The sequence below is a fragment of the Nuphar pumila genome, chromosome 2 (assembly GCF_984573655.1).
Source record: "Nuphar pumila chromosome 2, dmNupPumi1.hap1.1, whole genome shotgun sequence".
Taxonomy (NCBI): Eukaryota; Viridiplantae; Streptophyta; class Magnoliopsida; order Nymphaeales; family Nymphaeaceae; genus Nuphar; species Nuphar pumila.
In genome coordinates this window covers 58,055,651-58,199,829 of record NC_143250.1, presented here as the reverse complement: position 1 = coordinate 58,199,829, position 144,179 = coordinate 58,055,651, and the positions used below count along the sequence as shown (strand labels likewise).

The 144,179-nt window shown below is 37.6% G+C and overlaps 2 protein-coding genes across 4 annotated transcripts; both read right to left on the bottom strand.

Moving 5' to 3' along the window:
* Positions 1-50,542: 50,542 nt before the first annotated feature.
* On the bottom strand, positions 50,543-51,106 carry LOC149845521 (uncharacterized). Its single transcript, XM_089988233.1, has one exon. It carries the CDS (start codon positions 51,104-51,106, stop codon positions 50,543-50,545), a length of 564 nt encoding a protein of 187 aa, XP_089844359.1.
* A 27,897-nt stretch (positions 51,107-79,003) lies between these two features.
* On the bottom strand, positions 79,004-116,750 carry LOC149845520 (sterol 3-beta-glucosyltransferase UGT80A2-like). Of its 3 annotated transcripts, none has more exons than XM_089995809.1 (14): positions 116,149-116,750; positions 112,792-112,979; positions 111,494-111,721; positions 108,718-108,829; positions 107,370-107,540; positions 105,146-105,209; positions 104,483-104,540; positions 104,156-104,333; positions 102,628-102,758; positions 81,675-81,788; positions 81,524-81,594; positions 81,228-81,275; positions 80,626-80,775; positions 79,004-79,414 (listed from the first exon to the last, which is right to left on the bottom strand). In XM_089995809.1, the coding sequence occupies exons 1-13, from the start codon at positions 116,489-116,491 to the stop codon at positions 80,658-80,660; spliced, it is 1,824 nt and encodes a 607-aa protein (XP_089851935.1). In that variant the 5' UTR covers positions 116,492-116,750; the 3' UTR covers positions 79,004-79,414; positions 80,626-80,657. The 3 variants fall into 3 exon arrangements, with proteins under 3 accessions (XP_089851935.1, XP_089851934.1, XP_089851936.1); XM_089995808.1 differs by having other exon boundaries at positions 81,524-81,600; positions 81,686-81,788; XM_089995810.1 differs by lacking the exon at positions 79,004-79,414 and having other exon boundaries at positions 80,486-80,775.
* Positions 116,751-144,179: the final 27,429 nt, after the last annotated feature.

The window sequence follows — 144,179 nt, the reverse complement described above, 5'->3', positions numbered from 1 at the left end:
CCCACGTCGACATTGCAGACGTTTCCAACGAACTAAAGGCTTGCTAGAACTCGTCTCACGCATTGGGGTTCAGGAGACGTCAAATCTCCTGCTTTGTACCTCCGACGAGATTTTGCAGAACCAAGAAGTTGTGACATTGGTTTGGAACCCCTGCTCGTCAGGAGGCAGGTTCTCTTTCCCGCCAGAGTCTTGTGCCGTGAAGTGGAAAGTCGAAATCTTCTCATGGTTAACAGAAGCCACCCGACGATCAGGAGGTTTGGAAAAAGGGGTGTGTTGTCCTGTATATTTTGTCCCGCACGGCAGTAGGGGTCGGATGAACTGGTGTCCTTCCTATTAGGATGGGCCAATTGTACCGTCACAGGGCGGTTACGAACGAGGGAACAATTAGCTGTCTTCTGCGGAATAATCGACGTGGTTGTGGTCATTGCCGACCTAATTTTTGACCAGCTTACAATCCTCCAATGTCACTGGATTCGATGCTGAAGTGGGGCGAGGTCTGTCAACCGTCACGTCCATTGGTATAGTCTGTGCAATATCCTGTTGCTTGATGTTCATGGAACTAGGGATGGCAGTGGACCGGAAGAAAACGGGACTCTGTCCTGGATCGCCCTGTTTGGACCGAGGATGGAGGACATGAGGCGGAGATGGAGGTTAAAATCAAAATTAGTGCCGCTTTCCCCTGCCCTGCCCTGCCCTGCCCCATCTTCGATTCCTGTTAGTAAAATAACTAAAATACCTTTAGAGATAACAGTAGACCCGAGAAAAATGGGGCCCTGCCTTGCTTCGCCCCATTTGGATCGGGGATAAAGGACATGAAATGGGGATAAAGGTGAGGATAGTAACACCCCAAAATTTTCAACTTAAAAATATAAAACTTTAACCCTAATTTTCTTTTTTGAAATAGCATAGCGAAAATAGTTTGAGTTTTGAAAATTTGAACAATTTCGATGGGTTACAGAAGTGAGAAATATATTTGAAAGAGAGTTTCATTGCGTAACCTTAAGAAATAAAAACCATTCTATGCATTGTGAATAAATCAAAGTTTATACTTCTTTAAAGGCTTAATAAAATATCACATTAGAATGAAACAAAGTTTATACTTCTTTAAAGGCTTAATAAAATATCACATTAGAATGAAACAATTAATAGCTAGTTTCAAGATCGATAACGTAGTTAGGGTAGTTTGGATCAGGGTCCTGCCGTGCATCAAGCGCTTGCACTGCATCTTCGCTACCTGCTCCCCATAACAATGGGGTCAAACTCTTTTGAACAGACAAGCAAACCTAAGCATCATGCATTATAATAAGAAATCAAATATCTATCATATTCTCTTATATGCAATATTAATATGACTAACATGCTAAAAATATGAAATGACATGTTCATAAGCTTGATAACAACATTAATGAGATATCAATAAGAATAACATAATCTCAAATAAATGCAACTAACTATGTTAGTGAGTTAGCAGGGTTAGTATTAAGTTTTGATATGCTTACTTCTCTGGGTATGCAAAAAAAATTATCATCGCGTCAGCTAGAGTATACTACAGTGTTCATTATACAATTTGTATACTTGTTGTAGTACCTACTGACCGAATCCTAACCCAAGTCGCGGCCTCTAAAAGACCGAGAGATGATCGATGCATGTGTACATTCGGATTGCAATCCCTATCACTGCAGCAACTAAAGTCTACCATTTGTCTGATGACCTGAACCTCCCTGACTTTGAGTGACGATGGTCTAAGGACGCTGTGCTCCTCATTTTGCAAGTCGGTATAACATGTAGTTTTAAAACCTATATGCGATAATTGTTACTCGAGGTTGTACCATCCACCCTCTCGTAGGTGAACTAATTTGTGAATGGGTAACATGAGCGACTCCATATTCATTATGGGTAATGTTAGTAACCATTCTCTCATGTCAGACGAGGCGTTGAGGCTCAATAGCCCCATACTCCTCACAAGACAGTATGTCATGATAAGGTCTATGCCTAGCCCAAATCACATGTCCATTCGAAAAGCATATTGCCAGTGATGGCATAAATTCAAGATTAAATGTGTGGGAGTTAGTACAAGTAGTGAGACTTCCTTTCACAGTATGAGGTTGTGGCCACCTAGCTCTCAACAGAGCACCAATGCCTTTTTGCATGTTAGTTCATTCCATACACGTATGAGATGTTCATCATGCCTCAATGCATCAATTCATATCACAATAAGTTGGATGTAACAATATTGTTGTTTTTCGAAGGCATCATATATGAAAGCAAGAACATCAATATCACTGACCTATATGCAACATATGCTACTTATGCATGTATTTGTCATATTCACTTTCTTTGCCTAACCTTTCATTTCGTAGGCAATATAACACATTATCACACAAGTGTTGTTTATATCTATATGGCATTCGGCCTATGCATAGACATGTATTTACCGAAATCAAGCACAAGTTTGTTAGTCTAAGTCAATGTACATTTGTCATATTCATGAGCACATGTATATAATTCTTGTGAGTGTTTGGCATATCTCATACATAATTTTGTTATATTGTCACTTAGCTCTTGCCATGAGCTTCGTAGAGTTTTGGTTGCCTCTTGCACTCTTGTGAAGTCTCGTCAAGTTGTGTTGGCTAAGGTCTAAGTATAGACCTATCTAGCCCCTCTTAAGGCAATATCATTTTGAAACGCATGATGGTTTAATTTTTTAAACCATGCTCTATTTAATTTGCTTATGTCAAATCGGGTAACGGATATGAACCTTTTCGTAGTATCATCCTTTGAACACCTTATTCTTAAAGTGCGTGAGTTTCATATTGATACTATTTCTAAAGATTGCATAAGAGTCAATCTTTTGAAAAGAAATCCCTTAGTAGGCTATATTTGACATTTTCTCAGAGATTGATTCTTGGTTTTCTTTTCATTGCGGGAATTTAGAATTCGAGTAATTATTTTCCAAGAAATCATTTCACTATATTTATCAAATTTTCAAGTTTTATTCTCCCTTGAGAGAAGCATAATTCATCCAAATTTTTTAAATCTATTATCATTGAGTGAATCCAAATTTCAAAAAGATCTATTTTTATTGAATCATAATCATCCGAATTTCTCCAAATCCATTTGAGTGAATGATCACAATTATCTGAATTTCTTTAAATCGAATTTCATTAAGTGAATTCGAATTTCAAAAATATATTTTTATTGAATAAATCACAATTATCTGAATTTCGTTACTTCCATTTGAATGAATCCAAATTTCCAAAAAATATATTTTTGTTTAATGATCACAATTATCCAAATTTCTTTAAATCAAATTTTATTGAGTGAATCTGAATTTCAAAAATCTAGTTTTATTGGATGAATCACAATTATCCAAATTTCTTCAAATCTAATTTCATTAAGTGAATCCGAATTTCAAAAATCTATTTTTATTGAATGAATCACAATTATCTGAATTTCTTCACATCCGTTTGAATGAATCCGAAATTCCAAAAAAAATCTATTTTTTATGAATGATCACAATTATCCAATTTTTTTCAAATCGAATTACATTTAGTGAATCCGAATTTCAAAAATCTATTTTTATTGGATGAATCACAATTATCTAAATTTTTTCACTTCCATTTGAATAAATCTGAATTTTCAAAATTCCATTTTTACTGAATAGCCACAATTATCCAAATTTCTTCAAATCCACTTGAGTAAATCCGAATTTCCAAAAAACCATTTTTAGTGAATGATCATAATCAATTGAATGTCTTCAATGTTATTTTCAAATCAACCAAATTACTTTAGACACATTCTCATTCTATAAATTTATTCCTGGTTGTACGAGTTTTCAATAATTGATTTTTCTCTAATTGCTTTTTATCACTTTATACAAACTTTGAGAATTCCAAAAATATAATTTTTTATATCCATATAAATTAATTTCAAAAATGCATTTCTCATAAACAAGTCATATCCTCTTCACGTGGATTTTTATAGCACTAAGATTTTTAATTCCCATATTCACACAGATTTCCAAAAATCTTTCAATTTGGAGAGTAGCATGATTTTTCTTAGGTAGATTTGGATGAAATTAAAATTCGTGGAATGCCTAAATTCTTAGAAGTAAAAAGTCTATAAAATCAACTAAATTTTCCTTGGTAAGAAACTATCATTGAAATTTGTACTCTTCTTCAAACATGAATATGGCAAAAATCATGTAGCTTAAGAAAGAGATATAAGATAACAAGAAATAGCAATATGCATATGCCTTTGCCATATCCATGTGTTATGAAAACACATGTTTATATAGTTGAAGAGAGAGAGAGAGAGGGATTAGGAGAGAAGACAATTGAATAATTATCAAGATACATAAATAATGGTGAGAGAAGAAAATTGAATAATTATCAAGATGCATAAATAATAAATTTACTTACCTTGACTTGTGAACTTAGGTCTGAGCTTCTCCTTCTCTTGGATCTTTCAAAGCACTAAAAGTGTAATATCGTGTATTTTCATACTTAGTTAAATTTTGAGATTTTTTAAATTTTGGCTAAGTATTAAGGAAAAATCAATAAACTCTCGATATTAGGATATGACAATTGAGTCTGGGCGTGGCCCAGGTCTCATTGAAGAAATCGAATCGAAGCAATTAGAAGGTGATAAAAAGTTTATTTTCAACCTTTAAAAGTAAGCAAAATTTGAGTTAAATTCAGGCAAAATTTGAATTATAAATCGTTAGATGCGCCTCAAAAATCTGAGTTCAACGGTACTTTACTTTTCTGAATTCGAAATACGGTTGGCCCAAAAATCATAATTTTTTAAAAAAGGCCCACCTCGACAGGGCCAGAGTGGATCGTACTGGATCTTATCCACATGATACAAATTAATATGGATCTAAACTCAGTCCAAGACCCATATTAATTAGGATCTGATCCAGCTTAAAATCCAAATAGATTTTGGATATGATTTGGATCTTGGATCCAGATCTAGATTCAATAAAAATAAAGCTTTAAATTTAAAATAAAGGATTAAATTAAATAAATATAAGGTTTGAAAGACTCTCAGAGGGATAAGGTACCCTCTAGATTTTTTGGGAATTAATTAATAACTAAATAATTATTAATTAATTATTTTAATATAAAAATTTATATATTCCAAAATTTACTCAAAGAGGTAGCTAACTAATTAGGGTTTCTATAAGAGTTCATTAGTAACTTTAGAAACAGTAGAAGTTGAAAAAAGTTAACAAAAAAGGAGAATTTCGAGGCAGGCATATAGCCTGCCAGGCCCAGCCGATTTGGGTTCGGCTGGGCAGGTATAGGGCCTGTCAGGCCCAGCCAATCCGGGTAAGGCTGGGCATGTTGAGCAGAAAAAAAGAAAATATATTATATATAATAAACAGTATGGTAAACTGAAAAACATAATTTCCGAGCAATCTTGTGAGATACACAGCCCCAACTGACTGTGTCGGCTGGGCACTTTTGTGAGACATGCAGTCCTAGTTGACTGTGTCGGCTGGGCATTTTTGTGAAACATATAGCTCCAGACGAATGTGTCGGTTGAGCTAAGTATATACAAGTTTTACAAAAAAAAAGGACCCTATATAGTGAACATGTCATCCATGTTCAGAATTTTCTGTAATGTATGTGCAAGCTTACATGGAATTGATGTGTAGATTTATTTATAAGTGTAGATTTGCATATATGTTTAGATTTGGATAAGTGTTCAGATTTACATGTATGATTAGATCTACATGTTCCTATGCATGTCCTGAGTTGCATGTTTATATGAATGTTCAAATTTAATGCTCATGGCTATGCATATTAGATGTCTGGCATAACATATGTTAAGTGGTCATGTTACATTCTAGATTTACATATATTAAAAGTTTGGACTTTATAAATGTTAAATGTTAGGTTTATTCATGTGAAAAATACAGATTTGTATGTTTGTACAAGTTCAGATTTTTATATGTTTATAATAAACTATTATGCATGTTTGCTTATGAGTATTGAAATGTACTCATGTATCTACCAATGTTGTAGCATGGCTTGGACTCAGAGGGTGAGTGTTGCACCCCGAGCTTGCTATAATGGCAAAAGAAAATGTTGGTTATGCATGATTATGATATTTAATATTTTGTCTGCATACATATGTATGAAGTCAACATGTGTACTCCTGAATCTATGTTGTAGTTGTACTAGCATGATCACGTGCAAGTTTGCATAGTATGCTTAAGATAAAACATGATGTGTTCATATGCATATGAAATTTGTTTTGCATGTACATTCTCATTTTGTGTGTATGAATGTGCATATGAGATCATCTTGAATGATTGCATACGTGACATGCTTATTGTGGTTTTTGCATAAAATTTATCAATGGTTAAATGTGAACCACTATAGGCCGTGTGAGCCACGAGCAAGTGTTGCTCTATGATTTGTTATATGCATCGCAAAGATCAACTCGATATTTATTGAATTTCTAAACTAATTGCACTATTTTATATTATAATGGGTTGGGTTCTCGAGTTGTGTTTTGCATGCTAAATTGCAAAACGAATTTGGTGTTGTGTTTTACATGTTGATTTGGAAAACAAATATTGTGTAAAAAACCTATCTTTTGATAAAAATGATAAAATGAATAATATAGTATAATTAATGTTTATTCCTAAATGTCTCTTCCATAGTGTGGGAATCCTGGACTTTGGTTTTGAGAAACTGTGAGGATACTAAAACTCTGTGTGCAATTGTGCCCCTTAACCCAACTAGGTGGTTCACCTCCCAACCACGGTTTTAGGGAGATTCCACCACTTTGCTTGGGGTGGTATATAGACACAACTATTGTTATTGGTATACCAAGAAAATGACATTAGTGGATGTTTATTTCCCTAGTGACCCGACATTAGATGTTGATTTTTAATGTTTCGATGGATAGTGTTGATTCCTGATATCGGTCGAGGGCCAAGTGTATAACACAGTAATAAAATACAATTTGAGTGTTAAGATACAACTGTGAACCTAACTTGAACTCAAGAATTGTTGTGCCCATTTTTTAGTATCTGCAAGTTTTAATGAAAAGTAAAACTAAAATTATGTGCATTTAATAAGGACATGCATACGAAGAAAAACTCTGATAAAAGATAATAATTTATTCATGTATGTGTATTGAATCCATACATTCTTACTGTTCTGTATTATATCATGCATCTTTACTGCTTTCGTACTTGTTATATATTATTTTGCATTATTCATGTTCTTAAAACACATAAATGGTTATTTGAAGTATGAGATAATTATTACATTTCCTCTAAAAATGTTGCATTAATTTGATTTATGCTCTTCTTGCTTGTTAGTTTCATTAGAGGAATTCATACGCAAGATCTATGATTCTGACATCATATTTCTTATGTTTTTCACAGCCTCTTATGCACAGTAATGAGATGGGCTGCTAGTGTGAGTTACGAGGACCACAAGACTACTTGATATTCTACTTTGAGACATAGTGGCTCTATATTTTGTCTTACTCGATTTTCTTTTACTTATTGTTCTTAGACTCTATTGATTAATGAATGCAGTCATTTTGGTTTGAAAAATGGTGGTGTAAGTTTCCTTGTGGTTGTGGATGCGATATTACTGTAAGACTCTGGGGTCTCTGAGATTGTTTCTGCAATTATTTAAAATAATATTAATAAATTTCACTTTTTAACGGGGATGAGTTGAGGTCGTTACAACTTTGGTATCAGAGCCCACCATAAAATTTTACACTTTAACCATATTTGTGTACCAAATATTTTTTTTTGAAGTCGAGCTATGTCCAAAATGTCAACAAGTCACGTGTCGTGCTCCAGAGAAGTCTTCATCACTGCTAAGGCTATTAAATACTTTTTATGTGAAAGTTTGAATTCTTATGATGGCATATAAGAATAATTCATTTTTTTGTTATAAATTAGGAATTTTGATGTGATTGTATTGTTGTAATTGTAATGAGATCAATCATAAGGAAGTAGGTTGATCAGGGTATATCTCTTTAATAATTCTCGTGCTTTATATGTATCACCGTACTCGAACCTTGACTTCTGGTGCTCCCACGGACTGGCAGGAGCAAAGAGATTTTAAGTTGAATGCCCTCAACACCTTGACTGCGATTGTGACTACACAGGTTCAGGCGCAGGCCGCGTAGGCGCTCACATGTATCCATCCCACCGACGTCACTTCGAACCCCGACGTAGTCACATATAAGAACTTTCTGAAGCTGAATCTACCAACTTTTTCTGAGAAGGCTGACCCAGAGGCTGCTGAGAGCTGGGTCGATGAGACCGAGAGGGACTTCCATATCTTGCTTATGCCCGATGACATGCAGACAAACTTTGACACGTACTGGTTGAAGGGCGATGCCAAGAAGTGGTAGGACACCCTATGACAGGTGAAGTACGATAGAGTGGAGGTCATTCCTGAGGAGACCTTAAGGGATGAGTTCTTAGACACATACTTCCTTGCTTACACACAAAAATATATGCAACAACAACTCCTCGAGCTGACTGAGAGGAACATGAGTTTTGTGGACTACACCACCAAATTCAGGAGTTTGAAACGCTACTGCCTAAACCTCTTTGTTGACTAGAAGGCAAGGGTAGCGAAGTACATGCGTGGACTGAAAGACGGACTCCGGGTTCATGTGATGATGAGCTGCCTGACTACCCTTAGTAATGTTATAGACTCTTCATCCATCTTGAACGAGAAGTGTGAATGGAGGCAGCACCAGTGGAGAAGTGAGGAGGAACCCACCTGCGGGAGACAAGGCGCACAGGGTAAGAGGCAAAGGACTCATCAGGGGCACCAGCAGGGTCGACCCCAGCAAAGACAACAACAGGGGAAGACTCCATTTGTATGTCGGCGATACAACAAGAGTCATCCTCATGGCTCTTGTCCATTGTTTAAGGGAGTCTGCTACCAGTGTCAGCAACCAGCCATATCACTACATACTGTTTGAACAAGCCGACGGCTCAGGAAGGACAACAACAGAGGCCTCAGCAGTTGCAGGCACAACATAAGACCAATGATAGAGTATACGTCGCCACAACTGCCACACAAGGCGATCAGGCTAATCTGATCAAAGGTATCTTCTTAAGAGATGAACATTATGATCGTGTGATGTTTGATTCAGGTGCTACCGATAGTTTTATATCTGCTTCATTTGCAAGCTTGCTTGATATTGTGCCATCTAGCCTAAAAAAGGCTCTTAATGTAATGTTCTCGATGGGTACATCATCTTCTTGAGGAAAATACTTTCCTACAGTTCGTGTGGTTATCGAGGGGCATGAGTTGTCTACCGACCTGATCATCCTAGATATGACTTTTTATGATGGCATTCTGGGTAGGGACTGGTTATCTAAACATAATTATACCCTCCAATGTCGAGGAAAGAAAGTTCTGTTGGAGTTCCCCGATTTGTCCACCTTGGTGTTTTAGGCGACTAGACCGACCAGTGAAGTGAGGATAGTCTCAACATTGAAGATCTCCAAGTACCACAAGCAGGGTTGCATGGTGTTCTTGGCCAGTGTGTCCTTGAATGATAGTCAGACAACACCCTTGAAACAGTTGAACATAGTTTAAGAGTTTTCAGATGTCTTTTTTGAGTACTTGCCAGGTTTGTCACCTCATAGGGAGATCGAGTTCTCAATCAAATTAGTGCCTGGCATGGCACCAGTTTCCTAAGCACCGTACCGCATGGCATCTGCAGAGCTAGTAGAGCTAAAGAAGCAGTTGTAGGAGCTTCTTGACAAGGGTTTCATCAGGCCGAGAGTGACCCATTGAGGTGCATCAGTTTTCTTTGTCAAAAAGAAGGATTAGTCCATGCAGCTCTTCATTGATTACCACATGCTAAACCAGGTGACAGTAAAGAACAAGTACCATTTGCCTAGGATCAATAATCTGTTTGATCAACTGAGGAAGTCAAAGGTGTTCTCGAAGATAGACTTTCGTTCTGAGTACCATCAGCTGCGAATTTGGGCAAAGGATATTCTAAAGACCACATTTAGGTCCAAATACGAGCATTATGAGTTCCTAGTGATGTCTTTCAGACTCACCAATGCCCCTGCAACATTTATGGACCTGATGAATCAGGTCTTCAATTTATGCCTAGACTCTTTTGTCATCATGTTTATCGATGATATTCTTATTTATTCTGAGAGCATAGAAGAACACTGAGAGCATCTACGGATTGTGTTATAGACACTAAGAGAACATCAACTTTATGTTAAGTTCTCAAAGTGTGAGTTTTGGCTTGACATAGTGATGTTTCTCGATCACGTGATCTTCGAGAAGGGCATTGAGGTCGATCCAGCCAAGGTAGAGTCAGTATTATTTTAGGAGTAGCTGAAGACTATTTCAGAGATCAAAAGTTTCTCGGGATTAACGGGCTACTATCGTCGGTTCATCCAAGACTTCTCACGTATCGTTGCTCCGATGACTTAACTATTGCAGAAGGTGATAAAGTTTGATTGGTCACCTTAGTATGATGAGAACTTTCATAAACTGAAGAGGAGGTTGACCACAACCCTAGTTTTGACTTTGCCTTTTGGGACGGGTGGATTCGTGGTGTACAACGATGCTTCAGGAACTAGACCAGGTTGTGTTCTTATGTAGCACGAAAAGGTCACCGCGTACGTTTTTCAGCAGCTGAAGGTGCATGAGAAGAATTACCCCACACATGACTTGGAACCAACGACGATTATCTTTGCACTAAAGATCTGACGTCAGTACTTGTATGGGAAACAATTCAAGGTCCTTTCCGATCATAAGAGCCTCAAGTACATATTTACATACCATGATTTGAATTTAAGGCAACAAAGATGCTTGGAGTTCCTGAAGGACTACGACTTCTCCATCCCCTACCACCCTGGTAAGGCAAATATAGTGGCAGATGCGCTTAGCACAAAGACACTAGTCATAATGGCCAGTTTGATAGGGCACAACAGGGATCTGATCAAGGAATTTGTCAGATGACAGCCGCTTGCAGACGATTTTGGATGCATCCTTTGTGCTAGGATGCAGGTGCGACCTGAGATTATAGACCGTATCGAGGAGCTCCAGTCAGTCAATCCAGACTTTGAGAAGTTATGTGTGAGCACCCAAAAGCTTGATGTGTAGTTTCGTCATGAGGATGACAAGACCATCATGTTCGGAGACAAATGTTGGGTCCCGAAGGCACTACAAGAGGAGCTGTCAAGTGAGGCCCACAGGTCGAGATATTCCCTTCACCCTAGTTTTACTAAGATGTTCAAAGATCTTGAGAGGATTTATTGGTGGAACAGGATAAAGCGAGATATTGCAGAGTTTGTATCTTGGTGTCTCACCTACCAACATGTGAAGATCGAGCATCAGAGACCTGATAGACTTCTTCAGTTACTAGACATTACAGAGTGGAAGTGGGATGACATCTCGATGGAGTTCATCATAGGGTTGCTGAGAACCCGTCGTCAGCACGATGTCATCTGAGTGATGGTGGATAGATTAACAAAGAGTGCCTACTTTCTGTCGATAAGGATCAGTCAGAGTTTGGAGAGCTTAGCAGACCTGTACGTGGATGAGATAGTCTGATTTCATAGGGTACTGCATTCGATCATGTCAGATCAAGACCCTCATTTTATGTCTCGATTTTTATGCCAGTTATAGAAGCCCATTGGTACCACGTTGAAGTTAAGCACGACCTTCTACCTATAGACAGGTGGGCAAACAAAGTGCACTATACATACACTCAAGGGTATGTTGAGAGAGTGTGCTTTGGATTAGGCAGGAGACTGAGATAGGCATGTGAAGCTTGCAGAGTTCTCGTACAATAACAATTACCATGTCATTATCGGTATGGACCTATACGAAACTCTGTATGGCAGACCATGAAGATTCCCGGTGTATTGGGATGAGGTTGGAGTGAGAGAAGTGGAGTCTCCAGAGGTCATCCAGCACTACTCGGACTAGGTGCGGAAGATTCGGTAGAGGTTGGTCGCAGCACAGAGCAGGCATAAGAGCTATGCCGATCACCAATGTAGGGAACTCAACTTTGATGTGGGTGATCACGTATTCATACGGATCTCACCTATGAAGAGAGTCTTTTGGTTCAGAAAGAAGGGGAAGCTAAGTACTCGGTATATGGGACCCTTCGAGATCCTTGAGCGTGTTGGGGAGACCGCATACCGGATGATACTTCATCCTCAATTCTTGCAGATTCACAATGTCTTCCACGTCTCAATGTTGAGGAAGTATGTGCCTAACCCCTCACATGTGATCCACTATGAGGTGATCGAGATATAGCCTGACTTAACGACAGAGGAGAGGCCAGTGGAGATTGTGGATCACTAGGAAGGTACACTACGCAATAGAACGATCTCATTCGTGAAGGTGCATTGGCAACATCATGAATTTTCCGAGTGCACCTGGGAGCTCGAGGCCGATATACATCAGCACTACCCACACTTATACAGTACGCTCTAATTTCATGGATGAAATTCTTTTAAGGGGGGTAGGGATGTAATATTGTATATTTTCATACTTAGTTAAATTTTGAGATTTCTAAAATTTGGCTAAGTGTTAAGGAAAAATCAATAAACTCTCGATATTAGGATATGATAATTGAGTCTAGACATGGCCCAGGTCTTATTGACGAGACCAAAATGAGTCAATTAGAAGGTGCTAAAAAGTTTTATTTTCAATATTTAAAATCAAGCAAAATTCTAGTTAAATTCAGGCAAATTTCAGAGGCAAAATTCAAATTATATATTGTTAGATGTGCCTCAAAAATCTGAGTTCAATAATATTTTTTCCAAATTCGGGCTACGGTTGGCCCCAAAATCATAATTTTTTAAAAAAGGCCCGCCTAGATGGGGTCGGGTCTGGAGCGGATTAGACTGGATCCGATCCATATTATCCAAATTAATATGGATCTGGACTCAATCTAAGACCCATATTAATTAGGATTTGTTTCAGCTTAAAATCCAAATGGATTTTGGATATGGATTTGGATCTTGGATCCAGATCTATTGAAAATAAAGTTTAAATTTACAACAAAGGGTTAAATTAAAGAAATATAAGGTTTAAAAGACTCCTAGAGGGATAAGGTACCTTCTGGAATTTTATGAGAATTTATTAATTGATAAATAATTATTAATTAATTATTTTAATATAAAAATTTATATATTCCAAAATTTGCTAGAAGATGTAGCTAACTAATTAAGGTTTCTATAAGAGCCAATTAGTAACTTTAGAAATTATAGAAGTTGGAAAAATTTAACAAAAAAAAAGAAGAATTTTAGGGCAGGCATACAACCTTCCAAGCCCAACCGATTTGGGTTCGGCTGAGCCTGACAAATTGCCTACATGACCAACCAAACTCTGATCGGATGCCTATATATAACAGTATGGTAAACTGAAAAACAGAATTCTGGGCAATCTTGTGAGGTACACAACCCCAGTCGATTATGTCGGCTGAGCCAAGTTCTTAAAGGCTTTAAAACAAAAATTATGGGTGGATTTAGCCGAATGTGTCAGTTGGGCTAAGTATATAAAAGTTTTACAAAAAAAAAGGACCCTATATAGTGAACATGTCATGCATGTTCAGAATTCTCATAATGTATGCGCAAGTTTACATGGAATTGATATGCAGATTTATTTACAAGTGTAGATTTACATATATGTTCAGATTTGGATAAGTGTTCAAATTTACATGTATGATTAGATCTACATGTTCCTATGCATGTCCTGAGTTACATGTTTATATGAATGTTTAAATTTAATGCTCATGGCTATGCATATTAGATGTCCAAAATGACATATGTTAAGTGGTCATGTTACATTCTAGTTTTACATATGTTAAATGTTTAGACTTTATACATGTTAAATGTTAGGTTTATTCATGTGAAAAATGCAGATTTGCATATATGTACGTGTTCAATTTTTTGTATGTTTATAATAAACTGTTATGCATGTTTGCTTATGAGTATTGGAATGTACTGATGTATCTACCAATGTTGTCCCGCATACGCGCAGCACAACTTGGACTCAGAGGGTGAGCGTTGCACACTGAGCTTGCTGAAATGGTAAAAGAAAATGTTGGTTATGCATGATTATGATATTTAATATGTTGTCTACATACATATGCATGAAGTGAACATGTGTACTCTTGAATCTATGTTGTAGTTGTACTAGCATGATCACGTGCATGTTTGCATAGTATGCTTAAGATAAAACATGATGTGTTCATATGCATATGAAATTTGTTGTGCATGTACATTCTCATTTTGTGTGTATGAATGTGCATGTGAAAGCATCTTGAATGATTGCATAAGTGGCATGCTTATTGTGGTTTTTGCATAAAATTTATCAGTGGTCAAATGTGAACCACTATAGGCCATGCGGGCCACGAGCAAGTGTTGCTCTATGATTTGTTATATGCATCGCAAAGTTCAACTCGATATTTATTGAATTTTTGAACTAATTGCACTATTTCATATTATAACGGGTTGGGGTCTCGAGTTGTGTTTTGCATGCTGAATTGCAAAACAAATTTGGTGTTATGTTTTGCATGTTGATTTGAAAAACAAATATTGTGTAAAGAACCTGTCTTTTGATAAAAATGAACAAAATAGTATAATTAATGTTTCTTCCTTGATGTCCCTTCCATAGTGAGGGAATCCTAAACTTTAGTTTTGGAGAACCGTAAGGATACTAAAACTCTGTGTGCAATTGTACATTTGAACCTAATTATGTGTTTCACCTCATAGCCACAGTTTTAGGGAGATTCTGCCACTTTTCTTGGGGGTGGTGTGAAAACACAATTGTTATTATTGGTATACCAAGAAAGTGACATTAGTGGTTGTTGATTTTCCTAGTGTTCTGACATTAGATGTTGATTTTTAATGTTTCGATTGATAGTGTTGATTCCTGATATCGGTCGAGGGCCAAGTGTATAACCTAATAATAAAATACAATTTGAGTGTTAAGATACAATTGGGGACCTAACTTGAACTTAGGAATTATTGTGTCCATTTTTTAATATCTGTGGGTTTTAATGAAAAGTGAAACTAAAATTGTGTGTATTTAATAAGGACATGCATATGAAGAAAAACTCTAATAAAAGATAATAATTTATTCATGCATGTATATTGAATTCATGCATCCTTACAGTTCTGCATTAGATCATGGATCTTTACTGCTTTCATACTTGTTATATATTCTGTTTCATGATTCCTGTTCTTAAAATGCATGAATGGTTATTTGAAGTATGAGATAGTTGTTACATTTCCTCTAAAAATGTTGCATGAATTTGATTTATGCACTTCGTGCTTGTTAGTTTCATTAAAAAAATTCATACGCAGGATCTATAATTCTAACACCGTATTTCTTATATTTTTCACAGCCTCTGATGCCCAATGATGAGACGAGCTGCTACTACGAGCTACGAGGACCACGTGACATTCTACTTTGGGACATAGTGACTCTATATTTTGTCTTACTTGACTTTCTTTTACTTATTGTTCTTAGACTCTATTGATTAATGAATACAACCATTTTGGTTTAAAAATTGGTAGTATAAGCTCCATTGTTGTTGTGGATGTGTTATGACTGTAAGACTCTAGGGTCTCTGAGATTGTTTACATCAATCCATAGTTTAAACAATAATTGATCTTCTGTTCGTAGATGATCTCTTGAGTGAATGACCTGCGATTAAGAATTGCAATTTCCAAATTGGTCTTTGGCATGAAGTCCAGATGGATAGACGCAAGTGCGAGCAAATGCACAACGTTCCATCGCCCTCGTATGACTATCTACGTCGATCAACTTGCCATTAAGGAAGGAATCAACTCCCTCAAACATATCTCTGGTTCAACACTCTGCAGATAGACTCAACAGATGGATCTCGAGAGGTACGTGATTTGATGTTTGGAGTTTCAGGTCCATGTCGAGGGTCCACTATTAGACAACCATTGTTTTACCAGCCACTTTCCACCGACCGCCGTGTAGGATTTGTGTCATCTCCTCCATGGAGTTCAAGCAAATCAAGAATAGTCCATGGTTGAATGAGGAAAAATTGATAGAAGTAAATTTTCACAAAGATTGGAGTTCTTGAAAGGCATAGCTATGCTCTAAGTGCTTTTGGGAGTTACCACCTGAAAATCTGGCCAGCAGCATGATGAGATCAGTACCAGCTCAAATGAACCAATAACTCCAAATGATAATCCTCTAGGATAAATCTTGGAGTTATCACAGCTATCCTGGTCAATCCCTTAGATTGTGCTGATTGATCCCTCTAATGTAGTTATTGTATTAACTACCTCTTGAAAAATAGCTATTTGTTATCATGTAAACAGGATACACAAATGAATGTTTCCTAGTTTGTATTTACTAGCTGTAACTTACATGTTACCATTAGCTTTGTAAAATGGGTAACATTTAGTTACCATATCTTTATTTAACCAATCCTGCACTCACAAAAATATGTGTGAGAAAAAGCAGTTTTTTCCCTGTTGTTGTCGTTCTTTCATGGTATCTGAGCACGAAGCTCCTTTGAGCATTACAATGGCTTCCAGTATTGTTGCAACCCAGTGAACACTGTCATAAGTCTTATATCGATCAAGTTAAACAAAAAAAAACTACCTTCTCTAGAGATCTTAACTAGAACCAGTTAGATGAGCCAAGATCTTCTCAGGTTTGTTGATGGATCCTCTCCTGAACCACCAGAGTTCATCCTTACAAAAGGCTGAAAACAAGAAGCAAATCCTGCCTTCTATATCTGGCGCAAGTCTGACCAACTTGCTTTAAGCTAGATCAAAGCTACAGTTTTTGAATCAGTGCTTAGCCAAATTATGAGAACCAAAATAGCACGAGAAGCCTGGGTCATCCTAGAGAAGTCCCACAATTTTCAATCGCCATTGAGGATCATAATCCTAAAGAAGGATCTTATCTTCATAAAGAAAGCATGGACATGAACACCTATCTAAACAAAATTAAATTTCTGGCTAATTCCCTAGTTGCTACAAACAATCCATTTTATGACATTAATCTCATGCAAATCATTCTCAATCGTTTGCCCATTGAATATAAGAGCTTTGTTACTTCAATCACCGCCGAAGCCACTCATCACTCATTTGTTGATCTCCATGATCTCTTGATTAATCAAGAAAAGAGAGTCATCATGTTTCATCCCAAACATGTAGAGAACCAGGAATCTAGAGAACCAGAAATCTTCTCAAATGGCCTTTACGGTCTCTCACGGAAGAGGTTGCGGACATGGATCCTATAGGGGTTATTGGAATCAAGGTCGGGGTTAAGGTTGTGGTCCCTTAGAAAACTTCAATCAATCTCTCACAAATCAAAACAATCAACATGGCCTTATCACCTATCAGTACTGTAGAAAGCATGACCATATTTCAAAAAACTGCTAAGATATTCCCAAGGTGTTTTCAGTTATGTCATTACAACAAACTATTGATGATCATTGGTATCATGACATTAGTGCAACCAATCATTTGATCATGAATGCCCAATAGTTCGCCAATAAATCTTCTTATCAAGGCAGAGAATCTTTCATGATCGAGAATGGTAAGACATTACCCATTTCTCATGTAGGTGATTTGATTTTATCTTCTAAAGGCTCTATATTTGATTTAAAGAATGTCCTTCACGTGCCTCACATTGCTAAAAATTTATTATCTATGGATAAATTCACGGAGGATAATGGTTGTGTTTTCAAATTTACACCATTTGAATTTATTTTCAAGGATCTGTAGATCGGCAAAATTCATCTTCAAGAGCCGAAAACTAACATGGGACTCTATCAAATTAAAGCGAGTGGCACTTCGATGATGGCAACCTATGTAGGAAATCAAACAACATTTGATCTATGGCATCAGTGTCTTGGGCACACAAATAAGAATATTGTTTCTTTTCTTAAAACTAATAATGCTATTTCCTTTAATAATGTTAAGAGTACAAAGGTTTGTGAACATTGTCTTGTTGAAAAGGCTTGTACACTTTTGTTTGGACGTTCCTTATCATGTAGTTCACAACCTCTTGAACTATTGCATGTCGATGTTTGGGGACCAGCTCCCGTAATCTCTCATAAAGGTTTTCATTTCTATTTGTTAATTGTGAATGATTTTAGTCATTTTTCATGGCTCTTTCCTTTGAAAACAAATTCTCAAGTGTTTGACTGTTTCAAGGGTTCCAAATCTATTATGGAAAAACAAGTTGGGTTCAATATTAAATCCTTTCAATCAGAAAACGATGGTGAATTTACAAGTGGTGAGTTCGAGAACTATCTTAAGTACAATGATATATTTCATTGCTTTTCATGTCCTCACACGCCCGAGCAAAATAGGCTGGTTGAGCGAAAGCATAGGCATATTGTGGAAACGAGTCTCAGTTTATTAAGTGATACCTCTTTATCATATGAATTTTGGGTTTATGCTTTTTGAACAACGATCTATATTATCAACCACCTACCCACCCTAGTGCTTAAACATAAATCTCTCTATGAACTCCTCCTAAACCAGTCACTTGATTATCATCATCTTCTGGTTTTGGGTTGTATATGTTATCCTTTAGTTATCCCATACAACTCCACTAAGTTCCAATCGAAAACTAAATCTTGTATTTTCCTAGGTTACCTCCCCCCTCCTCATCATAAAGGCTATATCCGCTTTCATCCTCAAACCTCTTGCACCTATGTCACCCGTCATGTGTACTTTGATGAGTTCCACTCTACCACACCATCCATTTTGTCTTCCGCATATGAGCCTAATCTCGCACGGTGGGGCGTTTCTCCCATGGTGGTCTTCGTAAATCCTTTTCCCTCCTCTAATGTCATCCCATCATCATCTGCTACCGACCCTGCATTTGACCAGCCTGTTCTACGTTCGTTCCCTGAGCCTCCCGTACCAACTCCCGCTGCTTATTACCCACTCGACTCCCCTACACCCATGCTTGTCTCACCTGACCCATCGATGCCTCTTTCTAAGCCTGTCCCTTTTGCATCTGCACCCACTATCCACCATCCACCTGATCATATTCATCAAATGGTGACCCATTCCATGACAAGTTCGCTTAAACCCAAATCCTTTTTTGCATCTTTGTACCCCCTTTGCCTACACTGCTTTCAATGCACTGCTTCTAGAGACTGAGCCTACCACCTACAAGCAGACCATTAAGCATCAACATTGGCGTTCTGCCATGGAGGATGAATATACAACCCTCTTATATAATCACACCTAGCATCTCGTTCCACCACAACCTCAGTTGAATATTGTCGACTCCAAGTGGGTATACCGCATTAAAAGCCATACAGATAATTCTATTGGCCGTTACAAGGGTCACCTAGTGACCAAAGGCTTTCACCAGGAGGAAGGGGTTGATTTCTTTGAGACATATAGTCCCATTATTAAACCCACCACAATTCGGGTTGTTTTGTCTCTTGTTGTTTCCTTTAAGTAGCATATGCATTAATTGGATTTCAACATTGTCTTTCTCAGTTTTTTAGATAAAGATGTTTACATGAGCCAATTGCTTGGTTTTGTGCATCCATAATTCTCTCATGTAAACACCCCAAATTTTCTAGGTCTATTCCGGATAACCCCCTTTCACAGATGCCGACCCTGTAGCACATTGTAGGAGTCTAACCCCTAGGTCTATTCCAGTTTAGATGTCATTTCACCTCTATTTACCTATAAATTTATCATTTTACCCTTAGGTCACCTTAGACCCTTTTCAGTTAGACCCAACCAAGCTCATTTTAAGTTTAGAAGAGTTAGAATAACAATCATTTCTAACTCCCCTGAGCTCATGATGAGTAGTGTCATTTCATTTTAGCTAAATTTGATTCATTTCATGAGAAATGAGCTCAATTCTAGCTCAAATTTCAAGTCAATTGTTCCAGAGTCTATTAATTCCAGACGGTCTTATTCCTCTGAGTTTAACTTGAGCTCATCAGAAGTTCAAGTGATCCAGTTTTAGTTCAAATTCGTTTCCCACATTCTTGGAGTCCATTTTAGCTAAATTCAACTCATTTTAGTCAACCTAGCTAGTGTTTAAGCTCCAGATTTAATTCATCTTAGTTTAGGTGACCTTCATTTTAGCTCACATTCAGTACACTTTCGTTACTCACCTCACTCTATAGTGAAAATTTCATCATTTCATTAAGGATTGTGTCTATTTTCAAACATCTAGTCTAGTAGTCTAGTTGAGTCAGTGTCTTTTTAGTTTATCTGAGTTTAGAAACCCTAGAACCAGTTCCATCCAGTTTAAACTGGTTCAAACCTCATTCTCCAAGTGTCACTCTTTGCCCTGCAGGGCAAATCATTTATGATCTTAGCCATTTCCACTCAGAGCGGCAATTCAGTCAATTTTTAGTTCGGACTCAGATCAATCCTCTTTCTAAAACTATGTCTATATCCGAGATCCAATTTATATTCTAATTTGGACATTAGATCTGATGTTGGATCTGATATCCGATATTCATTTTCTATCCCAGACCTGGATCCTCTTATTCAATTCACTTTGTTATCTATATCCAGAGTCCAATTTGCTTTCTGAACCTGAATTATCTCATCAGATATCTAGAATCCAATTATTTGGTCACTTCAGATCTATTCTTCAATTTTCATATCCAAGATCCATTTCCATCACATTATCTTGATCCAGATTCACCTTCCAATTCTATCTTTGATCCATGATCTCTCTTCATTTTTAAACATGGATCGGACTCATGGTCCGAGATTCATATCCATTTGTCATCTTAAAACTTCAAACCCAGATCTGAATTCAAACTTTCTTTTGATTTTAAACCTGGGTTCAAAATTGATCTTTTAAACCTAAAACCAGTGCTTTACATTTGATATTTTGAAATGCCTTTTTCAGAAAAATATCTTTTTCAAGGTGTCAGATCTGGATCTGGATTGAATTTCTGATTTGGATTTTTATCAAGCCCGAATTTTAAAGTGGATCTTAGATCCAATCCAAATCCAAAAGACTCATCATAGGTGGCATTATTTATGGATTTCTCTTTTGATTTTGTTTTTCTTGTTATTTTATAAATCTATTTGATTTAGGATTTTGATTTTTATCCTTTCATTTTAACTTTGTTTTTAAAACCTTTTTAAACATTTTACTTGTTTTTAAATCAAATGTGGGGCCCACCTAGGTGGCGCCACATTTGGAGTTTTTTATTAGAGTTTTAATTAGTTTGAAAATAGAAAAGTCAAAACAAAATTCGATAAGGTCGCTTTAGGAAAATCGCCCCTTCTAAAAAACCCTAATTAAATGCTAATTAGGTTAATTAGAATCCCTATCTTTAGCCTAAAAAAATATATAAATAGGGCCTATAGGGGGACATCCAACCATCAATTCCAGACTTTCTCTTCTCTCTCAAGTTTCAGCTCCTCCAACCCCAAAATGAAATCCCTCTCCCTCTCACTTGTTTATTTTTTGGTTTTCTTTCTTTTTTCATGGTGCCGCCCTCCTCCTTTTCTTTTTTTCTTCCCTTTTAAAGTGCCTTTTGTGTGGTAGCATCCATGATCAATCCAACTGCAGGTAAACCCTTGTTTTTTATGCTTTCTTTCATATTTTTGATGCTTAGGTATCGATTTTATCTCCGCCAACAAGAAAAAGAGATTCAACCTCTCAAAAGCCGAACCTTTCTTTCAACCGGCTACATCAAAGCAAATCCAATGTCATTTTCATTTTCTGTATTTTTCTTTATTTTATGCATATTAGATTTAGATTTATATTATTTCATCCATGCAAAATAAAAAAATATTGCATTTGTAGTTTCTTTTTCATTTTATGCATATTAGATCAAGTTCTTTAATCTTGTTTGACACTACTGCATGAATCTTGATTTTGGCCACGTATTAGCAGCATTATTTTATATGGTTATTTTTGTTGTTTTGATCTGAATTTTTTATGAGGGTTATATCCATATGTTTTCATGAATCTAGCAAAATTTCATGATTTTTCTGCATCTGATGACCCATTTTTTAAATCAAGAACCGAAACCCATTTTTTGCACCGTCAAAACGCTGTGCAGAATAAAAAATAACTTGTCAGAGTCATATCTCCCTAACCGGAGATCATTTTACAGATATGTAAAATATGACATTTTTGTCTGCACATCTATTTTCTTCTGTGTGATTTTTGACAGCCGTTTACTATTTGATTTTCACCTGATATAAGAACCTATTCTTCTTGAATTGTCAGACATGGTTCAGATCTAGGATCATCTTGTCGGAGTGATATCTCCCTAACCGGAGATGATCTTTTCGATCTGTAAAAAGGGACTGATATGTCTGCATGTCCAGTTTCTGTCGTGTGATTTTGGTGATTTTTGACTTTCATTTATTATTTTCTTTTAACCCAAAACCAGAATCTACTTTTCTTGAATCGTTAGACATTGGTTAGAATCAAGTGCATCTTGACAGAATCATATCTCCCTAACCAAAGATGATTTTTTTGATCCGTAAAAGGAAAACCCTTCATAGTAATGTCTAGTTTATCTCTGAATTTTTTTTAAAATTTTTATCACTGTTTGATATGTTATTCTGGTCTGACACCATGACAGGTACAGAATAGCCTATTCAACAACCTGTTTTCAGTTTTTAATTCAATATTTATTTTCAGCATATTCATTAAATTTATATTTTTATTATATGTTGTTTTAAGGGTTGTTTGGGTTGTTCATGTTGATTTTCATGATTTTGAAGGTCATTTGATACTTTATCTTACTGTTTTGCAAAAATTGGTTTCCGTGAGAGCCTTGTTCTGCAGAAATACGAGCAAAATTGATCTTTTTCTTGTTTATTTCATTTTTCATATTTTTATATTTTGATTGTTTTCTTGATCATGTCAGGATGCTCTCCACCCTATTTGACATCATTTTGAACTCGTTTGGTCTTCAGATTAGGCATCTTTCAAAACAGTTTTCTGAAAAAACCCTGATTTTCAACACTATTTTGTAATTAATTTCAACTTTTGGGGTATTTTGGTCATTTTACCTTTAATTCTGAATTTCTAATGTTATATTCAGTTTATTTTCATATTTTATTAAATCATGCATCATCCTTTATTTTATTTGTGATTTTTATTTTATGAATGCATGAGAAAAAGGCTTATTACGGACACATATCACTTAATTTTCAAATATTGTCGGATAATTCTTGAAAAGCCTATATTTTTTTATAAACATGTTTGCTAATTTTGCAAGAAAGTTCAAGATGTTATTTTTCTTTATTTTCCTCTTTATTTATTTATTTATTTATTATTCAATTATTCATTGTAAATTTTAATCAAAGGCAAAAAATAGGGAAAATTTCCTTTTCTACATAGATAGATTTCATTTGCATATAGTTTTTTTCAATATTAATTACTATAGATTGACATGCATATGTACTTTTCCAATTCCACAATAGTGAAACACGAATGGCATGTGCACCTTCTTCTAAGAAGTTGATAAACTTAGTGGAATTTATATTTGTGGTCATAGTCAGAATACGAATAAAATTCAAATTTATTAATTTCTTTTAAGTTACAACAACCTACACTCTTAGGCTATTTTCTAAAATCATTGCATATTTTCAAAAGCTTTTCAAACATTTTCCAAAAACTTTTCTTTTAAGAATCAAATGAGATATATTCAAAATATATTTGTAGCCATAGTAATGGATATACGGCGATTTTATTTTATCTGAATTCTATAAGGCACAAAAACCTCTTTTTATCAAAAGAATTTCAGAAACAAAGGGGATTTATAAGTCAAATTTTCTCAAATCTTTCAAAAAGATTTTTTACAAATTGCATCCATGCATCATTTAGACTTAGGTTGCATTAGGCATGAGCCCATAAGGACACATGCCCAATCAGTTACTCCCTTTCAAAAAATTGATTTAAAAATCTCTCAAAATATTTCTTCAAAAAGGATTTCCAATAATTCCAGGTATGCATAATGTTTTTCAATAATTTTTTTTAAATCGTGTCACATGTTTGATTTTTGATTCCTTTATGTATTCTAGGATTCAGAATAATATCTTAGACAGTTAGACAAAATAAAGCATATTGTTCAATCCTTGGTTCGATTACCCATGGTAAAAACATTAGAAACGGTTGAACCTCAATTTCTTAACTTTTACTACATTTTTCAAAACGGAGGTGAGTTTTTAAATTCTTTTTTAAAAGGTCAGTTGACTTGCAAAAGTAAATTTTTTTATGATAACACCTTATCATGTTTGCAAGCTTGATCGCACTATCTATGGTCTCAAAGAGGCTCCAAGAGCCTAGTACCAACGTCTAAGATCGTATTTGGTCTCTCATGGCTTTGCTATTTTCCAATCAGACGTTTCTTTATTCATTTTTCAATACGGTGGTCTTATTATCTATATTTTAGTTTATGTGGACAACATCATAATCATTGGCAACTCTTCAATGAAGACCAGTCACCTACTTTCTAGTCTTGGTGTGACCTTTTTCATGAAAGATCTTGGGTGACTAAGTTATTTTCTTGGCATTGAGGTGTTATATTCTTTCGTTGACGTGACTCTCTGTCAACGGTTATACACTCTTAATATGCTTTAGAGAGCTTGCATGGTCGATGCCAAACCTGTTTCTATGAGTTCCTACTCCAAGTTATCCAAAGCTGGATTGACTTTGTTCCAGGATCTCACATTATATAGCAGCATTGTTGGTGGCCTGCAATATCTCTCTCTTACTCATCTCGACATATCATTTGTTGTCAACAAGGTATGTCAGTACATGCATCAACCAACTGATGCTCACCGGTCTGCAGTCAAAAGAATTTTACGCTACTTGAAGTAAACTTTGCATCATGACCTGCTACTTCAATCATCATCTTCTCTTCAGCTCAATGCCTACTCGGATAGAGACTGGGCTAGTTGTTCCGATGATAGAAAATCTACCGTTGACTTTATAGTTTTTCTTGGTTCGAATGTCATTTTTTGGTCATCCTGTAAACAAAAAACAGTAGCTTACTCTAGTATAGAGGTCAAATACAAATCTTTGGCCTATGTTGCTTCCAATCTACTTTGGTTACACTCTCTCCTCCGTGAACTTAGATTTCCTCTTCATGCACTACCTGTGTTATGGCGTGACAATATCAATGCTCTCTACTTTGCTGCCAATCTTGTTTTTCATGCTTGGACCAAGCATGTTGAAATCGACTTCCACTTTGTTCGTGACTACATTTGCAAGAGCCATCTTCAAATTCAGTTTATCTCTTCTCATGACTAGCTGGTGAATGGTCTAACCAAACTACTTTCATTTGCGCAATTCATCAACCTTCATCACAAGCTCAATGTGCGAGCCCCCTCGTTGAGCTTGAAGGGGCATGATAAGATAATCATCAGCTTAAATGAATCGATAACTCCAAATGATAATCCTCCAGGATAAATCTTGGAGTTATCACAGCTATCCTCGTCAATCCTTTAGATTGTGTTGATTGATTTCTCTAATTTTATTATTGTTTTAATTTCCTCTTAAAAAATAGCTATCTATTATCATGTAAGCATGAAACACAAATAAATGTTTCTTAGTATTACCATTAGCTTTGTAAAATGGTTTACATTTAGTTACCACATCTTTATTTAACCAATTCTGCACTCACAAAAATACGTGTAAGAAAAAGCAGGTTTTTCCCTGTTGCTGTCATTCTTTCACAGCGTCCATTTAAACTGAAGTAGCATCTCGTCATGATGCTTAGAGGAGATCTCCAAGCTCATAGTATCATTGTACTGCTGCACCATTTTCACTTTTGTTGACGAACCAGAAGCCATGGGGCCTTCTACGATGCAAGCCTAGGATTGGGTCACTGGAGAAGAGCCTGGCAGTCCCGGACTGTGGGATGCGTCATGGCGTTTCATCACCCCCCAGGAAGGGGCGATGATTACTCAGGGAGTCGCTCAAGGTGTCACTCTCCATTCTTTAGTGCACTCACTAATGTTATAAAGCCAAAGACTTAACCTAACCTTTTAAACAGAAGTAATTTCTTGCAAAGGTCTTTGATTATTAAGTGTTTACTAATAATCTCTCTTTCTCTCTCCGAAAGATGATGAAGCCACTGATATTTCTCTCATTCTGACCAATCTCAGTTATGAGCGCTCTCTATCAGATGTTTGCCAAGGTTTTGGCGAATAGGCTGAAATCGATGGCTAACCAGTTTTTTTCAGACTCTCAGTTCACCTTTATCTGTAATAAGAGGGTCCAACACTCGTTCATCATGGCGTTCGAGGTTGTCCATTCCTTGCAGCATAGCGGTCAACCTTACTTTGTCCTTAAATTAGACTTTCATAAAGCTTTTGATTCTATGCATTGACCATTCTTATTTCAAATGTTAGCAAATTTCGGTATTGGTCGTCGTTTTTCTGGTTGGATGAGAGAGTTTGTCTCAAATGCCCAGGCCATGTTAAATATCAATGATATTAGAGGAGACTGGTTCAAGCTGGGGCGGGGTTTGCGGCAAGGGTGCCCCCTATTGCCTTTGTGGTTTAATGCAGTTGCTGAGGGTTTTGTGGTCTTGCTTAAGTGGGCTGCTGTATCGGGTTTCATTGATTCTTTGCAGGTTTCCAACTTTCCGGGTCATATTCTTACTTATGTTGATGATATGATCATTTTTGGTCATGCAAATGTTCAACAAATGCTTAGGTTCAAGCTTATCATTCAGTTCTTTCTCTCCCTATCCAGGCTTTCTCTAAATGAGACCAAATGCTCTATTACCATGTTCAATGTTAATGCCACTATGCTTGCAGCTGGAAAGAAAATTTTTAATTACACTAATTCTGACTTGCCTATTATGTACCTTGGCTTGCCTTTACAAGTGAATCACCTCTCTTCATCTGCTTGGGCTCCGACACTTCAAAAAGTAAAGCGCAAATTGCTTTCGTGGAAGTCGTCTTATCTCTCCAGCGCTGACCGTCTAACCTTAGTTAGACATGTTCTTTCAACTATTCCAGAATTTTTCATGTCTATGTTTGTGATGCCTGTGGGAGTAGAGAAGCAGCTGGCGCGCTTGCTGGCAGATTTCTATGGTCTGGGTGTCAACTCAAGGGTACGTGTCACTTGATTGGTTGGCGTTCGGTGGTCTTACCTCAACGTATGGCTGGTGATGTTTTCTTTTAAATCGTTGTAATTTTGAAAAGATTTTTATATGAAAAACATGTGAAAACCAGACATCAAATAATAAAAACCGGTTCTCACTAGTGGATGAGACCGGGTCGAACTCAGGGAACGGGAATATGTTGTATTCAAACACACAAGTCTAAACTATTCTTTATTGCCGAATTATTGAAATGTAAAGTGTTCAAGAAAAGTAAAAACAACTAACTATTACAACAAATGAATACCCTTCGCAGAGGGCGTAAAGTGCAATATTTACAAACCCAGAATTAAATGCCTAAATTCTAAAATAAAAGAAAAAACATCTTCTACTCTTCGTACTTCGTGTCACGTAATCGCTTTAGCTCCACTCCTGTGCGATCCTGCACAAATCAAATGAACACAAGCAGTACAAAAGATAGAAGGATAAAACTATACTAAAAGAATTATAAAATCTAAATGACACCTCTAATTAAAAATGATGATATTTACTGGATTTAAGCACTATTATCATTCACTGATATTTCAAACATCCACCAATGTTTTCAATTCACTCACAACACTCTTCAATCAATATATTTGAAATTCAGCAACTTTGTAGCAATTTATTCAGCAAATTTAATCATTCAATCTGATCCATAGAACTGGATTGTATCAACCAATTAATACAACTATTTGTATTCAAATATCAACAGAAAATGACAGCAAAGATCAGATACAACCTTCAAATGATAATCAGAGAGCAGCCCCCTTGAAGGAATTCAATGAAACTATAATGCTCAGGGTTCATTACTGTTACCATAAAACAGTAGCAGTGATCCAAAACTCAGTGGCTCTCCACATTCACATCGGATTCAGCCATCCGATTGAATTTTTTTTAAAAGTAATCACTGAGAATTCAATTATCAGAAATGTTCACCGGATGATACGGTAATTAGTAATTCCAGAACTTAGCTTTCACCAGAAAATGTAGCGATTGATCCATATGATCGATCAACTTTCAGTAAACATTTTAAAATCTGGTGAATGCACAAATGAATAATCGCTGGAATTTCAAATAACAGAAGATAACCACCGGAATTTCAAACAGTCACCGGATTATTCTGGCTAAACCAGAAGATTCCGATCAGCATCTCCAGCAGACTCAAAGATTTCCAACTTCACGGCATATCAGGACAGAGGATTCATGAAGTCACAGCTCATGCAAGGGATTCTTAGCCAGAAACAGAATTCCACAAGATTTCAATCGGCTAGAATTAGCCGATTATCAAATTCAAGTGGTTTGGAATACAAGCACCACCGGATTCTCATTCATGGATGATAATTCAAATTTTTATGGAAGAAAATAAATCCAGAACACTGAATAACACCAGAACTCAGTAGATCAGGTGAATGTACTAATTCTTCACACATACAAACACTAATCCGATACTCAAATTATCGGATTCTCAGTCACGATGCTTCAGATCATCGCCGGAGGCTCAGTCACGATGCTTCAGATCCAATTATTCATCCGAACCATAAATCGACCTCTGTTATTTCAAATGATGCAATTGATTGCTAAAAGAATGAATAATCGATCATATGAGATTTAGTTTTTTTTCGATCGATGTTGAAAATCAGTTTCAAATATCTTTGAAAACAGTGATTGCCGGAAAAATTGAGAATCGATCCAGATGATCAATCCTCTTTATATTTTTTTTTTCATTTTTAACTAAACAGAAACATTTCCTAACTTCATTAATCGAATTCAGCAACAGAAGATAAATGTGAAGAAAAGAATAAGAAAAAGAAGAAGAAGAAGAAGAAGAAGAAGAAGAAGAAGAAGAAGAAGAAGCAGTAGGAGAAGAAGAAGAAGATGCAGAGCACTCAGCACTCACCGTGAACCTGAGGGTTAGGAAAGAGTTGGCCCTCTCCTGTACACCATCTCCGGATTGAAGGCACCTCCACCTGAAACGAGAAAGAGAATTAGGGAGAAGGAGAAGAAGAAGAGAAGAATGAGGTGGAGGGGAGGGGTTAGGAAAAAGGGAAATGCGTACAGAAGAAGATGCCTCCCCTTTCGATTTTTGGGGTTTTTAAAAGCTTTCAAACCGGCTGAAACCGGTTTGAAACAAATACAAACCGGTTCAAGCCGGTTACTTATTTTTTTTTTTTTTAGTTTTCTTTTTTTAAAATTGCAAACCGGTTTGAACCGGTTTGATTTATTATATTTTTTTATTTTAGTTTAAAAACCAAATACAAACCGGTTTGAATCGGTTTGGTTTATTATTATTATTTTTTAAAAAATCTAAAAACAACAAACTATTAAAAAAAACAAACTATTTACTAAAAAACCTCAAACGAACTAACTATTCTAAAAAACATTATTTATACTAACCTTATTTCACAATATATCTAACTCTAATTTTTATTTTATTTTTATTTTATTTTATTTTTATTATTATTTTTATTGAAAACTAAAACTAAAACTACTATGACTATAACAAAACTAAAATATGCATAAAAATGTAAAATAAAACTATTTTTCATGCATTTTCTATTTTTAAATCATTTTAGCACATTTACTCGAAAACAATCATAAAATTGGGTTTTTTGAAACATTATTTTATAAAAACATGCATATTTTAATGTTAATAAACCCTGAATTATATGCATGATCAGCTGGTTTAGGCATTCCTGCGCCCAGACTGCGAAGCATTGTTTTTGTCGCCAAGCAATGTTAGTTGGCCCACCAACCAGATAACCCTTGTGCTAGTTTGCTTCTTGCTAAATATGGGGATCCATCTCTTATCCCGGTTCGTTTGGGAATCCGAGGTTTGGCGCTCTCGCACTTGCGTAAATCGTGGTTGAGGGCTTTAGCCTGCTTTAGAGACCATTTTGAGGACTCCAGAATTTTTGGTCAGTGGTTGCAATGGGCGTTGGCGCCAAGCGGAGAGTTTCTCACCAAAAAAGTCTATAGATCGTTGCTCCCGCCGGGGGCTGATTGGTTGTCCGAAGATGTGCTTTGGGCGAAGGGTCCTTCCCCCGTTCTCGAGTCCTGGCTTGGTTAATTTTGCATGATAGGATCCAGACCCACAGTAATTTAAAGAAGTGGGGCATTCAGCTCCCGAGTTGGTGCGTGCTTTGTCAAGCTGCAAAAGAATCTACGTTTCACTTATTCTGGTCTTGCCCAATATTTGTGGAAATCTTTAGCAGGACCTGGAGGCATCCATAAGTATTTGTTAAGGAGGAGTCCTTTGCACTAGATCTGATCTTGGGGCCGGTTTGTATTAGGCGCAGCAAGAGGTGGAGGTTCATCTGGCGGATGTGGTTGCTTACTTCTTGGTGGTTTATTTGGATGGCGCGAAACGATGCTCATTTTCCAGTTAACATTCAAAACCTGGTGCATAAAATCTTGGTAGATGTTTATGCGATCTTGCGTATGCATCTTAGTGATCTTCCACTCTCTCCTGCTGATGCTACCTATCCTTTGTCGCAATCTGGGCAAGCGGCTCTGGCGTGAGCCCATTTTATCTGTCTGCTGTTCTTTTCTCTTGTGCTTTCTTTACTTGTTTTGGCTTTTGCTCTTGTTCAGTTCATGGGTTCAACATTTTGTTGATCTTCATGAGTGGTAATGTTGAATTACTTTCGGCTCTCTCTCTCTCTCTCTCACAGATATCTTATGTCTTCTTGATTCATGGGGCTAAAAGTGCAAGCTAAGTCTTCACAAACAAGCTTATTTAACGAGTAACTGTGAGTTATGTTATTAAAAACTAATTTACCAGTGATAGGTGGGCTTCCTTAGAGCCTGGGTGTTGGTAACCCCACTCGAAGATTAACGGCCTTGATGGAAAACTTCATCATAAAAAGAAAAAAAAAACTAAAAATCAATTTAATTGTAATTTATTTCAAATTATCACAAGATGTTGCCAACTCAGTCTTGTGATTGTGGGGCCAAGGTAAGTCATACCAACTTACCATTGGTTCTTGAGCGTACCATAACTCCCAGTTTCTCTCATGTCATTCACATGAAAAGATGCAAAACTGACCAATTCATTCTAACTCTGCCTTTTTAGAATGGTTTTAAATGGGCCACCTGAGCTTGAGTCTTAAGGTTCATTCAAAGCATTCTCCTGTTTTTACCTGATAGAGCATAGGCACGAGGGAAGTGATACGGTGTCTGCCAATTAAATGGCTCTAAGTCAAGTGCAATGTCAGAGATGTGTTCAGGGAATTATCTGATCTGGGCACCTCTCTTCACATGGCAGCAAAAACATAAAAAATCATGAGACCTCCTTTTCTTACCGGTATAACTGTTGCACTGCTGCAACCATGTTTGTCATTTTCTGTGTAAATGTGTCTGTCTGTGTTTGTTGGTATCCTACTGGGTGTGACAAAGTAGGCTTGTTTCTGATCACTGAAAGTACATAACATAGATGGCTTCACCTTAAGATAAATGCAATTGTGACCATTCTCTACTGGTTAGCGGTTACCCATTGTCCTGTAGTCATTTGCACAACTAAAATGGTTGTCCCCATCAACAATATATATATTTTTAATGTGGATCCCTCACCAAGAACCGGGTCACTGAATGGGCTCACTCTCCTGTGAGATAAACCTAGGATGAAGCGGTCAGCAGTCACCTTCTCTCCAGACCCGCTGCCACTCGGATGACCCGGGTAGGTGTGACCTCAACAACAGGTTGGCAGTTATCATTTAACAAGGACAGAAATGGATGCAATAATGACTCACGCAACCTTTCATTTATGCACCCATTGTATAAGAGAAGATGAATTATATTTGGAGTACTTAGGAGAGTGTGTTGGGTTCCCTGTAATTTTGTTTTGATAGGCAAGGTGGGGTTAGGCAGACCCCTTACCAGTTATACAATGATATCATTGGGATTCGAACTTTCAACGCCCCAACACAAGGTGACATTCATTGACTGCTCCTACAATACAAGCGGAGCCCCCCTTGGTCTTCCCTGTAATATTTGTTGATGTATTTTAACATGTATTATCTGAATCAAATACTCTTTTTCACTTTCCATTAAGGATCCTAAAGGTGACTGGACTGGGTAGATCTTGATAGACCTCTTACCTCTGGTCAGATTGGAATCTAGACCCATCTCAGAGATGGATTGGTTCTTGAGCAAGAAAATTCTTAACCCGATCTCGTTTATAACCAATTGTCTCTATACCCAACCCAAATGGCCGTATGCAATTTTTACCCAATCTGGCCCAAATTCAACCATGTTCCTACCCAGGCTCTTTTCATACCAGATCTGACATAGATCTAACCATCACCTGTACTGACTCAAACCCAAATCCATGATTTAAAAACTCGCCGGGTTGACCACGTGACTTGGCCGGGATTGCCCAGTCACCATGTCAAAAACCAGGTGTGACCTGGCTTTAACAAAACTCGACCAAGGCCGAGTCATGCATATATATATATATACATATATAATATATTTTATATATAATTACATATATTATATAAAATATAATATAAATATTATGTATATTATATATAAAAATATGATTATACATGTATTAATACAATTATACATTAAACATATTATAAAAATATCATATAATGTATATTATAAAAGTCAACATGACCTGGCCGAGTCATTGAGTTGACCTGGCCGAGTGACGAGTCACTCAAGGACGAGCTGAGTGACGATTCACTGGGTTTTAAAACACTGCCCAAATCTTGTTCTCAAGCCCATTTCAGGTAGTGTACGTTCTTTTTATGTTTGAATTTTGGTATGCTTCAGAATAATGGATCTTTAATCTTTTCAATTTGCAAGTGTTTATTTGTTAATATATAGTACAGTGAAAAGATAATATCCAACCCAATTAAGAAAGAGTCTATTTAGAACTCGCCCATCTATACGCAAGCCCGTTTAACACCACAGGTTTTACAATCAGTCATGCTCAAACCAAAACCAAACCTGAACCAAACTGGTTTAGATCCATGTCCAATCTTTAGTCCTGATCTAAAATAAGGGTATGTTTAAACCCCAATTATTTCGAACCCGACTTGATTTATACACGAACCCATTAACCCATACAGGTCTGCAATTTTCAGTGATACCCAGACCTGGACCTGGACCTGGACCTGATTCAAATTATATTGGGTTTGAGTTCAATTTTAAACCCATTTGAAAAATGAATCTTGCAAAACCTGCCCGACCCAGTTACACACCTAAATGCTCCTTAAATTTGGCCAAGAAGGCTACACAGGTTGAGGCTACCTCAGGCACAATAGACACTATATTACCAACGGGGCCTCCAACCATCTGATAGGACGTTGCAAGTTCGAACCCCACTGCCTCTGACCCGTCTGGGTTATAGCTTAAAGGCTGTCTGTAAAAGGGAGGGCCCCAAATTCCCCCAGCTCTGTTATGAAAAAAACAAAAAACAATACACTATTTTAAGAAAAAGAAGGCCTCATACTTTTGAAATAAATATGATTTCTACTGCATGCCTCATTTGCTAAAGAGCCTAATATGGTAAATTAAAGGGGTGTCTTGCTTTGTATTTTGCTATACAACAGCCTGCCTGGATATGCTCTGTCAAGTCATGATTTTGGAAATAAAGGCCAAGAACACCAACTTTTGGTACCATGAATAAATTTGAGAACACTGAGCCACGCTTGATCACATTCAGGCTTTCTTGTCTATATAGGCCTACTGTTAATAATGGAAAATTCCAAGTTTGTTTTTTTTATGATGAGGAACCCTCACCCAGGGGACACTTAATGGCCCACTGTTGTGCTCTTTCCCAATTACATTAGGATCACCAATATCCTTATCAGATACATATTCCTTATCTTTGAAATCTCTAGAATCATCTAATGTTGAGACGCCAGCCCTGCTATCTTTCTTTCCTTGGATCACACTTTGGATTTGGATTTGAGCATGTTGGTATCCTTTTTATCCCCCCCTCGAGCTCAGTATTATGGGGAGAATGGTGGTGAGCTTGCTTAGCAACATGAGAAATCTGGCATACCCAAGAGCTTTAGTCATGATGTCGGCCACCTGATCAAATATATTTTACTAATATTGATCTTTTAGAAACATGATCACAAACAAAATGAAAGTCAATTTCAATATGTTTGCTTTTGTTATGAAAAACAGGATTAGCAGACATATGAAGACATGTAAGTAGCCTCAATGGATTGGTGGGCGAGAGATAGACATCTGAAGCTCCTTAGGTAAATAGGTGATCCAAAGAACTTCTGTAGTAGTGTTGGCTAAGGTCTGGTGCTCTGCTTCAATACTAAATCTGGATACAATGGGTTATTTTTTAGCAGACCAAGAAATGAGATTTAGACCCAAGAATATAGCAAAAAACTCGTAGATTTTTTGTCATCAACACAACCGGCCCAATATGCATCTATCTGAGTAGGCAAAAATATTGATATTATGTATTTTGGAGACATTAAACCCATGTGAAATCGTACCCTTTATATACCATAAGATCTTCTTAACGACACTCCAATGAGCTGTAAAAAGTTGATGCATAAATTGGCACACCATATTAACTAGGTAAGCCAAGTCTGAACAAGTCAAGGTAAGATATCGGAGAGCCCCAACTACCAGACTATATAGTGTTGGATTAGGTAATGGATCAGCATCATTCAAGCATAAATTGAAAAAGTTGGAAAGAGGCATATTGGTAGTCTTAGTTCCATCCATACCCGTTTTCTGTAATAAGTGCTCAATATATTTTTGTTGGGACAACACCACTCCAATTGAGGTAGGAACTATTTCAATGCCAAGAAAATAATATACTCGCCTGTGTAGGATTGTAATCAATCTTTGAACACACTTAGCCAAATTTTCTATAACCAAGATATCATCTACATAGATTTTAATGTATGTAACAAAACCACGTGAGTGTTGGATGAATAAAGATGTATTTGTACAAGAACTGGCAAACCCAAGCTCGAGAAGAAAGAAACCCAACCGTTAGTACCACGCTCTGAGGGTTGTTTGAGCCCGTAGAGAGTCTTATGCAACTTACAAACGTGATTTGGAAATCGAGAATCAACAAACCTTGGTGATTGACTCATAGGAAGCCATGTAAAAATGCATACTGCACGTCAGATTTTCAATCCATGATTGATAGCAACAGTAAAAAGTGTATGAATAGTGATAGGTCTCACCAGAGGGCTAAAAGTCTCAAAGTAATCAACCCCATATCCCTGACTAAACTCTTGAACAACCAAACATGCCTTATATCTCTCAAGAATCTCATTAGTACGATGCTTGACTTTGAAAATCTACCTGCATCCAATAATGTTTTAGGAGAAAGAGGGAAGAAATAAGGTCTAAGTATTATTGTAAAGTAAGTCTTGACCCATGGCTTAACACCAATTAAGTTTTTTTTTTGGGCTTGTTGGAAAGAAGTGGACTCGGTATCTCTGGCAAGTTTAGTGAGAAGAGCAACAAGTAACGGATAACGACTAACTAGGAATACCTTGGGTGGTCTAGTTCCATATTGTGAACGGGTATCCATAGGATGAGTTCTTAACAAAGCATTAGATTGGGCCGAAGGGTCAAGAACATGGTGTGTAGATGACATTAGGTTGGTCCAAAGACACGACAGGGAGGAAAGAGAAAGAGAACTCATTGGATGATGTGCAACCCAGTACCCAACTTCAATCCAAGCCCCATTAAGCAAGTATGGTAGCCAAATATGAATCTGATTAATAATCAGATCCGGGTTTGGTATTAAGTTTTGCATTGAAACTACAACCCAACCTGATTAAGTATAAATACTAGGTTACAAAATTGTCACTCATTAGATGAGATAAGTGCAACTAAATATTCCCATCAGAATCCAAATATGAATTTGAATCCAACTAGGCCAAACTCAATTAGCGTTTGAATTAAATGGATTTGGATCTGATCCAATTCAATTATTGCCCTTGCTATTTGGATCTGGATAGGATCCAAACCAGGTTGTTGTCATAACTCAATTGTCATCTATACTAGTTGGATCCAGACTTGATTGGTTACATTGTTTGGATATGGATCGCATCCATGTTGAATTGTCGCCCATATAGTCCAAGTTGTCATTCTAGGGGACGGATCTAGATTGGATCTTGGCCTATTTCACTAGAATGACAATCTAGGTTGTTGCCCTTACTAGAACGAGAACCTAGGTTGTCACCCAAGCTAAATAGGTGCCATTTGGATCCAAAATCTATCATTTTGGGTCCAGTTTGCATTTAAAAGGTATTTTGGACCCAAAAACTCCAAAACTCGCCCCAAAACCTTCCTAAATTTAAGAACTTAGTCCCTAAGACTTACCAAATCTGATTTTTTAGCTCTTAAGCTAGATTTTTGGCCAATAGAAGCTTGCCACATCTTTTTTTCTGGCCAATCATATCAAAGCTCTTGTATGACAATTGGATTTGGATATTTTGAACTAGAAAAGCTTAAATCTAAGTCTAAGACCTAGTTCTACACCTATAAATAAATGTCAAGCCCCTTAGTCCAACATCTATGATCTTGAAGTTTTTGTAACCAGACTTAGTCAGATTCTTCCTAGCCTAGCTCCTAGATCCAGATCATTACGTCAATTGTCTCTGGGGCTTCTGCCTTACCGAAGCTCTACCCTTCTATCATTGTGCTCATCATCTTTATCGTAGGAAGGGTTACCTAAGCCCAAGGTGAGACTCGTATTCATTGAATTTTCTAGTTTTATTTGTTATTGTACTCAAGTAAGCATGAATTTGTCTAATAGATCGTATACTTGTGTCTTTTGGATCTTTTTGAGTGTTAGTGGTGTTCCTACACCATCAAGCTCACCATTTTTTATAGGATTTGTGTACGAGGTATGTGGTGTTGCATGCTAAATCTTGGATCAAGGAGCACCGACGTTCTTGGCGAGGTTGATCCCTTCTCAATAGAGAAGGAAAGACACTCAACTTGCAAACGGAGTTCCCATATCTTCTTCAACAAAATCCGAATACAGTTAAAAACTTCTCTTCGTCAAAACACCAATGGATCCACATATTTACAATTATACAGAATATTTATATTATATTTCATATAATATATGTACTTATATATATAATATAATATATTTATATGTATGTATGACCAAAGCAGGTTATATGTTCCCCCCCCCCGAACAGGGCAGTTAGCTACATCTCATGTTCGGGGGTCCCAAAGAGCACCACGTATGTAAGCATGTGCGTCTTGTATCCCCATGTTTGTTAGCATTAATTAGCGTTGGAGTTTGATGCGATTGCAAAGACTTAAGTACCCTCTCCTCCATTGGTGTAAAAAAAAATGACGATTCTTGAAAAGGAGTGGTTGTAAAGACTTAAGTGCCCCAAAGATGATTATTTAAGACCTAGTCGCTGCACTGAAGGATTATTCGAGAAAGAAATCTCCCCTGGAGGAGGCCATGAACATCAACCCTCTCACTATCTCTCTCCCTTCTATTTCTGCTTCTGTGCACATCCATTAGAAGATCATACATTGCTCCATCAAGCACCGACTGACCTGCACATTGACTGTTGTGGAGCCTGATTCAGAGTTTTTACCCTTACAGGAGGAGGGTTTGAGGGCTCATCTTAGCGTGGGTAGCATCATTCAACTAAATGAGTTGTAGATCCTGATTCAGAGTTTTTACCCTTACAGGAGAGAGGTCTGGGGGCTCCTCCCAGCGTGGGTAGCATCATTCAACTTGAAGAGTTGTGGAGTCTGATTTAGAGTTTTTACCCTTACAGAAAGGGGGGTCTGAGAGCTCCTCCCAGTGTGGGTAGCATCATTCAACTTGAAGAGTTATGGAGTCTGATTCAGAGTTTTTACCCTTACAGAAGGGGGGTTTGAGGGCTCCTCTCAGCGTGTTCATGGAGTCTGATTCAGAGTTTTTACCCTTACAGAGTTTTTACCCTTCTATTTCTGCTTCTGTGCACATCCATCAGAAGATCCTACATTGCTCCATCAAGCACCGACTGACCTGCACATTGACTGTTGTGGGTCCTTACTGATGAGCTGCCTCTAAATTTATTCAACTCTGGGTCCTTACTGCACTTGAAGTTGAGTCATTGTATTTTTTTTGTTCGGTGGGTGGTGAGGCCCTCCTTTACTCTCTCAAGACTCTTAGCTTGACAATCTTTCTTTTGATGATTGTGGTTGTAATGTATCGTTGAAGTTAAAATGGAGAATGAAATGACAATAAAAATCACTAAAAATTTACAGAAATAAACTAGACTCAATAACGAAGACACCACTTTTTACGGATTTGGAATATGACCTTCGGTTAGGGAGATATGGCCCTAACAAGTTGGTCCTAATTCGGGTAGCGATTTACAGCGATTTGCTTATTGAATAACACTACAAATCGCTATAGTGATTTGCGGATGACACTACAAATCACTATAGCGATTTGCGGAAGAATCTACAAATCGCTATATCGATTTGTAGTGTCTAGCGATTTGTGGTGTCTTCCGCAAATCACTATAGCGTTTCGTTGGAGACCCGAAAATACTACAAATTGTTGTAGGAAAGCCCGATAATACTACAAATCATTGTTGGAAGGCCCAAAAAAAATTTGGTCCGGAGGGCGCTGCTCCCCAAGCCCCCCCCGCCAGAGGCGGCCCCCCCTGGACCCCCGCACGCTGACCGCGCAGCGAGATCCGCGTCGGGGGGCGCCCCCGGACCCCCCTCCTGTAAGGGCAAAAACTCTAAATCAGGCACATAAGTAGAGAGAGAAGGGAGAGAGAGTGAGAGGGTTGGTGTTCATGGCCTTCTCTAGGAGGAACTCTTTACCTTCCTTGATTTCGTCTCTAGAGAGAGAGAGGGTTTTACAGTGTTTTACGAAGAAGGAAGAAGAAGAAGATGACGATGGAGCAATGTAGGATCGTCTGTTGGATGTGCACAGAAGTAGAGAGAGAAGGGAGAGAGAGTCAGAGGGTTGATGCTCATGGCCTTCTCCAGGAAGAACTCTTTGCCTCTCTTGATTTCTTCTCTAGAGAGAGAGAGGGTTTTATAGTGTTTTACGGAGAAAGAAGAAGAAGACTTTGAAGAGTCAACATCATCCTCGACTTTCTGGATAAAGGACATGTTTGTCCTTTTTTTGAAAAGAGAAAGAAGAAGACTTTGAAGAGTCAACATCATCCTCGACTTTCTAGATGGAGGACATGTTTGTCCTTTTTTTGAACTGTTTGTTTTTTCTTTTTTGAATGAAGGGCATTTTTATCATTTTCTCAAACCATCACTTTATGAGAAGAATAGCAAGAAAGGGTACTTAAGTCTTTGCAACAACACCAGAGTCCGATGCAAAGTTATGTCAACATACACGGGAATACGAGCCCCATGTGCTTGTATACATGGTGCTCATTCAAAGCCCCGAACACAGATGTGGGATTCAGTGAATCATCGGGGGCAAACATACACCACCCTCTCATGTATGACTCGATCGAGTCAAGGGCTGACTTGGCCAAGTCATGTTAAAACTTGGCTGAGTTTTGTTCATTCACTAGGTTGACCCACTAAATGACCAAACCGCGTGTCAACCGGGTCACTAGATTGACTTGGCGAGTTTTTAAACAATGTTGATACCAACTTAAAGCTTAAACTCTCACACAAGATCAAACACAAAACCCACACAAGATATATGTGGTTCATTTCGGAACATACATCCACGACCAAGGAAGTTTCTCTCCTCTATTACCTTAACCAGAGAACGTTACTTTAGATGTCCTATAGTTTGTATACTGGATAGGATCATATGATTATCTCCAGCTCTCACTTTCCTTAGCCTTCTCCTTAGATTTAGGATTTACAGTTTCATTATGCTCTTTCCCAATTACATTAGGATCACCAATATACTTTTTTTTTTTTGACATGAGGATCACCAATATACTTTTTTTTTTGACATGAGGATCACCAATATCCTTATCAGATACATGTTCCTTTAGAATTATGTGATGTTGAGACGCCAGCCTTGCTATCTTTCTTTCCTTGGATCACACTTTGGATCTGGACCTGGGCTTGCTGATCTGTATCCTTTACAGATATGAACAGCATAATAATTAAAAAATCAAATATCAGCATTCTTAATATGGTGCAGAAACTTTATTGAGGTTTCTGTCAAAAAAAGAGAAGAAACTCTAGTGATCGAGGTCCAACAAGTAAAATATGACTTTGAGCTGCTAGTAAAAGCTTTAAGATAAGTTCTAAATTACAAACTGCGATTAATCACAAAATATTATTGTATACACCCACTTAAAGCTGAAAAGAAAAAGAAGGAAAAAGATTCAACGATTCATACTAAGTACGCCATTTTTTATTTCAACTTTTTGAAATCCAGGGGAGGGGTGGAAAGACTAGTAACCCTTTTTAACAAGAGCTTAGTATCTTAGATTTGTGGCGTCTTTCTCATTTAAGAGAGAGAGTACCTTACAAACAGATATATATGGTGTACCATTTACATGTACCAAATCTAAATTGTGCAAACCAATACAATTAGGCGGTGTTTGGATACAACCACTTATCCAAATGAACGGGAGAAAGTGGGATTTTCTATTATAGATGATAATGTGATTTCCCAGCTTATCCCGTTTATCTGGATAAGTGGGTGCACCCAAACACTAAACGGAAGGGAGTCACTAAACGAAACTTTCACATACATTCTTACCACAAAGGCAAAGTTGCTGATATTTTGAATTTCTCGCATTTTCAGACATTTTTCAAAGCTATAAAACTGCTAAAGTATCACAATAAATTGAAGAAAAAAAAAACTCCAAAACTGAAACATATTGAAGTTACCACAACGTTTTCTTGATATTTTTTGAGAAATTCAATCTTTCATCTTATTCAAATTTTGTATTTTTGTTATCTTTAATTTTTCAATATTCCCTCAAACAGTTTATGGATATGGGAAAAATGAATGTGTGGAGCTCGATAGCAGTCAGTGACAAATAAGTGCATGGACCTAATTTTTTTCTAGCCGTGGGTCAAGCCTGTGGGTTCTTAAAATGACAGTAACAAATATCAGCAATGTAAGCCGACGCAGTTTGAAAACTATCTCCATATAACTGCATATTTATAACTGTTTCTGAAGGTTCTCTGCAAATATTTGGCTCACAAAACAACCACATATGACAAATCCAAATGTTCTTATTCAAAAAGACTGTTAGTCCACTAAGCTTTAGATAGCTCACAAGTCACAAACAACATTATCTTAGCCCAAGCTCACCCTTTTACATGAGGCGCATCCTCCCCAACCTGTGGATGTGTATCCTTTTCTCTGCAAATCTGTCAGATACCAAAATAGAGAAATTAAAGCATTTTTTATTTTCTTTCTTTCCTTGTTTTCATGACCATTAACGAAAGAGAGCCTTATTGAGATTGTGAGAGAATGAACCTTCTAAAACTTGCCTGCAGCCCACAGACTCCATCAGTTGCTAGAAGTGTGATCATCCCATAATCTGAATGAGCAGATCAGGGAATGCCTAGAATGGGCGAGGCTAAACCAGGGCATCGAGCTGCCTCGGGCCTTGCAGCTTTAGTACGAACCGCTAGCCTCATTAGAGGGCAGCCAGTGTTTTATCATCTAATGGTGTTCGCCCAGAGTAACTTAATCTGTATTATACTGTTTTGAGCCTTGTAAGTTTTTTTCTTTTGATTCAATAAATCTGAAATGCCTTTCCGATAAATAAAAAAGAGCCGATGCAAACGAACACGATATTTTCCAAATACAACGATTTATCATGATATCAGAACGAGATATTTTCAGAATGTAATGATTTAGCATGATATTCTTAAGATATCAACACCTTTTTCTTTTGGTTCTTGTGCATGTTATAATTCTTCTTTATATTGTTGCATGTTTTCTTATCTTTCTAAGATTTATATGCCATTATTTTCAAATTTTTCAAAAAGCGAATTTTTTAATTTAATTATAGCGGGACTTTCCATCTCCAAGAAAATCCCAAGACTGATATTTGTGACATTGCTCTCACTTTTTCTTGCCCAATACATCTCATGACAGATGCTACTTTTTTTTAGTTTTTATTTTATGATCGGAAAAACCACTTTACTCTTATTGGTGTAAAAACCCTAGGTCCCCCTTGCCAACTAGGAAGTACATCCACCTTCATCCTCGTAGCAAAAGATGTGCCCACATGAGTTTCAAACTCGTGTTCAGCTCGAGGACCTTCATAGTTCACCCCTATCTGATGATAGGATCCCTTGTGGGAGACGAAGGAGAATCAGGTGCAATGTGATTGCACACTTTTAGCTGACTGCTGCAACTGATCACCCTCCATGTTTGGGCCACAGCAGATGGAAGGTGATCAGGTGCAGCAGCACAGCAAAAATGTGAAATCACATTGCACCTGATCTTCCCTCGCTGGAGACTGATGCCACACAGTTAGCAGGTTCCTAATAAAATTGCTGAATTGGAATCATCACCTTATCTTTTTAAGACACTAGGACGTGCCTATATAGCCTATGCCTCCTAGGGGGGTACAAAAATATTACAATATCCAGAAAACATCCACTTAAAATGATGGGGGAGACATGATATTGATGCATACTAAACATTATGCCATCGATTTGCACTCTCCACGTTCTAAAGTTGAAACCTTAAATATCGTGCCTGCTTTGGGCTATGAGCCATTAACTTAACACGAGTGGAATGACCATTAGTTGCGCCACCAATACAGTGAGTGAAGGCAGCAATAAGCAAACCTGAAAAGCAAGAGGTTGTGGCACTCAAATCTAAGCAACCTTTAACACAAGCAAAAGTCAGATCGAGAAAAGAACTATTGGTCCCCTCGTATTCGAAAATGATGATCCAGGGGCACTATAGAAATTAATTAGTTCATTGATTGATTGAAAATAGAAATCTATGTATATCATGTCAACTAGGTTTGATTGAGAGAAAAGGTACAACTGAAAGATTTTGATTAGATACCAAAGAACAAACAATAACTACAATCAAGTTTGGAACCTCTTTCTTCCCACAAGCTCCATTCGAAAACATGAAACATATACTTTCGTAAGACTCGTTGACCCAACTGGGTAATGACTGCAAATGATAAATATAATAGAAATACAAGCGTAAACAATATCCTAACTTCCGTAGCATCGATATTAGGAGACCATTGTGGAGGCTTATCTTGTAATCCAATCCAAGGAACTCTAGTATAATGTGGATACAATAATAATAATAATAGATCCCTCGAGGCCCTTGACAAATGAGAAATACAGTAGAGAATCGAACTACATCAGTTTGCCAGTTCATTTCAACAGCAAGACTTCTAGAGAGTAAAACTATACCCAAAAAAATGCATAAAAATTTGTTACTCATAGAGTGAGATAATAAACCATGAGGGCCCATATGGTCTAATTAGAGGTTCAAACATATGATCTTAGTTGATATGACATTGTTACATGTTAAGAGAAGTAAACATTTTGATTACCTATGTTTATTAAAAACTTATTGCAAAATCTAGATCTACGTGATAAAATAAGTTGACAATGTGCTCCTAAAAAGTGGAAAGTGAAGCATTTCTTCATTCATGAGAGGCATTATGATATAAAACAATCTACCTTTCCCATAATAATTTATGGCATTGTTGCCAGTGTTAAACATCGGCTTAGTAAGTTGCAACCTATTTCTTAGGAGGCATTAATAAATTATTCAAATACAAAAAAATGACCTACAGTGTTGCTTTGGCCAATTAAACAAACATAATGCCTACCTGACTAGGAGAACATGTAGTAGCTAGTTCCCATTGTTCATAAACTGGTGTTGAAGCATTAACATTTGTCTAGTCCTTAGATAACTCTAAAGGCCTTGAAACTGCCATTTTTGAGATTCAATGCCTTTGCCATCTCGCGTTCATAATTCGAGGGTGCTTTGTCTGATGACCTGGATACAGGAACAATACATAGTTACCCTTATATGGTCTAACTATTTTTTCTTCTTTTTTATTCCTCTAAACACCATGGCTACCCTAATCATCCGACATAAACACTAATCTTTATGTTATGCAAAGCATAGACTGCCAAGCTAGGTAGGGTTAGGTCTACAAATAAAAGAATTTATTTTCATTCCCGCTCATCGATCCTTCCGTACAATTTGCTAGCATGTGCATTTAACTAGTTAATTTATTGAAATTTTTTAAGTGAACAAGCATTAAACATCTTTGACATGAGAAATTTTCTAAAAGAAACTGTTCTAGGGAAACCAAATTTAAAATTTCATAGGCATACGACCTCTATAATGTTTCAAAAATTAAACTAGAATACCTACATGGAGTAAGTGGCTTAACTTTGAAGGACCAATTTTCCCTAATCTAAGGATACATTGCTTTGTCCCAATAGGCTTTGTAGCTATTGTTGAGATCAATAATATTGTACATTATTTGTAGGCTTAGTAAATTATTTGTAAAGTTTGTGTGTGATACTATTTTGAGCAATATCATTCACTATTACCATGTCCATTTTTGTAGAATGTACTTAGATTAGCCATATCACTGCCATCATCTTCCAATAACCCCCTTTGGAGCCACTAATTTAGTAAGGAAAGTTGTTTTCTTGTATAAGCTTAGTAGCTCCACTACACCATCTTTGCAAACTTCACTTAATTTGTTTATTTGCCTTAGTGCACTCAATGTACTCGCGTAAACTTATTCTATTGTTTCTCTTTTAGCTTTTCTTGTTCACTTAAAGCCCCTATGATGCCAAACTCAACGTGCCCTGACATCCCACCTCTCTTATCAATTGTGAAAAATAGATAGTGGTCATTGGAGTTGGCGCTGGAGGGTCCACCACTAACCTATGGATGGTGGCCCCCACTTCAGTCTTGGTGCTTGTCCAAAAAAAGAGAAACTTGTTTATTTTAGAACTATTAGCTCCATCCCTCTTGTCATATTCTTTATGGACTCTTTATGCACTTATTTGTTCTCGAGTATTTAAATAGAGGTCGCTCTCTCTTGCAAGAAACAGTGTCAGCTTGGAGCCAATTCATGTCTGGATTGGCCAATGCGCAGTAGCTTATAATCTTAAGCCCTCCACCCCCCTCCCCCCCCCCCCCCCCCCCCCCCCCCCCCCCCCCCACACACACACACACACCTCAGGTTTGAAGTTCAACAGGGAGTACTATCCCCCCAACTGCCAATTAGAGAAGACAAAAACACGATGTTAAAACTATTATTGGTGGCTTTTGGCACTCAACAAAGTAGTAGGTAACATCCTGATATTGGCTTTGCTTACTCTTATGATAGCTTGATGCATGAGGATCGATTATAAGAATCCTTGCGAATCACAGCCAACGGTTATAAGAAGTTTTTAAGGTGTTTTTTGAACAAGCGATTACATATCTACTTATTTGTCGTTGGCTACCTTAAGCCTTAGAATACCATTAATGCAGTTTTTTTTTCTTTTAAAAATTTTTAAATAACTTTTAATTATTTCTGCATATATATTGAACAGAACGGCAAGTTTTGGACTTTATGGTATTACACCTCCAGATGTACTTCAAGATCTCGGAGTTGGTGAAGAATGTACATGTTGCATGAAGGTATCGACGATGCTCGAGTCATACCAATTCTAAGGCTAACTAAAAACTTCAGTAACCCATAATTTAATACTAATTGATCAAGTTATGCATCGCATTAAACGTCTCCAAGTTCATAAATTCATGCAACTTTATCACCAGTCGAACTCCAATATATCACTTAATAAGAAAGTCGAACATGAACTTGGTCAGATTTCAAGGGCAATTGGCAAAAGATGTATCAATATCGAATATGCAGGATGGATCTTGTGTGAAGGAATATCCAGATCCACAATGCATACAGGATCCAGACACAAGTCGTCCTGCACTGGATCTCCAGCGGGCAGGTTCACACGTTGAAGCAGATCTGTATGTGGATCCAAAATCTTGTAAACAAAAAACATGTAACAAAAAGGAGTCTAATTGTAATTGGGACTTACAAATCAAGAGGAGACCCCCAAAACGTGTATTCTTCGATATCATGAATAAAAAGGGGAGAGACCCTCTCTCAGGGGCGTGAAAACCAAAGGCGAGAGACCCCATAGTGGACGTAGGTCACATTGACCGAACCACTCTAAAATATTTTTCCTCTGTGTATGAAAATCCCATTGTGTAAATTTTACATCTTGATCAATCCATATCCGCTCATTTGGATTTGGTGGTTCATTAAAGATTAAGCAGACAGACCTGGTAGCTAGTGGGTCTTCAAACCCTAATCCAGTAACAATCTCAAAATATCCAGATAAAGACATATCCAGACTTGATTAGACGATTATGATGTAGAATTATATGCAGTAAGGAATAGGAAAGCCAATAGGATTTGGACTTGGTAACGGGCCTCCAAACATGAGCCCAAGTCAGGGTTATGAAAACTGAAACTCGTTTTTCACACACATTGCTTTCTTTGATAGCTAAAAGGATGGTGATAACCATTGCACCACCAATGGCGGTGGATCACCACTTTCCATAACAGACAAAAGGGACAGATTAGAACCCAAAAAGAGGGCTATGCAAGCCCATAACAGACATGCATGTTTGCATGCTTGCTTGAGCACCTTCCCTCATTAATAAGGAAAAAACGCGTTTCTTGAAATACCATTTTGGATTCCCCACGTCATAATGAATGGATAACCCTTCATTGAACTCCCAAAGAGTGACCCACAAAAGAGACATCATTCAACCCAATAATACGACCATTGGTGTGCCTTTTCCCCCTACGTTTACCAAAATTTGTTGGTACCTCTCTCTCTCTCTCTCTCTCTCTCTCTCTCTCTCTCTCTCTCTCTCTCTCTCTCTCTTTCTCTCTCTCTCCAGTTGATTTTAGACCACTTAACGAGCATTTTGGATAACATCAGTTTGACAAGAAAACTTTAGTAGGAAGCTTTGGAGTTGAATAGATTTGAGTCAATGTCCAACTTCGATAGAATAGGTGAAGCAATAAAATGCGTTACGTTTTTGAGAGTCAGTTCATCCAATGAATTAAATGGAGTGTCATTCAAAAAGGAATAAAGACTAAAAAAGTAAAGACTAAGAAACAGTTTATAGAATCATTGAGAAGCAGTAGCAAATGAAAAATAAGAAATCTTGATTTTGTTTTAGCAGTTAATCAACATAATGCACCTTATTAATGGTTAGTTTGCTGCGTATCCACTTGATTTTTTTGGCACATACCATCAAAGAGATTTTATTTGTTTTTCATGAAGCCTTCAGTTTAATTGCATACGATAAATGAACAGCTTCTTAAATGGGAAGTCACTACCTATTCCCCAGTAGTGGTTGCTATTTTGTTCTTAAAATTTGCAAGGCTTGCATAAAGTGTTTTGACAATTCATTTCATAATGTTTCTAAATGATAACACTTTTTTTTGGGGGGGGGGGGGGGGAAAGGAAAATAATTTTAAATAACACATTTTTTTAAGAAATTTTAAACAACACATTTATGTACCCATCTTTGTTTAGGTGGACTGTTGTCATTGATTATATATCTTCCTAGTTATTGTATTTTTTGTGTCATTCACACATCTGAACATTGCCCAATAGTTTTTTTGCTGGTCCCATTGATCACTTGGAAAACTGACAGGTTGCCAATGTCATCTAACAACATAGAGATATACTTTTATTCTTATATATGCTAAAAAACATAGCCTTTTTTTTAGAGATACCGGTGAATGATTATTTCAAATATTTGGGATCCATCATTCAAAAGTATGGAGAAATTGATGGAGATGTAAATCATAGGATAAAGGTTGGGTGGATGAAATGGAAAAGTGCAACTGGAGTGATGTGCGATCGTAGAATGCCATTGCGGTTGAAGGGAAAGTTTTATAGGACGACTATTAGGCCCGCTTTACTATATGGTACGGAATGTTGGGCTGCCAAGAGACATCATATTCAAAAAATGAGTGTAGCTGAGATGCGGATGCTTAGATGGATGTGTGGAAATACAATAAAAGATAAGATTCGGAACGAAGAGATACGTAAGAAGGTAGGTGTTGCACCCATTGAAAATAAGATGCGAGAGAATCGTTTACGGTGGTTTGGGCATATTCGGCGAAGGCCTAATGATGCTCCAGTTAGAAGGTTGGAGAAATGGGAAAATATATTAGTTAAAAGAGGTCGGGGTAGGCCTAGGAAGACTTGGATGGAGATGATAGGAAAGGATATGAATGCTTTGAACCTCACCGAGGACATGGCATTGGATAGAAATGATTGGAGGAAAAGGATTCATGTGGAAGACCCAAAATGAATTTCTTTTTTTGGTTCATATCGCTGACCCCAATTGTTTTGGGATGAAGGCGTAGTTGTTGTTGTTGTTGTTTCTTGGCTGAATAATCCACTTGGGAATGGTACTATGGTCCACACCCTATCGTTAGAGATAAGAATTAAAGTAACACAATTTTGCATTCTTGATATTTTTAATGGCTATTTCTTTGGTTTGGTTCATAGTGCTAAACTAATCCTCCAGCTGGTCTTGTGCACAACTGAAAACCACAATCAAGATATCCATTGTCATTTATCTGACAGAAAACAATAGTCTGATTAGAAGCCAAAAATATGGGTTCAAAATGGGCCCAAAAAATTTAAACAATTTATTTGTATGAATTGAATAAATTAAACTCTTTGGAACAAAAAACTATGGGTTCAAAATGGGCCTAAACTTTATATAGTTGATCCATATAAAATGAAGTATATACGGACCAAGACTCGTGGCTCATGCATCTAGGTTGCCAAGATAAGTGGGTCAAAGCTGTTACAGGGATAAGTTGGGTAAGTTAGTACTTGGGAAAGTTGGTGTTTGTGCCAATCGACTGTCTCGCTTAACCTTAGTTTAGCCTAACCTTGAGTTTCTCTTTGGAGAATTCATCTCACGCTTGGCTTGCAGAAGATTTGTATTGTGTCGCCAATTGTAGTCTTAAGATAAGAAGCAAGGATCAAAAGATCATCTTCACCACCTAGATAGATTTCTTATACATATTAATCTAGTCTTGTTTTTAATTAACAAGCGTCACAAATATCACCTACATATGAAAATTCACAAGAAAATGAAGATATTATTGATGGAATTTCAAAATCACATATTTCCGGTATATCATGATATCGTTGTGATTTTTTATAGTTTTTACTTTACACCAGTCTTAAATTTTACCTGCTCATTATTTTATTTATTTTTATTTCAATTGAAATGAGATTTTTCCGATATTTTCTTGAGGAAAATTTTTCAAATTATCATGAGATTTTCTTTTGCAGTGAATATCCTGAAAAAGAGATTTCTGGTTATGTTTTGAAAGACATATCTCCATCATAAATTTGAATTTTCTTATACATAATTAAACTGTTATGAACTCATACCACGGTCATAACTCATAAATTCCAAAAGAAGCAGCAAGATTGTTTCGAATCCAACCGTTGATTTTCCCCCACTTTTACCTCAAATAACAAAAGAAGCACTATGTAGATTTAGGTACTTTCACCTTCTTTACCTGTCCCACCAGTCAACCTGTCTATATATAGCCAAACACAGGACAAAAAAAAGGTAAACCTGGCGATTACTCTGTCAAGGATTTGATGTATCCGGATAAACTTGTCATGAATTGAAGGATTACCTCTAGAAAAGACGGAAAAGGAAGTCACAAGGAGCCTTTACTATTTCGTGCTCAAAGGTACAAGTCCTGTTTTTGCCATTGAAGACCATAATTTCTAAAGACGGGCTTAATTCTTTTCAAGCTTGCAAGTTAAAATTTTTTGCCATTAATAACAAAAAATTGATGAAGAAAAATATGGAGCCATCATGGTGACCTTGGGAACATGTAAAAAATGGTGAAGGTGATGAAAAATTTGAAAAATAGCTTTTTAAAAAGAAAAAGGAAACATTTTGAACAGTCCTTTGCTCAGCAAGTCTAATATGTCTTTCCTTTATGATATTTTTTCTTCTTAAATATTTGATCTCAATATAGCAGGGACAGGAGAAGTGCAGTTGGGATTTATTGGAATAAAAATCCAATCTGTTGAAATAATCTAATATATAAAGATGGAATATGTGGCCCAATGTATGGAATTGGATTTAGTAAATAAAAGATTATCAGAAGAAGAAGGGAAGGAGAAAAAAACCATTCATACTTTTAAGCTTCAACCATGGAGAGGATCAGAAAGAAAAGAAGAAAGACAAAGAGTGGAAATGAAAATTACTATACTGAAAAAGCGTCTTCATACACAAAGTGCCATGAAGAAATTAGAAGACTATCTTATTACACATGCACATACCCAACATCAAAACTGACGTCCCAACAAAAGATAAAAAGAAGAAAAGAACACAGATCGGACTTCCTGCCACAATGAAATTGTGGTCTACCCATGAATTTCAATATACTTGTTCATGTATCTTCAACATCTACAAATGCAAGGACAAGTCAAGCTTTTGGTCGCTGCCAGAAGAACCAGAGGCCTCATCACCAATCTTCAGAAATTGGGTCATCTTCCTTGAGGGTCCCTCTGTTGCAAGCTCCCCATTGTTCACCACCCTGTCCCTGTGACTCCTCTGCCAATTTAAGAAGCTTACATCATCATCCCCAAAACAGGGTGGCCCCCTGTAAGGGTTGTCAAACCTAGGGGCTCCATTGGATCCAAACCTATCAGACAATTGAGAAGCGAAGTGCCCACTTGGAGGTATACCATGATTCCCAGAATGGGCATTGATGTAGAAAGAAGGGCCCAAAACACCAAGGCTTGGAGCAAAAATAACAGGTGGGGAGGATAACCCTGAAAACCTGTAATCAACTGCCCTCTGTGCCTTTCTTGCTGCTGATCTCTCCTTCTTGTGTGCATTCTGATGACCACCCAAGGCTTGAGAACTCACAAACTTCTTGGAACAGAAAAGGCAGGGGAAGAATCTTTTTTCTCCACTTGAACCATCAACAACTTCATTGGTTGCACCACCTTTTTCCTCATCTGCCATGCTTGAGGTAGCAAACAAACAAAAAAAATTGTGGGCTACTGGGGTTGGTGTTGGTTGGTCTGGACTCTAAACAAGTTTTCCTATGGGGGCTAAGAAGAAAAATTTTAACTGAAAAAATGGATTGAAATACCATGAAAGGAATCAAATAATCATCTTGGTTTTGCTTTATTGGACTGAAGAAAGTGGGGAACTTGGATGGTGGTGGGCTACAAACAAACCTTTCATTGTTCTTTTCTTTCTTTTCCTTTTGGTCTTTGTAAAGCAGGGAGAGGAAGGCAAACCTCTATTTATATATACAGGTACATGAGATGAAAAAGAAACAGTGTGAAAAGAGTGGTGAGGTACTATATGTAATCTTTGAACTAGTTGGAAAAAAAGACAAAATCTTTCTGGGTTTAGCAGGGTTTTTGCAGAGAGGAGCAGGAAGTGAGAGAGGGCACACATAAACTAGAAAGGAGAAAAGATAAAGGTGGTGTTTCGAGTTTGAGAACCTTTTCTTTTCGGTTTTCAAACAGATGGCATGCAAGAGATGTGATGTCTTTGAAGCATATCTTGCAGTATTAATAAAGAAAGAAATAAGGAAGGAAGGTGGGATCTTTCCTCATTTTTTGTGATCTCTAAAAAGAGCAGAGAATTTAAAGCTTTGCATGCAAGGAAATAATAAAGGTTTGGGAAATATGGTAGGGCGTGATATGAGCGAGAGTTAAGACTTGAGACTAGTGCTGGGGTTTTGGGCCTGACACACATCGATTTCATAGGGCACTCTGGTAAATTGGCAGGCGTTTTTAACAGTTTCTCTTAATATCTGGATTTTGGTGAACAAAGGAAACATGATTCAGCGTTACCCGATGACCACTTTGGGGAACCATGCATAGCCTTGAGTTATGGGGCTCCGATGCCATGTTTGGCCCTCATCCCACCATGCACTCTGCCACCCTACTGCATGCACCAAGCACTAAGCCAAGCCCCCACATTCGGCAAAACTCAAAAACCTGAAAGATATCCCAAACTAGATTCTTTTCTTATAACTCTACAGTCTACACTAAATAACTTTAATGGTCAGTATTAGGTTTGATATTTGGTCCACCCAGCTCACACACTTATGGGTGTATAGAGTAAAGCTGAGTTGGTGAAGCATAAAAACTATATTTGGTTTGTATGGCTCTGGTCACATGTATTTGATACAGATCCAATCCATTGTCTGAAATTTGATCCTATCTGCTCGTTTTACTAACTGTATGGAACTTCTAAGAAACCCTAAAAGCTTCCTACCACATACTGTCACAGGCTTACCTAGATTTCTTTAAAAATGCAGATAGCTTCAAATCATGCTCAGTTCTGCTTGAAAGGAAAGTTATTCAAAACTACTGAACAAAAGTTAATTTAATAATTCTTTTTCCGCAAAGAAACAATTTGTTATTAGCTTCCCAAGAAAAGAATAAGGTCCTAAACCCTAGAAGTATATTGGCCCCTCAAGTCCCCCTCAATTCCATCCTAGAATAAAGAAAAAACGGTACAATTTTTTCTCGAAATTACTAACAAAAAAAATCCTCTAAGAGAAAAAAAACAGTCAAAACTCTAAGCCAAGAAAAAGAACCCTAAGCCCTAGGAAGGCTTGAACACCTCTTCCCACGAGTTCAAAACAACCTTTTGGCATCAGAAACTTGTTTTCTTTGGGTTTTATCTGATTGGCCCTTTGACTTTTAAGACACCATTGTAATCGTCGATAGTAATACAATAAGGCATTGAACGGCAGCATGGGCATCCAATATATTCTTTGTTAGGAAACTATTTCCATCATTTGGCAAAAGTACCCATGTGCTCTCTCTCCCTCTCTCTTGTGTTGGTGTGTGTGTGGAAAAGTGAGAATATGATATATAAGGTTCTCTTTGGCATGGTAGAAAAGTAGCAAAATTGATATACCATGCATGTGTTTTTTTAGCTACCACTTTTCACTTATTAATGTCATTGGCTCAAAGCCCTAAAAAACACAAGGTACTGTTGTAAATTTGGGACAGAACATGACATGTAGAGGTTTAACCAAAGCAGGTTATATGTTCCCCCCCCGAACAGGGCCGGTACTGAGATCTCATGTTCGGGGCTTCCAAATAGCGCCACGTATACGATCAAAACCGGCATGGTTCCCGATGACAGTCCGCATCATATTGCATCGTAATTTGGTGCCGCAACAAAGACTTAAGTACCCTTTACCGCCATTCGCTTCATCTTCCTCGAACGGACATAAATGCCTTTCTTCTAGAAAACTGAACCGTCGGTTCATGAAAAGGACAAAATTGCCCTCCATCGTTATCGCGCCAACGAATGTTCCGCAGAGTTTGCGTATGTAGCAAGCGTTATGTTGTAGGATTCAAATAGTTCGAAACAATCCATTCTCGCTCTAAGCACTCTACCGGAGATTCTTTGCTTTCATCTGGAGTCGTCGGAGCATCCTTTCCCTTTGTTCCAGAGCATCTGTTTTCGTCTTACCACTGCTTACTCTACAGTTGGAATATCCAAATTCCCATCATTTCAGTGAGTTTTATGTAACGATGTGTTTCTTCAATCTGAAGATTGCTTCTTATACAACGATTTGTTTCTTATGAACCCAAATATTCCGACGATTTCTAACCATGATGATCGTGTAATGTGTTGTGCAGGTTAGCAATGTCTGCGCCTCATCAGATTAGAGATACCCCATCGTTCTATGGGTTGTCTATTAGAGAAGTGATCCGCCAGTCCCATCTATCTAAGGTTTTTGAAAGATACCAAAATATACTTAAGATTGAGAACGATGAAGACAGGAAAAAAGCCTTGGAATCGTATTATGCGGAGGATTGTCCATCAGATATCGAGGCTGCGGACCAAAGGAAGAACTCTGAAGAACGAAAGATGCAAAACAAGGATGACGAAGAGAAGGCAAAGGCAAGAAATATTCATGAGAATTTGAAAAGAAGGCTGAGGATTGACGCACGGTTGAGGGAAAATAGGAAGAAGAATGAGGAGGAGTTTCAAAGTTATGTTAGCTATTTAGTGGATGAAACTGCGGCAGAATGTAAGAGGAGAGGCTTGGAGCGCAGTGCAATGTTTAAGAAGGCATGGCTATTGAAGAAGGAGGAGGAGAGGCGAAGGCAAATGAATAAGGAGGAGGAAAAGAAGGAACAAAATATTCCTCAGTATGAGGAAGAAACGAAAAGGCGAATGAGGGAGAAGGAGTTTGAGGAAGCTAAGGAAATGCAAAGGCAGGAGAAGGAGAATGAGGAAAAGAAGGAAAGGCAACAGAAGGAGAAGGAGGAGGAAGAAGAAAAGGAAAGAGAAAGGAAGAAGCAGGAGGAAGAATTCCAGGAAAGAAGGAAACAAGAACTGGAAGAGAAAGAAAGGCGGCGGAAGGAGAAGGAGGAGGAAGAAAAGGAAAGGGAAAGGAAGAAGCAGGAGGAGGAATTGCAGGAAAGGTTTAGGAACAAGCAGGAGGAAGCGGCGAAAAGGGAGAGAGAAATGAAGCAGAAGGATAAGGAGAAAAAGCAGAGAGAAAGGAAGGAGAAGGAGGAGGAGGCGAAAAAGGAGAGAGAAAGGATGCAAGAGCAGAAAAGGGAGAGAGAAAGGAAGCAGAGGAAGGAAGAGGAGAAAAGGGAGAGAGAAAGGAAGGAGAAGGAGGAGGAGAATAGGGAGAGAGAAAGGAAGCAGAAGGAGGAGGATGAGAAAAGGGAAAGAGAAAGGAAGCAGAGGAAGGAAGAGTTGAAAAGGGAGAGAGAAAAGAAGCATAAGAAGGAAGAGGAGAAAAGGGAGAGAGAAAGGAAGGAGAAGGAGGATGAGGAGAAAAGGGAGAGAGAAAGGAAGGAGAAGGAGGATGAGAAAAGGAAGGATAGAGAAAGGATGAAGAAGGAGGGCGAGAAAAGGAAGGCGAGAGAAAGGCATGCGATGGTGGAGCCAGTAAAGATGGAGATTGAAATGCAATTGGAAGCAGTGGACCCACCAGAAAGTCCCAGGTTGGATGGAAAACAACAGAAAATATCGGCCAAGGTAAATATATTCGTTCTGTCTGTGAAGATTTAATAACATGTTTAGCGATTTTGGTATAGCGATTACTGTGTTAGGTATTAATTTGTATAGCGATTACTGTGATAGTCTGTCTGCAACCAATATTATTTATGACGGTTAGTAGAATAATATTTATAAGTACAAATGAAACTAAATTACAATTGGTAGGAATAATATGTTATTTTGTGTTACAGGGAGTTCACAAAAGAAGTAGAGCAGTAGGTGAAAAGCTCGGAGGTCGGTGTCAATGGCCTGTAGTTCTGTCGTGGTATGGTCAGCTGAGTGCATATCAGAAGGACCGATTACGAAATATGCACTTCGGTGGCCTTTTGGACCAGCAATATTTTGAAACTTGCTGGAATACCATGACCCACCTGGTAAATAAATGGAATGATAAGACGAACACATTCCAGTTTGATTCTTTTGAGATCACCATGACTCTAGAAGATGTGGCGAGGATCATTGACCTTAAGTGCGATGGCAGTGCTGTCCTGTTACGGCATTCAAACTATAACGCAAGGGAGAAATGCACGGCTCTGTTAGGAATGTCGATGGACGAATGGAGTCAATGTATTTCTGGTGGAATAAATTCCACATCAATGAAGGTCTCATTTTTTCGTAATAAATGGGAAGGCCACTCCGCTACTTGTGCATATGAAATAGCTGACAAAGAGTTGCGCGGCTTCCTTCTATATTTTTTTGGTCTTATATTATTTTCCGATTGTTCTGGTTCGAGAATAAGTTCCATGTGGCTGCAGTACCTGGCAGACTTAGACGAAGTAGACAACTATGCCTGGGGTGCCGCTATGCTCGCACACTTGTACAGTCAACTCCACCGTGCGAGTAACAGTATGAAAACAGTTGGTGGATTTTGGCCATTTGTTCAGGTATTTGTTGATTACATACTTAGTAATTGTAGAACAATCTCATTGCAGGTTGTGGTGTTACTAATAATATTGTTTTTGTTAGGCCTGGGTGTTGGAACATATTATCCCATTGCATCCTCGTTGTGGCCCTCCGATTTGTGGTTTTCCAAAGGTCGGTCGTTGGGCTAGAATAAACGTCGCAGTTTATAATGCTAAGTCCATTTTAGATGGGCTGCAACTAAACGAGGTAAACGTTCTAAAATTGTTAATATATTATAAATCGTTGTAATGTTCAGCATTCTTAAGTATCCATCGCTGCAGGATTGTCTTCCGTAGTACATATCGTTGTTGCCATATCATGCGTAAATAAATGTTAACATATTTGTCATTCTTTATTAAAAAGAATTACCAATGTACAGGTTATGTGGAGACCTTATGGAGATGGGGAGGACGATGATGAAGACGTTGTTGCGGTGGCTGCTAGATTGGCTTACCGCGATTTGTGGCTATTCTGCAATTTTGAAGCCGAGTTACAGCAAGGTAGTCGAGTTCTTCTACAATCTGGCTTGGGGCAGTCTATCCCAAATAAGCCTTTGGAAGTGAGAAGGAAGATGAATAGTGGTGGTGGCATGAACGTTAATTGGCCTGATCGCTACAGGGACGAATTATTAAATTGGAACTCAGGTGGTTTGATCCCTTCTATTTCGAAACCACATGAAGGACGACAATTTGATCCCTTCTATTTCGAAAGGTATTGGGAACCAATGCGGTGAAATTGGAAGATTGAAAAAATTGTGAACCCATGCCTCCCAACTGCCCCTTCTCATGTTGCAGCCTAGCCTCTATAACCAAAACGCCGTCTCTCTCCGGTTACTACGACTGGTCCCTTAGTAACAAATCGCGAGGAAGAGCGAACACTTGCACTAAAAGAGAACATTGTCTCTGCCGCAAGGTTCGAAGTTATGGAGAGGGAGAATAAGAAATTAAGGGCAGTAGTAAGCACTATGGGGATTCAATTGAACTCAGTGGTAGAGATGATGACCAATTTTTTTAATAAAGGTCTCGCAACGAAGATGCCATGCATGATAGACAGTGCACAAATAAAAAGTGAGAGACAATTCTATGATATTTCATCTGATTCGTCAAGTGCCTCGGAATAAATCGTAGTTTTTCATTTTTATCACGCTAGGTTTTTGTTGTAATTGTATAATGAGTTGTAGTAACGTGACATTCTTTTATTGTTTAATTCTTTTTTATTACAGCTTTTCGTCTGTGGATCTCTGAAATAAATAAACTTCAATCGAAAATAGATGTTTGTTAAAAAATCGTGGCATTGCCTAACCTCTCTAGCATCGCTAAGATATATCATTTCTGTTTAGCAATCGCTGTATTTGTCTCCGCCTCGAAAGAATATCGCAATAAGGATTGACGATGTAAGCCTTGAACAATAATTTAACGAGTTCTGACGGCGTAAATGATAACAGTCAATAGCGATAAGAAAAGGGTTTGTCGTTGCATGAATATATCGATGTATCCATATACGATAATCAATAGAATAATCGTGAAAGATGATTCATACCCAAAAGCTTGTTATAATATGACCGACAAACGACGGGGTTTTTGTTATTTAAAAGTTACTAATTAAATTTTGGGGGTGTTTTTGAAAAAGTCCGGCATGTGAGACAACGTATTTTTAATTATTTCTATCGAAAAAAGGGCAGTTTGTGGAAAGACGTATTTTTAAATTTTTCGAAAGCAATCATTTAATTTGGCGGCGGCTATCGAAAATAGGGCGACAGACGTATTTTTATTTATTTAAAATGCAATCATTTAATTAACGGGCTGTTTTCCGAAAATGTCCGGCATGTTAGACGACGTATTATTAATTATTTGTATCGAAAAAAGGGCGGTTTGTGGAGATCGGTATTTTTAAATACTTCGAAAGCAAGCATTTAATTTGGCGGCGGGTATCGAAAAAAGGGCGGCATGCGACACGACGTATTTTTATTTATTTAAAACGCATTTAATTAGCGGGCTGTTTTCGAAAAAGGGTGGGACGTTAAAGGACTTTACCTTTGTATTTGACTGAGGACGGCGTTTCTGTATCTGCGTTGCAAAGGTGCCATCGATATCTCCGTCCAGGCATGGCGCCGAAGAAGGGGACAATCGGAGCAGTACGACCAGCCATGACGTCCAAGAAGACAACTACGGGGCCAATACGACCCGGCACAGCTCCAAAGATGATGGGAGCACTACGACCGGGCACGGGGGCAACAGAGAGGACGGTGGGAGCAAAACGACCAGGCACGGCGCCAACGGAGAGGACGATGGGAGCAAAACGACCAGGCACAGCGGCAACGGAGAGGACGATGGGAGCAAAACGGCCAGACACGGCGCCGAAGAAGAACACAACCGCATCCACAGTACCAGCATTAGCGCTTAAGACGTATATTTTTTGAAACGCCTGAGCGGTTTAGTCAACATTTGCCTTTTCATGTCGTATTTGGACTATTGTTGTTTACTGTAGACAATAATTTCAATGTCGAATCCTGAATACCACGCTCATGGTGCACACAGTTCAACATCCACAGGCAAGGTTGGGCGGCAACGCCCTGACGAGTGCGTAGATGACATCGAGCAGATGCAAGAAGAATTTGCAGTTGGGAACACTATCAGTAATTTTGTAAGTATTTAACCACTATCAATTTCTAGGTCGTTTCGGTTTGTATGTTTTGAAGTTCGTTAATTTGTGCAACCAGACAATGTGTGATTTTGTCTATTACATCCAGAGCAAGCCAACGAGCAATACAGTACGCATCATCACCCCTTATTTTATGGTATGGCTGTTCCGTTGTTGTTTTCTTTGTTTTTATTACGTACTCAAGTTTCTTGATGGTTAAATCTTACTATTTCGTGCAACAGATGTACGTTCGGCGAAAGCCATACAACATTGGATTCAAAGATGCAGAACCTTGTTGGAACAGCGGTGATGAGTGCCTAGACATTTCGAAATTTTGAAAGGTAAGTGAACAAACCTCTTCTCCAAGGTTTAGTCGTAACATCCCCATCACGATATGTCTCTGGAATGAGAAATTATTTTTTCGATTCGCAGATTTTACTTCCTACACTCTGGAAAAATCCCAACCATTGGGTCCTATACAAGATGAATTTTTTGGAAAAACAACTATGGTGCTACAACTCATTGGACTGCCACAGTGGCGTAGAACGCGACGCTATGCATTTGGTAAGATTGTGGCCATAGGTGAATCGTAGCTATTCGAGGTGGACCAGAGTGTAATATATTATCCCTTTATCACAGGCGGGATTCCTTAACGAGGCTGTGGGTGTGGACATTGCCGAGTGGATGTTGCTCTGTGCTGACGATGCTCCTTTACAAAGTAATGGGGTCGATTGTGGCATATTCGTAATGAAGCATATTGAAGCAATATACAATGGAATAGATGTTACTTTCCATGCTGTATGAGCTTTGTATCCGATGTTATTGTTTATTCCTGTTATATATTCGTTTCACATTACATGTTTTGTTGCAGGATATTATGCCAGAAATACGCGACGAAATATGCGAACAATTGATTGAGTTTAAAAAGAACGACAGACAAAACATGTGAAGTGAAACATATCGATTGTTCTGTCTGTACAACCTAAGGAGCTCCGCCATCACCGTTCTCGCCCTCCTCCTCGGTAGCAACCCAGTCGGTGCAGTCGCGCTGAGGATGGCCAGCAGAAGCTCCACCACGTCGTCTTCCTCTCCCTAGCGAGGAGGTCTCAGCACAGCCGCCGTTCAGGTGACAGGTGTTCATCTCGTTCCGGTGACGGGTGTTCTACGAAATGTAAATCGTAATAAGAAATAGTTTTGTGTCGTATGCGCATAACCAATGCTGGTAGAAGTTGTTCTTCAGTAATGAAAAATACTGTACGGAGATAGATATTTATAAATATTGCATTCAGTGAACGTATCAATAAGAAATGTTTGTTCTCAAAAATCGCTGTATTGCTGAACCTACGTTAAGATAGTACGCCTAAGGCGATTTTTTGGGACGCGTGTGGACGTACTTTTGGATTTATTTGAGATCGAAAAATTCGGTCCAATCGCATTGATTAAATTTGGAATAGCCCCCACATTGTTCAATTTTATTAATGCGGAGTGCATTTTTACTGAAGATTTGCTTTTGTTTTAATGAAACTGACGTATATACTTGAAAACTGACGGAGGGTGATAGGACGTTTCATTAATATTTGATTGACACAACACACACTTCCACTTTGCTTCGCGATTAAGGAACCGACAAATCGATAATATTCACACCGACAAGTTTTCATGGTGGTAGCAGTTTTTTCATATGCCAGCAATAAAGCGATGTTTAAGCATACAACATTTCATAGCGATGTTGAATATTATCATTTCGAATATTAGAAGTCTTTGTTTATTAAAATACATCGCAGTATCACTCAGCGACTGTCAACCACGCCGGTTGAGCGCACATCTTTTATCAATTGCAAGCCTTTTAGATGCTCGCGAGGCCTCCTTCACTTTCTCCTCCGCAATTAGAAAGGACGTCAATTTTTTGCAGAGTTCTTCGCAGAATCCGAGTATATCAACCTGCAAAAACAGATTGTAAGGTAGAAGCAATAGACATGCACTTAATCCCCAATAACAGAGGCGAAGAAATGGCATACAGCGTCGAATAAGGGTTCTACACCATTGTATATTGCTTCAATGTACTTCATTACAAATACCCCGCAATCAACGCCATTATCTTGTAAAGGAGCATTATATGTCGTGCGATAGATCCACTCGCTAGCATCGACTCCCAAAATGGCTTTGAGGAAACCGATCTGAGAATAATGCGACCGACAGTAAATTCATGACCCCAGTACATGACTTGTTCCTCACATAGATATTGAAACTTACGAGATGGGAAATGTCTAGCCGTAAACCACTGTGAACTTCCAATGAATTGTAACACCATAGCTGTTTTTCGCGTAAATCCATCACGTATAAGACCCAATGCTTTTCAGATTGCCATAGTGTAGGAATCAATATCTGCAAATAGATCGAAAAAATGATGTTAGCACTTGTTATGCTGTAATATTGCACTGTAGGTTTGTTTGCTTACCTTTTCACTTGACAAAGGGTCTCTGCAGTGATTACCGTTATCCCAATAAGGTATGCCGTCTTGAAATCCACTAGAGTATGGCAAACGGCGTAAGATAGTCTGCAAACCCAAACATTGCTAACAATAACGATAACATACGAATCAATTGGAATAAATCAATAACGGAAAACAACATAAAATAAAACCGATATACCATGAAATACGGGCTTACGACGCATACAGTCTGGCTTGGTGCGCTGCTTTTAATATAACTGACGAAATCGGATATAGTCTGTTTACAACAAATATGTTGTTGTTAACGGACGTACACATGGCTTACGTATATAAACAATTGCTACTAGTTTCATACTAACAAAATTACTGATCATGTTGTATTATGCGAATTCACTCTGCATTCTGTTGATGTCCTCCAAGAGTGATTGACTAAGTTTTCGCCCAACTTCGTCGGTGGATGTTCGACTGAAATGAATGCGGACATGCAACGAACGATATGAAATTACATTATACAGTACACAAAACACAAATCGCGAAAAATGGCATGAAACAGACGGATTTTGATGAAAATATAGACGATGTGTAGACAATATACCCATGATTCGCCATTGTTGATCGTGTAGCTATCTTCGTTTGTGTAGGTTTGTATGTATGAAGGAACCGTCTGTTTGATTGTTGTTGGTTCACGAAGTAGAAGACAAACACAGCTTCTAATACTCGTGCGACTATTTATGACCTAAAAGATGTACTGCTCAACCAACATGATTAATGAATACTGTACGACAAATCAAACATTTATTGTTATCCGTTTTAACTGAGTAATTCCACTTCATATTCGCTGCATGGCGATTTGTGGTTATTGTTGAATAGCGATTTGTGCAGCAATACTCGGCCTTTGTAAAGAGTGTTAGTCAACGCCGATTTGCGGTGTTAAACAATACTAGTATAAATTGATAGTGAACGTTTGTCCATAATAACCCCACGGATCTAAAAAAAACCCACGGGTTGAACCACATATCTTAAGAAATGAAGTGAGGAAGAGAAAAGACACATTGATTAGCCTTTTATTTATAATATATGGATACAACATTTCACAGGATAACAATAATGATTTCAAAAGGCAATTGGAGGTGTCACAGGAGTCTCGTGTGGGCCATTAATTTAGTTGTTATGCCTCTTTGCATGCCCCGATCTCCACAATGCCGGATTTGTTTTTGCGTTTATAGTCATTTGTCACTGACGACTTGCGGTCTGTGGTTAGATTTGCTTAAATCGATAGATAGCGATATTTTGCTTCTGCATGAAGTCGATCGATGACATCACTGTATGGCGATTTGTGGTTATCGAAGATTAGCGATATGTGGGATCGCAGCATAGCGATTTGAGGGTATTGTTCGACTGTCGATCTAAGCGCGATGACAATGGTTGTTCAAGTAAGCTTTTTTGGGGCATTGACCAAGGTTGCGCTTCATTTTATGATCCAAGTAGGCTTTCAACCGCGCAGGTGATAGCATACTTAGATCATAAAATGGAACGCAACCTTGCTCATTGGCCAAAAAAAGCTTACTTGAACAACCTTTGTCATCCCGCTTTGATCGACATTCGAACAATACACTCAAATCCCTTCGCTGCGATGCCACATATCGCTAATCAACGATAATCACAAATCGCCATACAGTGATGTCATCGATCGACTTCATGCAGAAGCCAAAAATCGCTATCTATCGATTTAAGAAAATCCAACCACGGACCGCAAGTCGTCAGTGATAAATGACTATAAACGCAAAAACAAATCCGGCATTGTGGAGATCGGGGCATGCAAAGAGGCATAACAACTAAATTAATGGCCCACACGAGACTCCTGTGTCCCATACCTATCTGTCGATTGCATCAGAGCCTGTCATGAAAGAGAAAATATTAGACACTGAATTAAGTTTCACAAGAAATGCATACCTCCTCGCAACATTGATTACATACCAAAAGACTTGTAAAACTGTAGCGATCGTTGCCGGAACTCAGGTCGGGAGGAATGTAGGTTTGAACGTTTGGTGGTACTTCGGTATGGTATTGCTGCATGATGGACATTACACGAGTTAGCTATTTGACAAGCTTATCGCAATGAGAAGCAATATAATGTTTTACATACCTGTTCATTGCAAGGGCCTTGTTGTTTTTTATTACAGGTAGGTTGTTTCTTAATCCTCTTCTTGCCAACCAATTCTAATGCACCCTTTGCCCTCCGACGACTGCGATCAGAGGTAGGTTTTCTTTTGATACCCTTCGCTTGATGAATATGTCCATCATAATCAACAACGTTCACTACTGACTTGTTGAAGATAATGTTTATGCTTCGGTGCAACTTCTCAGAAGTGTCAAGCGAAACATGATTTTGACCTACGCTTTTCGATCCCATTATCTTCGTCTGGTATTCATTCGCTGCAACGGACTTAATGTGAATTAACTCCACGTTTTCAAGTAACTCCGTTGCAGCTTTTCTCACACATGCATAGCCTTCTTCACTTCTCGATGCCAAATCAGCAACATGCATGAATGACCTACACAGTTGTTGGTAACGAGAGGCTATGTGACACTTCTCGTCAACACCAGATTTACTCGCATTGTCCATAACGAGCATTTCAATCTTCGCGCGTCTGGTCCATCTTCGCATTACGTAAGACTCAGGTATTTCTTGTATCTTCTCTTGATTGAGTGCCTTTAATGCATGACAACATAGAATGCCTTTGAATTCATACATTTTGCACGAACATTCTACCCTTCCGTTGTCAACATTGTACGTGACATGTGCTTCTTGCCTTTCCTGATGCTTTTCGCCCTGACAAAAAATATGGTATTTGTGCATATTCTCGGTTTGCACGAGTCCTTCTATTTTGTAATTCATGACATGCAACACATCTTTCTTGATCCATTCAAATACAGTTAGTGTATACAGAGCTGCAGGTCGCATCAATATTTCCATGCCAAAAGTTTGAGGTCGTGTATTGAAGCATTTCACGTCTTGTTCAAGCTCATTTTGTCTTAGACCCTCTACAAATAATTCATATTGTTCCATGAAATGAAACATTGTTAAACATGAATACAAAGTTTTCTTCAGGGTGGCATGTATAGATTTGGCTCTTTGTGTGCTTATCATACCTGCACAAAAGTATTGTCTTCCATATGCCAATGCCCACTTCTCTTTTTCTGCATATAAATTTTGTAACCACCGACAGTCAGTAAGGTCGTATGTCTTAATCATTTTGTCCCAATCCGACTTAAAAGTGACCTCGTCTACGCTATGAAGTACACACCTTGTAAACGTTTTGTCAAACCCTGTATTCTGATTAAATATGTGTCCTATGTTCTTTGCTGCATTTTGAAAGATATGCCACAAACATAGGCGATGATGTGCATCTGGCCACACATGAAGCACTGCAGCCGCAATTGCGTGATCACCATCTGTAAGTACAGTTTCAGGATGCTTCCCATTCATTGCCTGTGTAAATACTCTGAACAACCACTCAAAGCTTTCTTTGGTCTGGTCATACACAAAAGCACCGCCTAATATACAACTCTGTGCGTGATGGTTCACTCCCACAAACTGCGCAAATGACCACTGTTTAGTATTAATCTTTACTGTAGTATCAAACACAAGCACATCATTGAAGCATTCATAATCTACTCTAGACTTTGAATCTGCCCAAAACATATTCACCGCATATCCATCTTCGTCCACTTGCATTGCACTAAAAAAACCATGTTCATTGCTTGATTTATTCTGTAAGTAGCGAACCAAACAACATATTTCTCCGTTCTTCATGTTATCTGTCCTCTTCCTTCTCAAGTGGTTTCTTAGATCCAAAGGAGTGAATGACACATTTTCGCGACCACCATCTATGAGGGTAAACAAATTGTATGTCTTCCTTGGTGCAATGTCGGCGCTATCGGCTATTTCAGCCATTGCAGCATGCGCTACAGTTACTTTACGATGTGACCTTAGCATAGCAGTCATAAATGATGAAGATAAATCATGATTATGATCACTGATTAAAGTACGCACGACAAATTTCCCATTCAGATGTCTTCTCAAAACCAATCTCGCCTGACATCCACATCTTGATTCTGGCATGCTCCTTGTTGGATTTCCCATTGATTTCTTCCAACCTTGCTTGGAACAGACATATGTCTTTCTAACCAAGACACCCTGTGCATTTTTTGACCAAGAAAACCTTCTCACACTGAAGCCAACTTTTAAGGCATAATCATTGTAAAATTTATATGCATCTTCCTTGTTATTAAACTGCATTCCTTCTAGAGGAACATAGTCACGTGTAATTCCATGTACATTCCCAGTTCCTACGGTATGAAAATCTACCTCATTATTGAATTGCATTTCTTCTCCTGAAACATTCAAGTCAAGTGTACTTCCGTGTACATTCCCGGGGCCTACACTTTTATTATGTGCACTGTCATCAAAATCTACCTCATTATTGAATTGCATTTCTTCTCCTGGAACATTCAAGTCAAGTGTACTTCCGTGTATATTCCCGGGGCCTACACTTTTATTATGTGCACTGTCATGGTAGTCTAACTCATCATTGAATTGCATTTCTTTCGCTGGAACATTCAAGTCAAGAGTGGGTCTAATGCTTGCACCCTTCTTTTCATGTGCATTGTTAGTGCAGATGTTCAATACTTCAGTTGCGTCATAAGTATAGATATTCAATTCTCTAGATCTTTCGATGGATTCAGCTACATCGTCTTTATTACAACCTGATGATAAGCTCAACAATGTTTTAAGCAATATATCAATTTGTGTTTTGCAGCAAAATAGCAAACAAATCGATATTAACTAACAAAATGGGAGTCTGTTACTAATACAGCGGTTTGAGATACAATGCATACGATGAATGAATGTAGGATACCTGATGGGGTAGAGGCCCTTCCTAGCATCTGCAAACAAGCATTCTTGTCAATAGGTCCCAGCATCTTACAAATATCGATAAGTTTTCAACCTTCGTAAGAACAAGATCTACCTGCAATAACCAAACAATGCCTTAATGGCACACAAGACGACATGCCTTCTTCATCGATCGCATGATGAGATGAAAAGCTACTCACGCTGCCTTAATGGCACTGGTTGGAATGTTTGTGCATCATTGCTTTCTTCGATAATGCCTAACAACAACGTCAAATAAAATAAGACAGTGGAATGTTTTGTAAGCAATATATCGATTTGTGTTAGCAAGCGGCATAGCTTTACTACGATTTAATCAGGATGCATATAACAACGGATACCACTAGGGTTAAGCAAGTCAAAGCAACGATTTAATGCATGACAGTATCAAATCAAGTGCAGTTTGATGTTTGCTTATACTGAGCATCGACTTATCGCTTACCATGCCAATAAAATACACATGTCGCACATGTGTGTTGACGATAACGATCTCATAATATCCACGAGGCTCTAAAGCGAGTTCAATAGAAGTCGCTGAGAGAGCAGCTATATGCATGCGAAAATCGCCCCGCCATTCGTGTAACGATGTGTTTCTGCATCCACATGTTTTCAAAGTCTGTGTACAAATATCTTACAAATACATATTACATGAAATATAATATCTTACACAAACGATATGTATGTATAGCGATTTGTAAGATATTGAAAATCGATGCGGCAGTTCAGCATAATAACTTACAACTCGATGATACAAAACCGTACTATCTAAAAGGTTGATAAATATATCACACAATAAATTACAAAATGATAAGGAAGAACTTGAGCATAATAGCAAACAAATCGATATTAACTAATAAAAATGTATCTCACAAAAGTGGGAGTCTGTTACTAATACAGCGGTTTGAGATACAATGCATACGATGAATGAATGTAGGATACCTGATGGGGTAGAGGCCCTTCCTAGCATCTGCAAACAAGCATTCTTGTCAATAGGTCCCAGCGTCTTACAAATATCGATAAGTTTCCAACCTTCGTAAGAACAAGATCTACCTGCAATAACCAGACAATGCCTTAATGGCACATAAGACGACATGCCGTCTTCATCGATCGCATGATGAGATGAAAAGCTACTCACGCTGCCTTAATGGCACTGGAAGGAATGTTTGTGAATCTTTGCTTTCTACCATGATGCCTAATGACAACAAAAATGAAGAGAAGACACTGGAATGTTTTGTAACGCAAGGCAGGCACGAGAAGGCGACAATGTGTTGTACAACAGGATAAAAAACAAGGCGGAAAGCTAGACTGGAGACGAAGGCAATGTTTTGGTTGATAATGGGAGCAACTGTTACAGCAGATGGCGCAAGGGTTTAATGAATAGGGAACGTCTCTACTTTAAATGGTTAACATCAAACTTTCTGGATGGAGGACTTTTTTGTCTTTTTATCGACCCGTCGTTTCACAACTTTTGAATGGAGGATATTTTTGTCATTTCCTCGAACCGTCATTTCAGGGCAGGAAAAGCAAGTAAGGGTGATTCAGTCTTTGCAACAGCACCAGAGTCCGATGCAAAGTTATGTCAACATACACGGGAATACGAGCCCCATGTGCATGAATACGTGGCGCTCATTCGATCCCCCGAACACAGACGTGGGATTCAGTGAATCATCGGGGGCGAACATACACCACCCTCTCAGGTTTAACTATGGAAACTATATATGGAAGAAGAAGAGGGGATAACAGTAAAAAATAGGGCTAAAATATGAACATCCCCATTAACCATGGTTTTTTCCTAAATGTGGAACAAAGCCTTTTGGATTTCTTTAGAGACCCTTAAGAGGACAAAATTGTCCAATATTTGTCTATCTCCTAAGGGCAGCTTAGAAAGTCAAAAGTCATTGTTGTCTCATTAGAAATTCAAAGACTACAAATTCGACCAAAATTTTTATGTTTGCCCTAAAATAGATGGATGTCTTTCTTGTTATTCTTCATGCCCAAGGACATGAAGTAAAATAATCGAAGGTACAAACAATGAGTGTACTTAAAAAATGAATAGGTACTTGAATGTATGTGTGATTACGTGAGCATGGTACGTATGATGTGCTATCGACCAATCTCGAAGCTGCATGGTCTGTTTTCAACACTATCCTGTCGAACATGTCACATGAAAGCATGGGCCCCTAGACAAATCTGGATGGTTTGTTGTGCCAGGTGGATGGTTGTGATGATGGTTGTCTTATCCAACTCACATGCAGGCTATGCCATCAACACCTTTTTAACTTCAGGTTTGCTAGTGCATGATCACAAGCTCAAGAAAACAGGAGACAAAAAAAAAAGTCGGAATTTACTGTACAGGTGCCTAACTTATCGTAAAATTACTTTTAAAACGCCTACTTTGTAAAACTATTCATATAGATGCCTGTCTTTTTATGAAATTTCTCATATAAATGACTTAAGCTAATTTTTCTATCACTTCACTTTGTTGACTCTGTAAAATGCATGGAACTTAAGCTATTTCTTTTCTTTAAATGACTGAATGTTATTTTTTTTGTAGTTGTCATTAACGTCAAGTAAGTAACTTTAACAACAGTTTGATTCTTTAAAACGACACTTTTACGATTTCTTTTCTTCAAATCACTGAGTGTCATTTTGTGTGATTATCACACAGTTAAAGTCAAATAAGTAATTTTAGCAAATAAAGTGACATAGGCCGTCTTTTGAGCAATTTGTTGAAAACTCAAGTGCCTATAAAAAAAGATTAATAAGTATAGGTGGTTCAACATAATTTTTTCAAAAGTAAGCCGCCTATATGTAAAATTACAAAAAAAAAGAGGAACTCCATCAAGTTTGTCTCTGTTTGGAAGCCCGTAAGTGGATGGGTGTTGCAAGGATTCACGGATTCTCCAACACCCACTGCCGTTTGGGAGCTTGGATACGAATATCCCAAGAGATGGGGAGGGATTTTGTAGCCTCAAATCCCTCCTATTTCTCAAATCCAGCTACAAACTCTATTGGTTGCAGATGACACATGGATCAGTTGGTATCCTATATCCACTCCAATTAGTCAGATATGGCAAGCCAAATCGATTCTGATTCATTTTGAGATCTTATGACAAAATCTGATGGATATTCGAATCCAATTACATGTAAAAAGTCAGATTTGGTTATGCCTTTTTCCATCCAAATTTGAATCTGTCTCTGTATCCGAATAGCTGATATTTGATTAGGTTGGGTTCGGTAAAACATACGTCTAACCCCAATGTCAGAGACACCCTTGTCATCTACCTTCTCAACTCCCTTTTATTTCACATTGGCTGTTAGGAGCTGGTAGTTGGCAAGTATATGCTTACTCCAGCCAGTTGCCAAATACAAATCTCAAGGCTCCCAAATCCTAGATTTGGGGTATTTAGGGTTTTCCATACCCAGTCCCCCGAAACCAAATCATTTACAAACTTATATTGATAAATATTTAGAATCCAACAACCTGTGGATTATGAAGCACTTATTTGGCTGTAAGAGAACTTGGTTGGCAGAAACTGTTTTGAGTAATGGAATTGCTGCATCAAGTGGGACGTATTTAAAGTACTCTCTAGGTGTAGGGATGAAGAATCCCAGCATCCAAAAAGGTGACAAAGACATTCCTTTTAGTTTCAAGGAAAAAAAAGGAAGAAAATTTTAAAACACTAAAGCTTGATGAAACTATTGGCCAGGTGAGTTATGAATTCAAACTGTTCTCCTGCGATGACTCAAAAGCGTGAAAGAGGGCAACTTTGGCTATAATAATGAGACTTTCAACCTCAGGAGCCAAGTCAAAAGTGGGGAACACATTATGGGCTTAATTATTTGCATCAATGAAAGATATTTCTAAAGCCAAAAATATAGCATATCACACTTTATTCTCAGTGTGGAGTCAAGTTGGAAAGCAAACTCAATTAAGAAAAGAATCAGGACAAGGTAGGATATTTGTTTAGAGTTACTTGAAAGGTGCCCAAAGTACAATAATGGATGTCAACAGCTTCTTTTTGGAAGATGAAAGGCATTATTATATTTTTCTATGAGCAAGAACACATAGCATGATTGAAAGAGGAAAGATGAGTCATATTAACATTAAACTAAAAGGTTGTTTATGAAAATAAAAGGTCGAGTACCTGCTTATAATAATACTTGTGGTAACATATATATGGGGCATAGGTGACCCCAAGAGGTTGCTCACATGTGCTTAGGTTCACGGAGAGGGAGGTCTTCCCCTACCTCGAATTCGAATCCTCGTATAGGCAACCCCCTTTACAAGGCCAAGCAGGAGACCCTCTTGGGGTCCAGATTAGGATATCTATGGAGTTTTATGCTAATAGGACAATAATCATAGGTATGGCAGGTTAAGACCAGCGTGCCATATCACTGATGTCAGATGTGGTTTCTCCGTGTACTAAACGAATATATATATATATATATATATATATATATATATATATATATATATATATATATATATATATATATATATATATATATATATAGAGAGAGAGAGAGAGAGAGAGAGAGAGAGAGAGAGAGAGAGAGAGAGAGAGAGAGATGGGTATGTGCTAAATGAGTTTTTCTGCCGCAGTTCCGACCCCATAAATGTGTTGGACATAGTTGATTTATGAGAAATCTACACCTGGATAATGTGTTTTTGATGAAAAAAATGATATGTGGACTGTTGATTTTTTGAACCTTATAAAAACCCACCCATATGTCGGAATCAAACACTTCAAGAGCTGATCCTATAAAATCAAGTACATATATAACATCTGTATGGTCAGAATTTAAAAATAAAACGAAAAAACCCTGAAAAATTATTTAGCAGGTATCATTTAGCACCTATCATTTCTCACCTACCCATTACTCTCTCTCTCTCTCTCTCTCTCTCTCTATATATATATATATATATATATATATATATATATATATATATATATAAGGGAGAGGGGGATTTGCGAATGGTAGGCAATCAAATGAACAACTTCAATGTGTGCATTCACTTTAGTTAGTTCTCTTCCTAAAGTTCTTCCCAACCTGCCGAAGAACATTCACTAGTGAAAATCTATATTGCAATAGCTAGTCATGCAATCAACCTAACGGCATCACAGAGCCAATTTTGATTTTCCAACATAATCTATTAGCTAGAAGACATGTACTATATATATGTTGGTTTCATGTACATGCGATAGCAGAAGAGAAGATTTTCATTGAAAACCAAGAAACTAAAACGTTCAGTCACTGAATTCTTCCATTTAATGTGAAACTATCAGGAATTGTTACATATAATACCTTCACAATATATTTTTATTTTAAGATAGATGATTAATGTCTCTCCTAACCATGTTAGGAGTGGATCGATTAGTTTTCAACATTTTATTGTGTGCTTTGTAAGTCAGACCCTACAAATGTGAGCTTATAGTTTTCGTTAAAAGACATGCAGCTAAGAATTTGTATTCACAGGTTTTTAAAGAAATCCAAAAATTCATAGCACGTACTCATAAAAACTTTGAGGAAAAACAGGTTTATTCATTGAAATAATTCAATCCAAACATGTTCATTAGTAAAGGAGCATGATAAATACAATGACAGGTTTAGGTTAAGCAAAAAACATGGCAAATTACTTGGTCCATTTATCAGTCCATTGTGGACTGTATGATAGGCACTAGGTGCATTTCTATTGTTAATTAATAACCAAATAAGTGCTCTAGTTTGTACATCATAGACTGCACAATATACATATAACATTCATAGTTTTTTTTTTTGTGTGTGAGGAAGGAAAACCCTCACCCCCTGGTCAATTAATAGGCATGCCTCCTTACGAGGTAAAACTCCGGGTTGAGGACACGACCAACCAGCCTTATGTGATTCAACAACCATGATAAAGCAATGGCAGCTTTCCCATGCGCCAGCGAGATTTGATCCTGAGCCTTCAGCTTGACACAGGACCCCACTGACCACATGGGTAACCACCGGGGTGGTGACCATCATAGTTTCTTTAGTAATAAACATGTATCTAATTAAAAAAATTGACACTGTGTTTTAGAAAAAGTAAAAAATCAACTACCAATATCAAGTTTTTATATTGAAATAATTTGATCAAAGTATTTCTCTTTAATAAGCGATCAATAATAAACGCATCTACATGGTTTGATTTGATAATAACACTTGCAACTATGGCCTTCTGCTAAATAGTATGGTACTACTGATTTATATCGATTTTTTACATCTAAATAATTCGATCGCTTTTTTTTTAAAAAAGAGGTAGGTAAACACGTACAGGATTTGAATTGACTGCTAGCACTTATGGCTTTCTACAGAGAGCATGGTAGTGACACTGCTGATATTAACAAGTATTACAGATATATCAACAGGAAAGAATTTGCCGCATAGCTGACCCAAGGGGTTTGGCGTACCTAGACCGTTTAACAGGCAGCCTAGGTTCAAATCCCATGGGCTGTCACCTGCGTAAGCCGAAGCTTGGCAACTCCCTGGGGTTAAGGGGTAAGCCCTCTGAGTTTTACGCTGACAGGACAGTGACGGTAAGTATGGCAGACTGAGCCAGAGCAACTAGGTCTCTACGCCTGGGGCAGTTTCTCCAAGTAAAAAAAAAAAATTTTGCCCCATAGCTGAAACTCATAGGGACAGGTTGTCTTGACCAAATCTGACATTATGGTTGTGTTCAACGTGGCCAAAATAATGGAAATCGACCCTTGGATCATTTTTCTTTGATGTAAAATTACTATATTTGAATGTTAAAATTCAGTACATTCTAGGCCATTGATTTTTCAACCCCTGAAAATTTATGATTCGAAAACGTGGTTTCTATTACCAAGCAAGGTAGCAAAGATTACCCCTTCATCAACTCCATTGTTTTTATGAAAGTATAGAATCTGAGTTAATAATCAATATTCCTTTTTCGTCGTTTACACACCAGATTTCCATTGGCTGTCCCCTTTTCTCAGTTTTCTTAATGTTGTTAATAATTTTGTAACTGGCGTTGATAGCAGACTTGGATATTGTCCAGTATCACCAATATGTCTATTGGCATACAACCCTCTGACACAAAAAAATAAAACGCCCCTCTGTACCTGATGAAGTGTTCTTGGGGTTGCTCTTTGTCTTCTTATAGAAAGAAAAACACATAGCAGTAGGAAGACTGGAATATGCATAACCTGCCCTCAGGCAATGATGCAATCATGCAAGAGAATAAACCTGAACTGGCAGCCATTTCAACAAAGGGAGATGATCCTATGTAATTGCCTTGGAGCCATCCTAGGGGCTCACTGTCCCAAACGATTCCCTTGGTTCCCAGAATCCACCTGAATATGGCGAACCGCTTTGCATACTTGCTAGCTGCCTATGAGATCTTGTTAGTGTATGTATTCTACCCTAGGGTAGGGGTGGGCATTAGGCCAGCCCGGCCCGGCCCTGCCCGGCCCGGCTCAGGCTCATTTAGAGCTCAGCCCGCTGGGCTTTAAGTGTGGTCCAACCCGGATATGGCTAGGCCCTTTTACTGACGGATTGAGTTTTAGCCCAGTTCCTAATGGGCTCGGGTTTGAAGAGCAGCCCATGGCCCGGCCCATTGACCCAACGGGCCAATGTGAAGCGGGTTGGGTTCGGCCAAAATTCATTTATAAATAATAATAATTAACAAGTTCTCAACTTCTCATGCACCCAATTAATTATCTTTTTAGTTTTCATAAAATTAATGTAACTAATTAGGTAAATAGTAATAGTTAACAAGTTACTATGCAAAAGTTAATTTTTTAATTTTTATATTATTAAAAAATTAATAAATAACTCAGGCCCATCGGAACGGATCAGTAGCCTGCGGGCTGGCTCAGGCCCGGCCCCCGTATATAATGGGCTGGGTTTCGGCCCGTTACCTAATGAGCCCAAGCCTAAAACCTTGGCCCAAACCCGGACTATGGCTGGCTGGGTCGTCTTGGCCCATCGAACCGCCTGGCCCGCTGCCCACCCCTACCCTAGGGGCTTGACCATGGCTGGTCAACGAACCAAACACAATGCATTGGGGCTTGACTTGCTCACTACCGAAAGGTGTTCAAGCTCATGTCTAGACACACCAATCCGGAGTCGGCTCACCCCTCCCCGAGCCAATGTTGTTAAAATCAGTTCAGTAGGTGAACCGGTTTCTCAGAGAAACCCCTGAATTGAATTGAATGGCATCTCTTGTGAATCGACCCTTTTTCACCACCAGATGACACATCTCATTAAAACATAAAAAATGTAAAAAATTTATTTTTTAACCCTTTTTAAGATATTAAAAAATAGAATTGAATCGAAAATGAATTGGTCCTTTTTGGGGCTGATTCAGACCGATTTTGATAACATTGTCCCGAGCTATCGCCGACCCCAATTGTTTTGGGATGAAGGCGTAGTTGTTGTTGTCCCGAGCTAGACAAGTGCTGGCTCGTCTAAGAAGTGCGTGTGTATTCTAAACAATGGATATAATACCAATGAGATTTGAACCTGACACTCTAAATTGAGAGGTTTCTGTCTTAACTAAATATTTCATATTACTTTTTGTGACATGAATTACACTTGAAAACATTCGTGCTCGACTCGATTAGGCTAAATGAGATGCTTGTGGCTCGCTTGCCAGCTATACAAACCGAACAGAAGACAAAGCCAAATCAGCAGAGACACGAGTTGTTCAGTTTGTTTTCCAGCCTTAGTACCAGATCATGGTTAGGGCAGTTTAGATCATATGATATATAACCGATAATCAATTATATTCAATTCTCCCATGCAACATTTTCATCAAGTGAGATGTATGGCGGTGATTGAACTTGACTGATGAATCGGTTGCCTACAATATGACCTCCTCTGCCCTCCATCATAGCTGTTTACTTTTGTATGTGAGCGTTACCTTTAGAAAAAGCGTTAAATATCTGCTGCATCAGAACCAAAAAACTTGTCCTTTATAAGGCTCTTTGCTCAAAAAGGTCACTGTTTGGAATGATTGTCAACGACATTGTTCTTTGGTATTATCGAACAACAGCTTCTCTGCCAGTTACTCTTTTGTGCTTGATTGTAATTTTTTTTCCTGAGACAGCAAAAAATGGTTAAATAATGATTACATGATTAAAAAGATTTTGCATTCAAAAAGACTGATGAGGAAAATAACACAAAAAGTAAACCACAAAAACAACAAATCGTATACAGGGTTTACTTCATTTTTTTCACATATCTGAATACCCTCCAGATGTCATCTATATTAAGTTTAGTAAAAATTGACCAATAAATCATGTTTTTTTTTGTGTATATTTTACAGAAGGGTTGAAAAATCAAACGTACCAAATTTTCAAACCTCAAAAAAACATACTTTTATATTGAAAAAGTTTTACCCAAGAGTGAATTCCTGTCACTTTTACCATGTTGAACACATCCATGAGGTCAATTTAGTCAAACCCACCACCGCTATAAGTTCCAACTAGAGGATTTCTTACACGCTAGTGTTGGATATATATATATATATATATATATATATATATATATATATATATATATATATATATATATAGAGAGAGAGAGAGAGAGAGAGAGAGAGAGAGAGAGAGAGAGAGAGTAATGGGTACGTACCTGCTAAACCCATTTGATGCTAAACTGCATGCTAAATGGGTTTAGAATGTACCCATTAGTCTCTATCTATCTATCTATCTCTCTCTCTCTCTCTCTCTCTCTATATATATATATATATATATATATAGAGAGAGAGAGAGAGGGAGGGGGTGGGCTCTTTTATATTATCCACAAAAAAATAAAGTTACAGGAGTAAAGATTTCCAAATCTCCTTGGATTCTCTCCTTAGCAGAGGAGGGCTATGAAAGCTTGCCAAATCTTCCTAGTTGGAATGTACCTCCCACTAATATCAGACTCCTGAGAATCTGCATTCACTTTGTTTAAGACAAAATAAAGGAATTCTTTTAAAATATACGCTCGTGAATCTCCAACATCGATGACACGGTTTAATTAACCCCTCCCCCCCTATCCCCACACACACACAAAAAAAAAAGTCAAACTTAGTGCTGCTTGGTTAATACTATGGGATTAATCGTGCATATCGTACTGCATATACTTAACAAGATATGCAGTGTGACATCAGTCATATCTGATGGAAATAATTTCGTGTCATTCCCAAGCACATGGTTGTTTATTTTTGTTTATTTAAACCCAACTCTCCACATGGGCATTAAGTCATTACATCAATTCTAAACCACTCCATTGCTAAGCACGTCATGATTATTATTTATTTATTTAACCCAACTCTCCAATATGGGTATTAGGCCATTAATCAATCTCTAAGCAATTCACCACAAATAAAAACATACTACATCCGCCTGGTCATCCAAATGGCAGCAGGCCTGGGGAGACCCCTTGGTCCCAGGTTCGAATCTCACTGAGTGTGTGAGTGCCTTTAACTGGTGGGCTCGGTAAGGGCTAGGGGTGGCAATCGGGTCGGGTTGGTGGGTCAGCATACCTCAACACGAACCCGACCCGTTTATTAAACGGGTCAGCTGTGGCAAATGTGAACCCGACCCATTTATTAAACGGGTAACCCGACACGACCCGGTTAACCCATTTAATAAACGGGTTGGGTCGGGTAAACGGGTTGGCGGGTTAGCGGGTCGGTTGGCGGGTCGGGTAAATGGGTTGGAGGGTCGGGTTCGGGTAAACTGGTTGACCCGCCCGCGTAACCCGTTTATTAAACGGGTCAGCCGGGTTGGCATACCCCTAACACAAATCCGACCCGTTTAATAAATGGGTTAGGCGGGTCAACCCATTTATGACACGAACCCGTTTAAGCCAAACCCGAACCCGCCTAAGAGGAGGGTTGGCGGGTCATGTCAGGTTTTGCCACCCCTAGTAAGGGCTTGGGTGTCAGTGATCCCACCCAGGTTTACTTCACAGGGAGCAGGTTCATTAAGTGACCAGCCTCTCGGGAGGGTTCCTCATCATTAAAAAAAGAAAAAACATGCCATGAATGTTCGATAGAGATTGCACAACGCAGGAATGGCCAAGGGCTGCATTTGAATTTGGAAATTTGAATATGACTGGTTTCATGTTCTTAAAATTGCATTTGGCTCCTTTGCCTAAAAAAGGAAAAGGACACTGGATTTACTCGATAAATCCATGGTTGAAAACCAACCACTACCAAGCAACTCATCTAGAACTAAAATTGGTTCACCTAGTATATGGATATGATTTACGTAGCTTTTTTTTTCAATGAGAAAGCTGGGGGGTTAAGGCCCCTCCTTTTATTGGATATTCAGCCCAGTTGAAAGGGGGACAGGATCACAAAGAGGTTAAAACTTCATAGATGGTAATTCATTTGCGTAGGCCTACTCTCTATACTAAAAAAGTCACATTAAAATATTCGAAATTTCGTAAGTTTTCTTGGACATCTCCCCAAAACCATAAGAAACCACGATTGAAAGATCATTAGTTAGGAAGATAAATGACATTCACTAACAGACTAAGAAGCAACCCTGGTATAATAATTGTATAACTGTTAGCATGGTGATTTGTACGCCCAATAAAGTGGTGAAAATAGTAAAACCAATTATTATCAACAGTGACAGGAAACAACGAAAAGATTCATTCATAGTATCAAGCATCAAATGCAAATGAACCACCAAGTAACGTTCGCTACCATATCCAAGAGCCCCGTCCTCTTCAAAGATTGGCATCTCTCTCTCTCATTTTTGTTTATTTATATATTTATGATTTTGCTGAATAAGTAGGAGAACCATCATTCTTGAGCAGGGAAGATATTATATTTAAGTTGCATTTGTTCCCAAACCAGTGGCTCCACTCGACTTATCTAGGTTTTCAAGAAGCTGAATTCACACCTGGAATCAACAATTCATCTCCTCACCAACAATGATTAATCAAGCAGTAGGCCCTAGCATATCTTTGGATAGATTTTTTTTTGTTTTTTGGGTTTTTTGCAATATTCACTCTGAAGCCCAATTTAATAATCGGAATCGTAAAGCATCTTTACAAAGAGGAAACTAATGCATCTTACAATACGATTATTGATACATTGGTGCAGCCTTAACTAATTAGTGATAAAATCAAGAAGATAAATTCCCCTGTTATGAACGCTATTGAATTAAAATAATTTTCTTTAAAAATAAATTGTATCATTCATAAATTGCTTTAAGGGTAGGGCTGTGCTCGCATTGGAAGTGTGAGTCGATTAGTAAAAAAAAGGTTTAACATACCCCATGCTACCATACCATCCACTCTTCCCATCAGATCCCAAACTCCAACTTCTCATAAACAAAGGCACAATAATTTGCCTCTTCAAAACTTCTATCGAATATCTAAAAAAATATATACATGAGTTGGTTTGGATCTTGACCAACTCTTTGGTTAACGAAAGATGCCACAAGCTGACGTTTGTTAACAATCAAGGAATTGACAATGAACATCTTTTTCTCATGTCTACACACGTGTGATGTGTGTAAAAATATCCAAACAAGTGTTTTTTATCCGCCCAAAATTTAGGTGCGTCTTTTGAAAATTCAAGGAAATGATTGGCTACACTACTGCATCGTAATCCCTAGTAGAAATGAATGCACATTTTCTTCAGTTTTTTGACTAATCAAATTCACATGGATTGTTTAAGAGCTTAAAAAATCAACGGCCCAAAATGCATTAGAATTTCATGAATAAAAAAGTGCAGTTTTTCCATCAAAACCACTCGATCCAAAGAGCATTCCTTAACAAATGAACCATGCTTAACACACTTGAAGCTTGCATTTGTACATTTATACTAGAGAATATGAAACTCAAGTGTAGTCAACATTTTCACATACAGATTATATATATAAATATAAAGAGAGAGAGAGAGAGGATGTGGGAGCACGCCAAGATGATCAGAGGTGACGAAACATGTATACAAGTACAGCAATACAGGACCCTTACAAGGCATTGAATCAGAATGAGAATGAATTAGGAGGAAGGTGGCAACATAACAACTAACCTCATCTTCCTTTCACTGCTGCGCTTCGCCACATTCTCTTTCAGAGAAACGACCAACAAAAGAGCCCAACATTTTCAAATGGATGCAACAACAGTCATCCAAGAGTTAAGAACAATCAAAGCATTTCCTCACATTGACAAAACAGCTCTTTACCAAACCAGGCGACATGGGTTGAGGCTGAGTGGGTGGCATTTGCCGTGGAAGATGTTTATGGAAGGCCTTGACTGCACCCATCACTCCATCTTCAGATGCCAATGCCTTCGCCAACTCATGAGCCCGTTCCTTGACCTGTAGTATTGCAACGTATGTGTGAACCATTTTTCTTCTGGTTCCTTTTGCGGTTTCTAATTTATAGGATAAAGACACAGGTCAACATTCACAGCTAACTAACTTGGTCTGAACCAGGCTTAGTAAGCATGAAAACACAAGAACGCCATCGTCTCAGTCAACTTGTGACGTAATTGTGCACTCTGAAGACACCATGATGACCCAAGACTTGGCCCATAGAAAGTGGTTATGTCACATGGGTGCGGGTACGGGTGCGACATGGGTGCGGAGCAATTTTAAAAATTTTGAACACGGGGACACGGCTATATATATATAACAATAATAAGACTCGGCTATATATATATATATATATATATATATATATATATATATATATATATATATATATATATATATATAGATAGATAGATAGATTTTTTTTTTTTAGTTTTTATACATCTTTTGCCCTAAAAATAGACAAAAATAGACTCAGTCAAAGTTGACCGAGTCCAAAATGTAGACAGACTCGGCCTCGGTGCGTTGACCGAGTCCGAGACTTGGTTGACCGTATCCACCCTGTTCTGAAGCCTCACCAGTGTCTGCACCCATGTCAGGGTGTGTCGACGCAGGTGCGTCGACCTTATAGCCGAGTCCGTGTGACTTAGGAAAGTGGCAAGTCGTCTGTGCCTATGTAAGACTCACTTGACTCAAACCAGTACCTGAAGAAGGCAAGACATTTCGTCTTTGAATGGGAAATGTTCCACTGAAAACCTGAGAAATCTTCTAGAAACAGGGGAACACAACCAAATCAAGTCTATGCTTGGTTGATACAAGCAGCTCCATCCCAACTCAGGCTCCAGTGTCTACAGACCAATAACACTAAGGGGCAGCTGAAATATAGCATTAGAATCCACACCTGTGTTAAGTCCTAGCCTATGGTATTAAACCTCCAGTGAAAACACCAGAGAACAGTTAATCATTCCCTAGGGCCTAACAAGGCGTGAGACCAAAGCCTGGCATCAATTTGTACATCCAAAAATTATTCATTTATCATAGAACAGGAAAAAGAATGGGTCTGGATAACCAGCAGGATAAGAAGTTGTAACTCCATTGATGATTCCATTATTGTAGGCAGAGGGGCATGAAACTAAGCAATTACTATCATGAACTGTCCAATATCATCCTTCCACACAAACAGAATCTGAACATGCAATAATTTTTGACGTACTTACCACAGGATCTAGCATGAAGTTTATTGCTTCAATTAGCTTCTGTAGTGAGAACTCATCCACAGGAATAGGAGGGGGCCCCACTCCTTTGGCGTGCACTCTCTCTCCCCAGAAAGGCTGGTCTCCAAAGAATGGCACAATAGTTGTCGGGCACTGCAGCAGTTCGATGTCATAGTAACTGGGGATTAGAAACTTGAAAGGTTGAAAGTTACAGTTGGATACACCAGAGAAGACGTTAATTTTAGCAGTTTTTTTTGTTCAAATAACCACAGGCTTTTAGCAGGATTCTTAATGCCGCAGAAAAAACAAAAATTTCTTCAAAATACAGAAATCGACAACAGGATTCTTAATGCCATGGAAAACGAAAACTTTTTCAAAATACAGAAACTGACAACAGAGAGAGAGAGAGAGAGCAATGGGCATGATGATGATAATTTAGGATGAATTTAAATAATTTTTAATCCATAAAACACTAGTTCCAAATATATTTTCAACGTGAGCATGATTAGGAATAGTTATCAGTAGGCGAGGATACTTCTTTTATTAAAACCGTATTTGACTACTATAGAAAACACAAATTCTCTGGCTATACAAGTGGCAGTTACCGCAGCTTTAAGCCCAGCAGCGGTTGTTCCAGCACCACCATGATGAACCTGCAAACAACGAACAGAAATCTTGACTAGTCTGTAACTTGATCCACAAACCGGAACAAGATAAAAGAATAAATTAGAATGCCAAATAACATAGGAAGGTTTACTGCCTTCCTTTCATTTTCCAGAAGCCTTCTCATCAACTACAAGAAAGGCTTCAGCTAATTTCATCCTGAAAAGTATCATATACAAATAATTTTTGATGAACATTTCACAAGACAAGCTTGACAACTACTTTCAAGAGGTCTTACCACAGCGGCACAATGCAAGAAAAGCCAATCGTGAGGGCAGTTATCAAGTAAATACACAAAATCTTTATCTCCTGCCACTGGCAAAAAGCACAGTTAGTATACATTCATAAACAGTTGAATACAGTATGTTTCAAGCTGTAACGTTATTTACAAATCGCATACAGTTTCCAAGGCCACCCCAGCCTTTGTTAATGATCCCTCTCTGCTGAGTCCTTTCCAGTGCTTCCACAATGATTTGGGTCATCTTATCCGGTTCTTGAACAGGCTTTCGATTTGTCAATGGAAAAAACACAGGAAGTATAAAGAGTCATGTTTTGAATTTCAATTGCAACAAAATATAAAAAGAAAAGAATATAACTATGAAGTTGGACATGAGACTACAAAAAAGAGAAAATGAAAGATATATAGAGTAACAAATAGCTCCTAAAGAGGCTTATCTCCTAAACAACCTAAAAAGCTTTAAAGCGAAAGTTTTGGGTGTGCTTAATCTGAACGTACAGATCTATTCTCTATAGCTTACTTCACAGAAAAATGTGTAATAGGTTAGGCATTTGTCATGTTTAGATGTGCTTTTAGAGTGATAAAAAGTCAATGACTCATATTGTACTAAAACTTGATAAAATAAGATTCACTTAAATTAGTTGACCAAAAGTGTGTTTTTTAATAAATAAGCAATGATAAACACATTGACAGGATTGGAATAAGCAAGAACCACCTGTTATTATGTTTTCTAAAAGTGTTTAGGGTGTTTAGGACATAAAACTGTTTAGGAGCTACTAATTTCACACACACACACACACACACACACACACACACACACACACACACACACACACACAACAAATAAATAAGCCCGAGCTCAAGACTCAAGCTGGGGTATAACCTAAATAAGCAGAGGTTGAACAGGACAACCTCCACTCTCTCCACTTTGTTTACCAGCCTAAGCATGGGAGCTTCAAAATGCCCACTGTATGTCTGTCAATGCTAATACTTCTAAACAAGGTTGTATGTATCGTAACCTGTATCGGTTGGGCTCATAGTTACACTACATTGTATCGTATCGTATTGTAAACGTATCATAAATTTTTAATACAAAATTTCTAAAAAATCCAAAAAATCAAGAAAATTAAGAAAAATTTAGCAAAAATTCTAAAAAAATCATATCACATGAAACAATGATGAATTGCACAAAATACAATTATAAAATCACATATGAAGCAATTATGTTTCTATGAGCCGCATAAGACATCATCAAACATCAACTACTACTATCACCCACCACACATTTCCCCTTCGTTACAAAACTTCCTACTTCTGATGTTACGCTAGGGGCTATAGGATCAGAAACAGGGAGCTCATCTTCGTCCTTCCAGAGCTCAACATATCCCATTTCTGCCTCACTTGTCTCTTTTTCTTATCTTTTTTCTCTCAAATCAATAAGTAATTGCTGGCATAGTAATTTCACGGCATCCAACAATTTTCTTGACGTGCATGCGACAACATTATGATGTGTCCCGGTTAAATGATACTTCAACCAAGAGATACCACCTAAAATAACAACATGGCAATAGTTGCATTGGTGTTTTAACCAGTTTTCACTCATTATTCGAGTGCCCCATTACCATGCTGGATCATTTGATATCATCTTCCCCTAAAAAAACTCAATAAAAAGGAAAGAGTAGGGCTTTTTTACCTTAACCCACTTTCTTGAATGAAAAACTGGTGGAAATGCACTCTTACTTGATGAAATCACAAAAGCCCTCTCCCTTGTGCACGAATCGGCCCCCAAATTGCTCTCATGAGTCTTAGGGTGCGTGGATACCTCTCTAATGACCTCTACACAAATGAGGGAGTTGACCCTCAAGAGGTCTTTAAAACCCAAAAAACGAAAAAAATTACATTTCGGCCATTTTTAAGTGCACCGAGACTGTATCGTACGATACAAACCGTATTATATGATACATGTACGATATGCACTCGTATCGCGATACAAGTATATATCGTATCGATTTCCTTGATAGTTACGATACGAACAACCTTGTTTCTAAATGTTGCTTCTGAGTGCTTACAATATGATACAATCTAGCACACCTGACTTTTTATAGAAAGGTGGACCTTATCATATGTGGTTTAAATAATACAATAGATCATACTTGTATCCCATGACAACATTGGACTTGTTCCAACCACAATAAGAAAAGATTGGGACTTGTTCCAACCTCAGTAAGAAAATACTAGGATTGAACACAGGCCAGCCAAGAGGCATGGGTGATCCTGCCAAGATGGCTGTGCAAGTCTATGGACCCGAGTCTAACTGACAAAATCATTGGATGCTGCAGATCTGAATTAATTTTTCATGGTGTTGATCTGAGTGTTGTAAACCAAACACTCATGATGCATGCATGCACACGTGTTAAAATATGTAATATCTTTAGTTTTAGTTAGCTTTTTTAGTTTAGTTAGAAATTAGTTAGAATTAGGTTTTTACTTTTAGAATTAGGACCTTTTTAGACATGTTATTTTTTTTACCAAGTCAAAAAGCAACATGTACTAAGGGAGTCGTTGGGCTCCCAACTCTTCAGAGTTTTTTTGGGGGCTTATGTTTGGGACCCGGTTTCTTTTTGGATCAGACAAGACTTGTTTAGGTTTAGGGTTGTCGCCCTTGCCTAATAAATTCTTTCTTTTCTTTCTCTCTTGTAATAGTCGAAAAGAGCAATAAAGGTTTTTCTCTGGGCAGCCGTGGTTTTTTACTCTCTCTCGGATTTGAAGAGAGGTTTTTTCACGTAAATCTTTGTGTTTTTGTTGTGTTTAGATTGATCATTCTTGTTTATTGTTTCCTTCGGTTGTTTCTTGCTTGCGGTTTTCCTAACACCAACGACTCTAATTAGAGTCGTTGGGAGCCCAATGACTCCCTTCTAGCTCTCTCTTTTCACTCTATAAATATGGGGCTATTTCCCTATTGTAAAAGTACTTTTGGTGTGGGCTTTATCCCACTTTAATGAGATATATTTTTCTCTCTTTTGTGCGTGCAGTCTTTTGAATATTTTGGTTGGTGTGAGTGTGTTGTATGAACCATTGTGTTCATTACGAAAGATCTTTTGTGAGCTTCCTTTTGAAGTTTTGTTTGTAAGCTTCCTCTTCTTACATGGTATCAAAGCAACGATTCTGATCAAGCTACTTATCTCGGTACATTGGGAAGTGTGTTACTCAAGTTTTGAAAAAAAAGAGACGTAATATAAAAGAGTGATCAACAAGCTTGGAAGTGTGTTCGTATCTACGATTCGTGGTAGAGTACATCTCTGTTCTCAACTCTTATTGTTTTCTTTTTCTTTTCCTTATTAAGCCTTGTAAAATGGATGACAATGACAATGTCACCATTAAACCCATTAAGCTTAATGATTCAAACTACGTCACATGGGCTTCAATTATGAAGCACTAGTAGATGGAACCAACTTGGAACCCAAACTAATCCTCACAAAGATTGAAGATGAGAAAAAAATACCTCTTATGAAGGTAGAAAAGACTAAAGTCATTATCAATTACGAGAAAAAGTGAAAAGAATGGAGAATGGGACATGCCAAGATTATGTCTTGGCTCATAAGTAACGTAGATATAAAAAATTGTTCAAGTCTTGCAAAGTTTGAACATGCAAATGACGCTTGGGACTATCTTAAGAGAATATATTCTCTTAAAGATATTGCACATGTGTGCAATCTATAACATCAAGTTCGGAATATGGTTCAAGGGGGCAAAAGCATTAGAGAATACTACAATAGCTTGTCCGAATTATGGGAAGAGTTGGCTCTTCTCGAACCAAAGTGGCATTGCCCACAAGACATTGAACTCCGCCAAAATCAAATGAATGCGGAACACTTTTTCCAATTTATCAATGGATTAAGATCGGATTTTGAAGCTACCAAATCCATTCTTCTTCGTCGAGGAAAGGTTCCCTCAATAGAAGATATTATAGAAGAATTAAGCATGGAGGAAAATCAACTCAAAAGTAGGATTGACAAAAAATGATAATGACTCGGTTCTAGCTATATCTAGGCCGAAGAATCATGTTTGTAACTATAAACCTCCAAACTATGGAAAAACGAATGACGGAAACGATTTTGAGAAGAGAAAAGTAATTTGTAAATACTGTCGTAAGTCAGGACACAAAAACTTACTGTCCAAAACTGAAGAAACCATATGAAAAGAAGGTTGCCTCTGTCGGACCTCCGCAAGAATCTAATGAATCTTCCATTGGAAGCATGTCTCTAGCACAACTGGTGGAGGAACTTCAACCACTGCTCAAGGGGGCGTCTTCCTCTACTGGAGCCGCGGTCTCTTCTATTAGTAACTCAGATCCAGGTAAATCACTTTGGCTTCTTGACTCAGGTACTTCTTTTCATATGACTCTAAATATTAATGTTTTATCCAAATGTCAAAACTCAAATGGGTCAAATGTATTTACTGCTGATGGAACATCTCTAGAAATTAAAGGAGTTGAAAATTTTGAAAATTCAAAAAGGTTTTATATTCCACAAGTTAGATATATCCCTAAACTCAATTTAAACATTTTATCTGTTTCACAATTAACTGACCATGGATGTAATATTTTCTTCTCTCGTGAATGTCGAGTGCAAGATCACCAGTCAGGCTGATTGGGGAAGGCCATAGAGAAGGAGACTTGTACTACATGAATTTTTTGGACATACCTAAGAATACATTGTGTTGTAATGTTTAAAAGGTTGACTTAGACTTATGGCATAAGAGACTTGGACATCCTACTGTATCCAAGCTTCAGTTATTTTCAAAGATGATTTTTTTTTGTAATTTTGAAATCTTTAAATGTAAAAAATGTATTCTGGAAAAAATGAAAAGACTATTGTTTCAAGAAAGAACATTTGTCTCTTCTCGACCACTAGAGTTAATATACTCAGATGTATGAGGACCCGCACCTATTAGCTCAGAAGGTGGTTTTATTTATTATGTAATGTTTTTAGACGATTTTACAAGACACACTTGGATCTATTTTCTTAAACACAAATCTGAAGGTTTTTTACACTTTCAAATATTTCATCAGTTAATAAAAAATCAATTCAAAGAAGAGATTTCAATCTTTCGCACCGATTCAATGGGAGAATTTTTGTCTAAAGAATTTAAAGATTATTTAAACTTGCATGGCATTATACATCAAAAATCATGTCCTTGTACCCTTCAACAAAACGGGTTAGCGGAAAGAAAGCATAGGCACATTAATAGAAACAACAAGAACATTACTTATTACACATCAAGTTCCAAAGGTTTTTTGGGGCCGAAGCCACGTTAACCGCAGTTTACCTTATCAACAGGATGCCATCGACTTCCTTAAACCATATTATTCCTGTTAAAAAAACTCTTTAAACAAATCCCAGATTACTCCAGGTTAAGAGTTTTTTGGTGCAAGTGTTTTATTTTTTCAAACAAAAAAGACAAATTCTCTCCTCGTGTTATTCCGTGTGCCTTTTTAGGGTATGCAAGTCATCAAAAAGGTTATAAATGTTTTGATCTCAAAACAAGAAAATTATACATTTTAAGGAATGTATCCTTTCTAGAAAAATAAAGTTTTTTTGAAAATACGAATTCTAGGAAAATAGATGAATATTCCTTTTTATTGGACCTAGTTTCAAAATTTGAAAATAATATAGAAAAGAGTTTGGAAGAACAACTTGATGTGACCAAATTCAAAAACTCTTAGTGAACCTTCTGATTGCATCCAATACTCTAGGCGACGTAATTTAGAGAAACCTTATGCTCTTGAAAAATACACTAAAGAACAGGAGCAAGTATCCACTAGGAAGTCATCAAGAGTCTCTAAAATTTTCAAAAAAATTGTGTTGTACGAGTCTTTTTCACCATAGTATCAAGCCTATATTGCTTTGATACACTCCTATGTAGAACTCTCTAATTATGATACAACAAAAGGGCAATCTAAATGGGTCGAAGCAATGTCAGAAGAATTAAGAGCCTTAGAAAAAGCAAATACTTGGACTATCCAAGATCTTCCATCAGGTAAAAAGCCTATCGGATGCAGATAGGTGTACAAAGTGAAAACCAAGAGTGACGACACTCTTGAAAGGTTTAAGGCTCGTTTATTTGCCAAAGGTTATGCCCAAGAATATAGAATAGATTACAAAGAAACGTTTGCCCCGATTGCTAGAATAACCACAGTTTGGATCTTGATAGCTTTAGCGTCTTCAAAGAAATGACACATATACCAAATGAAGGTTAAAAACACGATTCTTAATGGAAACCTAGTTGAAGAAGTATATATGGAAACACCACAGGGTATCAATATTCCTAAAGGAAAGGCTCTTCGATTAAACAAAGCTTTATATGGGCTTAAGCAAACCCCAAAGGCTTGGTATGATAAATTTAGCCAAGTTATGATTGATTTTGGTTTTCAATTTTGGCTTACTGACACAACGTTGTTTGCTAAGAATTTTAATGTAGGTATCATCATTCTTCTTCTCTATGTAGACGAGATCATAACTGGAAGTGACAAGCAGGGAGTTGATAACATTAAAAAAATTCTCAAAACACATTTCGAAATGAGTGATTTGGGTTTCTTAAAATATTTTCTTGGTATAAAAATAGATTATTCTTCCAGAGGATATTTACTAACTCAGTCTAAATTTGCCCTAAATATTGTTGGCATGTTTTGTTAAATATGTATATGTAAATGGATATATTTCATGTACTGTATTGTACCACTGTACTGTATTGTACCACTTGTACAGCATACTGTACTGTATTGTACCACTTGTACAGCATATAAATATCAATGGAAAGGGGAGAAGATCCTATTGCCGCCCAACATTTTTTTTCTCTCTTCCCTCTTACCTCTCTCTCTATCTCTTGCTACGATAGTAAGGTGACTCCCACATCTGATTTCTCACATGGTATCAGAGCCAAGGGCGTGGTAATCACGATCATCTGGAAGGCCCCTAAGGACCTTGACGTGCGTTTTTGGGCGTTCTCAAGGAAAGTGTTTTTTCCATCTTTTCTCTGTTGTTTCTCCATTGAATCACTATATTTCGACGTCGTTTCTTCATTTCCTCATATCGTGCATCTTTTCCTTCTTACATATTCTGTTATCCCCAATTTTATCAACCCTAATTTCTGTTTTCCCCAAATTTGGGAACCCTCATTTCTCAAAAGTGCCTCTTTTCTCAAACTTCTTGTGATTTCTTATCTATTTCTTGCAATATAGTTGATAAATCGTACATTATGCACGATTAACTGAAAAATCGTGATTTCCAAAACTCAAAAATTTCTGTCCGTACGGTTCTGTCCGTACAACCTACGAATTTCTGTCGTGCTGTTTGATTCATCCTTGATCTTCTTCCTTATGGATTCTAAAATCAGCCCCGGATTTCTTTCTCAACTTGTTTCTCACAAATTAACTCATGATAACTACTTACTTTGGAAACGCCAAATTCTGCCGTTTATCCGAAGTCATGGTCTTTCCGGGCATCTGGATGGGGGATCACCCGCCCCACCTATGACTATTACGCAAGAGGTAACTGGTAATGATGGGAAGGTGAGTTGCATTGCTATTCCAAATCCTGCGTATGATGTTTGGTTTCAGAAGGACCAATCTGTGGTTGCCTATTTGACTGCCACGTTATCTGATCGTATATTACAAACTATCTCTGACCATTTTACTGCTGCAGAACTATGGAGACATCTTGCTCACTCTTATTCACAGGTTTCTGAATCACGTGCACTTCAACTGAAATGGCAGTTCCAATCTATGCGAAAGGGAACTAAGACCATTACTGAATTTCTAGGGGATATCAAAATTATCATTGATCAGTTGGCCGCTATTGGATATCCTGTTTCTGACAGAGATGTTGTTCAGCAGGTATTGGGAAGCCTTGGGCCCCAATATCGTATGTTTTGCACTGCATTACAGGTTGCCTCTACACTTCCATGCTTTGAGGATTTACAGGCCAAACTCCTACAGTATGAAGTTAGTTTGACTCAAGATCATCTTATTGATGATCCTCATCCTGTCATGTTTACATCTGGGTCTACCTCATTTCGTCCATCTGCTGCTCATATGGGCCGTGGAGGACTCCTTCCTACTCCTACTGCTCCACCTGCCACTAGAGGTACCCGTGTCCCTACTTGCTTCCATTGCAACAAGCGTGGCCATGTGAAAGCAGATTGTTGGCACAACCCACAGAATCGCAACAAGGCAGGGAGGCCAGGACCAAGAGCTGGACAGATGAATGTTAGACAGTTTCATTGGCAGCCGCAGGGAAATTTTCGAGCACATCAGGGTACTGATCAGGGACAGAGTGCAGGGTTGCCACATGATGTGCAACAAATTCTGATGACTGCATTTAACAACATGAATTTGCGTCAGAATGATAATGGAGTTTGGTATATTGATTCTGGAGCAGCCGCACATGTTACTTATGATGCAGGTAAACTTTCCAACATGGTTCCTTATATTGGCACTGGCACTATTGTCACGGGAGATGGTTCCCACCACCCTATTTCTCATACTGGAAATGCATCTCTCTCTTTGTCACAATCTACACTACCATTGAAAAATGTCTTACTCACTCCTGCCATTGAGAAAAACATTTTATCTGTTTCTAAATTGGTTGATGAAACAAATTCATCCATGGAATTTACTCCGTCTTCTGTTTGTCTTAAGGACCTTCGAACCAAGAAGATGCTCGCTAAGGGTGAACGACGCGAAAACATGTACGTCTTCGAAGCAGCCCCCGGGACTTTGAAGACGTCATCTACCGTGACTCCATCTTTTCCTGCTTATTTGAGTCAGTCTTCTTCTGTTATGCAATGTAATAAGCCAGTTTCTTGGCATCGTCGGTTAGGTCATTGTAGTCAAGGGTTCCTTGACAAATTGTCTTCTCAGGGTTTTATTCCCAAAGTCAAATTAGATCATAAGTGTCCTAGTTGTAATGTCTACAAGAGTCATGTACTTCCCTTTCAAAGTATCAATAAAAGAGCTTCCAAGCCATTTGAAATTATTCACTCTGATGTTTGGGGCCCAGCTCCTGTTTCATCTCTATCTGGCTCTCATTATTATGTGTTATTTCTTGACTCTTTCACTCGTTACACTTGGATTTACTTTATGGAAACTAAATCTGAAGTGTTCAAACTTTTCAAACAATTCCATGCTCTTGTTCAGAACCTTTTCAATTCAAATATCACTTATTTCCAGTGTGATGGTGGTGGAGAATACATATCCCATGATTTTAGTGAATATTTAAAGGACCATGGCATCACACGTAACTCCTCTTGTCCTTACACTCCACAACAGAATGGAGTAGCAGAACGTAAGCATCGGCATATTGTTGAAACCGCGTTAAGTATGATGCACAATATTGATATTTCTTTCTCTCTTTGGACTGAGGCCTTTCACACTGCAGTGCATATCATTAACAGGTTGCCTATGGAATTATTAGGAGATCAGTCTCCTTATTATTTGCTTCACGGTTCTCACCCTTCTTATGATGATTTGCATGCTTTCGGATGCATTTGTTATGCCCATGTGGATCATTCTTTACGTAACAAGTTTCAGGACAGAGCAGTTCAGTGCAGATTTCTGGGATATGCCGATGGGTATAAAGGATATAGATGTTATGATCCTATTTTGGGTAAGATTAAGGTGTCTAGAAATGTTGTTTTTGATGATGACCATTTCAGCACTTGTGATACTTCTCAGGTATATGAGCAAACTACTTATGATCCATGGCTTTGTGATACTTTTCTATATGACTCTATCAGAGATCCTGTTGTTGATGAACCAATTCAGTTTGAAGCAGACAACTCCATCATCCAGGATGCACCTTCACGGTTTTCAGGTTTGGTTTATGCCCGTCGAGGAGCCCCTCCAACTCCATCTCACGAGGCTCCCCCTCTTCGACGATCCACACGTGAAAGGCATCCTATCCATCGTTGGGTTAGTTACAACAATTTTTCTCTTGACTTTCAGTTGTTTCTAACCAATGTGGCCAAAGAGAAAGAGCCGTCTACTTTCTATCAGGCAGCCCATTCTCGAGCTTGGGTTGAAGCTATGAACGAAGAAATGGCAGCACTTCATGAATGTCATACATGGGATATTGTTCCTCGACCTGTTGATAGAAATGTTGTTGGTTCCAAATGGGTTTACAAGATCAAGCGTAAACCAGATGGTAGCATTGAAAGATATAAAGCTCGCCTTGTTGCACGCGGATTCACACAACAATATGGGCAAGATTATGAGGAAACTTTTAGCCCTGTTGTCAAAATTGGCACCATTCGTGTGATCCTCGCTTTGGCACTTCAGCATGGTTGGTCTCTTAGCCAGTTGGATGTCAAGAATGCGTTCCTACATGGGGACTTGAAGGAAGAGGTGTATATGGAGCAACCTCCTGGATATAGTGAACATGATGCGGCTACATGGGTTTGTAAATTGAGAAGGTCTCTTTATGGTTTAAAACAGGCATCTCGGTCTTGGTTTGAGAGTTTCTCCATGGAAATTCAGCAGCATGGCTTTTCTAAGAGTATACTTGATCATTCTTTATTTATGTATAAGAATGATCATGTTACTACTTGGGTTCTTATATATGTTGATGACATCATTATCACTAGGAGTGATGATGCACATATTGCCTTGGTCAAGTCTTTACTCATGGCCAAATTTAAGATGGACTTAGGCCCATTGCGATACTTCTTGGGAGTTGAAGTCGATAGGTAAGATGATCGACTCACTCTAAGTCAACACAAGTATACTCTTGACATTCTTCACACCACTGGTATGATTAATTGTAAACCTCTCAGCACCCCATCTGTCTTAAATCATAAGTTTAGTGCAAAAGAAGGCCAATTATATCATGATTCCACTTTATATCGCCGCATTGTTGGTATGTTGCAATATCTTACATTTACAAGACCTGACATTGCTTATGCTGTAAATCAAGCATCTCAGTTTATGCATGCTCCCACTGATTGTCATATGGAATGTATTAAGCGTATTCTCAGATATCTGAAAGGGACTATTGGAGATGGATTGCTCTATCACAAAGATGAAAGCTTCACTACAGGACACCGTTTACTTACATATTGTGATGCAGATTGGGGTGGGGACCCTGATGAGCGTAGGTCGGTTTCAAGATATTGTGTTTTCATTGGCCCAAATATTGTCACTTGGAGTAGTAAGAAACAAAAGGCCATTGCTAAATCCAGCACTGAGGCAGAGTACAGGGCAATGGCAGCAGGGACAGCTGATGTCACTTGGGTACGGCATCTTCTTCAAGAGTTGAATGAACCCATCTCTTTCTCTCTGCTTTTATGTGATAATCAAAGTGCCATTAATATTTCTTTTAACCCTATTCATCATTGTCGCACGAAGCACATTGAGATTGATCAGCATTTTGTTAGACAAAAGATTGAAACAGAAGAAATTGAGGCTTCGTATGTCAGATCAGAAGACCAAGTGGCAGACATCTTCACCAAAGGATTGGTTAGTCATCAATTTTGGTTACTTAAGGGCAAGTTGAGCATGATTGAAGATCATCCTCAACTTGAGGGAGGCTGTTAAATATGTATATGTAAATGGATATATTTCATGTACTGTATTGTACCACTGTACTGTATTGTACCACTGTACTGTATTGTACCACTTGTACAGCATACTGTACTGTATTGTACCACTGTACTGTATTGTACCACTTGTACATCATATAAATATCAATGGAAAGGGGAGAAGATCCTATTGCCGCCCAACATTTTTTTTCTCTCTTCCCTCTTACCTCTCTCTCTATCTCTTGCTACGATAGTAAGGTGACTCCCACATCTGATTTCTCACATGTTTGATATCACGGATGAAAAACAGGTTGACACTCTTGGAGTTGTAAACATCAAAATGAAGATTGATGATGGAGAACTACTTGAAAATCCAACACCTTACAGACAACATGTTGGAGCACTGTCTTACCTCTCTATTACCAGACCTGATATTGCACATGTCGTTCATACAACGAGTCAATTTCAGCATGCTCCTACTGTTGTTCATATGGGAGTTGTTTTACACATTATTAGATATATCAAAACTTTAATTTTTTGAGGACCTTTTTTGTCTGCTTCTTCCTCCTTAGATTTAACTGCTTATACTGATGCAGATTGGGGAGGGGATCCCAATGATCGACACTCAACTACTGTTTTTTTTGTGTTTTTAGGTGAATCATTGATTTTGTGGAGGTGCAAGAAGCAATAAAAAGTCTTTCTCTCGTCAACTGAAGCCAAATACAGGGTGATGACTACAATCACTATGGAAGTAGTCTGGCTAAGGTGTTTGCTTCATGACATGGGAGTTAGAAGTACAGGAGCATCAAGACTATGTTGTGATAACAAAAGTTCTATCTATATTGTCAGCAACCGGACATTCCATGAACGCACCAAGCATATTGAAATGGATTGTCATTGTGTACGAGAGGAGTTCCTACATGGCACCATTGATCTGCCATATGTTTCCTCAGAATATCAACTAGCAGATTTTTTTACCAAACCTTTCGCTACTCCTCGATTTCACTTTCTCTTGGACAAACTTTCGGTTATCCAACCGTAAGTTTGAGGAGGAGTATTAAAATATGTAATATCTTTAGTTTTAGTTAGCTTTTTCAGTTTAGTTAGACATTAGTTAGAATTAGGTTTTTACTTTTAAAATTAGGACCTTTTTAGACATGTTACTTTTTTACCAAGTCAAAAAGCAACATGTATTAGAGTCGTTGGGAGCCCAATGACTCCCTTCTAGCTCTCTCTTTTCACTCTATAAATATGGGGCTATTTCCCCATTGTAAAAGTACTTTTGGTGTGGGCTTTATCCCACTTTAATGAGATATATTTTTCTCTTTTGTATGAGCACTCTTTTGAATATTTTGGTTGGTGCGAGTGTGTTGTATGAACCATTGTGTTCATTACGAAAGATCTTTTGTGAGCTTCCTTTTGAAGTTTCGCTTGTAAGCTTCCTCTGCTATGCAAGTCTATCGACCTGAGTCTAACTAACAAAATCCTTGGATGTTGCAGATCTGAATTAATTTTTCATGGTGTTGATCTGAGTGTTGTAAAATAAACAGTCATGATGCATGCACACGTGCGCACACTCACACACACACACATGGGCACAAGTGGGCCGGACCTTTATCTGATTCTGACCGACCAAAGGTAAATCGGATGGATACAGTTCATAAAAGTAATGTCCACTTTACAAACAAGTTGGATTTGAAACAATCTTGGGTATAGTTGGAACCCAATTGAAATCATATAAAAAATAGATTCAGAACCAGGTCTGATCCAGCCCATTTTATCCATTTCACAGGAAAAATCAATAAACCTGATCCATTTTCTGCAGTGTCAGACAGGATGAGTGTAATGAAGTGGATTGAATCCGATACACATGCAAAAACTCACTTTCAATCAAGTAGAATACTTGATTGAATCAAATAAACCACCCACACAAGGGTCTAACAAATGTTATTGCATAAGGATACTCAAAAGAGAGATACACTTTACAATGCCTAAGAGGGCATATTTATAATACAAAAGTGGCACATGGGGGCAGCCCCATATGGCTGTTGGGGCTGCACCCAACGGTCACACAGCTCCAACAACTCTACGGAGCTGTCCCAATCACACAAGTACAAAAGCAAAGGTGAAAAGGACAAAAAAATAAAGTGCAAAAAGACAAGTAAAAAAGAAATAAAGTGGGCTGATGCCTATGGAGTAAAAGGACCGAAATACCCCTGATGGGTATTTCAGTTTACAATAAAGTATATACACATATAGGTATATGTATGTATGTATATATATATATAAACGTATATGTATATTTTATCAGTATATCTTAACACCCTCCACCCCTCAAACTCATGGTGGAACAACCGAGAGTTTGCCTAGTAGGAAGTGAAATCTGGGTGATGGAAGCGCTTTGGTGAAGAAATCCGCTAGTTGATATTCTGATGGAACATAAAGTAATGTGATAGTCTTCCGCAAAAATTCTTCACGAACATAGTGACAATCCATTTCGATGTGTTTTGACCTCTCATGGAATGTATAATTGCTTGCAATATACACAGCGCTCTTGTTATCACAACATAATTTGAAGGGTTCTTTGATGTGAATTCCCAAGTCCTCCAGTAATTGTCGAAGTCATACTAACTCTAACTCTGACGTGGTCGTTGCCATGACGCGATACTCAGCTTCAGTTGAGGAGAGAGACCTTCTATTGCTTCTTACATCGCCATGAGATTAGAGAGTCACCTACAAAAACACACAAACGAGTTGTTGAGCGTTTATCATTCACATCCTCTCTCCAGTAAGAGTCTGAGTACGCAATGACTTTTAATGAGGAAGAGGATGACAAAAACAGTCCATGACTTATAGAATTCTTAATATATCTAATAATTCTCATTACAACACTCATATGTATTGTAGTGGGAGCATGCTGAAATTGACTGACAAAATGAATAGCATGAGAAATATCAGGACAAGTAATAGAAAGATAAGACAAAGCTCCAATCATTTGTCTGTATGGAGTTGGATCTTGCAGAGGCTCTCCATCATCCTTCTTCATTTTTGCATTTATGACCTCTGGAGTGTCAACTTGTTTCTCATATGAGAGTCCTGATCTCTTAATAATCTCTGTTGCATACTGAGTATGTGACAAAAATAACCACGAGGTGAGTAAGTTACTTCAATACCAAGAAAATATCTTAAAAAACCAAGATCTGTCATATCAAAGTTGTCTTTAAGAACATCTTTGATATGATTTACTCTCTACTTATCACCTTCTATGATTATCATATCATTCACGTAGAGTAACAGTATAACCATCCCTGCATTAAAAGACTTAACAAACAATACAGTGTCAGTAAAACAAGATTTAAACTGAAGTTGAGTCATTAGATTACTAAATCTATCATACCAAGCTTTGAGAGCTTGCTTTAATCCATACAAGGTTTTCTGTAACCTAAGAGTTTTTTCATGTGCTAAATTTAAATCTTGTGGAGGATCCATGTAGACCTCTTCATCTAAATTACCATTCAAAAAGGCATTTTTTACATCCATTTGAAAGATAAGTCATTTTTGAATTGATGTTATAGATATAAGGGTTCTAACAGTCGCCATTCGAGCAACTGGGGCAAAGGACTCATCATAATCAATTCCATATTCTTGACTATACCCCTTAGCTACTAATCGAGCTTTATATCTTTCCAATGTCCCATCCCATTTAGTTTTAATTTTGTAAACTCATCTACATCCTATAGTTTTTCGTCCTTTGGGTAATGTTTGGATTTTCCAAGTTTTTGCCTTTTCTAAAGTTTTTAATTCATCATTCATCACTTTAATCCATTCCTGATGATTTTTTACTTCATAACAAGATGATGGTTCAGTAATATGAATGTATAGCCATTAAACATGCCGGGTATCTTGGTTCAAAGGAATCATATGATACAAATCTACTAGGGGCCTTGAAAATTCTTATTGATTTTCTAATACTAGCAGAGTTTGTATTGTGATTTTGTGAGTATCTTTCTAGAGCACATGGTGCGTGATCTTCGGTCCACTGCGTGTATGTTTGTATCAGTGTTATTAAAAACGCGCCTTAAGGCGCAAAAAGTGTGCCTCGCTTCAAGGCGAGGGGCTTTGTGCCTTGAGGCACATGCATAAGGCGCAATACCCTTGAGGCATGCGCCTCATAGTCCTTGAGGCGCACGCCTTGAGGCGAGGCGCACCTCGGACTGAGGCGCACACGCCTCGATTTATTTGGTCAAATGAGGGTCAAAACCCTCATTCAACCAAAAAAATAGGGCTTAAACAAAGCCCTACCGACCCCTTTTATGTGTTTTTTATTTTTTTTCTCACCTCCCATCTCCCTCTCGTTTTCGTGCATGACAGCAGGACCATCGTCGTCGGCGACCTCCTTCTCGCAACAACAACAGCCCCAAACGCTGGTTAAGGTAGGATCTTTGCATAGTCTTCTTCCTCGTGTTCACACATAATGCATTTGTTGGCCACATGAATCTCTCTTTTTAAGGTTAAACTGGGTTGTCAAGAGAGACCAACCATGAAAACATGCGAGCTCTAGGGGAAGTCTCAGCACTTAATAAGGCATGTTTGGAAACCACCCAATGCCAGATCTTGTCTCCAGTGCATCACACCCACCCCCAGTCTGCCAGCAGGGCTCTGTTCAAGACATCTAACCTGGTGATGCCTAGTCCACCTCTGTCTATTGGGGAGGTGACCAGTGCTCATTCAACTATCTGCCTTTCCTGGCTTCAGTAACACCATACCAAATGAAGGCCTGCATCAATTTAGAATTACAAATTCTAGTGACATGGGTATTATTGTATTTCTGAGTAATGTATATAAAGAGATCCCCAGCCACACCCAATATCCAGAATTGTCAGCCCATCTTTTACATCTGCTCTCTCACAATATGTCTCCAGCATTGCTCTCTCAGCTTCCTCTAATGTGTCAGACTTGTTTCTGAAGTAACAGCAGCTGCAAAATACAGTTCATAATATTTCAATTTGTTTAAACTAGGTCAGAAAGACCTGGTATAAGAAAGAACCAAGAGTAGCACACTTCAACAAACAGTTCTCGTGCATCCTTATTTTTGGCATTCTTGGGTCCCAACAAACAAATTGTTCTATATTGATTACATAGGATTTCATTTTTCAACTTAGATTTATTTGATTGATTGCATGTTTTCGATTTTGATGAATTTTTGTATTAAGGATATTGACAGAATTTTATTTATGTTAAGTTCCATGACAGGATATAGATGTATTAAGCCTAATGACAATTTTGAATTTCTGTATTAAGCACATTGACAGAAAGTGATCCATGTGTTAAGTTCCAGGGCAGTTTTGATTCTTTTTAGAAAAGAATAATTCGTTTGTTTTTTGTCCACAAGGATGCTTACTGATATTCTATGCTGCAGTTCATGCGCAGATGTACGCTTTACTGATATTCTATGTTGCAATTCATGCTTACTAATTTTAGATAGTTTTTTTAAGTTTTTTTAAGTTTTTTTAAGTTTTTTTTTAAAAAATACTTTGAGGCTTACGCTTTACGCCTCGAGGCTTACGCCTCGCCTCAAATTTTGGAGCGCCTCGCTACGCCTTAATGCTTTTCACAACACTAGTTTGTATGGTAGTATGAAGGGGGTCAATATCATCAAGATTGTCAACATTTTCACTTACATCATGAACATCTTCATTTTCACTCTCATGCTCATTACGAATGTTTCCACACCTATCATGTTCATTGATAAGATAAAAAAGAAACGAATAATCATAGTTCTCTTGGATTTTTTCTTTGATAAAACCGTCTTCATTTTTTCAAAAATATAACATTTTGTTAAACATATAATTTCCTTTTGATTTTCAGCATATCTTAGAAAGATACAAGGAATTGTTTTGGGGGAAAGTTTATCATTTCTATGGGTAAGAACAAAACATTTACATCCAAAGACTCTCAACCTTTTATAATCGGGGGAGATTTTAAACAATTTTTTAATAGGGGATATATTTTCAATAGTTTTTTAAGGCATTCTATTTATTAAATAAATAGCCATAAGAGCGGCTTCGGACCAAAATATTTTTGGAACATTTGTTGATATAAGAAGTGTTCTAGTGGTTTCAATAATATGTTTATGCTTTCTTTCAGAAAGACCGTTTTTTTGAGGAATGTATGGGCAAGATTTTTGATGAATAATCCCATTTAAGTAAAAAAAAATTTGAATTCTTTTGATACAAATTCCCCCCTGAAATCAGACCTAAAAATTTGAATGTTGGTTTTGAATTGAGTCTTTACGTAAAAATAAAAAAATTTAAAGCATTCAAATACTTCTGAGTTTTGCTTAAGAAAAAAGATCCAAGAATGTCTATTATAGTCATCTACAAACACAACATAGTATGATACCCCGCCTTTGGATATAACAGGAGTCAGTCCCCACATATCCGAATGTACTAACTCAAAAGGATTTTTTGGTATAAAATGTCTTTGTTCAAAGGGCAAAGCTTTCATTTTGCCAAGAATGCAATCTTCACAAACCAATTTCTTTTCTTTATAACTAGTAAGAAATGGAAACAAATGTAATTTGGTCACACTAGGATGTCCTAGTCTTTTGTGCCAATTTTCTATGTCTTTCTTTTCCACAAAATTACAAAAAAAATGTTTTGATAACTCAAGATTGTCCATTACATAGAGATCTCCTCTTCTATGACCTTGCCCAATCGGCTTCTCGGACTGGAGATCCTATATTAAACAATCATTAGAAGAAACTAAAACTTTGTAACTATAATCCGTAATTTATGAAATTGATATAAGGTTTAAATTTAGTTTTGGCACAACTCTAATACTTGGTATGTGGAAGTTTGGTTGTTTTTTAAAAGTTTCAAAACTTTTGATTTTTAAAGATGTTCCATCGGCGGTTAAAACATAAGAATTATTTGGGTTAGAATGACATTTGGATAATATTGACTCATTTGGAGTTATATGAAACGAGGCACCAGAATCTAAAATTCAAGAAGTCTTACCAGGGTCACCACTTGTGGATATAGCCGCCCCCGAGAAGGAAGAAGCTTGACCTTTGAACATTGGTTGTAGTGCTTCCATTAATTAAGCTAAAGATAGTGAGTCAATGCATTTGAAGTCGTCTACATCATTTCTTTCTACCGACGCAACTCTCTTATCATCACGATAATCTTCTTTTTTTCTTTTGGGACAAAAAAGCTTGATGTGTTTCGGTTCATAGCAATGATAGCATATGATTTTGCCACCTTTTTTGTACTCATGATCTCATCTTTTATCGCTTCTTTCATAGTTGTTGAGATTTCTCTCATTCTCATTCTTCACAAAGTGAGGAGGCTTGTAAGTCCTAGTATGATTACCGGGCTTGGACATAGCAAGTACGGTTTCTTCATCCTTTAAAGTGGATGGTTTCTTCAATCTATTCTCTTCCATAGTCAATTCTTCAAGAGTTCGACTATGGATGACACACCTCCTCTATAAAGGAGAGCCGATTTAGTTCCCTAAAATTTGGGCTTAAGCTCATTCACAAATTGATAAAAATGCTCTGTTTTAATTTAATTCTCACGGAGTTCTACATTTTGAGGATAATGTCATTTTGGTTCAAGAAGAGTCAATTCATCCCATAAGAGAGAAAGAACATTGTAATATTCTCTAATATTCATCTCTCCTTGAGTCATGGTTCTTACTTTATTTTGGACATTGCATATATGAGCAATATCTTTAAGATTATAAATGTCCTTAAGATATTTTCAAGCATCGCTAGCAAAATCAAATTTTGCTAAGCTAGAGCATTTATGAATATCTACATTATTAATGAGCCATCCAATTATTTTGGAATGACCCATTCTCCACTCTTTCCATTTTTTCTTATAATCGAAAACGGTTTTACCCATTTCCTCACCTTGAAGAGCAACCTCCTTCCCATTCTCAATTTTCGTAAGAATGAGCTTGAGCTCTTTTTCGGTACCATCCACCAAGCCCCCATAATCTCTTTTCTCATATCTTGTGTTTTACTAAGGATGCCCACATTACATAGTTTGTATCATTTAGGCATACGGGAATGGAGATTATAACTTCTCTCTCATTCTCCATTTCTTTACAATGTGAAGTGAAAGGAAAGAAGAGAGAAAGAAAGAGATACAAGACTTTTTTGAGAAACGGCACACTTTTCGATGCAATAATCTTTGTTTTGTTGTATCCGCTAAACCCACGATCCTCCTTTTGAAATCAACACAATCTTTCTTCTAGAAAAATGCCTTTGGATCACCAAAGCTCTTATACCATGTAATGAAGTTGATTGAATCCGATACACATGCAAGAACTCACTTTCAATCAAGTAGAATACTTGACTGAATCAAAGAAACCACTCACACAAGGGTCTAACAAATGTTATTGCATAAGGATACTCAAAAGAGAGATACACTTTACAATGCCTAAGAGGGCATATTTATAATACAAGAGAGGCACATGGGGGCAGGCCCATATGGTTGCTGGGGCTGCACCCAACAGCTACATGGAGTTGTCCCAATTACACAAGTACAAAAGCAAAGGTGAAAAGGACAAAAAAAATAAAGTGCAAAAAGACAAAAGTAAAAAATAAATAAAGTGGGCTGAACAAATAAAGTGCAAAAGACAAAAGTAAAAAAGAAATAAAGTGGGCTGATGCCTATGGAGTAAAAGGACCGAAATACCCATGAAATACCCCTGATGGGTATTTCGGTTTACAGTAAAGTATATACACATATACGTATATGTATATACATATACATATATGTATATGTATATTTTAACTGTATATCTTAACAAGGTGAGATCATATCAGGATCCAGAATTCTACCATGTGTTCTGAATCGGATCTGGTTCTGGAACAGAACCCACTCATTGAAAGTCAGATCCACCATCCTCCACCCTCACTCAATCCAATGGGTTTGCAACCCCCCACCCACCCAGGAGTGCAAGCATGCACACATAATGACATTAGGTCTAGGTCTTAGGATGTACCTCAAGTCCAACTAAATGAAATCAAGCATGTCAAATTCTTGTAGTTAATACAAGTTACAAGATAACACACACACACACACACAACTTTGGAAGGAAAGAGGATTAGTAATTCTTATCTAAACTAAGAAGCTGAATGAGCCAAAAAAAAAAAAAGAACACAGATCATTATCAGTTAATTTTAAAACTACAGAATTTCTACTTATATGACATCCTTAGGGATAAATTGAAATAAACTGGAACTTTGCCTATCTTTTAGTGTCTTGGGGGTTGTAAAATAGTGCTGACTCAAAATCAAGGACCAACAAACAGGCAAAATTTGTGGAACAAGTGGGGTAAGAGCTGCTCCTGACCCTGCTTGGATCCAAAACAATATAGCCATATGAGCTAGGAAGGTAGAAACTTTAAACAAAGAGTTTTTTTCCATAACTTAACAAAAGAAAGTTGAGGGGCTCTTACATTACTTCCCAAAAAAGCAAACAATGCAACTAGAAGAAAAGAATAGACAAGGAACGCACAAGGCTACCAAATCCAATATAGATGGGCTTTCTCTCGTCCTTTAAAAACTCTACCAGTGAGTCTGGAGGCTTATAATTTGTAGCAAGGTCAAGAAAGCAAAATCCAACCACATCAACGTTTGGCCCCCATTCTGCAAAATGATAGAATGAGAGAGAGAAAGAGCATTAGTGTCTTTTAACATGACATCATCACATACGGGAGGTATACAAATCAAGACACAACATGTTGGTTAAGCTGTACAAATAAATGTAGTATGCAAATATGTTCAATGAATAAAGAAAATAATTAAATAAATAATGCAGACAGAATCGTAAGTATCAAATGTACACATGCAAAATAAGAACAGAACACCTTATGACATAATGGCATAAAAGAACATCACTAAGACGTTTGTTTTTGAAAAAGAGTATCATTAAGGGTGTTTGAATCCCTTGCGAAGTGAAGCACTTCGCCAAAAAACGATCACTTTAATATGCAGGCGATACAAACATCGGATGATGAGTATGCAAAGAAAATGTCTTTAGATCTCCAATTTTCTGCTCATTTTCTGAGGAAGGAGAGCCCTATGAGAGATGGCAGGTCTTCTTCCCTTCCTTTCCTGATTTTCTTCTTTATTCATTATCCCATTCTTCTCTTGAGCTGAATCATCAGAGCTTCTCAGGCATCATTTAGCAGCATTCTTCCTCTCTTCATTTTATCTTTCTTCATCAAGCCTTCTTCTTCGTGCACCAAATCATCAGATCTGATTGGAAAAGGATCTGATTTCTTTAACCTATTCAGTCTGATGGACTAACACTGAACCAAATCTGATCGGATCTGGCAGGATTTAACACATAATTGCAAGGTTTTCATTTTTACTTTTTTGTTTAACATCAGCAATTACCATTGTTAACATTATCAATTTGCCACTTTCATGCAATTTATATCATATTAAAGCATCCTGCATAGCACATTTGGTTTTAACATTAAAAAAAACATTAAATTTAATTTATCATCTGGTTTTAACTTTAAATTTAATCTGAAAAGAGCACTAATCTGGTTTTGCAATATGTCGCCTTAATTGTCATTTTAAAAAATTGATGGCATCTATATCCACAGGTCCTATCGCTACTAATACTCATCTTCGTGTTCTCCTATGGTCCACAATCCCTTTTTAACAGTGGGGATTTCAAGAATCCCGCCTTTGCACGTAAGTTTGGGATTATGAGAATCCAAAACTTTTTTTAATAGTTCTGATTTTAGTGAAAGGTAGTAGTCAGTAAACACTGGATTTGTAAATCCCTAGGATTTTTAAATCTTCTGTTTAAAATCATAGAACAGCATGGCCCCTAACCCTAAAAGGAAGAATACAAATGCATATATACACATGTACATCTTCAACAAAAGTAGAAAAGAAGCAGAGGAAGTGATATAAGCATAATAAGTTCAACCACTCATTATTGCATAGAATCAATACTAGCAAGAATCATCATCAAGTATGAATTAAAAATAGATTTTAACCCAAAATATGCCAAGTAGACATTAAACCTTTTGGTTTAGGAACAAGGTGAGGACTCCATATATACCCAGTAGGCACATCAGAAGAAGATCCTTGTGCACCACTCAGATATGTGACAGGTCGTAATTTGAGTTTCTTCTTCCTAAATTCATTGACCATGTCTCGAATTCCCAGCCAAATTAATGAGTCCACAATTTGATATGAAAGCTGCAAAATGGATTCTAAAGCATGTGTTAAATAGTTGCATCTGAAAAGAAAAAAAATGAAATCAAAATTAAACCTGTTATCAGTATTGCAGGAGAAAACTTTGAAACTTAAATAAGAAATGGGAGGAAAAAAAAGTAAAAGTTACTCACTCTATATCCTGCCGTTTGTTTGACGCGAGAAAGTGGATGCGGAAACTCACTTGTTGGCCTATGATAAACAATAATATCCCCATTAAGAACCTCCAACCAGCTTGATTATGTTAGAGAAAGTGCCAAAGTCAGGTTTGGCATTCCATAAGAAAGAAGCTGAGCAGAAATCCTGATAGATTTTACTCAGACTTCTAAACTTATTGGACTGCTTCTGGTTCAAGGGGTGTTTGCGGACATCAGATGGGATGTCAGTAAAGCCCCAGTTCCCTCCCTCTGTTTGGATCCATGTTGGGTAGGAGGACACCTGAAAGGGGCATCCAAAATTTCCACACAGCTACCTTTTTATGTGCACAAGTAGACTCAAGATCCCATGGAGAAGAGATACCCCTTTCATGGAGACTTCATGTGCCCTTTATTGATGAGCCTTGGTTGATAATATGCACACTTTCCATGTACCACTGGAAACTGGTGGAACACATGCCAATGCCCCTCTAGTTATTCCTCCAACCATGGAACCAAACACAGCCCTGAAGTAGAATAATCTGCATGACAGGGAAATGTCTTTGTTTAACATATTAAAATCATCCCAACAGCTCATGGGTACCCATTTGCATACAGTTTTAAATAGAAGCTAAAAGCTTATAATGAGGCAGTATAACTTACGTCCAAGGCATTGTGAAGAAGATGTGAAGTGGCACCTTTAGCGCTTCTGCCACATGAATATGCCCTGAAAAATAACCCACATTACCAGAAAAACAATCATTTCAAACTTCAAAGTGTACCTTGAAAAATAAAAAACAGTTCTGGATAAGAGATCCAGATTTCGTACACTCTACAACTAATAACCTTGATCACATAATCCATGGCATGGAAGGCTAGAAATGAAACAAATATCATGAGCAAAGGGCCACTAAGTCATGGTCCAAAATAGCTCAAACAAGACCACCAAGAGAGAGGTATGCATCTTTGGGTCAACTGACACAAGGTACTAACCCAAACTGTAAGGCAAGGTGCCTCTAATTGATGCTCAACGTGAACTGGTCTTTTGATAAAAGTTAATCCATAAACTTTATCCCAACAATGTAACTTGATGAAAAGGCATATAAACCCATTACTTGAAGTACGGCGAAAGCACCAATGATCCATAAGGACATCCAAACACATATTTGAGACCCAGATGTAAAGTGATGACTAAATAAATACTTGTGTATTAGAAAAAAAAATCGCTTAAAAAAGAAGGAAATTTCCCAGTGTAATACGTTCAAGTGTCACTTGATAAGCAAGCGAAATGAGGGGAAAAAGAAGCAAACAAGCAAGGCACCAAAAGATGGAACTGTAAAGTGAAGATAAGCAAATAACCACAATAATAAGAAGCTTGGAGTGAACATCAAGCTGTGAAAACCAGAAGCAGAATGTTCAGACTTTAAGTGGGGACATAACTGCACCCTATATCACCGGAACACTTCCAGAGGTCTTGTGTATCTATGTCCAGTCATGCCCTACTTCTCAACATGGCTTTTTTCGAAGTTCAAAGTGTCCAACATTATAGGACATGATGAACATCATGTGTCAAGTGTTGGACACTCCATCTATGACGTAAAGACACTTCAAAAACAAAGAAATATGATATTTTATAAGCTATTGTTTTCTAAATCATTGATTATATGTTAACAATCACAACCTCTAGCATTAAAGAGCCTTTTTATATTTCATTTTCTAAAAGAGCCTATGAATTTTCCATCTAAACTTCAAACATTTTACAAGGTACATATCTTTCTTTTCTTTTTGTCATGTTCAAGATAACTTCTTCATCATCCTCCTCCCTTTCTTTCTCTTATCATCATCATCATCTCTCTCCACACCTTTTTCTCCTTTTTCCCTCCTTTTTATTACAAAATGAGGATCTCTCTCTCTCTCTCTCTCTCTCTCTCTCTCTCTCTCTATATATATATATATATATATATATATAAGTTCGACATGTCTGACACTTCGCACCCGTGTACGGCATTGATACTCGTTTCAATGTCAAGGTAATATCTGCTGCAGGAGATTTGGACTTCCACCAGAGGAGACACAAGAGCAAGGCACTAACTTGGATGTTGGCTGATGAGATCTTTAGCTCTTACTGTGCTTGAAAGCAACCTCCATTTTCAACATAACACGTGTACCTTTTGTGTGGACAATGAGTTGTAGGTTCTGCTACACACACTGGTGTAACATTTTTGCAAGTGTTACTTTGTTGTATAAAGATCACTAATGCTTTGGGAGTTAGGTACATAGTTATCATAGTCACAAATGTCTCTCGGCTATATCTCGGCAAGGCAATTTCTCGCGATAATATGTTTAGTTGATCAATCTAGGGAAAAACTCGGTGCCTAAAAAACATTTAAAAATATAAAAATAGTATAAATAAGTAAGAAAAAAAGTTAAAAAACACATTAAGATAATAAAATACACATATAATGAAAGAAAAAAGTAAAAGATATCAAAGAAAGAAGAAAAACACAGTTAAGATATAGAAAAGAAGTAAAAAAGTAAAAGGTAACTCATAATATCACGACATAAAAATTTCTGATATTTTCAAAATATCATGATATTTTGCCTTAAATATTATTTTATGAATTTACAGATATATTTACACTTTTTTAAAAATATCACCTATATCTGTGACTGATAGTTATATTGGTCAGACATAAAGAGTCCATGAAGAAAAGAAAATGTTTCTATTTCCAGATATGAGGTACCTAGCCAAACTATACAAGTACCTTGATGTGCATGATACATGTATAAAGAACATAATAATCATATATCAAAAACCCGACAAGCATAAAGGGGCACTTACAATGAAAAAAAAACAAATCAAACAGAACAAGGAAAAAGATTTTACCATATGCAGGAGGATTGGCAATTATTGCTTGTGCTTTAAAAGCAATACCAGACTCTCCGTATGGTTCCCTACATGCTGGGAGCAAAGAATTAATAATTTCCTTTATCTGTTTTCGTTGAATAGGTATTTCCGAAGGCCCGGATGGCAAAAACCCTTTATTCTTGACCATGTCTACACAAAAAAAAAGATCATTATTGAAAAAAAATTAAAGGCATGAATGCAAAACTGTATGCACTGTGAAAATTTCAAATAATTCAAATTCTAATTAGTTAGACTATAGGGATATTGATGGCACAAAACAAGATTCAGAGCAACACAGAATTCTCGAATCTGCTTTCACTTTGAAATAATATCTCAGTAATAACAGGTTTTACTTAAAGAAGTTATGCTCCATCATAAAGAGAAAACATTCGATAAACCTATCTCAGATGGGTTAAAAAGATGTAATTGTTTGAAATAAACCATAGTCACCTATATCGTTCAAGGTATTTATCGGAGAGATTTTCAAAAGTTGGAAAATCTTGGGAAAATCTTGAGAGTTTTAAAAATACAAAAAATATAAAAAATAATAAGAAATATAAGAAAATAATAGGTATTCTTGGAAATATATAAGGAAATAACTTTGAAAAGATTTTAAAATACAAAAAGAAGAAAAAATACAAAAATTGGGCTTAAAATACATGCAATAAGATTTTTTTAAATATCGCTATAATATTGCGATATTTTGAAAATATCATGATATTTTGATGATATTATCGGCTGACCTGGATTTGCCAATAATATCATGATATTTTCAAAATATAGGCAATATTGGTGACACTGAAATAAACAATTCCATAAATGTATTATAAGAAAAAAGTTTATCAAAAGAGCAATCAGCAAACTTGACATTCATGATGCAATAGTCAAGGGTATTCTGAAAAGATAAAACCATATTGTTTAGATGGCCAAGGTAGCATCATGAGCAAAAGGATCTCCAGAATTGAGAAAATGGCTACCATCTAATTCAAAGAACAGAGGTTTGCTCTCTGCAGCAATTTGTTATTCTCTATCAAGAACTAGCAGGGGAAATTTTTGACAGAAAAAATTATGTATATTGTTCACATCAATAGGGTAAAAAAAACATAAAAGTCTATTAGAGAAAACAAACACAAAATTTTAGTTTATTGGGACCAGAAAAGCATGATGATGGCCGTACAATTATTTATGATTTATAAACAATACATTTGATCTAGTTAGGGTGGTTCTCATAGGATGCCACAGCACAAATGTGAAAGCCTCCCTGAACATCCATGTAAAAGAAATAGAAGATGAACAGAGCATGGAAACATAAAGCAAGAATACTTACAACCAGCAAGAACCTTGGGGTCTCCACCTAAGGGATAAAACTCCAGCCCAGCAGTCAATACAAAATCCTCAAAATTTGAATGAGTTGCTAATCGGACACGATGACCATACTCCTGAGTTATATCCAGAAAAGGTCAAGTCAGCCAAAGCACAACACTTAAAAGATAGCAACATCATCCATCATATGACATCACAATCCACACCCTATTTTTCACATTAGATTTGAATCAACAGAGATCCATATAGAGATGCAAATATCAAGAAGACAGAAAAAGAAAAAGGAATACTGAATGGAACGAAAAAAACAAGACTATCTGTTCTAGAAACCAACAATTCCATAGAGACTGGCCCTGTTTGATATATTTCATACTTTTGTTTATAAAGAATAAATAAAAATGTTTTTTAAAAACAAAAATTTAGAAACCAATATACTTGATTTTATGCCACATGAATTTACTAAAATCTAAAATCTAAAATCTAAAATCTAATACTAGGTCAACACGCTCACCATAAAACTAAGTTAGGTAACCATAACCTCAAAATAAGGTGGCATTGCAACACACAAACACATGCACAAGAGAGAGAGAGAGCAATTAGGATTCCTTGGTTCAGACCAAAGAATCAAAATCACTCAAACATTATCAAACTGACTGCAGTCAATCCGCAACTATTCCAACAGAGGGCTTTCTAATACACCATGAGTTCATTAACACACATTAAAATAAAGGGAGAAAAAAGAAAAAAGATACAAAAGGACAAAGATTTTAAAACCCTGACAGCTAGAGTTACTACAAGAAAAGGATTTAGTATATGCTAGAACTAAGAGTTTGATGCAACATACCCATTGAGTAGCTAGATAAAATAACTTCCATGAGCATTAGTCCACAACCACAGAACTTCCAAAGACATATAGCATAGCATAACACAAGAAAGTGATATTGATTGTTCAGGCACACAGATGGTCACGAGATGCATTAACGGAAATAACCAGAAACTTGGCAACACAAAATGACCGATGAAGAATGCTTTTATTTACAAATATGATTGATGGGAGCACGCTTGATCCTTCAAGATCAAATATAGCACAAGGAACAAAAAAAAGGGCAGGAGGGAATCAAGAAAGCCAGAATCAGCAAGGAAAATGAAGGCAGGCACCAACTCTGTTGATCCTGGGAAGACCAGGTAGCAAAGCATTCAAGCCAAGCAAGCGTCTCGTCAAGAACTCAGTTGGCTGATCTAGTACTGCAACAGCCATTCTTCCTGTGGGCTTCAGACGCTTGCTCTAAAATTCATTCAGGTCAAGTACTATAGAGGACAGACTTTTCCCTCGAATTTTAGGTGTTTACATTTAGAACCTTAAAAAAGTGGGACTTAAACAACTTATGATCAATGTGGTAAGTATTGTACTGTATCATATGATACAACCCTATATCCTATCGTATCATATGATACACCTTCAGAGCACTTTAAAAAAGGCTCAAACTTATTTTTTTATATTTTGGGTTTTAAAGACCTCTTGAGAGTTGACTTCCTCATTTGTATAGAGGCCATTAGAGGGGTATTCACTCACCCTAGGAATCGTGAGAGCGATTTAGGGGTCGATCCATGCGCACGAGAGAGGACTTTTGCAGTTTGCTCAAGTAAGAGTGCATTTCCATCATTTTTTTACTCAAGAAAGTGTGTCAAGGTAAAAATTCTTTAATTATGAGTAAAATTATAAAACTACCCTTCAAAAACAATTTACCTCAGGACTCACGCCCCGAACCCTCACCTTACGGGCAAGGGGTGTTGCCCTCCTACAACCCTTTGCCAACTTACCGCAAAGTTGGATCCACGAAAATTAGGAATTTATATCAAGGTAGAAATCAGGTTTCATACTCTTGCAACAAAGATGACATCGGACGATCCATCATGGCAATGGGACACTCAAGTAATGAGTGAAAATCGAGTGCAACTATTGCCATAATATTTTTGTTTATGTAATATGAAAGTATGAGTCTTGTGGCATGTTCTTAATTGCAAGATATTTAATATTTTGCATTGTTCTTGTGAGATGGTTGATGTTTGATGATGTCATATGTAGCTCATAGAGACATAAATGCTTCACATGTGATTTTATGGTTGTATTTTGTGCAATTCATCATTGTTTCATGTGTTATGATTTTTTATTACTTTTTTATGATTTTTCATGATTTTTTAGAAAAAATATTAAAAATTCATGATTTTTTTGGATTTTTTAGAAAAAATATTAAAAATTCATGATTTTTTAGGATATGATACGTATCTTATTTTGGGTCCAACCGATACAGGTAACGATACGATACTTACAACCTTGCTTATGATTACTGAAAAAGGAACAAATAACATGAAAAATAATTACTTCACCATATTTGACCATTTGACCTACTCTTCTTCCATTTTCTTCAGCACATCATCACTTCTGGAGCATGATGTGGCATCTAATTCATCTTTCATTTTAAAAATAAAACATTTTATTTTCAATTTTCCCTAGGTATTTCTCCATTATCCCTATTTTTTCATCTTTATTTTTCTTGAGTGCATGTCTATATCACGGGGCCATGGAGCAATTCAATTCCACTTCAATGATATTCTTCTGGTTCATGGAATGATTTCTGAAGATAAATATGTTCATAATGATGAATAATGAAGTTATTTTTGTAATAAAATCTAATGATCATTAGAAAAATGTCTTGGCCAGTAGAAAAAATACTAACAGTAGACCAACAAGAAAAATTCAGGAAGTATACGCTGATGACCTGCAATCTTTTACCAATTGCAATAAATGGCTGCACATCTCCTCGGGTACCAACAATAAGCATCACAATCTGCAATGGTGGAATATCTTCGGGATCTATAAAATCTTCCATAACTTCATCTTCAATTTCAGTATCAACTTCAGGTCCACAACTAAGAGCATGTCCTTCAACCTCAACTTCGACTGTACCATCATCTTTGACAGTAGCTATTCTGTCCAACATCTTACGCTGCAGATCAGATAACATGGACATAAGCATGTTACACATAAAATAGGAAAAGGTAGCCACATCTGTGATACCAAAAACCGACAGCTGTTTAGGATGAAACATATACTGCCAACTGAAGCATTTTAAATGAAAATGCACAATGAAGAGCAACTACATTAAACTAAACAAAAAATGTGAAACAAAGTTCACAGAATCGTAGAAATAGAAGACAGGCAGAAGTCCAAAATATCCAAGTTTGAGGATATTTTGAGATCTACAGGAATGACATAGTGAATCACAATTACCAACTCACTCAGTAAACTCGGTTATCATTGGCCCAGAAGATTGAAAAGAGATCATGGGAAAGGACAAGATCACAAGACCATCTCCAAAGAGACTAATGCATATCCAAGGGAAGAAAACAACTTAGGAAGAACACAAGAGTTAGCATTAAACATTATTTTTAATATCACATATTACCCTATGTCTTGTTAAAATATGTTGATCCTTAAATGTACATATATATATATTTATATATATATATATATAAAGATACGTATACATATATATATATGTATACATATCTCTATTTATATATATATATATATAAATATATATATTTTATCTTCCTAAAATACCCTCAAGGGTATTCTTGTAAATAAGCATTTTACGCATATTCCAATTGGAATATGCATTGTAATTTTTGTTTTATTTTTATTTTTATTTTTATTTTTTGTTTTTTATATTTTTGGGTTTCGTACCACATTGGGGGCCTCCCAAAAGTGACGTTGGGACTGACATAACCTAATAAGCAACCTTCATAGGCCAAAGCATATTATTTCAAATATTAAGACACAAATAATAATAATAATAGTAGTAGTAACAAACACAAGAGTCAGCTTTAAACATTATTTTCAATATCACATATTACACTATGTCTGACATAACCGAATAGGCAACCTTCATAGACCCAAGCATATTATAACAGATATTAAGACACACAAACAATAATAATAATAGTAGTAACAAAATTAATGTTTTCAAGCAATAACCCAAGTTGCATGGAACAACCAAGGTAACATGTCCATTACCTGCTTTCTAGCAGAACTTTTTCTATCAAAAATCTGTGCAGGCTGGTCATAATGCATATTACTTTGTCTTCTCCTCTCAGATTTAGATCGTGCTAATTTTGGTTGCACCATGGGTAACCCTGATTTATCAGCAATTAATGACTCGCCAGGCATAGTGTTTGCTCTGTGCAATCCCCTATCAGTGATCCCTGAAATCAAATCATTCACAACAATTAAAATGAGCAGTGCAAGGAATTATCTGCACATCAAAATTTCAAGCTATGCCACAAAGATTCTGTTTAAATTCAATACATTAAAGATGAGGGCAGAAAAAAGGAAAAGAAGGGCATTGAGAATGAAATACAATGTTCATTCTGGTTCTCCGCAAAAGCAATAAAATCTAAGGAGAACAATCATTGAACTTTGCTTAAAATGGTACAGCATTTTATAACATATACTGTGCAGCGTAAATTTCATACCTCAGTGCTTTCAATAAGCAAAAAGTCAGGGGAAGTTACTTCAGCTAACTCAATGTGCTTCTGACCACTAAAGAAAACAACTATAAAAATACAGCAATTTGGGTTACAATGAAAGGTGGAGCTTTATTCCCTAAATAATGTCTGATTCAACATAAAAGATCAATGTTGGAATTTCTATATAACAGGAGAAAATGTCTGCCACTAAAAATGTTGTAAACCAGGGAATCAAATAGGAGAATACATCAAAGCTCAATAAGAAACAGAGCATAACTTAGGTGCAGTCAATCAAGAGAGCCTCAGATTAATATATTAGGCAGTTATTTTTCCACATATTTCTTGATGGGGCATATGCAGCAGCTGGATGATAGGCATGGGAGCATCCTGGTGCATTCACCAACCAAATAGACTACAACATTAACTGAAGACACCATGAAGGATGAATTCCCTGTATCTTCCTTGAAATGATCCGGAAAAGACAAGTATTGTCCAGTTATGTAAGGAAGCCCCTAAGAACAAAACATCCAGGGAAAAATATCTACCACACAAATACTTCAATAGTGGCATCTACTTGGAAGCACATGCTCCTCAAGAAATTTTCATTGGCCAGTTTCCAACAAAAGCTTGTTTCAATGGCACAGGGTCCAGAAAAATATCGTCTCCTCCTCATTAACAATGACAAACGTGAAAATCAAAATTCAGACAATGGCAGGGGTAATCATGGGCATGATACAGCAGTTGACAAGAGTAAATGACCAGTTCTTCACCTCTCTTCAAATAACTCAGGTAGACTTTGATTTTTCACATAACAGAGTTAGGGTCCATATATAGACAAAGGAGGTAGGTAAATGTAAAGTTCACTATTCTTTACACAGTTACATATCTCATCTATTTCACAATGCACAAACTAATAATGTGGTACATTATAAATATTTATTAATAACATGCATATAATAAAATTATTAACAAGTTAGTAGAGGAATCCAGTAGGCCATGGATATTATGCCTATGGGGCCAAATCAGATACCATCCATGGTGGGGGGTCATTCCCCCAGTTAGCCTATACAAAATGGAAAAGAAAAAAATAACCATAATGCATATACAGTTCATGGTTTCCTTGAGATTAAAAGTCATTCTTTTTCGACAGTACATGAAACATACAATCTAAATGTTGGACAACAAGAAAGAGGAAACCCAGCAAATTCTTAATTGTAGCATATATCACAGGCACCAATGACAATGTAACACCAAATAATCTGTACATTAATAAATTATTTGTGATTACTTCAACCATAGAAGTCATTCTTTTGGTAACTATTTGCAATTCAAGAATCCAGTATGAGCACTATAAAACAGTATATTGTCCAAAAGTCTGTTGGTAGGGCTGATTTTATCCCCTAGAATCATGCCCCTAATTGCAGCAAAAGATACCATAATGACTCGAGGATTTTCTGCAAAAAACATCTAGGCAAAACAAGACAAGAGATCATAGTCACTCACCAAGCCAAATATACCAATGCCTATATCTGGGAGCTAAGCCAGCTTAGGCTACACCCTGGACATCACCTAAGTCGACTAGTCGACCAAGTGAGCACCTAGATGCTCTTTAACCATTGGCTTGGCTCAAGATTTCTATGAAGAAATCAGGATTTTCTTCTTACATCAAGTCAATACTCAATACCCTTAGCATCATATATTGGAGCACCTTAAATGGGATGCAAGTTTAGTATTTTTCTGTTGTTGAGGTCAACAATATTTGTTAATGTGATTCCAGGTGGTATAATGTTGCAAATATCATTCCCACCCAACAACCAGAGAAGCCCTACAGATCTACATGATCATACATTCTGATGCTTGGGTCTCACCTTGGTTGGTATGAGCTGGATGTCTCTCAACTACTGTCTGCTTTGTGAAAAGTAAAGGTGAATTTTGCATCATTTCTTCCTTTTTTCCACAGTAAGAACACTCAGTATAGCGTAACTCTGAAGGTACTACACTAAAACAGTGAAAGAAAGTATACTTCGTGTTATCAAAATAAACATGCCACTATAAACCCAACCTCCTGTATACAGTCTCAAGCATAATGAGCGGGTGAGAGGAAAAATATGTAGCTCTTTGGAGGGTTTTGGGAATGAAAGACCGGTAGTCTTTTTCTTGTAATGCAGTATTAACTGCCGCTTATTTCATTAAGAGAATGCCTTTGATATCCTTGAAAGTGCTCCCTCCAAAATCAGTACTCAATTTCCAACACTGGATCTTTGCATGGTCTAAAAATTACGACGTACTAGGATTGATGATGAGGCACACTAGGACTTATCTATTTACTTTTCACGTCCAGAGATTAATCCATATTGTGGGCTAATAGAACAGAAGAACTAAATGCAAAAATTAAACAAAATCCTACAACGTGATGATCAAATACGTGTTAACATCCAAAAACATCGGTATTCATGTTTTGTTCACATACGTGAACATGTTAAGACCCACAAAAATCGGTATTCATGTTTTGTTCGTATGCATGAATCTTCTTCAAATTCATGGTATCACATATGGGAACATTTACAGCTTCTTCATATCTAGAGGACATAAACCAAACAATCGAAGTGAGAATGAAAAAGATGTCCGCATAAAACTTAGTCACTAGCAATTCAAGCACAACCAAAAGCCCAAAAAATCTTGCAGCTGTCCCAAAACTCCCAGCACTGATACTCCTGCACTCTTGACGATGAACAAAACCGGCGTGTTCAAAGACAGATTTGATTCAGATTGTCTATTAAAGAAACGAAAACCACTTATCAAAAACGATTCCTCAACTTCATCATTCCATCGTACAATCTCTTCCCTTCAACATGAAGAATTTGGAAAGAATCACGAGAGATCCAAAGATAATAAAGAGACGAACCTGGGGAATCCTCGCCGCTACATCCAGGCCGCAACTCCTCGACCTTCGCCGTGGCAACACCGATATCTCCGGCCGCAGACCCATCCGATTCCCGCTCCATGTACAAGAACCGATCGCCTCCACCATTTCCGGCAAAACGCGAAACCCTAACTCCATCACTTCCCGAGCCTCCGTCGCTGCTCGTTGAACCACTCCGCGCCAAATTATGCAAGCAGTCCCTATTCCGCGCGCCGGTTTCGAGCTTCTTCATTTCCAGATCGATGAATCCTGCGTCGGCGTCGGAGTCGCCGCGATCTCCACGAACCTCCGGGCGATCTAAAGTTTCGTCCTCGGAACCCTTCATCCCCGTCGATTCCTCACGCCATCCCGAGAGAGAGAGAGAGAGAGAGAGAGAGAAACGGTTGTTTTAGATCGGTTGGAGCGGCGCCGGCACGCCGATTAGTCGGGCGAGGAATTCGGAGCACGTCGGTTTGTCGGTCGGAGTCGTCCGGAACCGCGGGCGCGAGATTCTTGGGTTTTCCAACCGGCGGGAAGGAGCGGCGTTGCGGTTGCCTCCAACCTCCAGCCTCCAGCCTCCAACCTATCCCTTAAATCCAGGCATCTCCGGGAAAATTTATTTTTTTCGTTTTTTTCAGAAAATTATATAAAAAAAATGAAATTCTCCCAACACGTTTCTCCAGCATTTAACTCCTTTTTTGTCGGTTTTTTTTCGGGTTTCTGAAAACGGGTCGGACTCGGTTCGAATCTGGGCATTACCAAAATAATCTGATATGGTTTAATCGGAATTAGATCCAAAAACTATTGCCGAACTCAGATCCGATTATTTAGTTATGCTAAATTGCTAATTGGATATTCTTTCTACATGTAGAATAAAAGTTAGCCAGATTCGCGTTCTTTACATTCTTTCCAGATCCGACCAACATCGTCATGTGACACATTCAAACCAGATCCGAATCCGATTATTAATCCAAGGCGATTTCTTTTTGGGTTCGATCTGGTTTGGTCCGAATTTCTAATTTCCAATCTAATCATATTTGGATTTGATCCAATATCCAACGGAAACCGGAATCCCGAGTTTGTGCCTGTCTTCTGACAACGGATCTGTGCCTGTCTTCTGACAACGGATCTTACCCAAATGTCCTTGTTTTTGCGGTTAACTTGGTTTGGATTTCGGACCTTCAAATCCATGAAGTCCTTGGTTTTTACGATGACATGGGAGTAAGATTCTCTGACAACGGAAATATCGTGTGCCAATTATATGGATCTATGGTATCCAGATTTTTAGGATCCATGGTTTTATTGCTCATGCTACTACAAATTCTTGTAACAAAAATATGAATATGCTTTCCAATGGGATCCGGTTTTACCCTACCCAAATTGCAGCCCAATAGATGTGGAACTTTGGACCTGCTCAAAGTCATGCTGTGTCATGGCTCCATTTTTAGTTGGGCCCTAACCGATTATTCCTAAATTATTTCTTGATCCAATTCATTACCCATTTTTAAGATCCACATCCAGTCTATGAATTGCTAAAAAAGTAGATCTGTCAATGGGCCACATCTGTTCCAGTCACTTAACATGAATCAAACCCATATATCCGAGTATGTGCATAAAATTGCCAACCGAGCAATATATGTGTCATGTTTAAGCCATGATTTTTGTTGGATATCAAACCAAACCCAAATATTTCCTATATACTTCCAACCAAAAACATATATTTAGAAATACCTTTTTAAAGTTATTTGGGTCAGGGGTAAGCTCACGGAATTTTACGCTGTCAGGACAGTGATCGTAAGTACGGCAGGCAGAGCCAATGCAGCTAGGTCTCTAACCCTGAGGGCAATTTCTCCGTGTAAATATAAAAAAAAGTTATTTGGGTCGATTTAGAACTTCAATTTTCTCAACCTAGCACAACTTGAACCCGAACCTGAATCCAACTATCTGTTATCAGGACAGGGTTGGGTCTGAAAAGTGAAAAAATGTGATATTTTAATCACTGTCTTAAACTGCTAAAACATCATAATATTATCGTTTGTACAAAATATCACAATTTTGCATACTTGTGTTGGATAATGTTTACCAGAGGGATCCAAATTCCTCCATGAAAAACTAATTATTCATGTTTTTTTTTTACATCTAACCCTCTAGATCTGATGATCTATATGTTTGATTTAGTAGAAATCAACTTCTGAATCATGTTTTTTTTTTTGACAAATTTTCCTGAGGTTGAAAAATCAGTAAGGCCAAATGTATTAATTTTTCAACTCTCAAAAATTCATGTTTTTATGTAAAAAAAAATACAATTCAATGCTTTATTCCTACTATTTTGATCATGTTGAACACACATATATGGGGTTGGATTTGATTAAAGAGATCTATCCTTATGAGTTTCAACAAGGAGGTTTGGAACCGGCTAGGGAAGCGAATATTTTCCATTATTTAACAGGAAAAAATGACAATTTTTCGTTATTTAGCAAAAATAAAGGAGTATGCCGATTTAAATATTTCTGCACTTTCAAACAAAGGTTTGGACTTATTCTGACAGATAGACTCTGCACATGCGTGTGTCTCAAACTGTAGTTAGGGAAAGCTTTGAACAAAATATTAGGTAGGTTGTTCCTTACCCTTCTTGGCAGACTTCAATTTTTGCATTAAAAACAAGCAAATCAACTGCCACCTCAAAAGCATATTCTAACCCAGCTCATACATCATAAAGTCACAGAACTTCCCTTGCGTGTTTCATCTCACAAATCCCACCAAAGTTTGGAAAAAAAAAGACTCAATGGGGACAACCATATGGGGACCAACCAAGTCCTATCACCCCTCTAGTTGAATTGATTGTGTGTCTAAGGTTGGACATCTTTTAACACTCAAACTTGGTCACCCAAGTCCTTAGAAGAACTCATGCATTAATTGTTGGATATTTTGAATACGATCCAACTTTGAATGACACAGTTTGACACAAGACACCATTAATAAAGGGTATTAGTGAAGAGAGGCGGTTACGTGAATGTGAAGGGTTTACATTCAATATCTCATACGAAGGGTTCACATATATTAATGTCATACATGTAACTCCCCACTCTCCTCCCATCATAAATTGAAGCATGGTTGTTTGATGAGTGCAATCAAGGTGCTCTCTTTTTTTCATTTGAGTTTAGGGTCTTGCTCACCATCGACTTGATGGCTTGGGCTCATCGTGGGCATCGATAGGCTGAGGAGAATGCCTAGCACCCGTGTCAACGATCCCTTCGTCTGCATCAACTATGGCAACTTTTGGTATGTTTAGTTTTACATTTTGGTTTACGTCTGGTCAAGAATCCGGATTCGACCCAGATCATATTTAGATCCAGTTTGGATCAGGTTTGGATCATAAGATCCAACCATGATTCGATTTGAACTGATTTTGGATCTGGATTGGGTCTAGATCATGAGATCCAACCTAAAACCCAATCATGATCGGGTTTGAATCCAGGTTAGATCCAAATAATGGAACCCAGCTCGATGTCCATTAAAACAGGATCTGGATTCAGATTGAATCAGATCAGTTCCGAAATAAGGTTCATGTACTATTTAAACCCTTTAAAGGACTGAACTGGTTCTATGACCGATACAGGGTGTTTCAGGATCGATTCAAAGCCCTTTTTGACCGGTTCCTATCAATTTTTCACCGACTCTTAAATGTAGAGACCTTGTTTTCATAAATCAATGAAAGAACAAGGATTTTTGCATTCGGTTTTAGGGGTTTATAGGCTTTTGTACATGTTTCAGACCGATTCAGCTGTTTCGGGATTGGTTTCGAGCCTTGGTCGACAGGTTCAGAGTATTTTTTACCGATTCTGGCATGGAGACCCCAGGTATTACCTGTAAGAGCATATTTTTGTTATTTTTTCATGTTTTATAGGTGTTTATTATCATGAAAGTATGACTTTTGCATGTCTCATGCATGCATTTTATGTTATTTATGTTACGCATGATATTTAAGCATCAATTATGATTAAATTCATGACATATGTGATGTATTTTTATTAAAATTTTATTTATACATATAAGTTGAAGCATAAATTTATGTTTTTTATTATATAATACGTATTTTATCATAAATATATATGCATTATCATATGTGCATGGGTATGCTTCATAATATGAATATGTTTGCAGTAAAAGATCTCATTAACTGACTTATGCAATCACCAAAGTGATCTGAGTTATATTAATTGAGGATTCTTTAGACCGTGTTAAGATTCAGTATTATGATTGTGTGTGACTTTATGAAACAATGGTTATACTCAAAGGTAGGTCATTGTGTTCCAAATTAACACAGTGTGTAATAGTATATGTGTATATAAGCCCATTAAGCATGTTTATACCCAAATGATCTTCTAATTTCACCAATTGAAATCATTTTTTTGTGAATTAAAGAGACGAAATAACTATGAGTATTATCATTTTCACCAAAGTGAAACGATAACGACCCAATTATACTTGTCTCAGAAAAGGTAAATAATAAAAGGTCTTACTTTTTTTTTGTCTTTTCAACATGAGTCTCATTTAAGTAATTATAAGGTCTTTTTCTTTCGTTTCTTACAGTACCAGGTTCTTTGATCATTAATGGTTCTAGTAATATCTTCATCTTAAACGAATCTAATTTTTCATATTAAAAAGAAATAGTGTTATTCACTTTAGGTTACATGGACCAAGATTTGACCTTAGAATTGATAAATATCATGCTCTTACAGAGTAGGGTACAATTGAACAGAAGGCTACCTTTGAGAAGTGGGAGCGCTCAAATAGACTTAGTTTGTTGTTTATGCAATCAATAGTGGCTAAGGACATGTGAGGTGTTATCCCTCATTATAGGATAATAAAGAAATTCTTAGGAGTCATTGAGGCTTGGTTTGTTAGTTCTAATAAAGCTAGGGTCAATACCCTAATGTCAAAGTTGGTATCTATAAAATATTATAGTGATAGTCGCATCCGACAATACATCTTAGAAATGAGGAACATTGCATCTCAGTTGAATGACATGTAGTTCACAATTTCATATTTTTTTATCCATTTGATTTTGACCCTATTGCCTATTGAATATGAACCCTTCAAGATCTCTTATAACACACATAATGATGAGTGATCTTTTAATGTCCTCTTGACCAAGTATGTTGAAGAGAAAAAAAGCACTGAAGGGTGAGAGGGTGTCGAGCGTACGTAAAGCCTCTCATTAAGAAAAACATAGGATGAGGGCAAAAAAAGGTTTTTCAAAAAAAAAGAACAAGAAGAAAACCTCCGAGGAGAGTTCAAACTTTTAGGTTAAAGACAAATCTCAAACAAGAGATTCTTCTATAAAGTATTTCTTCTGCAATAGAAGAGACATAAGAAAGTGGACTGCCTAAAGCATAAGAAATGAATCAAGAATAAAGGTAATGAGTCATTAGTTTCTCATAAATAAAATTTAATTCATGTTTCATTGCATAGTTGGTGGATTGATTTTGGTGCCACAATGCATATTGTCAACTCTTTGTAGGCATTTCTGAACAAAAGAGAACCAAGAGAGCATGAAAGAAGCATCTTCTTAGAAAATAAGATATATTCGTATGTTAAAAACATTGAGACCGAGTTGTGTTGGAGTCGAGATTTATTTTAGATTTGGTTGATACATTTTATGTTTCATCCTATAGTCAAAACCCTATTTCTATTTCAATACTTGATAAGTTTTATTTTATTTTATTTTTAAATTTTAAAACTCCAAGTTTATTATTGTTGAAAAAATATTATTTTAAGTTCTGCATATGTGTGTGATGATTATTATCGTTTGAAAACCAAATTTCAAATTCGAGAATCTTATTCGATTGAAAACACAATAATTGACAATAAACATGACCTAAAGGATGATCAATCATATTTGTTTTTGCATTCAAGGTTATGACACATCTCGAAAGAGAGAGTCCAAAGACTTATGAAAGAAGAGATTCTTGGATCCCTTGATTTTATAGATATTGAACCATGTGTTGATTGTATAAAGGCTAAGCAGTCTAACACATAAAAAAGATGTCAAATACAGTAATAAAAAATTGAAGATTGTGCATATGGATGTTTGTGGGCCTTTTTTTGTGTTACATAGGTAAAAAATATTTTGTCATCTTTATAGATGATAACTCACGGTATATATATCTTTACTTATTATTTAAAAAATCTGAAATCTTTAAAGTTTTTAAGGACTTTAAGAAAAAGTAGAAAAACTGGTAAAGTTATTAAAGTGGTTAGGTTTGATAGAGGTAGTGAATATTATGGTTGTTTCATTGATATGGGACAAAAAAAGGGCCATTAGTACGGTTTCTAAAGAAATACACTATGTTTGGTAAGTGTAGCTGAAAGAATAAACCATACGTTTAAGAAAATGGTTCGAGTGATTTTGAATCACTCAAACCTTCTCTTGACCTTGTGGGGTGAAGCTCTTAGGACAGTAATGCATATATTGAACAACGTTACTACGAAGGTTGTTCAAAAGACTCCTTATGGGCTATGAATTGGTAAAAAATATTCTTTATCATATATATACATATGAGAATATCTAACTGAAGCTAAATTATATAACTCATATATAAAAGTCTTTGATCCTAGAACAACCAGTGAATTTTTTATTGGTTATCTAGAAAGATCAAAGGGCTTTAGGATTTATTGTTCATCTCATATACCACATATAATAAAAACAGATAAAACAAGATTTCTTAAGAATAGTTCTATTATGATAGATGCATCTCAAAGTTTCAAATTTGAAGAAATGAAGAAATAAGGTTTCATACCTATGAAGGAAAAGTACCTATTTTTTTCAATTATTGTCTCTTTGAATAATGCTAAAAAAATCTGGTCAACGAACATCAATCTCAAGTAGAACAAGTTATTGATTAGGATATACAACAACAATAGGAGGCAGAGATTCATTTTAAACCACTTGCAGCACTTGTATGAAGGTTTACGAGGACCAAAAAATCTGCTATCCATCCAAACTATGTGGTATATTTGCAAGAGCCCAATTATTTTATAGACATTGATGATTATCTCTTTACCTTTGCATAAGTCATTACAAGTGAAAGATCGATATATTGGATCAATGTTATGGAAGAAGAGTTTGATTATATGACAAACAACCAAGTGTGAGATCTTGTACCTCAACCTGATGAAATAAGGCCTGTTAGTTGTAAGTGTGTCTTTAAGACCAAAAGAGACTCCAAAGAGCAAGTGAAGAAGTACAAGGTTAGGCTCATTGCAAAGGGTTTTACACAGATAGAGGGCATTGATTATAAAGAGGCTTTTTTTCCTATCTCAACTAAAGAATCATTAAGGATAATCAAGACCCTCATAACTCACTTTGATTTTGAGCTACATCAAATGGATGTGAAAATTATTTTCCTGAATGGGGATTTGGCAGAGGAGGTATATATGCAACAACCTCCTGATTTCAGTGTAGATGACTTAAATAATTTAGTTTGCAAATTGAATACATCAATCTATGGACTTAAACGAGCCTCCCTCCAGTGGTATAAAAAGTTTAATCAAGTAATTTTAAACTTTAAATTCACTGAAAATATTGTTGATCAATGCATATACCTTAAAGCTAGTGGAAGTAGGTTCATAATTATGGTTTTATACGTTGATGATATTCTTCTTGCAACTAATGATTTGAGCATACTACATGAGATGAAAGATTTTTTTTTCTCTTATTTTGACATAAAGGACATGTGTGAGGCCACTTATATCCTTAAAATTGACATCCGTCGTGATAAAATTAAGGGTGTCATTGGTCTCTCTTAGAAATCATATATTTTTAAGGTTCTTAAGAGATATTGGATGAAAAATTATTCTTTTGAATCAACACACATAGTAAAAGGAGATAAATTTAGCCTAAATGACTGTTGATGCAGAGCATCCAAAGATTCAGAATTCAGAAGCGGAGTTGGATCCTAATCCAACTTTCCAGACCCAATCCAGGCATCACTACCCAAGGCGATACACACGCTTGCAGGACATCTCTTGTCCTAGAGGATCCGTAGTTTAGTCGATGCTTGTCGTGTTGCTTCACTAGAGGCTTCAATTCTATTGTGTCTTTATGAAATCATATTTTTGGATATTTTGTCGGCAATCTTTATTTCATATAATCTTTTTTTTTTTTTAGGAGCCAGATTCTACAGATCCGGATAGTTCTGGTGCCCTGTAGGATTCTTTTGTGGCACTAGAGGGTGTATGGGGAACGTGGGTAGTTTTTTATTTTTCATAATTGTATTTTTCTAATGCATTTTTGTGTAGGATCCAATTCGCTGCTCGATCTGGATCTGAATCTCGATCCATTTCAATGGAGCCCTAGTTGGCGCCATTTGGAGTGGATCATCTTGACCTTCATTCAAATTTTAGCCTTGACTAGTCCAAGTCAATATGGTTGTTGGTCACTTAATGACCCTTGGCCAAAAATAGCCTAGTCAAAATTGTGGACTGTGCTATGCTTGGGAAGGTCATTTTTCTCTTTAATGTGGCTCTTCCCCAAGCTCCAAGCCTATTAATGAGAGAAGGTCGACCAAGGGGGGGTTGCTTCTCCTTTTAAAAGAAATTGCTACTGTGTGGCTGGTGCTAGTGAAAAAAAAAACGTCTTTGGGGTGAAAGAAAATCGATTTTTTTACTTGGGCGTGTAAGGTGATCTTGTCTAGATCGACCTTGAGAGATTAGCAATCGTTCTTTGTTGTTCGTGTTGGCTGGTGGTTCAAGCTGTTGTTCATGGTGTTTCATTTGGTGTCGGCTGCTTTCCAGCGACATCCATTTCTACCTTCAACCATATCTCAAAATCGCTGGTTCATTTGTTCTTTCATTTTTGTTATTTTATCATATGTATTTTGTTTCTCTCATAGCATATTGCTTGTAAGTTGCAATAGGTTATTTGGTCTTTTTCAAATGAATGATTAAAGGTATTTCATGTTATGAATTGATTCTACTGTTCACAAAAATATTAAGTTATATTTGCTATTACATAACTCGATTTCCTGTCAAAACTCAAATTCTCGAATTCCGCGTGTGTTAGGATTTGTTTGGATCTTGGATCGTGGATCAATGTTCACTGAGTCCATATCATTTTGGTATCAAAGCAAATTGTCAGATTGCTTAATCCGACACAATTTTCGATGTTGTGGGAGGTCAAAAAAAAATTTAGGTACTATTCACCATGGTAGGTCGAATAGGCGGTCGAGGTCAAAATAACTTTAATAGAGAAAACGATGATCGTGACCATCAATATTAGGTATGAAATTTATAAAAACAACTCATTGAGGCTAATCGTCGAGTTGAATAATTAACTCGCCAGATAGCTGACAATGCTAGGGTTCAAGATCGACAAACTGAGCGAAGTCCACATTGTTCTCAAGGAACTCATGAGACTCAATCATATGATTTTGATAATGACTTCGAGTCACACCGATGAAGTTTGGAGAGAAGAGATAACCTACAACTGAGGAGATCCCATTGGAATTTCGGCTTACGTTTTGATATCCCAAAATTTAAGGAAACTAGAACTCTCAAAGAATTCTTAGATTGAATTAGCAAAGTTCACAAAATCCTTGAATTTAAGGAAGTCCCAAAGGATTGTCGTGTGGGATTGATATCCCTCAAATTGAAGGGTCGAGTTGCAGCCTGGTGATGTCAGCTCAAGCAAACACGTAGACATCAAGGTCATGCCCCGATTGTGCGTTGGGAGCACATGGAGCAGAAACTTCATGCTCAATTCCTGTCATTGAACTATCACCGAGAACTATATCAGAAATATCAAAGCCTTAAGCAAGGAACCCGTTCGGTGGATCAATACACTGAAGAATTTCATGATCTCGTTACACGGAACGACATCCGTAAAAGTGAAGAACAACTCGTATCAAAGTATATTGGAAGACTGAACTTCCAATTATAAGACATGCTGAATTTTGTAGAGTGTTGGACTGTGTCTAAGGCACATCAAAAGGTACGCCAATGGGAAAGGTCTACCTAGAGGAAGACCTTAGCTAGGCCTGGTTCTGTGACTAAACCAACAGTGTGGGTCCCAGTGGGCCCCACTGCAAAAGCTATCCCACCATCATCACCCTAATGCGTCAAACCCACCTATGGTTACAAACCAGAATGGTTCGATAGGAAATCAGGCAAGAACCTCTAGCTCAAGTACCCCCATCAAGTGCTATACTTGTGGAAAACCCTGTCACAAGTCCACTGAGTGTCGTGGCAAAGCCTTATTCGTTGAAGGAATTCATAAGAAAGAGGATGCTCAATTCAATCCCGAGTTTAATCCCATTTATGATCCTGAGATTGAATCCTTTGAAGAAGAACAAGAAGAGGAATTTATGGATGAGGACGTGTTGCTGCCTGATAGAGGCAAAGCACTCATCACTAGGCGGATTTGTTTAGCCCCGCGACAAGAAATGAATGATCGATGGCTAAAAACTCACATCTTTGAGTTTGCTTGTACCATCAATGAAAAAGTATGCAGGTTCATCATAGACTTTGGTTGTTGTGAGAATGTGATTTTGGTCGAAGCCATGACCAAGTTAGGTTTGAGTTGTAAGACTCATTTTCGTCTCTATCAGATGTTTTGGCTTCAAAAGAGCATTGATGTCTGTGTCGACCGACAATGCTTGGTCAAATTCTCTATTGGAAACATTTATTTTGATCAAGTCTGGTGTGATGTGCTCCCTATAGATGTGAGTCATATCATTCTCGGATGACCGTAGCAGTATGATCGTTCTGTTATTTATAATGGTCAATCTAACTCATACTCGTTCATATTTGAAGAACGAAAGATTCATTTGAAGCCATCCATGGATTTACCACCTTTGTCTTTGTCATCTTCATCTACTTCATCATCTCATACTCCTTCTACCACTTAAATTTCCTACCTCACTTCTTCCAAACCTGCTCCTTCAAAAGTTAAGCTTTCGAGTGCTTTTATTGCCAAACATGAGCTCCAAGAGGCTCTAAGTCAATCTAACATGCATTATTTTTTGTTCTCAATTGATTCTGATTCATCATATGGTGAGTCAAAATCTGACACCATAGATCCTAGAATCACACTCCTATTAGAGGAGTTTCGTGAAGTCTTTCCCAATGAATTACCAGATGGATTACTCCCGCTGCGGGAAGTCCAACATCATATCGATTTACATCCTGATGCGGTATTGCCTCATGCCACGCATTATCGCATGAGTCCTATGGAGTATGAAGAGCTTCATAGACAGGCTGAAGAATTATTGACTAAGAGTCACATTCATGAAAGTCTTAGTCTATGTGTGGTTCTTACCATTCTCGTGCCCAAGAAGAATAGAACGTGGCAGATGTGCATTGATAGCCAAGCTATCAATAAAATAACCATCAAGTATAGGTTGCCAATTCCTAGATTGGATGACTTGTTGGACCAACTGACTAGTTCAAAAATATTCTCCAAGTTAGATCGCCATAGCAGATATCATCAAATATGAGTTAGGCCTGGCGATGAATGAAAAACTGCATTCAAACTCGTGATGGTCTCTATAAATGGCTCGTAATGCCATTTGGCCTATCCAATGTTCCATCTACCTTCATGAGAATCATGAACAACAAATTTTTGGTCATTTATTTTGATGACATCCTCATATACAGTCAAATCGAACATGAGCATCTAGAGCACTTATGTTTAGTGTTTGAGATCCTCAAAATGAAACAATTTTATGCATCTATAGATAAGTGTATCTTCTAGGCCACTGAAGTTTTGTTCCTCGATTATGTGGTCTCGACGACAGGTATATTTGTTGACCCTTCAAAGGTTGAATCAATTCGAGATTGGCATATGCCAAACTCCATTATTGTCATTTGTACTTTCCATGGATTAGCTTTTTTCTATAGGAGGTTCATTTTGCATTTTAGTAGTATAGCCACTCCGTTGACCGATTGTATCAAAGGTATGACCTTTCAGTGGAATCCAGAAGCTCAAAAATCATTTGAGCATTTAAAATACTATATCTGTTCAACGTCTGTGTTAGTTTTACCCAATTTTGAACTTGCTTTCGAATTGTCATGTGACGCATCTGGAGAAGGAATGAGTGATGTGTTGAGTCAAGATGGTAAGCTCGTTGCTTACTTTAGTGAGAAGCTAAATTAAGCTAAATTGAAATATAGCACCTACGATAAGGAATTCTATGCTATTGTAAGAGCATTAATGCACTGGAGGCATTATTTGGTGCATCAAAAATTTATTCTCTATACTGACCACGAGGCTCTCAAATACATCAATGGTCAACATAAATTAAATGCCCGTAGAGCCAAATGGGTAAAATATCTGCAAGAGTTCACATTTGTTCTGAACACAAAGCAAGAAAGAATAATGTTGTTGCTGATGCTTTAAGCAGAAAAACCATTCTTCTGTCTACCATGAAATTATCTGTTTGGGGTTTTGATGAACTTGCATCATTATATGAGTCAGATAGTTATTTCTCAAAAATTATTAATGAAGTGAATAGTCATCCTCATGAAAATTTCTTCCTGGTTGATGGATTTTTATTTAAAGACAATTTGCTTTGTATCCCAGACTGTTCCCTCATACAACGTTTGATTTCTGAGATACATAATGAGAGACATTTTGGTTGAGACAAGACTATGCATTTGGTGTCTTCAACATATTTCTGGCCTCACATGCGAAAGGATGTGAATAGATTCATGGAAAAATGTCACACATGTTATATCGTGAAAGAAAATGTCACAAATGCAAGGTTATACTTGCCTTTGCCTATTCCTGAGAAACCGTGGCAAGATATAACTATGGATTTCATTTTAGGGTTACTTAAGACCTCTCATGGTCTTGATTCTATCTTTGTGGTCGTTGATCGATACACAAAAATAGCCTGATTTATTTTGTGTAGAAAATCCATAGATGCATCTCATATTACGAATTTGTTTTTCAAAGAAATTTATAAATTGCATGGCATTCTGAAAACTATCACTTCAGATAAAGATGTTAAATTTGTAGAACATTTTTGGCAACAATTATTGAAGAAGTTATGAACCAATCTACAGTTTAGCACTATGTATGATTCTCAGATCGATGATCAAACTGAAGTTGTTAATCGGTCTTTAGGAAACTTATTGCGAGCTTTAATTAATGATAAACCAATGTCATGGTCTCAAATAATTGCACAAGCTGAATTTGCTCATTCTACTGAATTTAGCCCTTTTACTATTTTGTATGGATTTAATCTAAGTTCTTCTGTTGACTTAGCACATATTCCTGTTGTTGGTCCTATTTTAAATTTTTTCAAGATCATATTTCTTTGTTGCAAGATATTCATGAACAGGTACATCTGAAGCTTCAAGACAACATAAGTATAAAGTAAGCTATGATAAGAAGCATCAACATGTATTGTTTGAAATTGGAGATCTAGTATGGGTTACTCTTACTAAAGAACGTTTACCTCCTAAATCACATGGTAAGTTGGTGCCTAAGCACATTGGTCATTGTGCAGTTACTGACATCATTAATTCTAATGCTTACAGGGCAGTTACTGACATCATTAATTCTAATGCTTACAGGGTTCAGTTGCCGTCTCAATTCAAAACTTTGAACATGTTCAACGTCAAACACTTGGAGCGGTACCATGGTGATGCTGAGGGAGAGGAGTCGACTTCGAGGTCGACGCCTTTTCAACCTGGGGGGATGATGCAGAGCATCCAGAGATTCAGAATTCAGAAGCGAAGTTGGATCATAATCCAACTTTCCAGACCCAATCCAAGCATCGCTACCCAAGGCGATCCACATGCTTGCAGGACATCTCTTGTCCTAGTAGATCTGTAGTTTAGTCGATGCTCACTGTGTTCCTTCACTAGAGGCTTCGATTTCATTGCGTTTTCATGAAATCATATTTTTGGATATTTTGTCAATAATCTTTATTTCATGTAATCTTTTTATTTTTTTTAGGAGCTGAATTCTACAAATCCGAATAGTTCTGGTGCCATGTAGGATTCTTTTGTGGCAATAGAGGGTGTATGGGGAACGTAGGTAGTTTTTAATTTTTCATAATTACATTTTTCTAATGCATTTTTGTGCAGAATCCAATTTGCTGCTCGATCTGGATCCAGATCTCAATCCATTTCAATGGAGCCCTAGTTGGCGCCATTTGGAGTGGACCATCTTGGCCTTCATTCAAATTTCACCCTTGACTAGTCAAAGTCAATATGATTGTTGGTCACTTAGTGACCCTTGGCCAAAAATAGCCTAGTCAAAATCGTGGGCTGTGTTATGCTTGGGAAGACCATTTTTCTCTTTAATATGGCGCTTCCCCAAGCTCCAAGCCTATTAATGAAGGGAGGTCAACTAAGGGGTGGTTGCTTCTCCTTTTGAAAGAAATTTCTGTTGTGTGGCTGGTGCTTGTGAAAAAAAACATCTTTGGGGTGAAAGAAAATCAATTTTTTTACTTGGGCGTGTAAGGTGATCTTGTCTAGATTGACCTTAAGAGATTAGCAATCGTTCTTTGTTGTTCGTGTTGGTTGGTGGTTCAAGCTGTTGTTCATGGTGTTTCATTTGGTGTTGTTTGCTTTCTAGCGATATCCATTTCTACCTTCAACCGTATCTCAAAATCGCTGGTTCATTTGTTCTTTCATTTTTCTTATTTTATCATATGTATTTTATTTCTCTCATAGCATATTGCTTGTAAGTTGCAATAGGTTATTTGGTATTTTTTGAATAAATGATTAGATATATTTCATGTTATGAATTGATTCTACTATTCACAAAAATATTCAGTTCTATTTGCTATTACATAACTCGGTTTTCTGTCAAAACCCGAATTCCTGAATTTCGAGTTGTCAGGAATGACTCCAAAGAAACAATCGTATCGGCCTCGATAGTTGTCGGTTTTTGGCATTCCTTAGCTTTCCGAAAAGCTAAAACGATCATCTACAACTTTATAGTTGAAGCCATTGCGTGAATCAGCTTTTTGCACCCTTGAAAAGTGCTGATAAGATTTCGAACAGTCTGTAGTTCACTGTCACTTGTTTGGTTCAGAACACACCTAGTGGTGTTCAGTATTTTTAAATTATCTTGAGATTCCCTGCATAAAAAGTCAATTTGTTTGATTTCGTGGAAAGTTAGAACCTAGATCTAAAACTTTCATGTTCAGAGTCATAGCTGAATCCTCGTTTAGGTATCTCAAAAATATCAGTCTTTTTACTATTGTCGAATAGTTGAAATTTTAGTTTGTTTATCAATATCTCATACCATTTTCAGAATTCAAAAGTTTGTAGAGACTTGTAGAAAACTCAGAAAATCCAAATTTTAGTTCATTGGAAAGGTATGGATCTAACCTACATTTACTTAGTTAATGGTTTTCGCAAAATCTATCGTATGAGGGGTCGAAACCCCCTTCGAACAGACTGTCCACAGATTCTAGAAGTCTGTCATAGGCTCGTTTGTCTGTCCCAGTCCTGAGTCCATGGAACGGATACCTCTGATCTGAATCCAGTATTTTCAGATTCATTGGAAAGACGCGTGAGTCGCACACAACTTTTTTTTGGACCGCCTCTGTCGAAACAGAGCGTACAGGTCCCGAAAAATCCTATTCCCCCGAGTCCTGTTTGGACCCATCTTTCTGAAAGCTTTTGCGCATGTTAGGATCCGTTTGAATCTTGGATCGGTATTCATAGAGTCCACATCAATTGTCCTTAAGATAATGATGAAAAAGGCTCAGATGACAATCATCCCATATACTTAGTTGGTTGAGAGTTTGCAGTACGTGCAGACCGAAACACGACCAGATATCGTATTTGTTGTGAAAATACTTGGATATCTGTCTAATTCAGGCATTGCACATTGAAAGACAACGAAGAATGTCATGCATTATTTGCAAGAAATGAATGACTATATATTGACTTACAAAAAGGTTGACCACCTAAAGATTGTTGGATACTCTGATGCGAATTTAGGAGGATGTCTCGATGGTAGAAAGTCCACTACTAGATATATCTTTCTATTGATAGATGGTGCCATCTCATGGAGAAGCGAAAAATAGTCTACAACTGCAGCTCATACCGTGAATACAAAATTTATTGCTCTATACGAGACTTTATCTCAAGCTATTTGGATAAAAAACTTCATTATGAATCTTGAGATTGTATACTCTATTGAGAGACCACTAAAGATTTTCTGTGATAATGAAACTGTTGTGTCTTTTTTGAATAACAACAAGAGTTCCACCTCATATCGACACATGAAGTTAAAGTATTTTGTTGTTAAAGAAATAACTGAGAATCATTTAGTGTGTATTGATACAATCGATACGAATGAAATTATTATAGATCTCCTTACTAAAAGGCTAACACTGGAATTATATTCTCAATATGTAAAACGAATGGGTCTGTTTGATTCCTTCTGATGTCTGACAATACATTATGATTATATGTTATCACAATTATGAAGCTAAATTGATTTTTTATGGTTTTGTGTATTGTTGATTCTGTATAAAAAATCTCTCATTTGGATAGAGAGAATAACATAATAACAATATTATAGGACTAATAGAATGAGTTAAAGACCAACACATTTATAAAGTTAATCTTAACATACTAAAATACTGAAAATGAATTATATTGTAATGCATAAAAATGACATTTCATACAAAAGTGTTGATCTCCATAACTCATATGATTTATTCTTGTGATACCAGATAGCATGTGAACCCACATGAAAATTAAATCGAGATAACGATAAAGAACTTCAATTATGTGTCTTTCTGTGTTAATGGGTCAAGTAGAAGAATGTTGAATATTTCGGATCGGGTCCAACCTTGAGTGACCCGGTTTGACACAAAGCACCCCTTAATAAAGGGTATTAGTGATAAGGGAGATTACATATATATGAAGGGTTCACATTCAATATAGCATGTGAAGGGTTCGCATATATGAATACCATGCATGTAACCCCGTGTTTTCCTCCTAGTATAAATTGAGGCATGGTCACTTGATAAGTGCAACCAAGGTGCTCTCTTTATCTCATTTGGGTTAAGGGTCCTACTCACCATCAAATTCACAGCGTGGGCTCATCGTGGGCATCGATAGGCTGAGGAGAATGCCGAGCACCCGTGTCAATGCTCCCTTTGTCCGAATCAACTATGGCGGCTTCCAGTATATTTAGTTTTTCATTCTGATTTACGCGAACATTAATGTGATTGATGAGTTGCATTAATTTGTCACATTAGAGGCTGAAGTCCGTAATAGACAACTGGGTGCATGAAACACGATGGTCTTCACACCACTCCTTTTGCTTTGTGATTTTTTTACTTTCAAGTGTGTTCTCTTTGTAGAGATCAAACAAAGAAATTTGGTTGGCACTGTAATAATCAATACTAGTAATGAAAACTCTCAAGTAGGGTTTCACAATCAGTAAAGCCAAATGTTTCCATAGTGAAGGATGGTACTCAGATTCATGCCTATAAACAAAAAAGGAGCAAAAACTAGAGCATGACCGTGTACTTTATCAGGTTTATCAGTATCAGTTCTATCCTCAATCATGGTCTTCATAGTTACTCTACCACATCACATCACATTTGTAAGATTAGTTATGAGTATCCTGTAAGAAAAACTCCCACTTAAACTTTTGACTTGCAAAATGAAAAAAAAAAGGAAAAGTTTTGATGTGCTTCTTTACGGAGGAATATCAAACGGAGAAGTTTGCCTGATCTTACCCTTGAGAAAAAGGGGATAACAAATGGCTTCTCGCTTATGCTTCCTGTATTATTTCTGGCTTTCATTTTTTGTATCATTTTTGGCTTCCGTTTCCTAGCCTGGCAACCTTGGTTGGGACGTTGCAAGTTCAAATCCCAATGATATCGTTGTATAACTGGTAGGTGTCTGCTTAACCCCAGCTTGCCTTTAAAAAAAAAAGTCCAGATCTGCCAAAGCCAAGTAGAAAGTACACTGAAAGAATGGGCCATTCCTGAATATATGTCGTTCATCTTCTTCAGCTGCATAGCACATGAAACATCTATTTGCCAATTGAGAAACTCTGGCTTTTAAATTTTGTTAGATTAAGGCCCTGTCCTGTGATATTTTGCAACCCACAACCTTTAAAGGTAACGACACATAACCCAACCTGGTGGAATTAAAATCAAATAGCAAGAGGACCTGATAATCACTTCGATTTGGAATTCCTCCAAACCATAGTCACAAATATCGGTCTTGGCTATATCTCAGCAAGAAAAAAATTCTGGATATTATAGGTTTTTCAATAAATATCTCAGAAAATAAAAAAAATTAAAAAGATACATGTTCAGCAAACAAGCCATAAAACATGAATATATATATATATATATAAATGTTTAGCCAAGAAGCAATAAAACATGAACGTAAAACATAAATATATAAATCAAGGTTGATAGAAAGGGAAACGGAAACAAGAGATAAGGTTTTTTATGTGCATGTGAAATAGGAAACGACTAGGAAAAGAATCAGGAAACGAACTACGTCCAACACGTTCGACATGGTGTCCGACATGCCCAATACAGTATCTGACATGGAAAAATATGCTTATAAATATATATATATATATATATTTGTTTTTAAATTTTAATCTATAATATATATGTCCTCGAATCCTAAGTTTTGAAAATTGCCTTATTGTACCAAGTGAATCTGCATCATATCCTCACATCCACATAAATGTGACATAGGTTTAACCCAATGCATAGTTTCATTGGCTATGATACTGCATTTATGAATCTTCTTGGAATAAATCCGTTTGAGACTTTGAATCCTTCTTCCTGGGATAAATCCATTCAGGACTTGGGTTTAATTTGGACCAGTTATTTTATTTTAAAGGGTGTATGTTCCAATTCTGATAAGATTTGCCAACATGGAGCAACTCAACTACGTGCATGTGCGCACTGTACATATACTAAAACCTCAAACTCAAGGTGAAACAGAAGATACCAATCAGGGTTTGCTAAGGAGGAGCTAAAAAAGAGGTGTCTGGTGTTCGAACCTCATCAGGGCCAACCCCATCAAAGGATCGATTGAGAAGCCACCATATCCATGGACATGTCAGGCAAACAACTATATCCTTGAGGAACAAGCTTCATGATAATGGATTATTGCTTTATCATAATAAAAGTAACATTCATAAGCAGTTCTCTAACTGAAAAAATAAATGGTACCCTCATTATTAGAGAACAACAAACATGGAGAAGACAAGGCCATGCCTAAATTGGAAAGATGCTGCAACAACCACATCGTCTCTAATGACAGTAAGAGACAATTTATACCAGAAACAATGTTGACGCTTCTTATCTAATCATGATACAAGTAAATCACCTAAAAAAACACAAAAAACAATAATTGATCATTTACCTAGAGCATCAGCAGCCCCAATCAACATATGAAAATGCAATAACTCAAGAGATTAGCAGAAAAGTAACAAAACCATGACAGAGTGACAGATATATCACAACACACAAAGTTATTTCAGATGTATCACAACACTGTGCACAAAGAACATGCATAATGACAAGATCATGCTGCAACTGACTACTTGCATCAACCACATAAGCAATACAACCAGTGTGACACGTGAGTTCTCTAACAAGTAAAAGTCACATGGATACAGCCACAGGTTTTGGGAAAAAAGTATTCTTGCATAGCTTTCCATTAAGAATGATAAATATGGAAATATGGTATGGGAGTAAAGTGAAGTTCCTAAGATGGCCTATAGGAATTCTAAATGGAATGTTGCCAGAAAGTTGTTTTTTTGTGTTTAAAAGCATAGTCACAAATTTCATTCTTAGCAATTTCTTAGCGATGGAATTTCTCAGGAGATTTTGATTTTTTTTGTTTTTATAGGGGAAATCTCAGAAAAATATCAGTTTTTCAAAAAATAAAATTTATATACATATAATAGAAAGAACTTATAAAAAGAAGTTATGAAATCTTCCCTTATCGTAGAACATAGGAATAACATCAAGAGAAGGGGAAATGTACAATTAGTCCCACATCGAAGAGGAGGGGGAATGAGCAACCCCTCTGTCACGGGCTTACTTTTTCCAATAAGCCAGTGCAGCGCGACGGTCCTTCCTTACCGCCGCAAGCCTTTCTATCTCTCTGTCACGAGCATAGAATGCTTCACAAACCCACGATACGCCAAGCTGGCCAGCCTAACGGCCAAAGACCGCGTACTAACACCTTTCCATGTGCTGAATCATTTTCATTGGCTCTGCGCACCACCCCATGCGCAACTGTCTAGTGGAAGCTGATCAAGCACATTTCTAAATGTGCATTCCATGTAGTTCATGCCGCTTACTGCATAGCCGTCTCATACCAGCTATCACTTCCGAAAGAAGCAAAAACTTTGCCTTAGCCTTGCGTGCCATGAAGCGTATTGCAGCTTCATGTGCACGATATAGCAAAACCTCGTCACTGAAGGAACAAGACCTTACGGCCCCCAGTTTGAAGACCAATTGATGATTGAACATCGTAGCAAAGAGCACCACCCAGACTTATTTGTTGGCACCTAGGCATTCATTTGCCTAGCATCGAGTCACCATACTCGATTGGAATCACCTAATGTGATCCCTAGGAGAATTAGTCCTAACCCATATGCACCCTCGTGCGTCTAACCGCTACGCGTGTGACAACAAATCTCCAAAGGCAACATCCTCTGATCCATTGGCACTGCTTAACCAAACAACGCTCCATGTCTGTGCCGCCATACAACGATGCACTAACGATGATACCGATGCTTATAGCATGTCGTACTACCATCGCACATCACCGATCAAGCGAACGCATAGCGCGCGTTCCTACACGATGTATTTTCTACTCATTAGAGCTCCGCACTGCACATGCCCCATTCTGAAAGATCGACCCAAGACATTCTCCCACACCCAAAACCATTGTCGTCCTCGACAATGATGGTATAGGTAAGAACACAGTTTTCATTGATATGCAAGTTTTCCTTTGTACTTATCTTTGGTTTACTCTTTTTCTTCAGCCTACTCAACTTGTTCTGATTTACATCCACCATCACCGCAACCTTTAAGACGTCAAGTCACATACATTTAACACATCTCTGATCACTTAGACAACAGTCTTTTGCTTTATTTACATCAAGCATTTCTCTGTTTGTGAGAATCCAATGTAGTCTCAAACACAAATGAGTCATCATCGCTGTCACGACAAACTTGCTGTCTTCATGCTCATGGTTGGGGTGTCTTTTAACCCCAACAAAGACAATTTCAAGCCCTTCGTAGTCCTCGCAGAGAAATACGACCACTAATGCGTGTCATTGGGATATCAACTCTCTTAAGCACCAACTTACGGTTTTTCAATGGTCCAAACTAGTCCTCAAGTGGGGTAGCCTTCTTGCGTATCACCCCAAAGTGGTCCTTCAAAGCATCTTCACTCGTCCTCACATGGGCACCTTTGCCCCAATGCTGAAACTCTCCTCCCGAAGCTAGCATGTTGTAACTCTCTCTTAGAGTCAGCAAAACGTTCTCGCAGAAACAAACGAACCACAAACAATAACTTTTTCTACACACACAATCCATTGAGGATCTGCCAACTCAAGAGACCAAAACAATAAGCATTATTGTTCAACGTGGGTACTCCGCTAACCCACAAACTTGGGAGAGTATCTAAAAGTTTAATTGAGTCTTCCATACCCAACGGTGCAAATCCATCTAGCCGAATCCAACATGCATTCTTTGCATGCACAAGACAAACGTCACGCTCTACCTATAATCCTAACGCACAACTGGTAGGAATCTTTGGCTTATCTTTGTTCCCTTAATCAACTGAACAACAACTTTATACTTATGCTTATCATCGACAAGATGTCTCATACCCATCCTGCCAACATCTTGCTTCTGTGCTCGGTCAACCACACTTCAATTGCACAAAATTACGTAACCAATATAAAGCATCATTATCCTCTTTAGTGTCGCATATAATGAACAACAAGGTCTTCGTGAATCATTTTGCTCTGATGCCAATTTGTCACGGGCTTACTTTTTCAATAAGCCAGTACGACGCGACGGTCCTTCCTTATAGCCGCAAGCCTTTCTATCACTCTATCACGGGTATAGAATGTTTGGGAAACCCACAATGCACCAAGTTGGTCAGCCTAACGGCCAAAGGCCGCGTACCAACACATTTCCATGTGCTGAATCATTTTCATTGGCCCTGCGCACCACCCCATGCGCAACTGTCTAGTGGAAGTTGATCAAGCGCATTTCTAAATGTGCATTCCATGTAGTTCATACCACTTACTGCATAGCCGTCTCATACCAGCTATCACTTCTGAAAGAAGCAAAAACTTTGCCTTAGCCTTGCGTGCCATGAAGCGTATTGCAGCTTCATGCGCACGACATAGCAAAACCTCGCTACTGAAGGAACAAGACCTTGTGGCCCCAGTCCGAAGACCAGTTGATGATTGAACACCATAGCGAAGAGCACCACCCAGATTCATTCGTCGGTGCCTAGGCATTTACTCGCCTAGCTCTGAGTCACCATTCTCGGTTGGAATCACCTAATGTGATCCCTAGGGCAATTAGCCCTAACCCACATGCATCCCCGTGCGTCCAACTACTACGCATAGGACACTCTTGCAAGCCAAGAAGTCCTTAACCAAATTTCCAAAGGCAATATCCTCTGATCCGCTAGCACTACTTAACCAAACAACGCTCCACGACTACGCCGCCACACAGCGATGCACTAATGATGATATCTATGCCTATCGTATGTCGTGCTACCACCGCACATCATCGATCAAGCGAACGCATACCACACACATTCCTACACTCGATGTATTTTTCACTCAATAGAGCTCCCCACTGCACATGCCCCATTTCAAAAGATCAGCTCGGGACACCCTCCCTCCTTTGTTTAATAGAGCCCTTCCCATACTTTAAGGGAAATAAATTAAATTAGTGGTGGCCACATTGGATGTGATGAGTATTCATCAGTTCTCCTATTTCATTCAAAAGTGTGGCAACAGATCAGTAATTTAACGATAGTCATAAGTTGGTAAGCACTTCCTGAGTTTGAGCACACATACAAGGAGCCGGTGAGGGATGCTATGCTCAAGTTTACATAATTACAACGCACACACACAAGGGAAAAATTATATATAGAAGAGGTGTTTCATCTAGCCAGAGGCTAGGAGTACAAGGCCGACACATACACTGATATGCAAGCGATATGCACGAGCCAAGCATGGGAACACACGACTAGGTGCCAGGATACTAGCCCATCGTATATGGGGGCGGTGCACAGACACAAGAGAGAAGGCAGCCTAATGGCGCATGTAGGTGTGTGGGCAGCCTATCAGAGCATGCAAGCGCATGCTTATGTGTAGTGTTGCGCTGATGTGCGGGCATGGGAGCACGCCTGTTCGTGATGCATTAAGGGAGGTTCACCGCCTTATGCGGGGAACATGGTGTCCTTGCACGGTGATGGTAGTCATCGGGGTGGCGCTTATGGATGAGAAGGTTCGTCGACAATGGAGGTTGGGTGTGAAGGCCTCCATTGCCTTGAGCGAGTCATTAGAAGTGCCTCAACAGAGGCATGAGTGTTGAGAGAGGTGCACAGTGGTGAGGGGTTTTGCAAGCATAAGAGGGTGGCCTCTTAAAGCCTCCAGTGTTGCAGGTGGCCTGTGTGATACATTCAACAGAAGCGTTTGCACTTAGAAGTGCACTCTTAGGGGTGTACGCCAGTGGAGGGTTCTGCAACATAAGGGAGTGGTCGTTTAAGGCCTCCGATGTCATGGGTGTCTTGTGTGAGATGCCTTGAATGCGCACAAGGAGTGATCTAATGTCACAACCATTTTCTTTGCATCTTCCTGACTCGTGCAGAAAGAAAACTTGACGAACATTTTAGGTCGTGCCACACACAACTTGCCTAAGGCGAAGAGCTACATAACTCTTGTGAAAGCAGACTCAAGACGACGCATATCCCATGCATGCTTAGCACAGTGAAATATCTAAAGTGACATAGTTGAATGGATCGATAGAGCGAAGCGATGCCAAAGTCTTTAGGGTACGAGCATTCAAGCCAATAAGAGACGGGTGCATGTAAACACCCCAAATTTTCATTCACCTCCCCGACATTTCCACCAAGCATCATCATTCAGCCTTTGAAATCGCCGGAGGGCAAAATGGTCATTTTCTGAGCCCGGACCTTACAGAAGTCTAAATTGCATCCGGAACTCTCAAAATTTCTCTATTTTTAGATCAGATGTTCAAAATTTTATTCCTGACAGGAGACATGCATCTCCAAGTCTTGGTTCAAGATTCTATTGCATAAGACATGACATTGCATATCATTGCATGAACATTTCATATCACTGCACTGCACAGCATGTCATTTCGAGGTTCAAAACTCTCGATTTCAAAATTTTCAATCCAGATTAGAATTTCAACTCTTTTCAAAATTGATTTCAAAACCCTGGGTCTTCAAAATTATCAATTCTTCCTATTTTACCCCCAGGGCTCTGAATTTCAAAATATTTCCTCAGAAAAACAATCTGGATAATTTTCAATAAAGTTCAACTCAGATTTTGCCTTTTGTCATCTATTTCAACTGTCTTCCTTTTACAAAATCGCCCTACAGGGGCCAACTCTTTCCAAAAACTTCTGTTTTACCAATTAGTCCAGATTTTATGAAAATTCCAAAAAGAGGTTGTTGTCTTGTCCTTATTTCAATAAAGAAGCAATGTGGGACCCACATTGAGGTGGTGTCACACAGGCTTTCCTTTTGAAAAAAATTTAAATTTTGAAAAATCCAAAAATATAGGAGCCTTGTCCCCTGGATTGGTGCCACTTGTCATTTTCTCTCTCCTCCCATTTCCATGCCAAGTGTCAGTGTGGGGCTACCTTAAGAAGCCACCACATGTCATCCCATTTATCTGCCATGTGTCAGCATCCACCATCTTCACCCTGCGCCATGTGTCATTCCAAAGATCATCCATGGGATGCCACGTGTCATGTGTTGTCCTGTCCAGAAAAAGCAAAACTTGTCTCCTCTGAGGTGGCGCCATTTGAAGAGTGTCTCCTGCAGAGGACACGTGTCAACCTCTCCCTCTTTCAGAAAAGTAGACTGACACATGTCTCTTCCTACTTTTCTCAGAAAAGTAGAAGACACGTGTCACTCCTAGCTTCCTCCAGAAAAAGGTCGGCTTGTCTCCTCTGAGGTGGCGCCATTTGAAGTGTGTCTCTTGTAGAAGACACATGTCAATCTCTCATTTCCTCAGAAAAAGCAAATGCCATGTGTCACTCTCTGTTCTTCTCAGAAAAAGTAGATGCCATGTGTCATTTCCTGCTCTCTTCAGAAAAACTAGAATTCAATTATTCAAATCTCTCTAGAGGTGGCGCAAATCCTGAACTTCACCTTTTCCATTTTGTCTGAGATGGCGCCACATGGCTTGGACCTCCTTCTTTTCCCTCTGCCATGGGTCATTCTCTGCTTCTTTCAGAAAAGGCAGATGACACATGTCATCTCCAGCCTCCTTCAGAAAAAGTAGAGGACACATGTCATGTCTAGCTTCCTTCAGAAAAAGTAGAGGACACATGTCACTCTTGGCTTCCTTCAGAAAAGCAACCATTCAAAAATTTTCAGACAAGAGCTAGGTGGCGAAAATCCTGGAGTTCTACCTTTTTTCTACTTTGAATATGACGGCGCCACATGTCCCTTGCTTTTCCCTTCTGCCACATGGCATTGTAGGAGCCACTCTGAGGAACCGCCACATGTCCACTCTCCATTCCTTCAGGGCCAACCTCCATTTGAAATTCAAATTCTCCTCTTAGGTGGCGCCATTTGAGAGAACTCCTCCAGACAGCTGACACTTGTCTGCCACATGTCCAGACCTACATGCATCAGAAAAAGTAGAAAAACCCCCCTTTGAGGTGGCGCATTCTGCTTCCTCTATTCCTGTTCTCCTGCCACATGGCAGTGTGGAGCAACTTGGAGGGGGCGCCACATGTCAGCCTCTCCTTTCCTGCAGAAAAGTAGAATTTGAATTCCTCTGAGGTGGCACAGTCTGCTTCCTCCACTCCTGTCCTTCTGACACATGTCAAGAGCCTCCAGAGGTGGTGCCACATGGCATGCTCCTATTGTCTCCAGCTTTACACCTCAAAACACCTTTTGAGGTGGCACCAATCCAGAGCCTCACTTGGCTTCATTCCTTTTATTTATTTTATTTTTTTAATAAAAATAGCCCCATGAGGTGGCGCCACCTGAGGGCTCCCTACAAAAGCCAAATTTTGAATTTCAAACCCCAGGTAGCACCCCCTGAGGTGGCGCCATCTGGGAGCTTCTTGCAGAGAAAATCAAGCAGACCCAAATTTTGAAAAATTTCAAATCCTGCTGAGGTGTCTCACCCACAAATTTCCTATTTTATTTTCTCAAAAAATCAAAATAGCACCCCCTGAGATGGCGCCACATGGAGGGCTCAGATTGAGCCTGTTTGAAATTCAAATTTTTTTAGAAAAAGTCTATAAAAATAAGGCTCCACGCCTAGCTTGAGGAGCTCTTTTTTGGGACTTGGAAATTCGACCTAGACTTGCTTCAGAATCTGATTTTGAACCTTAGAATTCACGCCCCCCCTTTGGCTCAGTGAAGAAGGTGCAGTGGGTCGATTTTGGTGAATCATCCGAAGCCCGGAACGAAGGACGAACCAAGCCCTTGGTAGCAGTCCCTTTCAAGAGTTTCAAATCTGCGTAACGAAGCAAGGTGCACCTCTTTTCCTCTTGATTTGATTTCATAATTTGATTCGGGAGTCGTTTGAAGAAAGAGCTCATCCAACAGATGGATTGAGCTATTCTCAAAAAACGACATATATAAAAATACATGATTATGATTCCTTGATGATTTTTAGCATTCATGCATTTAGCTAGATTTAATTTGCATTTTATTTTATTAATTTAGCATGTTTCATGAATTAATTAGGATTAATTTAGCATTTATTTCAATTCTGCTCAGTTTCAGTAGTTCTTTGTTTTTGTCAGTCAGTCCACACGTCATTTCATGCATGTACTTTTTGTTAAAAAATCCAAAAAACTCATGGAATGCGACCTTAGGTGTCCCTAAAAATGTGTCAATAATTCGGAAGCATTTGAATTCGTTTACTATGGTAAACGTTCAAAAAGGTGAGTCGGGTTTTACCACCCGGGATGCATTTTAAATTTTTACTTCCGACTTGTAAAATCGATATCTCCCTCATGAAAGATCTGATTTTCAATCCGAAAGATGTTATGAACTTGGAAGGATATCTAGTTTTTAACCTGATTTTCTATGAGTTTTTTGATTTTTTGTATGTCTGACAAAAATCCGAGAGTGCGGGACACGTGTTAGAGCCAGATTTGGGCCTCTGAGACTTTGGATCGACTTAGGTCGATGGGTTCTCTTTCGGTATTGATCCAAATCCAAATCTGTAAAAAGTAAAAGTTATGTCCGGGATGTCCTCTGTTTGAATATGAAAGCTTGTGATTTTAGAATAGTGGTGATACCTGTTTCGGATTTTTCTTGTCAGTCACTTGTTTGGTCACATTTGTCTGTTCTGTTATTTTAGGTGTGAAAATGTATATTTTTATCTGTGTTTATGTTGATCAAATGCCAAAGTCATGAACATAAAAGTTGTCGCTGGAGGTGTCACGAGTATCTCTTTTAAATATCAGAAATTTGCATGGCTGTTTTCTATTTATTTAGCATTTTATATTAGATTAGATTGATTTTTACCTCCGTCAGAACCAAATCCCTGTTACCGAACTCACCATGGCTCAAATCCTGATGCTGTAAAAACCAAAAATGTTCCATTTCTGGTTCTTTAGCAGGCTGAAAAATATAAGAAGTTTTTATGGTGTAAATCTTGCATTATCATATTAAACATTGCATTTGGTTCGGGTCCATAGGCGAAATCCATCCTTTTTAGGACTTTCTTTAAATTTTAGTATTCGAATCATATCATTTCATGAATTTTAGAATTCTAGGATGTTTATCAGAGTATGTAG

What these genes read in the sequence shown, in the direction of transcription:
- LOC149845521 (XM_089988233.1), bottom strand. Translation starts at nt 51,106, where the DNA reads ATGGCAGATGAGGAAAAAGGTGGTGCAACCAATGAAGTTGTTGATGGT.
- LOC149845520 (XM_089995808.1), bottom strand. Translation starts at nt 116,491, where the DNA reads ATGAAGGGTTCCGAGGACGAAACTTTAGATCGCCCGGAGGTTCGTGGA. An exon ending in TAGCGGCGAGGATTCCCCAG is followed by an intron (nt 112,980 to 116,148) that starts GTTCGTCTCTTT and finishes ATTTGATTTCAG; the next exon opens with GGATCACTGATAGGGGATTG. An exon ending in CAATTGGTAAAAGATTGCAG is followed by an intron (nt 108,830 to 111,493) that starts GTCATCAGCGTA and finishes GATATAACTCAG; the next exon opens with GAGTATGGTCATCGTGTCCG.